This window comes from Pseudopodoces humilis, chromosome 8, assembly GCF_049639895.1.
Source record: "Pseudopodoces humilis isolate 2021_Gansu_Grassland_sample_001 chromosome 8, ASM4963989v1, whole genome shotgun sequence".
Taxonomy (NCBI): domain Eukaryota; kingdom Metazoa; phylum Chordata; class Aves; order Passeriformes; family Paridae; genus Pseudopodoces; species Pseudopodoces humilis.
In genome coordinates, this window is record NC_142207.1 from 13,849,055 (window position 1) to 13,974,184 (window position 125,130).

Below are 125,130 nucleotides of genomic sequence, written 5' to 3' on the forward strand. Positions count from 1 at the left end.
CACATGAAAGGCAGGATTTCTTGTGTAGCCATGACCAGTATTAGGAGCTTTCAGTATTGGAAGATAAAAAATGGTAAAATCCCAGAGAGCTACAAGGGACATCACAGAATCATGTTGGAAATTATCTAAAGGTATTCCAGTCTGCTTTGGAAAAAAAAACTAAACAGACTCATAGGGACAAACTGAGTGTTGAGAATGATGCTTTGTAGCTCTAACTACTTCATCCAATAAAATTACTCTTTTCAACAAATGCCATTAAAACTGCATTTGATGGCAAACCAGGAATAATTTTGGATCAGGATCAGGGAGAGGGCAGACAGCAGGGCATGGTACACTTTGCCTCTAACCCAATATAAATTACAGTCCTTCAAAAAAATCACTTAATGGAAATTTCAGCCTAGATCTTATGCTGCTTAAACCACAGGAAGAGGTAACAGGCTCATATACGGTCCACCAGTCACATTAACAGTGAGAGGAAGCAGAAGAGACAAGTGGTAAGGACAGAAAATCCCCAGGAATGAGACAAGAAGCAGCATGCAGGAGGAGGCATACATGGCACTAGCTTGTTCAAGTCCTTACCCCTAATACCTGACACTGAATCACCTTTTGGTCACTCATCTAAATAATGCTTCCCACAGAGCAGAAGGCTTCAGTGAAACAAGAACTAATCTCTGACATGGAAGACTTTCTTCATCTCAGCAGCACAACAAACGAATTAAAGATAAAAATTGGGGCAGGGCTTTACTTCATGGCAGGTCAAAAGCACAAAGCACAGAGGTTTTCCTTTCTCTAAAACTTATAGGGTGAACAACAGCTGTGGCTGCTGTGGGATGTCCATGAAAGCAATAGATTTCTGGCCACTGTGTTTTACTCATGGTGCATGGACTGGAACCACATTGGATTTGTGTCCACAGCATTTGGGGACTTTTGGATGAATGACCATGAAAAAATATTTTCTCTCCTTATCAGATAACTGTACACTGCAGGGATTTATCCTCCAAACAAGATATTTATCCTCTGAATAAGCTTATCTGTCACATTAAAAATAGTGAAACCTCTTAAAACAAAGAATGCATCTCTGAGTAGTGTGTTTAAGCATCCAACATCATGAAAGGGGATAACTTATGCATCAAATAAGGAGCTGTCACTTTGTTGTCTGATGGTGAACAGTGTGAAATTCATCGCTGATGCTACCTCCCAGCAGGAATGGTAGGGAACATGGATGTGAGTAGAGTGCCCTGGGCAGCTGGAGTCTGTAACTAGCATCCTCTACCAGTTTTCTGTCAGGCAAGGAGACTCCAGCATGTCCCTTGGAAATTTACAAGCAAGAATTTCCACAGATGAGAAACAGGCAGGGGATGCAGGTGTAGAGCTGTCTGCTCACCTGCCTTGTTTATAGGCTCTGAGTCTGTGTTTGCTGCTGCCCACATGCCTTCCTGTCAGGTGAGAAATAGTCTGAACCCATCCCATGCTGGATCTTTCATCAGCACTTAAGAAAGAAACTTATCCAGTGTCTTGCTTCATCAGGAATGTGTTTTCTTCTGAGTTTTAGCAGAAGAGCAAGATCTGGTTTATCAAAGCTGCTGCAATATGGGAAGAGCCCATTATCCTCATAGTACATCTGGCCTCCAGTGATATCAAAACCATTTATAAAACTGAGTCTCACAATTACATGGGGGGGCATTATTCTTCAATTCTGAGAAAGCAAATAGTAACAGTCTATCCTAAACCCTACCCACACAAACCAAATATATCTATTTCTCTACCATCCATCATTAAAAGTCCTCCTGTCTTCAGGCTCTTTCTAGGGCACAGCTTAAGTTCCAGCTCACATGACAAACAGCCTTTGGACAGCATGCCACAACACTGTGTGTCTCATGAGCATTGACAGCGGCCAGACAACCCTTTCCCACTACCTGCTAATTTCTAGCGATGCCAGGTCCAGCTGAGCCAGATAGACATCAGCTGGCATAGCAGTAGCTCTGGAAGCAGTGGGGCCATGGGTTGAAATTTTAAGCAGACTGTCCTTTCCTTCTACCTCTACAGCTGTCCTGTAGCCTAAAGGAAAAAAAAAAAAAAAAAAAAGCACTTAATTTTTTTTCATTAATTCTTCTTTAATTCACTTGGTTCTCTGACCCTGTTCCAGCACCTTTGCACAGACAGTGTGCAGCAAAGGTAAGACCAGGAACAGCAAGAGGAAGGAAAGGTTTGAGTGCCTGACTCAGTGTCATCATGAATGCTTGACTTGGGAAATCAAACCTGCATGTCCCCACCTGTTTCTGAGATTTTAGCAACCCTTTTCACTCTAATTGTTTCACTGATTGCTGTAATTAAATCAAAGTATTACAATTGTTCCCAACATTTATTTACCTAGAAGTTGGCTGCTTGTGCTTTAGTCCCAAGGAAAGGCTGTTATGCCCACCAGTTCCTTCAGTTCTTAATTTTTTTTCTAGATATGGCTCTTGATCTAATAAGAAAATATATTATCCCTGTCTGCCAATTTTATCTCAAATATTTATGGTGATTACATTACTAGGGGCTGTAGAGTTACTTATCTGTCAATATATGCTCACTAATTTATATGTTCATAATATTTTTTTTTCATTTACCTGCAAGGCTGTTTTTTGCTTCTTCTTTTAAGATCTATTTAGCAATAGATCTTCTTTTATGACAATGTTTCCAAGCACCAGAAACAAGAAAGAAGGTTCACACCATAAAAACCTTGGGTTTTGGCTGCCTTCATGATGTAAGGCCAGAAGATGAGGGAGATGTTTCCTTTGCTTTTTCTGCTAGAGTAGCTTTTGTTGGTCTGTGCCCCGCTTTCCCTTCCATCCATGTGGTGTTCACTGACAGCTGCAACCACCCACATCTCTCACTGGGCACTCTCCTATGGAGAAATGTGATTTCCTCGGGATTTCCACTTACAATACTCACCAGAGGCTGGGTTAAACTCAACTAAATCTAGAGAAGCCAGGTTTGGTGCAGAAGCAGAGATCCCTCCTCCTCACATTCCCTCTAAATTGTGTAAGTGTAAACACATAACAGCTGCAGTACTACACTTATACAGCTGGTCCCATACACCAGTTGGTAGCTCCTACCTTCAGAGAGCTGACCCCAAGTCCAGAGACCCACTGCAGATCAGATCCTACACTTCTGTGTAGGACAGACACAGCTGGCAACCACTGTGGTCCTCTCACAAAGAGTTATCTTCATAAAGGACAACTTCAAAGTTAAATTCCAATCTAAATAATTTTAAAAAAAACAAAACAAAATCAGTCTGAAAGCACAGCTGGGGTTGAAGGCAAAGGCAAGATAAGAATTCTGTGAGGATCTGGTAAGCACAAACACAAAGCCCTTGGGATAATAATGGAAGATCTCCTATCTGATCTACCAGGAATCACCTATTTGACATTATGCAAATCTTACAGAGTAAAATCCTGAAATATTAGGTTTATCAAGGTGTAGTCAAAAGGCCTTTTATTTTTTTACCCTTTAGTGCTGTCTGTCACACAAGAAACTCATGCAATCATAGACCTAATACAGGCTTGAGCAGAACCTCTAGCTGGAGTTTTACAGACTAGAAAATGTGTAAGGGAGCGGGATATCACCCTTTAAGGTTGCCTGAGTTGTGCTCATGCAGGGAGACAGCTCTTGGCGGTTTATCTTCCATTCAGCTCCTTCATGCTCCTGGGGAGCGGGTCACCCTTCTCCCACTCGACCTGTTTCGCAGTCTGATGGCCAATTTGGCCATTTGGGGGATGTTTCAGCACCCTTTCAGGTTCTTCCAGCTGAGATAAAGTGAGAGACTTTCATGGGAAAAAAACAGCTCAACAAATACACTGTCCTCTTTATTTTTGTAAACACAAAAGCTCCCCAAACCTTTGATTTGGATTTGCTTTTAGAGGACACTTGCATGTCTGCAAAGCACTGCCAGAACACCAGAGCTGAGCAGAATGGACCCACATGCTGGGCAATTACCCAGCTGCTAATTGCCACAAACAGAGCGGCCTCTGATCTGGGATGTGCTGGAAGGACAGAGCTGCCAACCACTTTGGGCACATGTGGGAGCTTTGTTCCTTTAACTTCAGAAGAGCCATTTTATCTGGGAACCCCAGCAGTGAGCGAGTGGGGGAGCCCTGTCAAATGCAAAATAGAAATGAGCAATGCCTATAAAGGAGAGATATCATAAGAACCTGCCACTTGGGAATAATGAAAGGCTCAGGCAGGTTGGCTGATTGTGCAACCTACCCGGGGCCTGTCAGCTCTGATAACAATGGCAGCCATCAATTCCTGCAAAAATGGCAACAGCGTGAATTGGAAATTGTGAAGAACCATTTAGGGTCGAAATGAGATTTTCTTCAGAATGCATTTGTCGGCGTGTTCCCATTCACTTGAAAAGCTCTGGACAGATCAGAAGGATCATGAAGTAGCCAGGGTTGGGAGTTTTTTATTATTATTATTATTCCTCCTCTTCCTTACAAAGCAGTTTTAAATGCCAAGAGCTTTCACAAAACAACAGTAGTTTCAAAGCTGCCAAAGGGCAATTTGAAAGTGAAAGGTATTCTCTTCAAATTACCTTGGAAAATAATACATGTTATGAAAGGGGTTTACTTTTCAGAGTGTTAAAGAGATACCAAAAATCCAATTTTATTGTCAGATTATGGAGGCAGGCAGTAGGGGACTGTGTAAAATTGCCAGAGCTCCTCTTTAGATTCCACAGATGTCTATTTGCCTTTCATGGACACCTACAATGAGTATCAGACAGGACTGAAAGGGACAAAAGAGTTGTGGTTGTTTGGAAAATCTGTTTTGTTAGAATATTAACAAAAAGAGTCAGAGCTTACTCAATTGTTACCTATTAATAGTGAGGAAAGCACAGCTTGAGACAATGCTGGTCCAGCTCCCTGGAGAGACAGGAGCTACAAGGAATTTTTGTATCGGTTAAGGGAAGGTTGAGCCTGAAAAAGAAAATAAGTCCATGACCCTCTTTGTCAGTATTAGATAACAATATTTAGAATGCAGGTTTTTAATAGGGTTTTCTCCCCACACCCTTTGGTGCATGGAAAGGGTCCTTTTCCTTTTCATTTTTCTAAACAGCATGACATCTATTATTCCCCAAGGGAAAGAGCAAATCAAGTCAGCCTCCAAAATGTACGTTTTCTAACTGTAAGAATGGATAGATGGAAAATAACAGCACAGGCTTTTGAAAAAGGAAAATTGAGTTTGAAATCTGAATAGGATGAACATAATCGCTGTGTTCAGTGCAGAGGAGAAGGCAAACCTCAGGATTGAATTTTGCCCCAAGATGAGCAGGGAAATGTAAACCTGAGGATGGGTTCAGTCCTGCTATACTATAGACTCCTTTTGCTTATAAGTTCCAGTTCTATTTTCCCTCTTTCTTGTTCTTGAATTGGTTTTTATCCTTTAGAGAAAGATGAATCAGTAAAAAAAGCTACTTTTTGAAGAACCTACCAGACTTAGTTTCCAGAGAGTAGATATTCCTTTCTCTGAAATCACAGAAGATTTATTTTCTCTTCTGGTCCAGACTGACCAGTGACAGCTTTGTCCCTGTGGGCAGATGACACTCATCAATCCAAACCCAAACATGACACTAATGGATGATGCCCTCTGACAGTTTCTAGGAGACAAATTCTAACTCAACTAAGAGCAGTCAAATCCAGCTCCCACTGGAGTCAGGTGATCCACATTGTGGTTTAAGTCCCTCAACAAGCACCTAGCAGTCAGACAAAGAGGTAAGACTGATGAGAAGTGGGAAGGCTTTTCCATATTTGTGTTTCTTGAAAAAAAGAAAGCAACAAGTTGCTTCCTCTTCCCAGAAAGACCCTTTTCAGGTGGAACCAAATCTGGTGGACTCTTCTCAGAGGACTGTCCCCCTGGTTCCTCCAGCTGTGATCTTTTGCCTGTGCTAAGTCACAAGCCCCTCTGGGAACTTTTTTAAGCTGGAGTCTGTGACTGCACAGAATTTAAGATACACTAATATTTGCTTTGCGTAACAGGCAAAGAGCCACAGCCTGGGTTAGTGCTTGCTGTGAGCCCAGTGGAAGCAGGGGCTGAAAACATAATTACCTCTTTCTCCTCCATCTGTGACCCTTAAAAGCACATCTGCAATATAGGAGCAGAGCTGGATTTGTGATTTCTTTGAGCTCCAGCACTTGCCTTTGAGGGAAAGAGATTGCAGTGTGAGCCTGGGTGAAGCACACTGTGTTCCTACAACCCAGGATATTGCAAAGAACCATCAGGAATAGAAACAGGCTTCCAACAGCAACTCACTGCATTACTTCTAATTTGTCCTTTCTTTGCTAACTAAGCTTCTACAAATTAAAGAGCATTCACTGGAGGATTTCTTTATGAATCAGAAAGGCCAAAAGAAAAAAAAAAAGGGTGGGTGAAATGGTTTCACATTTCCCATTGTTGCTTGGTTTGCTATTGAGGCTTCAAAGCAGGCTTCCAAGCAGGTGGCAGATGTGTGTTTTCTGAGGCTGAAATGTACATGGGTGTACACACACTCACAAAATATCAGTCTCTATCTGTCAGCTGCGATGGGCTCTTTCCTCCTGTGTTTTTCAGAGAAGGCTGAAAGCCATGCTCTTCAGCCCCTGCTGAAGTGGACTGCTATGCAGCTGAGATAACAGAGTCAGATTAAGGGGGATTGAAAGCTTTTTGGGGGAATTTGCTACCTTAGAAAGATCTGTTAAATTTACAAAACCAAACACACCCAAATCAGGAGTTAAGTCCTTTTGGAAAACAAGCCCTAATTTGTTTGTAAATAACATCTGTGCATATATGTGCACATCCTCCCACCACCAGAAACTCTGATTGTACCTGATCTTTGAAAGCCAAAGTCTGTTGCTTCATAGCTGTTTCAAGAAGTTTCTAAGGAGAACTACAGCTTGCTTTGGGAAAATGGCATTCCTCATTCACATTAGTAGCCAAATTATTGCAGCTTTAGGAGCTGGGGGCATAGAGGAGCCATTTCCTTGGGTGGAATAGTGAAAAGCAAGGCAGTTGTTGACCATTTGTGGCAAGCAGGGACCTTACCCAGAGAGGGCCTGAGGCCTGAGAGCTGGTGTTCTGGCAGGTCCTCAGCCTCCCTGACTACATGCTGCTCCCCACTGGCAGCTGCAACTGGAGCAATTTTTTTCCCTTCCTATTTTATCCTCAGATGCTGGCTTTTCAGTCTTACCATGTGTAGTAGGCAACAGATGCTTTGCTTTACAGTGAATAACATGTTTTGCAGGTAGAGAAGACAGCCTGGGGGAAAGAGCAGCTGCTTTTCCAAGCAGAGTGTTTGGGGAGCATTTGTTTGGAGCTGGTTAAAGCCTTGGGTACCCACCTCACAGGAAAGCCTGAGGACACTCAAACAGAAGAGCTGGATCTTGGTGAGTGGCATTGGGCTGCCAGTGCAGCAGTCATGGCAGGAGCCAGGCTCCCCTGCTCCAGCCTCTCTGGTGGTACTTGCACACAGCAGTTCCCTTCCAAGACAAGCCTGGATCTCCTCTGCCATGCTTTGGTTTTCCCCTTCAGATCATGGAGTAATGCAAATTCTGCTTCATTCCTCTACCAGGGGATTTCTATTCATTTCCATCAATATCATAAACCATCTTCCAGTGATTCATTCCTGCTGGAATCAAAAGCTTTAACTCTTCCTCCTGCCCTTGCTTCCCCATCTGTCATCTGTGGTGGCACGGTGATAAAGAATGCATTAGAGCCTGGGAGATGCTCACAAGCCAGCAGGATGCAGGAGAAGGCTGGCACATCTTATTTTGGCCAGCTGGGAAAGGAAAGCCTTAAAAACAGTTTAAAGCTTAGCATGTGCTTCCAGAAGAGCAAGAGCATGTGCTACACTATTCACCAATCTTTGATATTCCACTTCCATCATCATCACAAAGAAGTAATCGATTAAAAATTAATATCCCAGCTCTGAGATAGCAGTATTATCTCCTAATAAGTTTCTTGCCAGCCACTGCAAGGCAGTAAATCTGACATGGCATGGTCATAAGAGGAAACATATAATATTTCATCCTCTTTTTAAATATCTACTCAAAATTCATCCCCATGCCTGTAGAAGTTTCAAGGTATAGGTATAGGTAACCTTGTTGTTCCCTCTTAAGCAATGTAAGGAGCAGTAGTTAACAACAGTTAATTGTAATATTTGTCTTAATGAAACCTTTTGGAGTGTTTGGCAACATCAACATCATTAGAGACCTCTCTTCCCCCTGGGGTGTTTAGGCATCACTTTGGGTTGCTGGTAGTAGAACCTCCATTCAACCACTCTCCTTTACAATTTCTTGTCCAGAATATTCATAACCCATAACACAGAATTTCATCCCCTTATTTATCCTAAAATCTTATCCTTCCTACAACAAAAAGATGCTGGGAGCTGATACATTCCTGCCCCAAATTCTTGTGCTAGGAGTTAGAGCAGGGGCATTATCTCTTATTAACCCAACACCTGCCCAAATCTAGCCTCTGCAGTGCTCAGACAGAGTCATGTGCCCCATGGACTCAATGATCAGTGTTCTCAGGCCATTTGCTAAATACAAGCAAACTCTGTTCAAAGCAAAGTATTTCTAGGCAGAGAGGGGATTTAACAATCAAAGGAGAAAACAGCAGCAGTCAAAAGAAAAAATATTGACTTGTCCATTGTAAGCTGAAAAGTCTAATAATAACCAATAAAGTTCCTCTGCTTTCTTCTACTCCCCAGCCTAAAAAATATCTGCTTTCCAGATTAACTCATTGCTACTCAGGCTCCCTGCCTTCATTCCTTTAATGTTTAACACAATATATTAAAGCAGAAAACAATGCCCTCAGCTCCATTTCAGGAAGAACTATGAAGTAAAGTATATCATAATCTTCCTCTTTATCTTTTCTCCAAGGGAATCTTTGCTTTCCTTCCCTCATAAACCTTCCTGGTAAACTGGTACTCTTGATTATCTCCTGCTCTCTGTTGGACTGGCTCTGCCATTTGCTTCCATTTAATCTATTTTTTTTTTTGCTTTGACCTTTCTTGCTTTGAGGTTCAGCCCCCAAATTCCCAACAACCAATTGAAAAACACCAGAGCACTTGGGGTTTGGACTGTGTGAAGTCTCTGAAGACAAGTGCTGGAGACCTTCACTCACCTCCAACTTCTGGACAGAGAATGAGATGGGAGAGGAGGAACCACCCACAGAGACAGACCTGTCCCTTGCACAAGTGTGTGCATACATCTGGTGAAATCCTTCACCCAGCAGAGCAGGTTCCTGCAGGTGCTCCTGGCCTCAGCCTGTGTCTGACAGCCCCAGGAGAAAAGGGTTCTGTTTTACTCTGGAAAGCAGCAAAGCTGAAAGCAAAGGTGGCCAAGGGCAGAGCGAGGATCCAGCCTCCCAAGTGGCATGCAGGCTGCAGCACAGCAGCACGCAGAGCCCAGACCCCCTGTCTCTCAGCCCTCTGCCTAAACCACACAGCTATTAAGCTAATAGGCATTAGTGTATGATTTTTCCCACAGGAGCATTTATTTCCTTGTGTGGTTAACTGCTTTGTCTTGTATTTCTCACTGTCATTGCTGTGTTGGCATTCTGCAAACCTCCTTATTTGCTGTTCTTTGCCCTTCTCTCTTGGGTTTCTGTCTGCACTGGGATTGAGGTAGACTGAGGCGTATTTCATCTCACCTGCTAAAGTAATGATGTTTGCCATGAGAGAAACTGAGAAGTGAGAAGGAGGGGGAGGATTTAGAAGGAGAAAAACAGTGAAAGGAACATGAAGGAAAAGTAACTCAGGCAGAGAGAAGAGATTGAAAATGTTGATTTGACATCTGATGCTTTGGAGAAATTCTTGGCCATATCTACTAAGCAGGAGCCTTTGTGCTCCCTTTCTAGCAGCAGCAGGAGAGACACAGCAGCAAAGCCCTGTGAACAGAATATCTCATCCTCCAAAAAAGCAACTGCTGTCCCTGTTCTTATGGATAAAATGCCTTGCCTGGATTTTGTGGGGTTTGCAAATCCTGGGAAACTGTATTTGGCTCCATTTTACATATTGCTACTTGTCTTTATTTTTTGTGTTTTGCCTTTTCCTAGTTCCAGACGAAGAGTCTCAATCACCTCAGTAAAATATTCCTGCTGTCAATGCTTAGGGGAAGTGAACACAGGAACAGAAAGCAAATCTTCTTTTCCCCTTGGGCAACTCAGGACTTGATTCCACATAGCCACAGAGATATAGAAACCATATCTGGAAACAAGTGGAGATGTTGTCCACCACCATGACCTGCTCTGCCCAAGCCCTGCTGACACTCTGCTGTGTCTGCACCACCAGCTCACATATGGCTCAGAGTTACTTCTTCTCTGTACAAGGAGCAAGGGGAAAGTAGATGGTGAGGGAAGCCTCCAGCTGGATGAGTAGAAGAAATAATGATTCAAAATCCAGCTAGCTGCCCTGGGCAAACCAAAGCTCAGTGGAAGCCCTGATACTATCTAGAACAAGTGGAGACTCTTTGCTTCCCAAATAACCAAAGCTTCAAGGATATCTCAGGCCTTAAATCTGCCACTTTACCAGGGTGGGATGTTACCTCTGAGGCTGGGATAACCCTGAGTGAGGTATTACAGAGAGGAAGCATGGAGATATACATATGTACTTACCTATGCTGTGCCACCCAGCAGGACGCCAGTGACAGGACACCTCCCTGCCAGGCCTTCTGAAATTCTCCCCTGCAAAACTGTCAGAATGACACTGTGAATAGCAGTGGGTGGATTTATGATTCATATATAGACAGGTAAATGTATTTCTATATCTCTTTATACATGATGAGGGCTGCCTTATTTCTGTCTGGGAGCCCCTGGACAGATATACATGCTTTTAAGCACATGGGCCACAGGTTTCACATCAAAAGCACAGAGCATCCACACAGCAGATATGTTGTCAGGGAAAAAGTAACAGTACAGCTTAGGTACCTTATGTCAGACTACACTGGAAATCCATGAAACTTAAGGAAAATTCTTAACATCAAATTGAACAATTTTTTTTGTGAATAAAATGCCTAGAAGAAAACGTAATGTTCCGTTTCCTTTATTTATACAACTGTGTCTAATTAGGTAGGTTATATGGGATAAATAGATTTGACAGATAACAAATTGCACAGGAAAATAAATGAAATGTATTTAGTAGGCAGATTTTATGTCCCTATATCGGCTGCTTGAAGTTTGTCAAACCCATGAAATTCTGTCAATCATCTCCAGGAGGCAGGTCAGTGCTGAGAGCACAAATGAAACAGCAACCAGTGCACGAGGCTGTGTCTGTTCCAGCTTCACGTGCCACTGCTCCCTCTCAGCCAGATGATGTCGGGATGAAGAGCTGTCACTCAAAGGCGACACTTTCCTTTGGGACTAGGCAGCACTAACCATCAGTGGCGTGGCATTTTGTAGTGCTCCTTTCTGATACTGCCTACAGAGGTTACACACTTTTCCTTTCTACCATTTATGGCAGAAATGTGTGTTTGGCATACGTGGTCACTTGAAATGCAAAAAACAGAGAAAACAGAAACGACCTTCTCTTCCTACACGGCAGTGATTTAATATTGCCAGATGTGAGCCCAAACTCAGTCTTGCCATAAAGTCACTTGAATTCCAACACACTGTGACTGGAGAAAGAGAGATGTTACCAAACAGGGACTTTTCCAGAGCGCCCTTAATTAAACCCAGCATGGCAGGACACAGATTTCTGCAGTTTGCATCTGTGGACTATTTTGTATGAAACCCCCGATGCTCCTTCTGGGGTTACAACTCCCCGTGTGTCAGCAAGAAAACGGAATGAGCACGGGGAACAAATCACAGGGCAACACTGCCACCCTGAGCTGCTCCTGCGGAGCTGCACCACAGCAAGGCAGCAACAAGTTCAGCTGCATAAGGCAACAGGATCTTTGTCTTGCCTGGCTTAGGCAGGAGCTCCCGTAGCCATGAAGTCTCAAGCTGCCTTTGGCTTCAGCCAGACAAGTTACCAAAGTGGAATAGATGTATCTCATTCCTAAAGCCCAAGCAATATGTTAAGCAGTCATGGCACTCATGGCTGTGCTGTCTAGATGAAAGCCTGCCAGGTGTCAGCTGTGACACCAATCCATCAGTCCAGATTCCCTGTGACAGAGCCATTGCTGAGCCTCCCAACCTTCTTCATTGGGAGAAATTCTTCAGCTCAAAAAACAAAACAAAACAATTCAACATGAAGTGTTCGAAGGACAGAGACTTTGCTTGGCATCATGATATAAAGTCCCATACCTGGACATTTATCTGCAAACTGTGGCAGTGTTTCAATCCTGACTGTAGGATTTCCTCTCTCTCCCCACAGTGTACTCTACCTCTTCTGCCAGGGCCACCCTTCAAGCATCCTTCCTTGCTCACAGCCTGCCTCCTGCAACTTTCTAATGGCTGAGGGGTTGTGCTGCTCCCAGGGGAGCTGGCCACCTCACAGGGACTCTTTTGCTTCCTCACAGGAGCTGAGCCATCTTGAAGGAAGAAATGTGCCCTTGCACAAGCATGTCAGTAACACACAGCAGTCCCCTGCAGTGTTCATGGAGATACCCTGTCTGCAATGCTCTGTGCAACACTCAGCACACTGATTCTTTAACATTAGGCTGAATTTAGGAGCAAAAAGTATGCTATTCTTTATAATGCATGGGTCAGTGCTATAAATCTGGCTTTTATAAGTGCCTGGTGTGATCAGTGCTTTCACAACTTTTCAGCATGGCTATAACCAGTCCTGTGGCTTTCACTCACCACAGGGTGTTGCAAATGGAGTACTTTAGTCTAGCAGCCCAGGCACTTTTACATCACCAAAATTTGCTTTGTCACAGAGTCCATTAAGGGGAAATGGTGCTGCACTGCAAAGCAACTCTTCTATACCCCTGTAAAGTCATATAAATCTACCAGTCTGACTGCTGGGAGTGACTGCAAACAGGCTGAGGGAGTTCTGCAGAGAGCCAGGGCTATTAAGTGCTATTGAATGGACTTTAAAAAAACACAGGGAGTTTCTGGTTCTTTTAAAAAGTCCATGTTAATAACTATAATACACACACCCCAGCTCCTCATCAGAGAGGTTGGCCTTGTCTTCTATTTGCTGCTGAAAGATCTGCCCAGCTGCCATTATGCTCTGCCCCTCTCCATCTGATGGCTGGACCACACTCCTGGGTGTGATCCATCCTCAGACAACAGAAGATCCAACAGAAGAAGAGAAGATCCTCTGAAGAGTGGATTTGTTTGATCCCAATAGTAAGAAAGCAGAAAAGAGATGATAACTCTGGCAGCTGTAGGGGTTTATCCTAATTACAAAACTCTTTTCCCCAGCTGAGATGGGGCCTGTTAGCTTTCTTCCATCCCATCCCATGGACCAGTGACACCTGCAAGACAATTGCCAGCCACAGCATGAGACAGGATGCAAGGAGTGTGCCTCTTGCTGGGGCTCCACAGCCTCCATCTCACTCTTTTTTTCCCCCTAAACTCAGAGCCAGGCTGCAACAGAGCAGGGCTGAGGTCTTTGTGAGCTGTTTCTGCTGAATGCTTTTCTTCAGCAGAAACAGCTGCATGGTAGCAGGATCATAGCAAAAGCCCCAAATGCCAGAGCAGCAATTCCTACAAGAGCTGTAAAGGAATGGTTTGCAAGCAAGGGCTCACCCCTGTCAAAGCCAGCTCCTGAGCCAGCCAGGACCCTGGTTGTAGCAGAAAAGCAAGATCTGAATGTCATAAGGAAGAATCAAGTCTGAAAGAAGTCATAAGGGGAGGGCTTTACTTGTTCTCTTACCCAATACCTCGTGGCCTGCTGCCATGTAGTCTTGAATTTGAAGAAGCAAAATCATACAGTGCTGTCCCTAGTTACCCTGACACTTTGTCCTTTCTGCAATGGCTGTTATAAGAGAGACATGTTCCTTACAGGGACATTTTTCCTTCCAAAAGGAAAATCAGCCCCTAGACTCTTGTGACAGGTTTCCTGCTGAGAAAACATGAATAATATTACTTTTGGAAATAAGAAGTCCATCTCATTACACAGGAAGCCTAATATGTTAGTGATTTCTGAGAGAAACTGAACACAGTGGCCACCAAAACCTGTTCAGGGACTAAACAGGACGTGGGGTGAGAGACCTATAAACCAGCCTCAGCTGCTGTGTTCTTAAGAGCCTGGAACTCCATGACCTCCTGTGATTATGCAGCAGGTCTGGGGCAGGGCAAGGACCAAAGTCAGCCCTCCTGAAACCTGTCCAGCTGAGCTTCCTTTCCTGACCCATCTACCCTTATTTAGAGATGATCTTCAATGTTCCAGAGGCAATTCTTTATCAATGGCAAGGACACTAAATTATACACTTATCTTGTTTACTCTACCTTGGCACTGGGTATTTCTGTAGCTGCCAGCTCTCTGTGACACACGACCAACATTTCTTCTTGAAAATGAGACTTCTCAGAAGTGTCTTGGCACCTCTGACAGCAAAACACCCATGATTTCAGCAGGATGTAGGCATGGAGGCTTCTCAGTCAGTCCCCAAAAGTATTTATATGAACCCTCCAGCACCTAAACACCGTAGAAAATCCAGCCCAAACATCGCACAGTAGCCTCCCACTAGTATGTCTGAATAGTTGCATAATTGACATGAAAACCCAGCAGCCTCTGTGCAATTTCCCAGCTGACAGCTGCTTCCACTACAGCAGTGCCTACGTTTGTGTGAGTATCAAAAGGGGGACAGCTTTTGTACATCATCACATTTGGCCAAAAGATAACTAAGCAGCTATCAAAGCTGAGACATGTAACAACACAGATAACAGAAGATGGTTTCAAAGTACAACACAAATCACCCTTTTCCCCCTCATTTTTTTTTGCTTATTTTTCCTTTTTTCTCCACTCAAGCAACTGCCTAGTGACTACCTCACACCTGAAGACAGGTGAAGCAGAGATGCCTTAGGAGTGCTGCTGCTGTGAGACATTCCATGTGGCACAAAGGCTTGGCCTGGCTACCTGTCCTGCAGAGATGGGCTGCTGAAACATTGCTCTCTTTGCTACTGTTGTGCCAATGTGTCCCTTCACCTTTAGCCATGGAAATTCCAATTTTGTTTTCTGCAGCTCAAGATCATTGTGCTCAGCAAGTGTGATGGTTGGCACCACCCCTTAGCACAAAACCAAACCCTCAGTTTAAAAAACTAAGCTGGGTCAGGTCCTTCCAGGAAGGCTGACATGGTTTGTTGAAGCATCCATTTCCCTAAGATGTGAAAATTGCTTGGATGAATCTTGCTGTGCACAGGGAGGGGAGATGCAGGAATGACTTCAGTGCTGTGCACACATAGTCTGTTACACACACACACAGAGGCTGCAGCTCAGTTGCTACAGACTCCCCAAAGAATGGTGCAGCCACAACAGCAAACACCCCTTTGGAGGTTAGGTCTTCTTCAAGCTACATTTAAATCCCTTCAGCGGCAGCAGCACTTATAAACCTACACATTAATAAAAAGGGGTTATTGGAAGAACCATTTGTCTCCTAGTGCAAGTGTTTCAACAGAACATAAATGAGGCCTTGCAGGAGTTTAAGAGCACCAGAACAGCACCAGAACAGCACCAGAACAGCAGAAGGTTCAAGTGGAAATAAAAAAAAAGTCATTACAGATTAAACTGGCTGTGTAAAACCCCCAAAGCTCAGAATTAAAAGCTTTTAAAAAGCTTTGCATGGATTCACTGACTCATCAAAATTTAAAGGCAGAATTATTCCAAAGGAGATGCTAACAGACCTTTAACTCAATGATGGAGAAAGAAGTGGAGCAGGAAAGGATTTTTAAAAATAAAGAAAAAAAATTTCCTTTAAAGCCCCAATAGACTTGAGCTGGTCAAGCTACTGGCAGCAGCACTGCTGAGTGGCTGTAAGTCCCATCTTCACTGTGGAGCATGAGGCAAATGCACGACTGGAAACTGCATGGGAAGTTACTGCAAAAGGCTTGAGCACGTTGGAACCCTCATTCTGCCTTCTTCTGAGAGGCTTGGTTTGGAAGACAGGTGTCTGCTAGGGAGGGCAGGAGCCTCCCTTGGAATGAAAAATGTAAACTCCCTCCCTCTGAATTATTATAATTTTGAAATTAAGGGGCTCTCAGGTAAAGATATAGGGATGGGAATAACAGTTCTTTACTAGAATGTATAACAAGCCAAGTAAATAACAATAACTATGGTATTAATAACAAAACAGAGCTAGGGACCCCGTGACACCAAGCAGTTCACCTCTCAAGGACTTGCAGCCACAATGCCTGAGGTAGAAATCCCGGGTGGTCTTTAATCCAAAGGTATTCATGCTATATCCTGTGCTGTATCCACAGCTGCATCAAGGAGTCAAAGCAACAGGACTGCTGCTGGCTGTGACTCTTAACGTTGGCTTTCATCAATTTCCCCTGTCCTTTCATGCTCTTTAGCCTAATAAATATAAGGAGTGTTGCATTTCAGGCTTGGATACATATTTCCTGAGGTTCAGAAACAGAGCTCAGAGAGAAACAGTGGTACAGCCAACCCAACTTTAATACCTGAGAAACCTCAATAGGAAATTCTCTTTTGGGCATGTTGATTCCTATTGAAAAGCTTGGTATTTAGCTCTTTCTTTTTCTGGATATGTTAATAAGATCACAGCAGTTGCACTTTCTTTCCCCTTGAGTTTCTTTACACACACTAAGATCTACAGGATTCCCTCCTGCTAGTGGTGATAAAAATGGTGCAGGCCAAGGGGTCTACTTGGGAGTGCTCCATACATAAGCTAAACAAAGCTGGTCAACAGCTGCAACACCTTACATCAAAAAAAGAAAAAGCTTAATTAACAAAAGTGTAAAATTTGTAGAATATTTGTAGTAGAAATATTATGTTCTACTGTTTCAACTTTCTGCTTTACACTTCCACAATAGCATTGTGTGATTAAAATCAGGAAATAGATGTTTATAATAAAAATTGAAAAGTTGGAACAGGAAAATACAGAAAATAGGAGTTCTGTGTTTGGAAGACTGGTATTATGCATTAGCTCACTGAAACTGAGTTTGAACTTTCAATCTCAATTTGCCTTTAAGGCAAATTTGGAAATCTCAGGCTAGCCCAGAAATAGAAAATCAAACTTTTGTTTTAATTCCACACCACATTAATTCCTGCACCACCTTCATCACCCAGAACTTACTGTATCAGAACAATAATGGCAGAGGAAGACCCTATTCTTGTCTTTTGCACAAATTCCCAGCATTAATAGGCAGTTCTTGAGAAAGCTGCAATTTCTACAAAGGGTCTTGGAAAATACACACAGAGCTCTCCAAGTCTGCAGATAGAACACCTCCATGTAGTCCAGGTCCTTTGAATTGTACCTGACCCTGCTGCAGGTCCCACAAGAAGCTCACATAAGATAAAACTACTTATAAAGAGCTTGACTGTCAAAATGAATCACAATCAAGCAACAGGCCACAAGAATGACACCTGGAAGGAGGAAGTCAAAAATATAGTCTAATTTCAGGCAGAGAAGACTTTCTTGGCTGTCTCACACTCTCATCAGGAAGCCATTTGTTTATTCATTATTATTATTATTATTATTATTTATGATAAATGAAGTGTGCTGTAAACCCAAGGCCGGAAGAAGCTGTGCAGCTGGAATAAGATGCTCCTCAGATGGCTGCTCTGGGGAGACTGAAATGTTTTTGCAGAGCTAATTGCCTCATAAATTGGTTTTATTCTCCTGGCTGAGGCTAATGTCTTCTTTTAAAGTTAATAAAAAGAACTCAATTTGCTGATTGTTCTGGACTGGTACTAGCAAAAAGAGCTGCTCAGGGACTCTGGAAGGACCCAGAGAATTCCTCAAAGCCATTGCAGCTTGGATGCTAAGTGGTGACAAGCAAGGTGTTCCCTGTCTGCTATTTAATCTTCTTTCCAGTGATGCTGTCATGTTGCGTGCCTTGGGTATCCCCAAAAACGTCTGAGGGGGAGAGATTATAATTGACATCCTCCTGTAGCAGACTCCAGGGCTTGGGGACTGAGAACAGAGCAGGTGTTTATGCCAAAGGAGCGCGTTATCAGCAGGCACGATGTGAGCTCAGGTCCCTGCAGTGCTGCAACACGCAGCAGCCTCAGGCAGCCCCGTGCAGCGACACAGCCTCCTCACACCCACACATTCCATGGGTCAGGGCCAGCAGCCCACTAACACACCACTTACAAGTGCACCCCTCTGCACATCAAAGTCTGAGCAACTCTGCAAAGGTTTGTCAAATGGGGCCTGTAGAGCTACATCTAAAATGGGTGCAGGCTGACAAACCCCGCTATAGGCAGGCACTGTCCTGCCCCACCGGCCCCAGAACCCAGGTGGAAGAGCAGCAGCATGTACATTTTTGCCCTGGTCAGGTAAGAAATGGGCTATTCCCAGCTGCTGATCCTTACTTAGCCCGACATGCAGAGTGAAGTGTGGGCCCCTGACAACACAAACTCCCTGCCTTTCCAGTCAGCAAGGAAAGGAAATCCCTATCCATTACCGTGCCACATGAGGTGCCTGGATGCTGCAGGCATCATTGCAGACACACCAGCTGCAGCCACCACATCTATGGGGTCTCTTTGATAATCTGAGGTAACTGAGAAGGTCACAGACCTACAGCTTCTTACAAGGACACAAGTTTCTCAGGAGTTAAGCAGGGACTGACCCTGGAGGAAAACTTTAGCAGATGTCCAAGGAGGCTGCTTAAAACTTGGTGCCCCTCAGCCCCTCATGCATTGAAAGGATCAAATCCTCTGCTAGTGCTGAGCATGGGAAATTCAGCTCTGACTCTGAGCTTAATTAAATAGAAATATGAAGTAAGAAAGAAGGGATAATTAGATAGAAATGCAGAGTTACAGGATGTGAATGCTGATTAACCTAATAATAGACAATAATGCTGTTAAAGGGAGTTAAATGGATTGTTTAATGGATGGAATGATCTATAGTATATAATATATAAAGTACTTAACAGTAAACATTTAATTACCTCTTCAGTTGCATTTTTCTTTACTGTGTGGAGAAAAAGTGCTTCATAAAAGAGTTATTGGATGGGAGTAATTTACAGTCCTGCAAAAAATGTCTGTATCATATGGGAAAGAGCAACAGTTTGTCAGAGCTACAGCAGAAAGCCTGAGACACAGTGGTGAGCAATGCTGGGGGCTACCAGAGAGAGCAGAGCAAGGCAAATTAAATATCTATCCTCCTGGTATGGTACATCACTGCCTCTGTGGGGCAAGAGGCACAGCCTTCCCCGATGTGTCTCCCACAGGAAGGACAGCTTAGAAGGAAGGAGATGGACATGACACTTCACGAGATAGCTCCAGGTGAAACTTGCTGAGGATTTAGGAAGGTGGCCACTTGTCACAGAGAAGCAAAGCCAGCTTCTGCCGTGCATTATGGGGAAAGCTCTTAGAGGGCTGGAAGCATCTCTGCTTAATGTAATCATCAAGCGCAATGCCATGGCCCAGCCACTTTTACACTGTGGCTGCTCCCAGCAGAGATGCTCAGTTTGAGCTTTCCTCAGATTTCCTCAGAGGAGCCAGCCAGAAGTCTGGCATGCAGAAGGGGTTTCTCAGACCTTCAGGATGTTTCGTACTGAGGCAGGGATGCCACGAATGCCTCCGTGTGGCCTCCTAAAGCAGCATCGCTCTCAACAGCAAATGCAGCACTTTGTGCAAAATCAATAGTCAGGTCTCTCCTGGAGGCCTCTAATAGAGATGTACAGAGGCAATCCTGGACATTATAGAGGGAAAGTCACTCCAGGAGGCTCTCACAGGTCTCTGAATTGGAGATAGGAGAAATTACAGTCTGTGGCACAGGGGTTTCTGAACATGCTTCACTTCTGCTGTAATAGCCATCATTGTGACCGTCACAGAACATGCCCTAAAGGGGCACACAGTCATGTCCCTTTGGGACACAGAATAAGGCTTGCACTCCTTGCTCGCACAGCAGCAGTCTCACTCCCATCACATTCATTTCACACCTTAAGCTGTGTCATGTTGCTCAAATGATGAAAACATGTGCAATTTAATTTTTATACCTTGCATTCCTGCTAGAGCTTTTCTTTCTCCTGTCTTATTACTAAGCAGCTGGGACAGAGGCAATCACTTGCGCTTGGTGGAGCTCAGCCCTCTCCCTGGCAGGGTCTAGTAGAGAGGATTGCTTCCTCATCACTTGGATTTCAAAAAGCAGCCTTGCCTTCATGTCCTCAATGAGCATGGCTCTGTCATCTCCAGTGCCTGATGCAGCATAGGTGGCACCTGAATTTCTATATATTAATTAATGAGGAAGTGCTGAGACAAGCAGAATATGTGTGGAGTCAGCCTCAGTAAGAGGGAGCACAAACAAGACATGAGATAACACCAGTGCTAGGTAAATGAAAGCTGATACTAGATTGGGGTTGTGCCAGAGTTGCCTACCTGACTTTGATAACAAGTTCCCTTACAGATCTATTCCCCAGCATCCAAAAAAACCAGTCTCACCCAAGACCTCTCAGCAGCACATCAGAACAGCTCACAGAGTCTGCCCATCACTCCTGGCAGGGGACTACGTCTCATCCAGTGAGAAGTGATGCCTGTTCCATTACCTGCACCACAGGGCCAAGGAGAGCAGCCTGGCCATTAACTGCCCATGATGAGCCAATTAATCATGGGCACTTGCTGAATCCCTGTTCCCACACCATTATTAATGGCTCTGTGGATTGGGCATGCAGCAGAGGCTTCTCCACCTGCTGAAGCAGCAATTCTGCTCTGCAAAGGGCACCAGCTTCACCCAGCCAGCAAACAGGAGAAATTGCTGAGTGCTGCCCCAAACTCCCATCTTCTCCTCCTCACCGTTGCAGACTGACTCCTAGCTCCACACTGGGGCTCAAGCTTCCTGTCACAGGGTCTTCCCAGGTGGCATGGGCTCCTACTGAAGGACAGCCCCGGTACCAACTTGTCCCTTCATGTGGGCATGTCATGAAGTGACTGACACCAGTCACTGCCAGTCCATTGCAGCATGGAATGCTCTGGCTTTCACCTTGCCCATTCCCAGGCACCCCAGCCTCACCTGATGCCACATGTTGTCTCCTCCATTTTAGAGGCTTCCTTCTCCAGCTGCATTCCCAGAGGGAAGCCCAGTCTTCCCTCAATGTGATGAGGTCCACTGAGGTTGGACCAGGGCCCCTTGAGCCTGATCCTGCTCCCGATATGCTGCCAGGGTTTATGTGGCCACAGCCTGCAATGACACCAAGTGCTGCTTCTTTGGAGCAACAAAACATCACTGGGAATGAATTATGCAGCTGAGCAGAGACTGACTGAATTATTCGCTGCTCCCACTCATCCGTCTTCTCCCCTCCCATTTCCTTTGAATTTCTAGGTGATGGGAATGAAACTGTAAGGCAGGACAAGCAGAAGGCATGCACAGGGTACCTCTGGGTCTTGTTCCTGCCCTGTGAGCTTCCATCTGCAGCAGAGCTGGCCCAGCTCAGCCTCACAGGAGCCACCACACCAAGGCAGAGCCTGAGTCACCAACTGAGGTGACAGTTCCAGGGGCACAGCCTGCTTCTTGCTCTCCCTCTGCAACAAGATGTGACTCAGGTCCATCCCAATGCCATAGAGGTGGGAGGCTAAAAGGCACTAAACCCTCCAGGCTGTCTGGAAGCAAAGGAATGGTACAAGCACAGCCTGGCCAGCTCCCTGAGCTGGCTCTGGGGCTTGTGGAGCTGCATCCTAAAGCAGAGAACTCTGGCAGTCCATCCATCAAGGTGCTAACTGGCAGCAATTTACATCAGACCCCAGTCTGGCCTTTGGCCAGCACTTGCTATTTACACGCCGAGTCCCACGTGCAGCTGTGCCAAGCCTGTCTGGAATCAGGCATCCAAGAAAGTGGCCCCAAAACCAGTCAGCTATGAATTGTGAACCCCTCTAATCCTGTCCCTCAGTCCCTGTGGCTGACGGGCACAAACACCCCTTTTCTACCTACAAAGGAAATGTCCAATTTAAAGAGCAGAACCCAAAGCCAGCCTGGAAACTGAGCTCAAACAGGTGTGGCAGCAGGCCAGAGGGAGCTGAGAAAAGTTTGGCCAGGTGGCACAGAGTGCCCTTGCGGTGTCACAGTCCCACCAACAGACTTGCCTTAGAGGATGAAGGTCACATCACTTTGGGGTCAGTAGCTAATAGAAAGGAAAGATCTCAAATCCTTCCTTTTACTACATTCATTTGGCATCACAATCAACTGGAACAGAGGTGGCTGCTACAGGAGCTTACTCTGCTGCTGTAAGGACCAACACCACCCTCTCCATTCCATGTGTTTGTAAGAACTCTCAGTGTTAAAGGTGCCTGGATACCAAAAATCTATGAAGCTACTCACCTCCGTGGGGAAAAAAAATGTCCTGAATTGTTTCAGCTTCTTAATATAAAGGGAGGAAAAGAATAGAGAGAGAAACTGACGCAGGATTTAGGATGACACAAATTATATTTCTGAACATCACCAAGAAACAAGATGGGACAAATTCATCTAGTACTTGTGGAACTGGGCATTACAGCTCTAAATACAATGGGAATTGTTCAGCTTTGTTTAAACAAAACAAAAATTAATTTAAAAAACCACTCAACCCCCAAACATGTTTCAGGTCATTGTGATTAAACTCAAGACTGAATTAACAGAAGGAAAAGAGATTGCTAATACACTGACAAAGTCGTTCCCACTTAATTCAGCTAGAGAAGCAATAAGCCCAGGACTGCATCTGGCAAGCTTCAAGTAGGGACCTTCTACATGAAATGCAGACTAGGGTCACAATTAGCAGAATAAGCTGCAAAAGGAGGTGAAGGAATTATAGCCATAGGACACATCAAAGTACAGGCTTATACAGACCAGTCTTCACAGCTGTAGTTTCTCCATTTAGTTTAGTAAGCAAAATTTCCAGAAGAGCCTTCTAATTCTCAGCCCCCATGTGTCAACTAGACCCAATGTTTTTTGAGGGCTGGTGACACAATCCAGCTCTGAGCACCACCCAGGACTCCTTTCCATCAGGAGTTACGCAAAAAGGTGTGAACCAGAGCATGCAAGCAGAGAGGTGTCTGCATCAGTACCAGGTGTGACAGTGCCTGTGTGGCAAGGAGTAGCTTCCCTTTGGCAGCCCAAAGCTGTTGCTTGTTTTCCTGATTTCAGCACTATCAAAGCTGCATTATGTAGGATTTGCTGATGGACATATTTGTGCACCTTCTAGCTTTGCACTTTTTGGCTGGTGGGATGTACCTGATGCTGCCATCATCCTCAAAGAGCATGGGAGAGACTGAGAAGTGAGAGGAGCTGGAGAATGGGGCCAGTGCTGAAAGACACATACAGGTCCTGAAATCAGAGGTGGCTGTGTTAGATGCACACAGGCCTTGTTTGTGGGAGATCCATAGGTCTTCCTAGAAAGGGCTGAGAGACACCTCTGCATCCTTCAGACAAGGACATTCCCTGTTTTGGGGCACTGACTGCACAGCATCCAAAATATCTGTGGCAGAACATTGCATCTGTCTGGCCCAGAGCAGGAAACAGGATGCTCTGAACTCGGTGCCACAGGCAGGCAAGAAGCACCTGTTATCAGACTGAACATACGCTTCTTGGCCATTCATATTTTGTTCTCAGCCCTATGTAGTTTCTCCCTGGAACTAAGAGGTGAGGGAGTCATTGCATCAACCCAAAATGAAAAAGATAATGGACCATCCCTCCATCCTCCCCCATCTCCTTAGCCTTGGGCCTTTTCCCTCCAAGGGGCTACAGCAAAACCTAATTGAGCTGACATCCCATTTCCAGGTAGAAAATGGAGCCCTCACTCCTGTTCCAGGTCCTGTTTCATTTGGTGCTGTTTGCCTTGGCCACAGTCTTAGGATATTGGGACAGGAACGGATTCTGCAACAGTGAACAAAGCTTCAAGGACTGTGGCACAATTTACACGAAGCACTACCAGCTTTGAGCAGCTGGAAATGAATCTGCACAACCCCATTTACTGCATCACCTCAACAGCCAAGCAAAACAAAGGTGATAAAAGCAGACAGCTGAGGAATGCCCATGGAAAATAGCAAAGAGTATGTGGGAGTCTCACCTGGAACACCACACTCTTCTTCGCCCTGGGACCTTTCCTTAATTCTATCAAATAGATATATTACTGACACTGCTAAGATAGAAGAAGGGGAAAAAAGCAATGTGCCTTACTTCTTTTTTATCAGTTGGGTAAATATTAATTCCCACCTCATACTAGGATTAGGCTCAAACTGGAGTAGTATCATAAATCTGTAACCAAAGATCTGAAAAAAAAAAATAAAAATTTGAAGCCAACTGAGTAAGAATGTCTTTCTAAGGCCAGCTACAGAACCAGTCGGTGGCACAGGATGAGAGATGCTTTTATTTTTCACCCAGTAGAACAATCAAGTGAGAGATTATTAAATGGGGAAAACAGCAGCTTTGATGTGTCAGATACCAAGTAATCCCTGAAATGTGTCCAGTGTATCTGTCAGGAGCAGAACTGGGCTTCTTTGGGTTCTCTTCAGTGGATAATGTATTTGGAAAAAAATACAGTTTAGAATTAACTGAAACCAGTCATCAGATTAAGAAAAAAGGCAAAAAGACTATTAACATTAAAACATTTTCTTTCAGCATTTTCAAAACAGGTTTCACATTTTTGCTTCAAAGCAACTTGTTACAGCCCAAGACATAAAATTTGTTAAAAAGTTAAAATGCAACCCTAGGAATTAATGTTTCTTTTTGGTATGAAAGGACTCATTTGTTTGTTTAATTTTTTCCCTTTTTCATTCCACTGAGAAATGGAAAAAAACAAAATTGTCTCAGGTCACCCTTATGTTTTTTTCTCAGATTTTTCAGTTCAGCCTGCAAACTGAAAAACCAGGTGGGCACAGCCTACTTGGGAAGTTTACTGTCCCTCTTTCTATTTGATTCAGATCTAAACCAAAGAAAAGGGGAAGTTCGTTTCACCAGGTAATATCAACCAGAATCAAGGTATTTAGGAGACGTAAAAACACTGAAAATGGGAGAAGCCATGGCTGTTTACAAGGGGCTGAACGACCCAGGAGACAGATCTCCTGGCTCTAAAGAACACTGCCATCTAGAAGTTTCCTGCTATGCCATCCTACTTTCACATAAGGCAATTTATAAACTGTGGGTCTGATCCCGCATTTTCAGAACCTGACTGAGATGTGCTGACACCGTTTATCTGTGAGCAATGCAAGATCCAGGTAACCCACCCAAACCTGCTCTAAAGCAAGGGGACCTGGGGGTTTTGGGGTCAGGGGAAGCAAATGGAGAGAGACATAACACTCTCCCCGCCAGAAACATTGGAGCATCACTCAGGTGACCTGAAAAACAACATCCCTTTTTTGCAGAGTGTTACCACTTCTGCAGGGACAATACAGTACTGGATAGTTGCTCTGCAAGCTCAATAAAATGAAAAGGCCTTACAAGGATCTTTGTTGGGACAGTCATCTGGTTCAAGCACAGCAGAGGACAACAACAGCAAAAAAAATCCCACAATAAATTAGGTATCAGCACAGTTTTCTAAATGGTCTAGAACAGTTACTACAAGACAAAAATCACAGCTCTGGTAACTTAGAATCTTGTCCTTTTCTTAAAAAAACAAAGCTATTATCCACAGGTTTTGCATAAAAATAAACATTTTAAGCTGACAGCATTATGTTAATTGGATCAACCCGCTTTTTAATATATATATATTTCTATGTATATTTAAATGTATATTTTTTATATGAATAATCTTTAAAGGAGTAATGGGAATCAAAAATGCATAAAAATAGATACTTTGAAAAACAAAAAAGAGTAATAATAAAGACAACCCTGATGAAAAAGGAAAAAAAAGTCAAACAGGGCAGTATTCTAAAGAAACAGCTCACCATACTATAATTTGTGGAGTCCAGTCCTTCTGTATTGTGAGCCGTTACTCCTGAATACAATTGGGGTTTCTAACAGTGATGGAAAATAAATTCCTGCACATTTTTTCTTTTAAAAAAGAGAAGGGATTTGGGTATATAGGACAGATTTAATGCCTGTTACATTGCTGTAATAACTAGCATGGATCATCTCCCAAGCTGAAAGCAAGAGGAACTCCAACAATACTTGCATCTATAAGAATATATTTTCTAATCAAAATCAGATCTGTTCCTCCAAACAAAGTTGGTTTTTTTTAAAAAAAACACAATTTTTGCCCTACAATGTTTTTCTGTTACTCTACAAATAATCCAAACAGATTTGAAAAGGTGAGATTTTCAGTACTCTGTCAGCATGTTGTGCAGCTTTGACAAAAGCCAACTCCCTCCAGTTTGGAAGATTATTTCAGAATGATCCTGAGCACGGCGTAACCTCACTGTTAAAAATCCCTTCAGGGCAAAATGATCATGGGGAGGAGGGGAAGCTGTAAAAAATTAAAATAGCCTGACTTGCTTGCCAGCTGCATCAGTATTCAAGTAAAGTTTATAAAGTACCTTTGTGGGACTTTAGAGTCTTGGAGAGTCAGACCGGCTTATATTAACAAGTGTAATATGCACTTAGAAACAGCCTTGTCATCTGCTTGTCTAAGCTAAAAAAAAAACAAAATTCAAAAACAGAAGCAAAGGAAAGGTAAAGGAAGGGACTCAGCATCAGTATTAGACTGCAGAGTGTCTTCTTGACACTGACACTTTGATATTCTTGCCTTCCTTTCTAATGCATTACAATAGCATGAAGTCACACAGCCATTTTAAGCAAGCATTTCAAGAGTCCAGTTTTCATAGAGATTAACTTGATCATCAGCACAGCACTGGAGAAAGCTGATCTAACAATATTTCACTTACAGAACTCTTCAAAGGAAAATAAGAAATACAATTCCACAAAAAACAATGCCAATGAAAAGCACAGAAAGTAATTTGTTTTTTATCAGTGTTTTCTCTTTGATATACTTACAGAAAAAAAAAAATTCTTCCCTTATCTCTGTCTTTAAAAGCAAATTTTCTAACCAGTAGATTTTAGAGCTATTTTCCATCTACATGAATCTAAGCTCTTCTGAAACCACCAATAGGTTTGGGCTTGGTTTTTTGAGGGGTTAGGGGAAGGGGATGTATGTGTTAGAGGATTCCCTGTCCTAAATTTCAGAGACATCCAAATGGCATCTGTTCGTTTTGTCTTGTTTCTCTTCTTGAATTTGTCCATTCCCCTTAGGATTTCACAGGCCAACACTACTGTTAGAATTTAGGTGTCTGCATTTGCAAGAGCTTTGGACTGAGCACAACTTCACACATTTCACCTTCTTCATGCCCTTTCCATGTAGTTTCTCCTATCTTTACATGTATAAAATCACAGTTTATGTAACATTATTTTAAAGGAAGAAAATAAAATACACACACACACACATACATTGTAGTGGTGAACACTATTACACTAAATTTTTTTTCAACAGCATAACAGAAAGTTTGGCCTACTGTAGGTTGAAGATGTAGGGAAGGCTGAATTTTTATGGTTGCCATGCAAGCCACCTTCAAGACAAAACAGATTAACCTGCCCAAGAGCAAATGCAGCTTCTAGTCTCAAGCCGTTCGACAAATACTGCCTTTCCAGGAATCAGACTGACATCTGACCATTCAGTCAATGCAGTACTTGGAGAACCTCACAGAGTTGCTTCTGCATCAGTCCTTTGAATCCAAATGCTGTTTAAACCAAAGGGGAAGAGGGTATCTGAATTGCCTTATTATTATTAATATGTATATATTTCAATAACACTTTGATTTTCAATAAACTCCTGAAATCTTGCCCTTTGATAAGAACACACCCTTTAAGTTGACTTTTTTCAGGCTTCTATTCCTTCAGAATTCTCTCTTCTTTTGCTTTTGTTGTTTTTTTTCAATTATCTACCAGAAAACTTGCTTTCTTCCAGCAGAAATGCAGCTGGTGGGCTTGAACTTTCACTGCACCCGTTCCGTGAAATTCTCAGGGAAAACCCCTCGGCATTGGTCAAGTTCCTTATGCTGGATCCAGTCAGACTCCTTCACACCCATCAGCCATCCTTCGTCCTGGAGGAGAAGACAGAGATCAGATGCTAAGGGACAGATGTGAGCAGGGATTTTTCTTACACAGTGCAGACTAAGAAGGTGTCAAGGCATTACCAAAGCCATGCTCTTATTTGGCTTGGAGACAATCCAGGAGGAGTATGGAGGAGAAGGAAAAAATGGTTTTGTTTTCTTTTAAACAGATAAAAAGCTACATCTCACTGGAGTTCATAACAAAGCTCCCATCTGACCCAGACTGTGCAGACCTAGTAAAAAATAAGCAAGTGTAACAGAAACATGTCATAATTTACACTCACTGAAGCAGGAGAAATTTTGCCAAAAGAGACTCCAGAGCTACAGGATGGGATCACCTGTTGCACCCTTCACAATGCACACACGAGGGGTCTAGCATTCTCCATAGCCATAAAAGAGACAGGCACCTCCAATGTGTAACTCACCTCACTCATCTCAGGTACAAGTCTTTGGAAAGGATGAATCAGCCCCAGGAGGTGCTCATCCCTGCTCCAGTTAGAGCGCCCAGATATCGGCATTTTGGAGGTGGTACCGGCAAATGAGTTTTATTTGCTATGCCAAAATCCCGATCTGTGGGAATTGGGAGCTGAGGAACCCAACCCATCTTCCCAAAACTCAGCAGTCTGTTTGGTTCGATGCAAGGTGACGTGAGCAAAACTCTCAAATTCTGGCTACATGATTTAGGTCTCTCAATAAGGGCTTCCCTAGCCTCCAACCTATACATCTATAAACACAGGTGAATTTTCACTCAGGCAAAAGGAACCCTGCTTGGTAGAACTTGCTCATGAGCAAAACCAGACTTCCCACCCTCTGCCTGCAGGCTGTCTGGCATTGAGATTTCTTCTCCATCCTAGGGATGAGGGAGATATTCAAGGTATTCAAGATACTCAAGCTGGGAGGGCTGCACTGAGCTTGCAGCTCAGGTGTACAACCACTCTAATCTCTGCACGCCTTGGAGCTGCTACCATGGAAGCTCCCCTTTAGCATGCACACACCCCACTCCTTTGCAGTGGGGCAGCCTATGGTTTAGAGTGAGGCACGAGAGCTGCCCAGCTCCCAGAGCCTGCAGGCTCACTTAGACTGCTGCCTTAGATCGGAACATTCCGGAGACATCATGGGAAAGACACAAGATGGGAGCCCATCTGCAGCAGCCAGCTGCAGGGGCTGCAGAAGGATTGACATGCCATAAATCAGGAAGACAAACAATGAGGCAAAAGACACGGGGCCCAAGTGTGTAGAATGCAGCTTCCAGCTCACAGCACGTCAGGCATCAAAGCTCATCCATTTGCACATAGTGCTGTGCCATACAGCATGCATGCATCACTCCCACCACATCCTGCTAGGAAAGATCTCCTCGGCTGTAGGGATTAGACACAAGGACCCAGATGGCACCTTGGCTATTTTAAATCACATCACTTGAAGTGGTAGCTTAGAAGTGCTGCTGCCCTCAACCCTTTCTTCTATCAAGAGAGATGAACCCAGGCCTGGATGTATCCACAAACCGACACCTAAGCTGCAAGGTAGGGACATGAATCAGTCTAGTATCCTAAGCTCCCTCCACTCACGTGCACAGTTCATGCACATGTTAACAGCCAGCACCTCCTGGCTGGGTATGGTTGAGGTTAGGGAAATGAGCTGTAGCACAGGATACACTGTAGAAGGGTTAGAGGGCTTCAGTGCAGCTACAGAGTCATGTTAGCAACACTCAGAGCTCACCCTCTGCAGCTTGGAGAGTCTCGAGTTCATGGCTGTTGCACCCACATCCAGCTAAAGTGCAAACACAGGGCAATGAAAAACTCTGATCCAAAAACGCCATCTGCTCCACAAACACCATCTCCTACCACAGAAACCGAGGGCTGTTTCCCATCCAGAAAGCTTTTTGAGAAGAAAATGCTCACAAATGCTTGTGCAGGGCAGTCCCACCCAGTGGGGAATATCCAGAAGGGATCAGTGCCTGTTCCCCAAAAACGTTTCCTCCCCTAGCTGTGTGGGAACGGTTGGCATTTCATAGCTCCATTTCACAAGCATCAGCATGGTCTGCCTCCATAATTCACAAAGCCAACAGCTGGGCCACAAAGAGGATCCACATTTTCTGAGTTAGTGAACTACATCACCTTCCCTTTACCCCTTGTGGAAACCAGATCTTATCTGAACTTGGCCAAACCCAAAGAGCTGATGACTGCTCAATCTATTTGGAGATTTCTCTTCCTTTTCCAAATAGAAACATAGAGATGTGAGCATTTATTTTATAAACTCACCACCTCTCTCAATCAAAGTAGTAAAACTGCTGCAGACTTTCAGGTGGGTGCCCTCAAACACAGAAAGTGAGGAGGACTTACTCAAGGCTTCTAGAAACAGCTCAAATTAAAGAAAAACATGAACAAGTAAACTCAGGTTGAAGATGGGCGGCAAGACTTGCTCTTTGGATCTGAGACCTGCTCTAGCCTTTGATTCTGCTGCCATCTCCTGACCAAACACAGGCATTTGGGAACCTCCACTGCTGTGCTGAAGTGCAAGACATCATCCACCACCAGCTTCTTTTCTCAGAGTTACCACATTTGTCAAAAAGAGAAGAAAACATCATAAGGTATGAGTCACTTCTTTCAATGCCACAGACTGTGCTGTAGTGGTCACAGGGAATGTGCATCAAGTTTAGAGGAAGTGAGGAGGCAAAGTATGGGCTCTGTTTGGCTCCCTAATCAAGAGAGCCACTGTATTGACTCAAATGTTCTGATAGGGACAATAACTCATGGCTACTCCACATGTTTTATGCAGGATAATGTCTCCACTTTCCAGTAACAAGCATAGCCCTCCCCTCTGTTGCAGGAAGCCAATCTCAAGCTCAAGGACAACCGTCTCTCTTGCCAGCTCCCAGCCACAAACTAATGGCCCAGCATCCAGCCAGCCAACTGTTAGTGAAGAAAGAAGCAGCTCAGGTAACCCCCTTGGCTCCACCAGGCTCAGGCTCACAGCCTGCCTTCCCCACTCACCTGCTCTTCAGGGTTCTCAAATGGAATCACAAGCACCACGTCCCCAGCCTTCAGCTGCAGCTCGTCAGTGTCAGTGGCCGTGTAATCGTGCATGGCCTGGACCTGCAGGGACAAGAGAGGAACACTGAGCACAATAGCCTCTAATGCCACCTGAAACCAGACTAAGCGTTATGAACCTCCTGTCATTCCTCAGGGCTTTGCCATTCTTCCACTTTCAGCAGAACTCACAGAAAAAAGTGGGAATGACTAAAGTAGAGAAGTGTTCCTACAGTAAGATGCTGTAAATTCTCACTTTCAGGGCATGATCTGTGTTTTCTTGCTACCATACTCCCTTATGCACATTAAATTTGTGGCTTATCCTCACCCAAAATCACTCCTTCCTCCACACCTTTGCTGCAAGTGATCTTTGGCATATTCAAAATACCCACTCAACTTCCCAGCCTAGTCCTATACTTTTCTCTGTTAATCCTGGCTTTTTAACTTCCCCAAAAACAGAGTCCTCTGTTCCTGCTGATGTTCCCAGCTCTTCTCAATTTGCCACTTGTACCAAAGTTTAACTTTTCCTGTCAGGAGCACAACATTTTATCCCCTACCCAGAGTCTGTGACCAACGCCATCAAGACAGAAACCTCTGCAGCAGAGAGAACAGGTTTTGCTGCACAGTACAAGACCTTTAGATGCTGATGCTCTTACATAATCCTTTGAAACATCTGGAACTGCATGAAGCTGCATTGAAGGAGAGCTGCAAACTAAGGAAAGTTTATCTCTCCTTCAATTTATGTTCTGCCTTTCAATGTGGCTTAGCCCATGGCCATGCTGAGTGAAGGCAGTTACTGTCTCACAGGGGAGGAAAAAACCCTCACCAGGAACTTGATGCTGCACAACCCCACACTCACCTTGAACAGAAATCCTGGGGGCATGTCAGCTCTCTCAGATGATGCACCTCCTTCCACAGTGCCATTGACGGTTGCAGGGAAAGTTTCCACAACAACAGCAGGCAGAGAGCTCTAGTAGACAGTAGCAGCCAAGGAAGGGAAAAAAGCCATTAAGAAAAGAGAATCCAAAACTGAAGCTCCAAGTCCACCCTGGATGATCCAGACCCCAACTATCCCATGGCTTCAGTGGGTTTTCCCAGCACACCAGTCAGCAATAAAAACACCCCAAGGGACATCAAAGGCAGCAGTGAGAAGGCAGGACTGGTGACTGCTGTCTCTGCCTAAGGCTGCAGAAAGGCAGGGATGAGTTGTAGGTTTCCTGAGACCATAATACCCAGCATTTCCCAGTTGCTGTGGTCACAATGCAATCTCATAGAGCTCCCCTGGAACAGACAATTCAAATGTGACAGCCTGTAGGCACCAATCTGCCATGAGATGGGACCTACCCCTGTCCCCTAAAAGTGCAGCAGTGTCACCAAAAAGATGAAACCTCAATATTCAGGAGACACAGCCAGAGCCCAGAGGACAGGGCAGGTAAAGTAAATGGCAAACAAGGGGGAATCCAGCTGACAACACAGCTTAGGACAGCATGGGCTGTGGGCTGACTTTATAACGTGGGTGAAGGGACAATTCTTTCACTGAATTTTCCAGCAGAACTTCTCCCTAAGCATTACACAGATAAAATGCAACAACAAAGTCTGATCCCTGAATAAGAGCATTGTAACTCCTCCAGCAGCAGCGATGTGTTTCTCCAAGCAGCTACACAGCTCTTTTCCCAGCCCAGCCTCCCACCTGTGCTGTGTAAGAAAGGGATGGAGAAAAGGGATTGCTGTCCCTTGAGGTGTTTACCGATCCTGAGTCAGCTTCAGTTTTAGATGCTTCAGCTCCAGCTGCTGCTTCTGATCCAGCTGCTTCAGCTCCTGCACGGGCTGCTTCTGCAGGCTGCAATACAAAAGTCATCCCGGTGGGAAGTTACTCTCATTCCAGCTACACATGTGCACAGCAAAGTGCAGCCCAGCCTGCCCAAGTGCTCTGTGCCACTGCCTGAGCCATCTGCTGACTAACAGGTGAGACACTGAAGGGTCTGCCTACATTTCCGTCTCCCCCTTTCTCTGCAACTCATGGAAATCACAACAAAGCCAGAATCCCTCAACTCCAGACACATAGTAGGCAGTAATTCAGAGGCAATCAACAAAACACCAAAAATTCTTTGTGCCTCTTTCTCCTCACAATCTAAACTGCAGACCTACTTTACACACACACAGTATTTATTGTTAGATCTCGATTGCCCACTTGTAAGAGAATACAAGTTCTCTTGTACACCAAAGAACAAGGATCTCTCTTTCCATGGTCTATTTCCAAGGATCAACAATAACAGAATATTTAAGTACTCGCCTACACCCAGAAACAGAAGAGCATGGTAATAATGTGTCCAGATATGGAATTTAGTCCAGACCCAGCATCAACATGACATAAGCACTGAATCAAACAGGACTGCGCTAACTTCCGCTCCCTTCAATTTCAGACAGGCCCAAAGGGTTGTGAATTTGGAAGAGTTGTGAATATTCTATTACTAAGAATTTTCTATGAATATTCCAGATGGGGTGTGTAACACATTTGTATTGATGGAAACTTTCTACTGCACAAAAGCTGTCACCACCAAGGAGATTCAATATCACCCACAAATCACTGCCTGGAAAAGACTGTTCTAAAAAGCCTGGGAACAGGGTTTCTGTGCACAACAAAAGACCAACCAAACACCTATGACAGGCTTTCAGCACTTCAAGTTTTTATTCTCCTTTGTCTGGAGTCAGGTTAACTCTTTTTAGCACAATATTAAAGATATTCATTTACCCCTCCCAGAAATTGCAACAATGCAGAAGTATGTTGGATCTGGCAGCACCAAGGCTGCAAATGAGCCCCATGGGAGACTGACCAGGCAGCATCTGGAAAGACTCCCAAGATTTGCCATTTTTAATACATAGATACACCCAGCTTTAGCATGCCTACATACCTCATACATTTGATAAACACGTGTTGTCCTGCTTTAGCTGGGATAGTTGATTTTCTTCCTAATAGCTGGTACAGGGCTGTGTTTTGGATTTAGGATGAAAATAATGTTGCCAACACTGATGATGTAGTTGTTGTTGAGCAGTGCTCACACCAAGTCATGGACTTTTCAGCTTCTCATGCTACCCTGCCAGCAAGGAGGCTGGGGGAAACAAGGAGCTGGGAGGGGACACAGCCAGGGCAGCTGACCCCAGCTGACCACAGGGATATCCCAAATATCATCATGCTCATGTAAAAACTAGGGGAAAAGCTGATCTGGCAGCACTGCTTAGGAATGAGCTGGGCATCAGTCAGCTGGTGTTGAGCAATTGTTTTTCATTTGCCTCACTTGGGTTTTTTGGGGTTTCATTTTTCTCTGTTATTTTCCTTCTCATTACAATTAAGATTATTTTGTTTTAATTAAGCTGGTCTCATCTCAACCCACAAGTTTTCTTACTTTTACTCTTCCAACTTTCTCCTCCATCCCACCAATGGGAAGGAAACAAGCGAGGGGTTGTGTGGTGCTTAGTTTCCAGTTGGCATTAAATCAAGACACATGTACCCCTGAATACAATCATACTCAAAACAAGGCACTGTCCATATTCCTTAATTCTGCAGCTCTCATAGTCCCAACCTTACAAAACCCCAGAGTAAAGCAATCACCATGGTAAACCTTAAATGTCCAGCCATCTGGCTACTAGCACAATGCTCCAAGCAGCATTCTAATAACAGCAGCAATAAATAAATAAAGAAATCCTTGATTTAATAAAATTCCATTACTTTACCTTCAGCTGCTCCAGTGGTGTCATCTAACACATGCTTTCCTTCCCTATCACACCCTTCCTCATGTCCACATGCCTATACTGCCAGAAGATATTATAAAGAGCAGAGCTGTTCCCATCCTACAGAGGATTCCCTCAGCAGCTTTGGCAGAGCTAAGGTAAATATATGCATATGAAATGCTACAAAGAATTCTCCTGTTTAATTGGATTCACTCCCAGGTTTTTGTTTGGATTCAGTGAAACTGAAACCGGGACAGATGCCAGGCCAGCTCTATCTGACCAAGCATGAGTTTTATACAGACAAGTGAAAAGGAGCTCAGTGTGAGGGTTTGGGATTGGTTTTTTTTAAAGCAGCTAATTTGCATAAACAGTATGGAAAATCAGAGAAATTTGATCTAAATTAGTCCTCTGGATTTCAACAAAGGGCATTTTCATGTCAGCTACTATTTTTCTTAGTTTATATACCTGTAGGGCATCCTGAGGCCTATAAAAGCATTTACAGTCATGGAAAGATAGTACAGGGAGAGGAATTGCTCACTGCTGTTACCAGGTTTAAAAGCTTTGCTTATTCCAACAGCAGCATCATGAACACCAAATGCACATTTCCCACTCTGCAGAGCTAAGCCAGCTCTGCTGCACTCAAGTTTCTAAGCAGTTGTTAACCTCATGGCCTATGGGACTAAGGAACCACCAAAAAAGTCTCTTCTCATCAACAGCTGAGAACATGTATAACAAAAACACTTCAGAAGACTTGAAGAGGAAGATTCCCCAGCTTTAGAAAGCTCTGCTCTTTGTGTATGGTATGCCAAGGTGGGAATTGGTACAGTGTGAATACCTTGACTAGTAGCATTTCCTGGTTGAGCAAATTCTCCTTTGGGTAAAATCAGTTTGCAGGATGACAGATGTAGTCAAAAAAACTTTTTACAGCCGAGACTGTAAGCACAGCTCAATCAGATACAGTCATACCTCACCCCTACCCATTCACCTGAAAGGAATGAGATTTTTTCCTAGCTAAACCAGTCTCTTTTTCCCCACAAAGACAGATTGACAATGCACATACAAGGGAATGACAGAAGTTAAACAGTGATGGCTGATAAAACACACAGGGGAAACCTTCCTTCCTGACATCCCCTAGGCCCACGTGAAGGAGAGTAATGGCCACAGTGAGTCCCTAGGCCAGGACTAAGCCATGTCCTCCCAAGTACTAACTCTACCGGGTGATCTGGCCCTTGGGAACGGGAAGGTTGTCAGGACTAAATTCCACAGCATGAGCCAAGGCCATGAGTTTACTCAGTGGATACAGCCAGCTCCAGCAGCAGGCCTAAGTATCCAGATCAAGCATTCTTCTGTCTACACTGCTGGCACTGTCAGTCCAGAGGGACTCAAAAGTAGTTGTGCTTGAAATATCTCTCAAGGGGTTAATCTCAGCAACCTGAGACCTGCCCAGGCCAGATATGTAGAGAGGGCATAAATGAGGGTCAGGTCTTTGCTCAGATGCAGGGCATGTGCAGAGTCTCCCTGTCAGCAAGCTCCAAAGCTGAGGTTGAGGCAGATGCCAGGCAAGCCTTGGGCCTGCAGTTAACTTCCAGTGTAGACACAGGGTGAGCTAATTCACATCAGCCTTTCTGACAACAATGGTCAATGAACAGCAAACACCACAGACAATTCCAGATGTGTATATATCTAATGGTACAGGCAGCAATGGTGAGGGGCAGCTGGGATATTTATGCACTGCACTCAAGACCAACAGGACATAGAGAGTTTAAGAAATACTGTGTTGTGGAGAGCAAGGATGATGCCACAGTGGTATTAAGTATGAGGTGAAGGTCATAGCATTATGCCAAGTGCGAGACGAGTGGGTTAGCAGGGAAAGGCAATGTGCACTGGTAGAATTGTAAGTCTTAGACTTGCAAACATGGTTGGCCCTGGGGCTTCATACAAGGTGCGTAAGAGGGTCCAGCAGCACACAGAGCAACTTTGGTCTAGGGTGTGCAGGAAGGAGAAGCAGTGAAGGAAAGGAGACAGGCATGTGAACAGAGATGGCACTAGCACGTGAACAGTACATGATGAGAGACAAAAGCTGTATGAATTTCTTACCTCCCATAAATCCCAAGGTAAAGACTAAGCATGTCAAAGAGCAACAAAAATAAAACATATTTATACATGATTATTTCAGCGAGTACAAACATTACAGACACTGATCAGACTGAAGCAGACATACACATTCAACAGCACTTATCTCTGCATGTTTTGAAAATATCTATTAGTACATGAATCTATCCATCCCTGGGAATAGAAGATCTTTAAGGTCCCTTCCAACCCCTTGACATTCTATGATTTTGTGGTGTCTTTGGATCAGTAGTAAAAATACCATAACAACTTTGCCATACTGCCCACCCTATAGGAAATAAATCTGACTGTTTTGATAAGTAGGTGGTTTTCACTATGTTTTGTAGTTTGGTTACGAGTAGAAATCATTGATTTTTGACTCTCTTTTAATGACTTCTGAAGCTAATAATAATTAGTTTAGAACAATAAATATGCTGTTGCTGAGCACTTTTGAAAAACCCACTTAGTGTAATACTTGTTGATTGCTGGAAGGGTAATAATTCCATTTTAAGTCAAATTTATACTTGTATCCTATGTCAATATAACCAATTATCTGAGTTCTAACCAGTGATTCAGGAAAAAAAAAAAAGTAATTTTATTTTTTTTAAAAAAAAAGCTTATCCTGATATGCAGCTTGTCCTGGAAGGCTAGTAGACACCATGTCTCCACATAAAGTTCAAAAAAAAAGGATAGTTTTGCCATATTGCTGAGTATCAAATTATAAAATCTAGTATCTTGCAGAGAGAGTATTTTAATTTAGGAGAATCATATGCCTAATGTTTGATCTCTCTGACAAAAGCAGTCTTATTCCTACAAAAATCTATGCCATACAGACCTACTTAATATGATGATACTGGAGATGCACTATAAACAACACAATTATGTTTATTACAAATTTTAGTGGCATCCACAGGCAAAAAATACCAGTTCATAGATATAAAATGGAAAGTCTCAGTGAGGACAACAACCATATTCAGGATGCACTTCAAAGCCTCCAGTCTTTCAGACATAAAATGAGGCACAGTCCACCTGCCTCTGACAGAGGACAGGACCAGGTACAGGCCAAAACAGAATTAGGCATCTTCCTTTTTGATACCACACTGTGACAGGCAGGAAGCTGTTTCACAGCTATGGATGCAGGCTGTGAATACACAGGAAAAAAAGGGTTTCATATCACTTGAATATCCATTTATAGCTTTATTTTTTTTATCCATTCATCTTAAGTAACTGCAGATTATCAAAATGTCTGTTAATTAAAAATCCATTTGAGAGCAATTTATAGCAGGAGCACAGAGCTCAGGCTGAATTCCCGTCCACAGAGTAACAACTTAAATACATATAGCATACAGAGGATGCTGCTCTAGGGAGGGACATACTTTTAGTGGATTATCAGAGCAAAGCTCAAGCACCCCACAAACACCTAGTGCCTGACTGTGGCCAGGCCAGCAGCCACCTGATTCTTCCTGGACTTACACATCCAGCAGAGAAGACCAAGGTCCCCATCCTGGGCACCCACACCCAAGGCCCAGTCACCCACAGCTCAGGTCCATGTTATCATTCAGGTGGGTGCAAGTCACACCACACATGGCAACTTCACTCATGAAGGGAAAGGAACGGCGATATGAACCAACCTGGGAGGCGGGTGTGGGGGTCTTCCCCACAGTGGCATCTGGTTTAATGGGATCAAAATCCAGATCCAACAGGCTGGCTCCCTCCTGGAAGGGCCCAGGAGCATCAAACTTGGCAGCAGCGAGGGAGAAAAGTAGTATGAGCATTAGACAGACGCGCGTGCACGGTGGAGGGAGCACGTGTGACATCCCGGAGCTGAGGCTGCAAGCGCAGAAGAAATGGTGGCAGCGCAAACACTGGATGTGACTCCTGACTGCCTGGTGCCCACAATCACAGGCAGCTCACAGGGGGGCCCTGTAAACCAAATCCGAGCCTTTTCCACAGTGCTCATTCATCTTCCCACCTGGCCAAATGAGCTGATATGGTGTGAGCACCTGACCTGCTATGGTCAAAAGGATCACTGCCACTGATGAGTCAGAAGAGCTACTCTTCTATGTGTTTCTGTTCCCCATAGCTCACCCAGCTGCCTTCATACTGACAGACCAAGACTGACTTCCTCAGACACATATAAAAGAGCTGCCATCCATGCAACCTAACTCAGGAATATAAAATCTGTCAGAAAACCATTCAAACTGCTGGAAGGGAAGTCTGAGAGACCTCAGAGCTAACTCCCAAAGCTTCCTCCTGCCTTCTGAATCAGAAATACAAAATACAACAGCTCACCCTAGCTAAGGGATTTGAATCCCTCCCCAGTTCAAAAATGCTGTTTTCAATTATTTTAATTTCTGGGCATCTCATAAACTTACATATACAAGTCTTCTAAAAAAGCATAAATTTGAGAAGCTTTGCTTCTTTCTTCAAAGTCAGCAGAATAACTTCCTTTGACTGATTAATGTTCTACCTAAACACAGTGATCCCGCATTTTCTGATTACCATTAATAAGAAGCCACTACAAAGGACACAAGTTATTAGAGTTTAAAACTGGACTATGATGGTTTAGATTTAATCTAACCACAAGAAGATACTGCTTTCTACTCAGCTTCAGAGGAAGCTGCTGTCTCTGGGAGGTCAGGAAGATTTGCCCCTGTTTTCCTATGACCTCCCAGCTCACTGGCCCTACTGCTTCAGCCACCTTTTCAATAACAAAATCTGGCAGGTTGGTCTCCACAGCTGTATCAAAATCCCACAATGGAAAAGCTTCTGGAAAGTAGCAAGAGACACCATTTAAGGTAAGTCCTCTGAATACCACCATCATTTTCACCTCTTCTGATTTTCTCTTACCCTAATTCTCTTACAGATTCTTCTCTGCCTTATGAACATGTCTTTTTGAGATCCACAAGGATGAGGACAAGAAACTAATTCACCTCACAGTAATGACCCCTGACCAGTGCGCAAAAATCAACTGGCTTTCTAGTAATTCTAGTGTGCTCTTCCAGCACATCCAGGCCACCCACCAAAGAGGTTACAACCCCAATCTTTAGCTTTATTTGGTAGTGAGACATCAAAGGCTGCAGCCATGGAATAGCCTTACCTGTCCTTCAAGACTTGAATGCAAGGGCTAACACCTCTTGCCTTTACCCAAATCTCCCACAAGACAGCTCACTGGAACTAAGACATGTGACAGGAACAGCCCTGGGCAACTGAGTGCCAGGGGCTGTTGGGACCTTCAAAGAAGATTGTTCTGGAAACCCGAGTCCTCCCCCAGAACTCCCATCTGGTCAAAAGTCACAGCAGATCCCATCCTGGCTCAGAGCACTGATCAGGTGCAGAAGAATATGTCTAAGGGCTGGCATTCACATGGAAATACATGATACAGACCATGGGGCAGACAGAACTGTCCATTACAATATAAGGAGAAGGAAGCACAGAAAATGATAAAGAGCTGCTCAGCCGCCTGCAGTCCCCGCCTTCCAACGCTGATGTCAAATCATCTCTCCACTCTGCGTGTTTTATCTATTGCAATGCCAAATCTAATATGGACTTCCTTCCCTCCCCACTCCCTCTCTGCCCCTCAGCAGCTGAGTGGAAAGTGGCAAACCAGAGGCAATGGAGCAGTGTGATGCAAGGAGAAATTAGGGAATGAGTCACAGATGATAGAGATATGATTTGTGCTTCAACAAGCATTTGGGGAAAATATATATACACATGTATATATACACATGTATAGATATATTTAAATAAAGTAGATGTAGGTGTCTTATGATACAGCCAGAAATCTGGTCAGGCTCCTATATTTATATAAGGACTGCCATTCTCCTAGATCCAACAGAGAACTTCCCACCTGGATAGCCTCTCTGGCAAAAATCAAAGGGAAAATGAAGAAAAAAATTTGTAATATGAAAATGCTTTTCCTTTTCCAGGGCTTCAGAAGGTGCCACTTGACAATACTGGCAGACTGTGTCAGCTGTCTTAACTGCAGGCACAGTCCTGCCCATCTGACTGCATCAGCTACTTTTTGAAGAGAGAACTTTGGTGATCCCTTTTGGCCTTTCCTGTGCAGACGTAGGCTTTAAACCACAAAGCCTATGGATGAAGGCACAGAGAGAGCAAAACTCTCTTCTCCCAGAACTGACAGAGATGCCAAGGTCAGCAGTTAGGGATGTACATGAGCAGGAAAAAACATGTTTCATCCACACTCAGGATCAGTGGGTTTGGAGAGAGCATACCACACCACAGGATATGAAGAGAGTCATAATCCACGTGCACTGCTGCTGAACAAATGCAGTGATTACTTTCTGGTATCTTGACCAGGCACATTTCTTCTGTTTCTTCTACAAATTAAAGGTTTCAAAGGGCAACATGTTATTGCCTTTTAGGTATACTCTCCCCTTTAAGTCAGCTCCTAAGTAATCCTTTGCCCTCTGAGATCCGATGCTGAGCTTGCTCTCCTCCTTCACCTGACCAGGTTTCATGGCTTAACACCTCCAAAGAGAAGAAAGGTCCGAAGGAAGAGTTCAGAGGCAGAGAAAAGTTAGGCAGGGCATAGCAGCTAACCTGCGAAGGGGTTGTCACACTTATCTCGGGGACAAAATTGTCATCAAACAGACTGATGATGTTCTCCTGCTTGATCTCCTTGGAGGGGGTGACTTTTGGAGGCGGAGGCACCGGAGGCCCTTTCCTCAACTGCATGCAAGTGAGCACATGGCCACAGCACAGACGGCGACACCCAAAAAAACCAAACACAGGAACCAGGTTAGTCACAAAAACCAAAGGTGAGGGGAAATCACAACCACTGGCACAGAGCAGGGTCCAATCAACTCCATCTGAAGAGAGAGGGGAAGGGGTGAAGGGCTGAACTGAAACAAAACAAAATAAATAACCACACGCCTCCAGAGAAGGTTTGGCATCATTAGTTACACTTCAGCCACGGGCAAGTTTCCCTCTGCAGAGGAGAAGCGTAACACAATTAATATGCATTGACAGGACATGCATACATAATTAAAGCATGTGCAACCTTCCAAAGAACCACTGGGAAGGGAGCAGATCAATTACTGAGAACATGATCCAACAGAACAGGCCAGCACTGCCTCCCTTTTCCGTACTTACCATACCTGAGGGGGTGAGAGAACAGACTCCATTTGTCCTACAATGGGCAGGTGGCCATGAGGACAGACTGATCTGCCCAGTACTGGCTCCCTGGTGCACTGGTTTTCAGTGTGCTGTAAGAAAGGCCTACAGGAGCTCTTGATGGCATCTCGGCTTTAGGCAAGAACAACTCAAACTCCTGAGAAGCCATGACTGCTGTGAGTCCAACTCTGCTCTCCGTTTCACCAGTGAGCACTGACAGTAATGAAGTCATGTTTCCCAAACGGAGATCTCAGTGAATACATAAAGCCACCTCACTCTGTAACTCTAACCCATTCTAATACTCCTCTTCATGCTAAAGATTCAGCCTGACACTGCATCCACAACCCCATGGAAGTTGGGGTAAACCCTGCCTAGACCAACCCATCCACATACTTTTCAGATTTTGCTGCAAACAAGGCTTAATGATCATTTCTAGATCATATCAGACTTTGAGAAGCTGCTGCTGTGCTGGAAAAAATCAGCCATACAAGTCCCCAGCACCACAGCAATGCTCAGCAATGACAATGCCTTCCATTTACAATGAAGTTTTCCAGCTACTTGATCTTCTCACTGCATTCAAGGCAGCAAGACTCGGAGACCTGACAATCTGCACCCAGTGTATCAGTGTCAAGCCCAGATCTGAAACACAGAAATCCATTACTCCTAGGCCTGTCTTCACACTCCTCCAGCACATAACTGAGTCTACAAAGCCTTTATTCTGATTTCTAAGGACATGCCCAATTTTCTACTGGATTAACCTACTTTAGAGAGAGTGATTGTGTATGAAAACACACTTTTTTCCCCCCTGAATAGCTAGCTAGGAGAAATAATTAAAGCAAGTGTGTTCACTTCCAACTTTTCATTGTTTGTAGAAGGTGGTATGTCCATATCCCCTGAGAACAATCCCTTCCTGAAAACCCCCTGCCTACCAGTTGCAAGATGGGACCAGAAATTTCAGGGAAATGCTGTTCTTAGAACAGAACCACCCTCTGCAGAAATGGAAGGCTCCAATTACTAACTCTCAAGTCAAAAATATCACAATTCTTCTACTATTTATTCCTCTAATATAGACAGTCAGTGTCCTTCATTCCAACGCAATAGTGTCTTGGAAACTCCCACTTCCACACTATCCAGCATTACTTCCAACAGCAGTCTAAAACCACATTTCAAAGACAAGATAATTGCATATTGTTGTTGGGTTATACCCATAAATTCATCATGCACTAACAGCTTTCTTGCCTAGAATAAAACAAATCCTCTAAAATTCTTCTGCTGACTTGGATCTCACAGAGCTTTATCTGCCCAAATTCAGCACAGTTGCACTGATTTCTAAAGTCTCATTACAGAGTTTCAGTGGTGTAACTGAGAGCAGAAGTCTGACCTTTTAAGTTTCACAGACCCCCTGAAGTCTTGTGTCATCATCAAATTATTCTGTGGAGAGCTGAGAGCATTCACTTCTTCCAAAAGACAGAAATAAACTGTTTTTAACAATTAAATTACAGTAAAAAAGCTTGGGATTTTTTTGGGTTGTATAGGGAACAGTTCAAAATTTTAGTTAGCCCTTATTTGATCACTCCTGGTCTTGCCTTTCTCTCCACAGCCTTGGCTTACGCTCTGCATTGGTATTTCAGATGCAAAGAGTCCAGAGAATTGTTCTTGCTTGTTGCTTTATGCTCCATCCTCCCAAAGAGGGTGAGGCCCCTCAGCCTCCCTTGGAGGACCCCTGAATAAATCACTTACCCAAAGGTCAAGAGTAGCGACACCTGTGAAGGTTTCAGTGTGAAAGTCAGGCACTGCTGAGAGAGCAGACACTTGTGTTCCCAGCTGCCTGGCAAGCTGACATACACTTGGTTTCTAGATTTTATCCATACAGACACCAGGCTGGCTCCGAGTGTGAAACTCCTGCCTTTGTCTTCCCTGCCTCTGGAGCCAGCTCCACCTCTGAGCAGCTACTGCGAATGTGGAGCGGAGCTCTTGCTGTTCACCGCAGTGACGCCCGGGGGATGAATTAAGCAGTGAAGCTGCCAGGCGGTGGCAGCATTTGCTGCAAATGTCATTTCAGTCTTGCCTGTGGCCCATCCAAGCCAGGGCTGTGCTGGAATCTCCTGCTTGCTCCTCCAGGGGTGCCTCTGGCCCATTCCTGCGGGCAGGCAGGCAGCAAGCGAGGGAGAAAGCACTTGCAGGCTGGCAAAAACAAGGGTTTTGTGTGCTATTTAAAGGAAAGGGAAGAGTCCAAATTCAGCAAGACGAGTCCACAGGCAGGGTGAGTGAAGTCTGTTGTGAACAGCTTAATAAATCTCTATGATTTCTTGTTCCAAATTTTAGTCAAGTTTTGGAAATCTCTGAGGGGGAAAAAAAACAAAAAAAAACCAAAAAAAAAAAAGAAACCTGCAAAAGAAGGATAATTCTGGATATCCTATCTTCTCTCTCCATACACACAGCCTACTCCAAAGGTCCTAACCAGGTTGGTGGTAAAGCCATGGTTAGGCTCTGCACTGCTGTGCTGTTCAGAGACCCTGGAGAAGTCCTGAAAAGACACTGCCAGGCATCCACACGTCTCACAGGGCTGTAAAAGAAATTTTTTTCTTTTACACATCCCCTTCCTGTCCCTCAAAAATCCTAAAAATCAAAAATGCAGTGGAGATAAAAATATCGTGAGATGCTGTCCAGAAACAGGAGAAAAGCTACCCCACAGGCTTGGATTTGGAATCACACGGCCGTGCGTGGGAACAGCAAGGAAGTTCTGGGTTGCACCCATCTCTTTCCAGAAGCAGTGGGTTTTCTTACCAGTTTGGCCAGAACCCCTCTTAGCTTCAATCCTTCCTGGAAGATTAAGTTTCCCACTTACTGAGATACAAGGATTGGAACCCAATGTAAATTTGGCCTAGTTACTACTTTTCCTTACTAAGCTTTTCCTCCATTCAGCAACAGAGGGACAAGAAAATGAAATAAATGTTTTATCTTCCCAAAGCAAGACATACATGATATGCTGTGCCAAGTAGCTATATCTACTTTTTTGCACATACTGCTGGATATTTCCTAAGTAAGGAAAGGCCTAATGAAGGCCATCAGGAAGGTATCAGACTCCATACAATGGCCTATCTTCTTCCTGAAACCCACCTAATTTCTTCATAGCATAAAAAATATAATCCTTCTGGGTTTTTTTTTTAGCATAATATTCTATATCTTGATAGTAAAGTGAAACATCATCCAAAGTACAGATATTCTCCTTATAATCTTAAGCGTTTTTATTTTAACCTTTCTCAACTACTAAAGTTCTTGAGAAGAAACTGTACCACTGAATTCCACAGGTTAATTAAAATGTAAAGAACAAACTTCCTTGCCTAGCTACAACTCCATCCTCCCTGGATCTTCTTGGCCATCCTCCCAGACAGCAAAATGTATTACTGGCCTTCCCCTGTGAAGCCATTCAAAGACACTCAATTCTTATAATACAAAGACGGCAAATAAGCAACTTGGATTCTTAGGAACTTTCTCAGGAACCAGTGGAAGAGAACAACCATCAGGTCATATTCCATGTGCTCAGTAGCAGGATAAGGGCTAAAAAAAAAACCTGATTTTGACTCACAGAGCTTGTGCCATTGGCAGAGACATGGTCAACATCATGGGGACACTACCTGAGACGGTGACTTTGGGATGCTTGCCCCAGGTGCTTCCAAAGTGGATGCTTCCAGCTCATGGTTGACAGTCTTGGCCTCAGGGCTGGTGATGGGAGATCCATCTGGTGGAGGTGAAGGGCTTTTATTTGCTTTCGCTGGGGTGCTGTCACTGAAGGAAGTGGAGAGAGAAAGAGGGAGAGAGGGGGGGAGAGAGGGGGAAAGAAAAAGAGAGAGAAGTCTGAGCCAGGCCTAGGAGGAGTTGCGCTAACCAGCACAGATCAGTGGCCTCCATTTTCTCTTTGCTTCACTGCTCAGATACGCAATGAAGACATTTGGAGCTTCTGAGAAGCATCTTCGCTGAGTCACTCGCAGTCCAACACACTGCAGCAGCATTATTTTGCAGCAGGCTACTCACTCAATGCCTACAGAATGGATATACTTGCCTCAAACACAGAAAAACAAAAACAAAACAACCAGGCATCCTTAATTTTGCTTACATTAAAATATATAAGTGCCTGACATTAAGTTATAGTCTTTAATACTGGGGAAGCAGATGAGGAAAGGAGTTCAGTGCTGCTCATTTAGTTTTAAATTCCACAGATTAGAATTTTTCTATGTGGTGGTCTATGGACATTTGCATGGGTTATGACTAATAGATTCACAACACCTGAACTAAATCTGTAATCACAGAATATCTTATTCCTTGATGTGGTATGAACTGACTAAGCTAGTAGAGAGGCAAAGTAGCCAGAGGTTTCACAGATCATTCCAGACAGCAAAGGAACAGCGAGGTACTGGCTACTAATAGACATTTCTCTATTATGAAAGGTCTCCCTAGTTGGTCTTTATTCCAAGACTGTTTCTGAGACACAGTCAAGAGGGATTCTTCAGGGAATTAAGATGCAAGTAGCATATGCCAGTGGCATTTGTTGGTTCACAGCTTGGACAGATTTGGGCAGATTTTTCAAAGGAATGGCAAGAGGCACATGCCTTTCCCTACAGGCGTGCCCTGGCTGGGAGTCAAGTCTCTGCTTCAAAACACAGAATCATGAGGGATTTACTAAAAAGTTGGTTACCAGAGAATTTCAACAGGGAAAATTCACTGCTGGGGGATATTTTAGCAGAAGTGGTTACAGTTTGGCAAAACCATACACAGATGAAAATATATCACAGCACATTGCAGAAGGGCTGTGCAACCTCATCTACAGGGAGTGATTTTTGACTCTACTTATAAAGTCACAGTTCCTGTGAAATTCAAGGCCTTGAGAGAAGCTGAAAGAAACATATCCTGTCCTACAACTTGAGACACTAAATCCTGGCATAGAGCCAGCACTAAAGCAAGGCAGATCTGATTCTGCAGGGAGACCAAGTAATTTATTACTTTGCTCTGTCCCAAGACAGCCCAGAGCCTCAGACATGTACATACACACTGGGATGCCCAAGTTGTGGTGGTCACTGGCCAACATGCATGATGGCCTCATTTCTAAACATTTGTTTGTGAGTGGGGGATGGCAAGAGGAAGAAGGGATAGCAAAGCATTTCAACAAACCTCCTCTTACAAGCAAGCATCTCACCCTGCTCAGCATTCCAGCTTTCAAGCTCCCCATCCCATTCCCTCTTCATTCACTTCACCTTCACCCATTCCCCCAACTTTCTCCCCCCATATCCATACCCCACACACACATTTCCCCACAAAGCACTTTTTTCTCAGGTCCACATGCAGGTTGGATATTTTTGATGACACTGATGCCAACAGCACACCAACATGATGCAACAAACCCAGTGACATTCTGTGCCAGCAGCTCTCAACCAGGGGCACACACACCAAGGGACAAAGAGGGACATGAAGAAGGAAAAGCGAAGGAGAGACTAAAGAACACGTATGCCAGCCCCTGCAGCTCTTCAGCCTGACTGAACAGTGTCCTTCCTCAGAAATTCCCAGAAATAACTTCAATACATGGGTTCTGTAAAGAATTCTGCAAAATTTACAAAGTTGTGCTACAGATTCAAAGTAGTCATGGTTTGAGGATGAAGGTAAAGTCCTGATCTAAACAGGAGTTACCAGAAAACATTAAAAAACATACCCTAATACTAGAGCTGGGGGGAAAAAGGACATGTTACCTCCCTTGGAGTTGAAAGCACTTTGGAGAAGATGGGGGACACAGTGATCTACATCCAGAGTGCCAGGACTTCCCAAATTCCCAGACTACCCTGGGGATACTGGGACTACTGGCTATCAGCTGAGCTACCAAGACAAGGGTAGACTTTTCTTTCTAGGGACTTGAAAAGGCCAGATCTCCCAGTGAGAAAGGAGTTGAGGCTTATTTTCTAAAGGCCACGGAACAGTTTTGTAGTGACTTATTTCCAGTGCCTGGCAGAGACTTAATTTGGAGATATATTGGTAAAAGACTCCCATGTGAGTCAGTCCCTGTAGGATGAGAGGAAGAATTGGGCTGTGAGGGCCCCACACTAAAGCCTCCATTAAGTCACTACTATTTACAGCTTGTTTGATGTGTTGGCCAGTCCCCCTAGGAAAATACCAGTGCTAATTTTGGCTGAGCCTTTTTCAGCCCCCTGAGTGGCACCTTCATTCCTGCACTTGTTGCTTTGCAACTTTGCTGAATTTAGCCAGTGCAACCAGTGTCAAGTCAGATGGTCACCAGGATCCTCTGTCCTTCACATGTCCCCAGGGAGCACACACTGCCCACACAGAGTAAAGTCTTGTCTCCAGCTAACTGCTTGCCCCATGAAACACCGGAAAAAACAAGAGTGTAGGGACTCTACCTACTGACCAAACACGAGCATCACAGTAAAAGCAAGCCAAAACAACAAGGTCATAGCTCCTTTTCCTTCCCAAAAGCAAATGGGAAGTGATGCCTATTCCAGGAATATCAGGCAAGGAAGGGAAAGGGGTGTCAACTTTCTTATGCTAACAGAGAGCTGGAAAGAGAGTTGTGTCTAATGCAGCTGAAGGGAAAGTCAAAATCCCCCACCCTCTTTTAGTGCTGCTGAGCTCCCAGATACTCCATGATGCTCATTTGTTCTGGAAGGGCAGTGTAACGTCTGCAGACGAGTTTCCCTTGCACTTGTAACAATCCTACATTGGAGGATAAAACCTACTTTCCAATATGGTAAAAACAGATCAGTCATGTCCTGCCAAGTTCTCAAGTTAAAAAAGTAGAAAAGGTTGCCATTTCAGTTGAGGCTTAAACTAAGCCTTTCAGCCAAAGGTAATTAATTTTTTTACCACCAGAGCATGCTGGAGAACCCTTTAGAAATAAAAAAAAAAACCTGAAAGGAGCGGGTAGGAGAAAGTAGGAAAAAAGAACCTACATACCCAAACATATGGTGGCACAAATGTACACTCTTGCTGCAGATCAGACTGAACAAGTTCCAGATCATCCTTCTCTGCACCAGGGATTGCACATTTCTGTGACCCCAGCATCTGCTCTGACAGCAGAAACTCCCAGTAGAGCCCAGGTCAGGCATCTTAACTGCTGGGGCTGTTGAACTTTACCAAGGCAGAGCAGGAGCCCATAATGAGTAGAGCTCACCAAGGGGAGATTTAATAGCTCTTCTTCTGCTGTATAATCCATCCACTCTCAGTGATTTGAAATATTAAACCTCCTGCCTGGAACATATACAACACCAGTCCAACCAACACCAGAGAAGTACTCCAGTGAATTCTCCTTTTCCTACAGTAGAAAACCTCAGAATAGTAGCAACACAATATATTGCTTTACAACTTGCATTTGAAGATATAAATATCTAAATTTGCCCATCAGCTTCTTTGTGAAATTACCACTCTTCACTCTCCAACCTCCCACTATACAAGGTATGCATAGCAGACACAAAGAGAAGGGCTGCATGACTTGCCCTAGTCAGCAGGAAACCAGATCAGGAAAAACAAGGGTCTCAATCCAACACCACTTTCTTTTATTGCTGGCAGGACACCATCTTGATTATAATTTATTCTTTTTCTTCCTGTAAGGATCCCATGGAGGGAGTACCAACACAAAAAGTTAGAAAAACAAAAATTAGAGGAATTTTCCATGCCACTATGCAGTAGTTCCCACTTTGCTCCAGAGCATGTTCTTGTCAGAGTCCCTGACCTATGGTAACTTCAGGTATTGTAGCAATCCAGTTAATCAATGCCATCACTGCTTTGAAGGCAAGATGCAGACATTAGTCTTTATACAAGACAAGAGGCTTCCTTTTACCTTCAGCCCTCCACAAAACTTTAAATGGAGGGAGCAAGATAGTGAGGATCCTCAAGAACACAGCAAATAAGGAGCAAAGCCAGAAGTATCCTTCTCCCACCTCATCATTCTCCCAATTGCAACAGGTAGGTAGGATAGGACTTCTGAGTATGAAAGACCTGCCTACCGGTCCTCCCTGGCCAGGCAGGGGATGAGAATGCAGCATTTCAGACCTGTTCAAAAGGATAAACCCACTAGATAAAACTAGAAGCTGTTAAACACCAAAATTAGTTATATTTCCCATGGAAAACCCAGCACTGCATTTTCCATCACACAAAAACAACTGGACAGACAATGCCTGAGTTTTCACACTGCCCTCTTAGATAGGAAAAGAAGCAAGGATTCAAACCAGGCACACAAGCAGTTAATGGGATTACCCAGACACAGAGAGATCTCAGCAGGACCCAGCAGGCCACGAACACATGGTATCATGCAAAGGACCCCTCTCCCACCACAAGGTTAACACGTGCCAGGCTGTTAGAGTCCAGCAACAGCCTCTCCAGTCTTAGGAGCTAAATCAAACATGTATCGAAATGCTGCTCTCCATACCGGTACCTGCTCATCTTTTTCCTCAGCCTGGCGAACAGTTTAGTTTTCTTTCTGTTGAGGATGGCACGCAAATCATTTCAGTTACAGGACAGCACAGTCAAACCAGGGAGGAAAAGTTAAACTTCCAAGTACCCATTCAGTTGGTGTCACAAAACTCACTGTAATTAAGATGCCAGGATCTCCCCTCTCACGAACACCCATGAATACACACATACACACTTCCTTCATTACTAGAAAGCTATGGCAAGGTTTGGAGAAAGTAGAAGAAGGTTCTTTATGCCTGTTAAAGATATATATATATAAGCAAACTAGAACTTTCCCTGCACTTTGGAACATGGGGCCAGGGTGCAAATGGAGAAGAAGGAAAAGGAAACTGTATGAACCGCTACAGTACTGTAAATGTCCTTTCACAGCTCCTCACTCTCCCCTGTGAATATTGCTGCAAAAGAAACAAGCTCCCCAATCTTATTTTCTTATGCAGTCTGTGCAGTCTTATACATGGAACCTAATCACCAGCTTTCCTACCACGTCTTTTCCCAGCTTGCCCAATCATACTAGGATAATCCCACAGATCTCCCCAGTCTTCGAGACATCTGAGCCCTGAACATTCAAACTCTTTGAGAAGCAAATCCCAAACATATGCCTGAGGTTCCCAGAAATACACCAGCTGTTCTCTGCTACTGTGCTACACTGCCAGCACCAGATACATCAGCCACAGTAGTATTTCTGTAGGGCCTCACATGAATGCCTTAACAATGTGCACAGATAATTGTCTCTCTTCTCACACCTCCTCATTCACTTCCTGCCATTGTATCAATTTCCAATCCCCTTCCCAGTAGAAAATGGTTAGGGAAGCATCTGCTCCTACTGCAGACCACAATAAGCCATCAGATGAGTGAGGGCTATTTCCTCCTGCACACTCTCACCCCAGCCCTGCACCACAATGAGAGGCCAGATGTGCAGCAGACACAGAAGTGCCTCACAGCATTTCCTGGTCACTGCAAAACTACCCTGGCAAGTCTTTGCTATCTCCTCCTCCAGCACCCTGCTCCACTGTGCTCAGGAGGAAGAGAGTCGCTCTGGGAGAGGTCTGACATCTCAGCTGAGATGCAGCGAGTAGGTGATGAAGCAGCAGCACTCAGACTGCTGCCCACACAGGGACCTCTGTGCATGCACTCAGCTTGGGTTTTAGGGCCACGTGGTCTCCTAGCCAGGCAAAGGGCACAGAACTGCAGCTGAGACACACTCATTACAGCTCCAGAGGAAGCTAGCAGTTTGGGGAGGAGGGACAGAAATTGTACAGAGATGGGGCAGGAATTGTAAAAACAGGTAATTTGTCCATTGAAAGCTCTTTAAGGCCAGAAACTTTCTGCCACAACAGCAATGAACATCTCTGGGACAGGTTGCCACTACTGCCTACAATCAGTTCTTCAAGGAATAGGAAAAGGAGGAAGAAGGAGCTGGGCAAAGCAGTAGCTACAGCCTTCATCTATCCTGTTACTTCATCTTCCTCCAAGGACCCTGGAGGATGCTGCTGACAGAGACGACACAGCCCATGGCAGCAAGAGAATGGGCACCACAGGCTCCTCACAAGGCTCCAGTCTGGGTGGGTTGTGATGCTAACTTGGAAAGAAGACATTATTTTCACAAGTAGCATTCCAACTAGCATCACTAAAATCTGCTGTGAGCAATCCAGAATTCAGGGGCCAAATTCAAGTCAAACTTTCTCTTTCTTTGGAGTTGGCAAACACCCCCTTGCTTCCAGTGTGTTTCTCCCAGAATTGCTGGGAGAAGACATGCAAGTTATCTGTGCGTGACTGCAACAGGTTAAACCAGGAGGAGACATAAGCAGCACAGAGGTTTCAGCTGATCTACCCCTTCTAAACCAACTCACACAGACCACAGCTAGCCCTTACTTCATGCTGACTTCATCACCTCCCTCCATCAACACACCAGCTCAGGACCTGGGCTGTGCTCCTGCTCACCCAGCATGTGGAATTAGCAGCAGCTGGAAGACAGACCCCAACACTATTTCATCGCTTGTGCACTTGGATGGGGGCCAGTCAGCCTAATCCAGAGCTCAACCTCTCCCTTCCTTCTCAGTGCTAGGGAATGTGCAAACTTGCACTTAAACACACAGGACAGGACCCTGTGTCCACAGCTGAGGAAGGAAAACTGAAGGCCTAGAGGACACTCACTCCTCGCACACACATGGATTGAAAGTGCTCTGAGTTCAGGAGGCCTCGTATTACTGATGCTGCAACTACTTCCACAACACACAGGAAGGAGAAATACAATTCTGCTGGGTACACAGGTTGGGCATATGACTTTAGCAAAATGGAGATTCCAAGTTTGGAGGGCCAAAGCAGAGGCTGGGGAAATGGGCTCTTGGTGCTCAAGCTGAGAAGCTGCAGGTACATAGTGGGAGCTTTTGAGGGAAAGAACAGGACAGGTGTTGGGCAACTGGACCCAGAAGGAAGGGCAGCTCAGTAGCTGGAATTAGACTTTAAAAGCAGAGCTGAGGGTCAGTTGCCTAAATATCAGCACCTAGTGAAAGTTTAGGCCTCCAGATGCTATCCTAGAAAGGTAATAGGTATTGCATTGCATCACCCAGTGCCAAGTGCAATCTTGGGCATGGCTCTAGGAAGTCTCAGGAGGGCAACAGCAGCTGGGCAAATCACTTGAACCTGACAACTTGGAGTTTCAATACCCCTGGGTAGGTAGAGATATCCCTGTCCCACCTCCCCTGCTGAAGGAAAGACACTACCCACAGTTACTGACCTGGGCTGTGCTTTAACAGGGAAGGCATTGCCTGAGTACTGCTTGTCTAGACCCAGCAGGACATCATGAAGATTTTGGTTCAACTGCAAAATACAAAAACAGAAGACAGAAAAAGAATGAGAAAAGAGCTCAGATGCCAGAAGAGAGCCTGGGCTGGCCTGCACAGACTGACCAAACGCAGGCTTGTGGCAGGACATGCACAGTTCCTCAGCTATCCCAAGAGAGGACAACCTTAAATCTGTTTCCACTTCTCTGTGGTGTATGCAGTGCTACAGCACCTGAGCTATCAAAGAGCTGCTGGCATCTCTGGGAATGCTCTGTCTTCCTTAGGGATCATCCTCTTTACTTCCCTATCACCTGGGCCCACCACTGTGCTGCCAGGTACCACTGCAGAGGGAGGTTGATTGTTTACTTAAGATCTGTGTGCTACAGCTGCAACTTCACTCTGGATTTGTAGCCAAAAGATGTTTCTCAGGCCTGCTTACCAAAGCTTGGGATATGGCCATTTCAGCTGTGGAGCCAAAGGCAGCTGGCCTTCAGGTGAACAACTCTTAACTTCACCAGCTGCCTGGGCCATCTAGGCTTGGGCAGAACCTGTATGTCTTTGCAGAAATGCAATATTAGGGGTTAAACTCTGTCTGGAACCAAAGGCTGCCACAGTCACTCCAGACACTCCTATTCTGAAACAGCCAATCCATAAACAAGACAAGATGCCAGATTTATCACTGGTAGGAGGAAGGATCCCATGAAATCAAGGTTGGAGGAACTGTGCAGGCAACACCAGCAATTATTTGGATGCTGTAGCACTGATAAGAAACAGATGGTTCTTATGGAACAAAGCAAAAGCCCTGCCCTCATACAAAGTTCATCAAGAAAGAAAAAATCCTGACAAGAAAAATCATAGAAGAAAATTCCTGTCTAACAAGCTTCTTTCCTATGTTTTGTTGAATGTAAGTTAACAGCAACAAACTAGTGTAAAAATTATAACAATCCTCCCTATTCTTAACAGTTCATCCCTCCGTGGAGAAGAGCAGGCTGTTAACTGGAAAAGACCCCATAAAATGTCAGCAGGGCTCAAAATTGATGTGTTACTCCAAGGCAGAGGGCCTCTGACTGCTGGGAATTGAAGGACTATAATGTTTCCTGTTGCTTAGTGGCTGTTTTGTTGTCAGGATGACATTAAGGAGCAGAGGGAATATAAGGGCTTTCCAGCTGGACTCTCAGTCCTGCCTCAAAATTAGTGCAACATTTACATTTTCAAGCAGCATACAGACCTAAGGAACTCAGGATTTCTCTGGCTCTTAACTGAAAGAAACAAGAACATATTTATAAATGACAGTGGTGATGGGGGACTTCCCCACACACTGGTCCTGAGGTCTCCTCTGGGAGCTGCCACACAGCCCCAGGATTTGTCTTGCCAACACTTCCTTCTGTTGTGGATCCCAAATCAAGGCACACTGGTAGCCCATATAAGGCCCATGCTAAGTACTTAAATGCCTTCTTTTGGGTCACAGGGCAGGAAACAAGCCAAAGCAGAGAGGTACAGGGCGGGGAGAGCCTTTTTGAAGGACTGGAGTGAGGCATGTCTCAGTCTTCAGCTGACTTGCTGAAGTCAAGCTCCCTGCTGGTTTTAACCCCACACCTGGGTACAATGAGGGTAACACAGCAACTGGCAACAGAGGGGGAGGAAAACAGATACCATGTTTAGCCTGACCAGGTTGTAGGTTACAGATCCATAATATACATGAACTAAGAAAGGCAGCAAGAGATAGATCTGAGAATGGCTTCCCTTTCCTCTGTGGACCTACAAACAAGTGCTGTCAAGTGACATGAACTCCCCACTGCTTCCCATGGCCCTGTGGTCTCTTCCCCGTGCTCCATCCCTTTACATTTCCTATGTCAGACTGCTTTTGTCCCAAGTGGAGAGAAAGAAATTATGCTCCAACATAGGGCCATTTTCTCCAGTTGTTTTTTTAGCTTGAGGTTTTGGGGGTTTTTTGTTTGTTTGGGATTGTTTGTTTGTTTTTTCTTTGTTTTTATTTGTTTGAGTTTTGTTTGTTTGCTGGATCTGGGGTTTTGTTTTTCTTTTATTAACAGTGAAGAGATGGTAAGTAGGATAAGCTGTTAGTTGCCTTACCTTGCTCATTTCTTTATGGAAGTTCTCTTCTAGGCCAGCTATACTCTGGAATGTGTTGACATAGAAACCAACACGACTGCCAAATGAAAAACAAGACAGAAGAATTTAATGGACATAATGGTCTCTCAAAACCTTTCAATCCTGCCCCTTCTGCTACCTCCCACCCACCATTCCCATGCAAACTCAATTATATTCTGTCAGGTATGGTACATCTGAGAAGAGATGGTGGCAAGGAAATGCAATAATGGAGCAAAGGCTGGACACAGGACAAACATGTCCTAGGGGAAGAGGAGACCAAATAGGACAGGATCTGAATTTATGCAGGCTAAAGGGAGAGGGAAGTATAGGGAGGGGAGGAAAAAAAGAAAGAAAAAATACAAAAGAAGGTAAAAATAAAAATCACCAGCAGTAGGAAGATGGGAAGAAAAAATGATAGAGGCTGTGATGCAGACAGTGCTGGAACAGCTGGGGGAATTAGCAGGGGGATAGGTATTAATTCATCCAGAAGTCCCTTAACACCAGGGAAGCAAAAGCATGAACTGTTTGCTTCAGGAACAGAAAGAGTAAGAAAGCAAAGGATAGCACAGAGAGCAGCAAGGAAGCAGAAGGATCAGCTGGATAGCAAGAGCCTGTGAAAAACCTGTGGCACCTTAAAATCCCAACAGCTGCCTGTCACCAGCCTGCCAGCTGCCAACAGAGAGTGCTCTACGAGCAGCAGGGAGGGGCTGTCCAAGGCCAGCAGCGTCATAGCTCTGCACAGGGAACCACCCAGATGCCTGTCCCTCCCAGCTCCTTCCCCAGCCAGGCCTGCAGGCTGCTGTGAGAAAGGAGTCCTGACTCAGTCTGGGTGGAAAGGAGAGTGAAGGCAGACATCAGCACTTTGCTTTCCCTCCCCGCTGCTGCCCACTTTCTCAATCTTCACAGACCAGCACTGTCAACCTGAACATGACCACTGCATTTAAAAATAAGAAACTGGGACACTGCTAGGAAGATTTTTCCAGTTTTCCACTGTGTTGCCTCCATAAATCAGCTTCTGCTGCCCTACAGTTAATCCCCCAAGCTAAATCACCTCCCTTTTCATCACCACAATCACTGGTATGGCAAACCCATGGTCTCTCAAGTCTTTCAAGAAAGTTGAGCAGAGTTGGTAGGGAAAAGGGATTAAGCAGACAAAGCAGAGAAATACAGTTTCTCTTTATGGTAAAATCATGTTTTTCAGGAAAATCATGAAGTAAAGCACAAGAGTGAACCTGTGTCTGGGGACATATGGAGACAATTCAGCCAAAAAAAGATCAGACACCCAGTGCAGGTTAAGAAGAACTTTGATCCAAGAGCTTGAATATTCATCTCCTTCCAACCAGCCCTTGTGAAAACTTCCAGCACTCACCTATTCCATAGTGAAGGCAGCTCCTCCTGCAGATCAACATTCATCTCTTCAAACACCTTCTGAGCCTTTACTAACTCTTCTTCAGCCTTAGTAACAGAGAAGGGAGATTGTCAGCTTCAGCACAGACAAGTACCCTGAAGGGCTAGAACAGCTGTGATCCTGTTGGCATCTTTGGGAGACCAGGCAAGATTCTGCCATGAGGTAACCAGTATCCCAAATGAGTCTCCCAGGGACCAGGGTTGCACTGTAAGTGACCCTTCAGGTTGAATGTGTTCCTCGCAGGCTCTCTCAATGGATTTCCCCATTTATACACTCAGCAAATAATTCACAACCACTGCTGTGTTTCGAGTACTTTAAATTTCCCTGACTTCAAAAACTGAATGGAGTTGGTCAGGCAGTTCAGCCTCCAGCCTGGATACAGATGAAGATAATAGGGGCCTCTGTCCCTTGTCAGATCTCAGAAAGAGTTGAAATCCATCCCAAATGGCATTAGAGACGAATCCTTCCTCATGGGGCTCTGCTGAGGTAAGGTCATGCCAAACCCCATCTCTTATGAGGAAGAGAGGAGGTCTGCATCCTTGGCTGATACAGCTCTCCCACAAAGCTGACTGGAGAAGCAAGGAAGGGTATGCAAAGCATGAGTTGTGCCAGCGGGAGGCCAGGCTGCAGGGCTTCAGCAGCACGTCTTGATTTCAGTGGTCTCACACAAGTGCAATCCCTGGCTAGCTGTCGGCCCCAACACTAAAACAGATCTCCTTCTCCCAGATGAGAGTTTAAATTTGACCTGTTCATTGGACCTAGACACTGACAGATCCCAACATCGATGGATGAATAGTCAGGTTTCAGTGACATAAAGGACACTCCTGATTTCTGCTGCTGGCAGTAGACACCAGCAACAAGCACGTGCTCTTTCCTACATCTGTCCTAGGTGACCTCTTTCTCTTTTCAGTGCCCTGACTTAAAGTTTTCTAATTAAAATGTTTCTATCCTGTAGTCTATAGCAGCACAGCATTCTGTCATGTAGTGGGATGTAGAATGACAAGATCTTTGCATGAGCAACTTGGAAGGTCAGCACAAGTGCCTATATACATAACAACAGCAGGAATTTCACACCACCACAGGCCTCTGCAAAGAGCCCACAAGCTATGGAAGCTGGATCTCCCTACCAGCCTGCAGTCAGATTCCTACACCTTCTATGAAATCAAATTTTATCTTCTTTGTGTCAGCTTAATTACAGAAATCCCGCTTACTGCTCCTTAGTGACAGTTACATACAATGACAGGAATGATGGGAGAAAGGACTTAAAAATATTTTGCAGTTCAGAATCCTGTTCCTCACAGGAATCACTCTCTATTATACAGGGAATGATCCTTTCACTTTCCATTTCTCTCCTGACTCAAGAGCAAACCACAGGAGCTCCTACTTTCCAGCTAGCTTCACCTGCCAAAGAGTTGCTCATTGCTGCCAGAGGCAAGGCTAAGGCTCTGTCCTCAAGACCAGGGGAAAACGTTTCCCTTGTAAAAAGACACATCCGGGAGGTACTCAAAAATTAAGACCTGGTGAGGAACAGGCAAGGGGAGAAGGGGTCATGATGCTTCCACCCAGAAACCCCTGTTTCGCTGCTACACTCACTGAAAAACTCAACATTTCAAGAGGGTTTGCACGAAACAAACAAAACGTCTTTTAAACAGAGACACAGTTTATGCTGAATGACAGACAATGATCACAAAGACTCGTTCTTTAAAACACCTTTATGAATGAATGTTTCTAATGCAACCATTAGGGAGTAAAGGGAGTAAAAAAAAAAAACCCAACCCAACAAGTCCACCCTTTGGCTTTATCTTATTCTAACTTCCAAACTACACTGGAACCACAATCAACCCAGGAGATGTGAAAGCTGGGAAATGAGGCATCATTGAATGCTGTTAGTTTTTCAGACGTGGTGAATATCATTAACATTCTTTCCCTCTCTCGTTTACCTGTTTATAAGGTCAAAGAACCCAGAAAGCAAGTTCTATGCAATGAATGTTGTGACATCCCGAGGCAAAGGCAAAATCAACAGGCAACGTTCACTCCAGAGTAGTTGTAGGAATCAGGGATCCATCCAGGGCCTGTGGCTCAGCTAGTGCTCTCATCCCCAGGCAGAGCATTGAACTAATTCTTCAGTCCTTAGTCAGCCCAGGGATCTTCACACCACTGGGATTTCATTCTGCTGGAATGAAGCTGCAATCCTGGCACTTGATAGGCCTGACTGCTTCCAGCCAGAGCTAAAGCCGGACATCAGCCTGGTCACAAACCCTTCTAGAGAAAAAGCCAGCTCAGGGAGTGAGGTGGGGAAAGGCAGAGACAGGTTCTAGGAAAGAGCCCACTGCCACATCTGCACTTTCTGTTTCAGCTGCCATCCTCGCCACCCTGAGGGGAAACCGAGGCAGGACTTAATGCCCACACCCATGAAATATGATCTCAGAAAAATCTTTCTCTCCTCTCCCTGCCTGAAAGGGGGAAGGTTTGAGCAAGAGATGGACAACAAATGCTTTCCTGACCTTTCACCTAGCCAAAGCTCGGAGTGCCAAGCACAACCAGTTCAGTTGTGGCAGGGGGCAATTTTTCCACACTGTTTCTGCCCTACCAGACATCTCAGCCCTCCTGAGTGTCTGGTTATGTCCAGCCTGTTGTTTTCAGGCAGTCTGTTGACTATTTCACTTCAAAGACTATGTTGTGAACTGTGGTGATTAGGCACTGCTCAGTAAATAGTTGAGATATCCCAGAGGCAGGGATAAGGAAGAGAACAGGAAGACTCCCTCCAGGCCTGAGCCCCACCAGTCCTAACCAGACCTGCCTCTCAGGACTCAACTTGTTAACTTTCTCCTACAAACAAAGATATTGTTCTGTTATCACTGCAGCACCAAGTATGTTGCCTTTCAGTCTGCATTAAACATGTCAGCAGAGCTTAGTCAAAAGCAAGAATTTGCTGTTCTAAGCCATTTTCCTCTTTGTTTCAAAAAGCACAGTCACTGACATTTCTAACTAGGAGTGTGCAATAGCAAGTCCCACAGCAGACTTCCCAAAAAATCCCCACTGTGTTGTTTTTGTTATTATCTGCTAAAGGCCTAAAGAGCCAGAAGTTTGCACACTGGAGGGAGGGACCTTGCTTTACAGTAGAAGCATCAGATCTCACTGACCCCGTTTTTGCATTGAGCTATTATCAGGCAAGAAGAGACAGCAACACAGCTGCTGGTATAAGGAGACTATTTTAGGCTTCTCAATAAATCCAGTGTCATCAGCCCTCCCAGTTTCATCAAGAGGTTAATGACATTTAGGGCTGTCATTAACACTTTCAGTCTTGAAATCATACAAATACAAAAACTGAAGCCTATTTCTGCCTATCTACTAATGTTTGTGAAGGCAAGCTGGAAAACCTACAGGTTCAGAATACAACTAATGTTCTTTATTATGGTTTTTTTGTTGGTTTCCAACCAAAAGTAAAATTAAAATAAAGAAAAAAAACAAAGAAGAAAACCCCAAATACTTACACAAATAGAAACAAAAAATTAGGGTTAGCAATAGCATTACTTAGCTGAGGAATAAAAGGACCTGTTTTGAAAATAAATATCTGTAGTCACTGAAAATATTAATGCCATGTATTAGGAGATTAACACCCCCACATCACAGTGGGTGGAAAGATTACACAGTCCCTTGCACATGCTGTAGGGCAAAGTCACCCAGTACAGTGAAATTATGGACTCTTGGTAGCCTAAGATCCACAGGCAATGGATTAAGAGGGCACTCACAGGTACTGCTTCTCTGGACAGTCTGTGTGTGCTGCATTTATAGCAGTCACTACAGCCAAGTCTGAGAAGAGGAAAAATGCCCAAGAGCTGATAGACTATATGTATATATATATATTTGTGATTTTTTTGCTAGTCCTCCAGAAATACCACCAATCAAACAGACCAATCAGGAACCACAAGTGTGCAGGTAGTCCCCAGCTGGGCCAGCAGAGGCACAGGGAAAGCCCCCGGCAGCCTGCCATGTGTCCTTCTCCCTTCAGTCAAGAATGAATACATATTTCCTCCCTTTGCTCTGCATCTTAAGCGGGGCTGCTAACAGCTGGTCTTTCCCCAAGCTTTACTGATGTGGTAATGGAGTCTTTTCCCTGATCCAAAGTAAAAAAGTAACTGTGAAAAACCCAGGAGCTTCGTAAGGTGAAAGGCATTTCTAAACTGCAATTCATCCATGGACAAGGAATGTGAAGACATAGGAGCATTCGAATGAGAACATATGAGCTCACCAGGAACTTGTGAGCAGGTAGCTGATGCTCTCCCAGTCTGGGTAAGGATTTATTATCCCTTGCTCATTGAAAGCATTTTCTTCTCACCAACTGTCTCCTGACAGCTCCCTCTTATCCCTTAATGTGTTCCAATGGAAACAATGATCAAGATTTTATCAGAAAGTCACACTTCTATGCAAGTAGGATTGAAATTTTTATTTCCAGCAGTTCCTCTGAGCTGATCATGTTCCTCAAGATGCTATAACCTAAGTTCTGCCAGATGACAGCACCTTGACCTCAGCTTGGAACTTTTCAAAGATGTCACACAGGGTGCAAATTGCCTGATCTGGGCCCATCTCTTCTCCTGTGCAGACCAAAATTATATTTAAAAATGTATCTTTTAAACCACAACAGCCAGGACAGCGCTCATTTGGGAAATGTGAACTTTACCACAGGAGAATGTTGCAAGCTAACTCAGCAGCCACAGAAATCTCAATGTTATTTTTTTGTGGTTTTATTCAATGACATGAATCCATAGGCAAATTTTTCAGCATTTCCTCTTTTTCTTTTTTTTTTTCAAAACAGCAACAATAAAAATTGACTGCTTCTCTTAGAGCAAAATGGAAGCACTAATTGGAGAAACTGTGTACTACATCACCCTCTGCCTTGGAGTTATTCCACAGCCTTTCTTCATCTACATTTCATTTCAGGGGGAGAAAACAACAGTCCAGTATTGACACACCTGACTAGAAATCAATCGGGCAGGCACAGATTCATTCACTGGGCAGCAACTTCCAGGTGCCCACCGTGGCTAAGAAGTGTCAAGGACACACTTATCAGAGAGGACTAGAGTGAACGTTGCCTAGAGATTACTTGCATGGTACAATCTAGAGCCCAGAATAGCGCATGCAGGGTTAGAGCCAGGTAGATCAGCAGTCACCTGATTTCGGAGCAGATTAGTTTGTGCAACGAGGTGAGCTTGTAGCTTCCCTTGACACCACTGAGGCGCAGCTTTCTCAAGCAGCGAAACAGGCTGGGGGAGGGAGCATGTTTGAGTGGGAAAAAAAAAGAAAAAAAAAATAAACAGAGAACAAGAGAGACACAAACATATATCTTTTAGGATAAAAAAATTAAAATCACAACAGAGAGTATTTAGAGGCTGGGCCAAACCAGTATCACCAAGGCGAGAGAAAAAAACAAACATCCTGGGACTGATCAGTTATGAATCCTTTGAAGCATGCCAAGTTTAGCAGTAATTAATGTTCCCATGTGGGCTGGATACTGCAGACCAGCCAGGCAGCTGTAAGAGCAACAGATACAGTTGTTAGTGACCTAGCACACAGACAACCCTACTCCAAGGCATGGCTGTGAAGTTGGAGCTCCTTAAAGAGAGGTCAGGATTAATTAACCATCATAATTATTTGCATGCAACAGCTGAAAGTCCACAGTGATTTATTTTAATAGCAGAATGTAAGTTTAGCAATAAGTGGCAGGGGTCCTGGGTGGGAAAAGAACATCCATATATTACACAAGAATAAAGAGACCATGCAGTGCCAAAAAGTATTTGCACTGCTGTTTCTGTTACTATACCATGAAACCTTAATCAAGGCAGTTCCCACTTGTATCCTGTATCAGAAACATGATTTCTCTTTCATAGGGGTCTGTCATCACATTCCAAAGTAACTTACACTGGAACAATCCTAATTCAAAGGTCACAAGAGCAAAACTCCAGGCGTAGAAACAGAGAGGTGAACTTCCTACAGCAGCTGAGTGCACGCTGAGCCCCAGCTGCTGCCCACAGCCCTGCAGAGCTGCGTGCCTGGAAATGCCAGATCACAGGCTGGACAGTGGAAACTGCCCACTTGGGAAGGCCACACATACATAACTCCCTGGGACTTGTTGCTCCCGTCTTTGCAGGAGCAGGACAGTGCAATGTGTCACGTATTATCCTGTGCATGAGCTTAGGGCCTAAATTACAGAGGCTGGAAGGATCTCATCCAGTGCACGTTTTGGCTAACGAGAAGAGTTTGATCAGGTGTTGAGAGACCCCTTCACAAGCTACATCATGAATAGAGCACCAACTCATAACTCAATATTTCACTCTTCAAACTGTATTGTTTTATATACCTGTTGTATCATCTTAGATGAGCATTTGGGGCAACAGTGAGTGCAGCAGTGATAAAGGGAGCAAACCTCTGCTACAGAGCACCAGGAACCAGCCTGAGTAAATCAATTCCTAGGAAAACTTGTCTCCACTGCAGCAAAGATCCCACTGGCATGCACCAATAAAATAACATGCCCCAGGGAAATTCTGCTCTTACCCCAAACACAATGAATTACTGCTTTGAACTGAAGGCACAACCAGCTGGGCCTCATGCCTTGCATACAGAATCAAGACTTGCTTTGCCACACAAGTGATGCAATGACACTTGGGCCATCAATCTCTCTTCCCTTTTGTCTGTCAAGGTTAATCACAGTGCATGCAGTGCAGTGTAGATCACTGATGACTTGCAGCTTAACAATAAAAGTACTGTGGCCACTAAACGCACATGTTTCACTCGGGGTAGAGATGTATCTTAATTTCTTCTATGCAGGAAAAACACCAGGATCTCTTACACAGCTCCTATTCCCCCATACCAAAATAACCCTAAGCAAAGGATGACAACTCTTGTCAGCCTGGTTAAAAGATACAGATCCAGGGTCTTTCTTTCCTGTACTGCTTCTACCCTGAAGAGTCAATTTACCATGGCCCACATTGAAGAGAATTAAAGATGTCTCCCCAGACCTGGACTATTCTGTTGTGTCAAGAAGTGTCCTGTGAAGGGAAGCACACGGGTTCAAATACATTTAGAGTACAAGAGAAATCCCTAACTCATTTTAGGGGCAGTATTCAATTCATGCACCTACTCTAGAACAAAATTAGCACAATTATCTTTCTTCTGCTACATTAAAAAATGTAAACTTTATTTTTAATTAAAGTAAATCTCATTAAAAATAAAATCCTTCACTTGAATATTGGGCAAACCCTGGATCAAGCTATCACAGGCAGGAAAGAAACCTGACAAGAGAAAACTTATTTTTCTGCTTTTAACCATGTTTATTATCCAGTAATTGCGACCAACAGACAACAGAATACATTCATCAAGTGTGCATAGGGTGCATTTCCATCAATGTACTTGTCACTCACACTCCTAAGGGTCTCTCTCCTAGGATATCAGAGGACTTCACAAACACAACCAACCTCAAGCAACACTCAAACATTCTTACCACTGCTTTAGAATGGGGAGATAGAGCCCCAAGAAGCGGACCAACTGTAACATTTTTCTGGAGTGCTGCAAGATTTTTCTTCCCCAAGGGGCACAGAGACTTTTCTTCTGTGCATGTGGTAAAACCCATGCCCAAGCATTTGGCCAAGACATGCAGACTGATGATGGTGAGTCTGAACCAACCCAACAGAGGCCATCCTGCCTTCCAGGAAAACTAAACAAATGGAAGGAAATACCTAGCAAAACCACACCAGTTCACAGTACCTCAATGATCTTAAAGGTCCTTTCCAATATGAGTGAATTCTTTGAAAACACAATGAAGAGGTACAGGTGAACTTAAAAGCTGCTCAGTCGGCAAATGTAGACCTCCCAAAAAGAAAGGAAGGCTACAAATCCTCCTGATTGCTTTACCTTTGCGATTTTGGTTTCATCCTTCTTCTTTGCAGTTTGCAGGGCTTCAAAGTGGTGTCTGGCACTGTCGTAATCCACAAGCTTCCTTCCTCGCTTTGCGATACGAGACTAGAAAGACAGAGAAAAGAGTCACACCAATCTTCCCCAGCAGCCAAAACTGCAAAACCTCCCAGGAAAAATCCCCTCCTCTTCACCCAAGTTCAGAACACCCCACACTCTGCCCACACAAGGACTCTCCCCGGATCCTCACACAGGCTGCCCAGAGAGGAGGCCCTGGGAGCCATCTGTGGCAAGCACTATTTCAGAGGTGCCTCAGGAGGAGAGAGGACCCACCAAGGGAAGGCAAAGGGATCCAGCCAACAGGCCCCACCTCTGGCTGACATGCATGTTTTCAGAACTTCAGCTCCACTGCTTCCTAAGCCCCACAGTGTACCTCCATCCTACAGGTTCCTTCATTATTTTTCAGGGCTTCCTGAGGGCTGCAGCCAGTCTCTAACTAACCAGCTCACTAGTTCATGTGGAAGCCTGAGAGATAAGGTACAACAAAAAAAGGCATTTCTGCTGCCAGCACAGCAGAAGCACTTGTCCACATGCTCAGGATATGCTATGAACAGCCTTTTGGACCCTGTAACAGAAGCTGCAGGCAGTAGTGACTGCAGCCACAGGCAGAGGTCTGCTGTCACCAGCATATAAGCACAGGAAGTGCAAAGGAAAACCCACAGCACCAGGTCACCAGCACGCAACACTGAAGCCAAAACAAATACAAGGAGGGAGCTGACTGTGTACCAGACTTAGATTCAGAAATGGAGTCCTGACAAATCCATGGCTGAGAATCCAGGACAGACAGTCAGGCCTGTGGCCTGATCCTGTGTTATCCTTCTTGAACCGAGAAGCCTCAGGCTCTCTCTCCCAGGAGAGTTGCACTTTATTGAGGCTCTAGCCCACTGGGCTTCCCTGTTTTAGGAACTAGCCATCCCCTCAGCCCCCTGACTCCAACACAGTCTGCAAGCACTCCAGACTATCTGGGTTGGAGCACACATCTTCCCAGCCTGACCATAACACTTTCCCCCTAGATCAGAGAGCCTGGACCGGCGTCAGTAATCAGTAGTCCAGAGACAGGCTGGATAAGAGAGTGAAAAGGCATGGCAAGAAGCCAGGAGGATTTCTAATTAACCACAAAACCCAGGGACACAGAAAGTGCAGAATGAGGAATCAGCACTGGGATTTACTGGCAAAAGCAGAATCCTCTTCTCTCCTGTGCTTGGCAGGGAGCTGTGGTTTCCTCTCCCCAGGCTCCTGCAGATACACTGCAAAACTGCACTCAGGGCTGATCTCTCTGCCAGACCAGCTGGGAGCAGCTCGCACATCTCCCACACATGCTCCTCTGCACTTCCAGCAAACGCTGCTGCAGCCCTGGCTGAGTCACAGCAGGCCTGCAGGATCTCAGCCATATGCACACCCAAACTCTCTTCTAAATGCTCTGCTCACTCCAAGAGAAGAGTCACAAAGAAGCTGAGCCACTCCACAGTCGAGGTCACTAAAAGACACCTCCCAGTCATTGCACTGCCAGCCAGGAGACAAGGTATTGGAGGGGGCTTCCAGCTGCACAGTGATCTGAGATGCAAGGTGATGCATCCTACAAACACACCAGAGGAAACATGGTCCCATCTGGCATTTAAGAGATACCATTTTGCCCCTAGGTCAGCCTAGCAGAGACAACTGGAGTTTTCCCCACCTCTGACACGGCCAACAGCCACTTCAGATTTCCCAGCTACCCCACCACGGAGTTGGAGTCAATGTCACCCGTCTTTCAAACAAAATAACTCCTCCATGTTTATGCAGCTCCCAGACTTCTAACACCCACCCCCACGTGGGTGTGAGCCCTCCTGGCATGACCACTGATCACTCCAATGCCTGTGATGGCACTAACAGGATTTAGCCCAGTCCTGGAAGGCTGCAGGGCTCCCTCGTATGACCCTGGGACAGCAGCAGGCACCCACCACCACCCCAAAGTAACAGCTGAACTCCCACAGACTTTACTACTTTGCAACAAATCCATCTTCTTTTGAGCCTCCTTCAAAAAACAAAGCAACCCAAACCAAAGCCAAGCCATCACAAAAAACTTCTGCTCTCCACACCCTTCTTTACTGACACTTGGTTTTACAGCTAGTAGAGCACCGGTTTTCTGTGCAAGACATAAAATCCCCAATTCCACAGCTATTCAGAACTTGGGCTGTAGTTTATCATATTCTCTGGCCTCACTGCAGAGGCCTGTACTCTTATTGCATATTGTGCAAAACCAACCAAAAACTCACTCAGAAATATTAAAGATTATGCAAGAAGAGTCTTACTCCAAGAAGTACAGACGCTGACCTGCAAAGAAAGTTTAAAGTACTTTTTGCATTCCCATTTGTCAAGTTAGAGAAGATGGGGAAGCCTTGTTCAGGGCTGAACACCCAACACTGGATAAATTATTTTCTTTAACACACAAAAATTCCTTACTAAAGGCATGCTCTGTTTTCACATTCCTGCTGTGGATCCCTTTTCAAGTCCAAAAAATCCAAGGGAACTTTTACAGCCCCTCAAGTAAAGATGGATTCAGAACATGATAGAATGCAAAAAAATATAATGCATGCATGATCTAACTCATCACACATTTTAGTTACTGGGCCATTAATAAAAACAAGCCTTTTCACAACTAAATTAAAACCCTCTTCTCTCAGAAATCAACTTATTTTACCAGAGTAATGCCAGAATTCCAGTAAAAGCAGAAAATTTCATTTTGTGGAAAACAAAAAGCAGAAAATTATTATCATAACAAAAAAAAACAACTCAAATATTCTGTAAATAACATAAGACTGGAGAGTTTTTTTTTTGCCTGACAATCTCAAGAACTCTAATTCCTTATGTGAGGCCTAGCTATACTTCTGTTCAGGCACAGCAATGCTCAACAACTGCATTTCTAGGAGTTTCTACCACTTGACAAAAATGTATTTGAATTCAAACACTTCTTATTGCTCTGGGGTAGAGAATGTTGCATCCAGCTGAATTACCCATAAGAACATACTGAGCTTTTTAGGTTCATACCACTGAAAGTCCATTTTAAAGGAACAGTCAACTCTAGCAAAACACATCCATATCTTACTTTAAGAACCTACATAAAGCCACTCGTTTTAGGAAGGGAAGCAGAGGTGAGTAGTGCGCTCTAAAACATTAGTTGAATTGCACATGAAATTGCTTTTATGCAATAACATAAAATTCACCTTTTGTAGGGCATCATCTGACAACTGAGAAAGAACATTAGTAATAAACTCTCTAGTGACCCATTCAGAAATCAGCTGCCTCTAGCAATACTTTAATATTTATTCATCTTTGCATACCTATTTGTTCCCATACTTTTCAGACCCATGGGTGAAATTCAGGCTGCTGAGGGCAACTGTGGTGATGTCAACAGAGTGAAACCATCAGTGTCAGAAAATGGTGTAGCAAGAATCTTAGTTTGCAGACATAATTACAACTTCAGTACAAAGGTCATAGCTTTTCCTTCTAATATAAACAAACATCATTGTTTAATTCAGAGAGAAAACGGCCAGCATTTACAGGCATGTGTGATGGTTTTCACTGCATACCTTTTAATTCCTACACAAAGGCTTTGTGATAGTAATGCCAACAGGAACCCATTATTCTTTCTCAGCAGGATAAAACTTAATGCATTTGAAGGTGCTCAGTACTTAATACCTTGAGTTTTGGTGGAATTTGGGTGCTCCCACTCTTGTGTTCCTTTTAAAATCCCACTGTAAAACCTCAGCAGGATTCTAGCAAAATTTAAAAATTCTGAAGATACTCAACATGGAAAAAAGTGACACTCTGAGATGACCCAATGTACAGCCAGAGAGGTTGGTAAAATGGGATTTGGTCCAAAGCAGTGCCAAAATCTGAGTCTACAGCAAGCCCAAAGTAAGCCATCCTGCTGAAGAAGCAGCACAGCTTGCACTTCTGACTGAGGTACATGGCATCACACCCCAGGGAGATCAGTCCCACAGCCTTCAGTGGGTGGAAAGCCACAGCCCTTCCCCACTTCAGACTTCCAGGGGCAGAAGAGGCTGGAAAAATGAAGCAAAAACAGGGAGTCCCAGGAGATAAGGACGCTGCTGTTAGTGATCATTTTACCAGCCTGTGACCTGCCCCCATCTGATACAGCACTATCCTCCTGAAGCAACAAATACTGACAAACGTTTTAAGAGACATGTGGTGGGGAAAGGGTTGCTTTCACTGGCAAGTAGCCAAGCTGATACTTCCCATATGTTGATATCATTACTAGTGCTTCCATATGGTGAAGACATTTCCTGCATAACCTCTAAATGAACAGAGAGGAGATAACTGTGGGGGAAGGGAAGGTCACGGGACATCATTCAAACCCAAGTCCCTGGACACAATCTCTCCCAAAAAGACACCTATCCAGCATTCTCCCTTCCCTGAAAAAGGCTGGTTACACACACAGCAGGACTTCAAAGCCTCACAGGAATCTGCCCTCCACACCAGCCTCCACTCATTTAGTACATTTGCCACTAACTGCCTCCTCAATGTTTTCTGCTTACAAGGAATTTAAAAGACAAAAGGGCCAAAAAGAGAGATTGAGATCTGAGCTATTGCTGACACTGCCCTCCCTGCACTCTGATGCAATAGGGAATTTCATGGATCCTCCTGTTTCACACTTATATTTTCTCTTCATCATCTTTCCCCTGCATTCTTCACTCTTGTTTTAAGCCCAAAAATAGAACAAAACATTTTCAATTAACCCAGAGCTGCAGAGATCTGGCTGCTTTCAAAGAAGACCTTGGAGAAGGGCAGCACACATTCTCCTAAAGAAGATGGGGATGTAAGAAATTGATCTTTAGAGCTTTTTATCTGCTGTGACTCTCTAGATCGAATAGTTTAAAGAGAATCTTACTTTAATATCTGGAAATTGGCCCAGGTACGTATCCATAGTCAGAAGTGCTTGATCCACCAGCTTCTGATGGAAATCCGTCCATAGGAGGTCATTGTTCTGAAAAACAAAAGTAATGAGTTAACTATTAAGAACACAGGGCTCCACATTTCTGTTTTTCTCTGTCAGTGCTACAACCAACAATCTTGGGCCCTCAGAGCACTTAAGAAACAGTAATTTCTTTGGAACTAATGATAACAGAGATATTGGCAGAAATGAGAAAGCCTGATGCAGCTAATTCAGGTGACCTCTCCAAGGACAAAATGCCTTTGAAGCCCTATCTTTCCCCTGCAATGGTAAACTCAAGTCAGTACAATGGAAGATGATTGTCAGGCTGGTTTTGCCTCCTTCTCCCAGCAGCTACAAAAAAGGGACACCTGACACCACAAGGCAGCATTTTCTGTTTTTCATTACAATACAATAATATTAAAATATTACAATATTAATAATACAGCTTTCTGAAGAACCATGAACAACAGAAAGCTACACTAGCAGTCTTCAGCCCTCACACCACCTGCCTCCACATCCCAATGGAGCCCACAGCCAAGGCTTGCACCCTGAGCTGTGCCCACTTTATCCTTAACTTTAGTTCAGCGACAGTAATTTCCTATCAACACCTTGGACTAGATGAAAATTACCCCTCTCTCCCATTTTTCCACTTAAACAAAGGGTTTTGGCTAAAACATTCAGGAAAAATTCCCACTTTATGCTTTTTATTTGGCAGGAGTAACTCTTCTCTCGCACCTATCTTTTCACAAGCAAAACAAAAAAGGAATTAAAGAGGGAGGTGGAAAGCTGGAAACATTCTTGCAGACCCAAAGGAGTAACTAGTTCTCAAGATATGTCCCCTTTGACCTCTCTGGCTCAAATTTTCTGAAGGGTAAATCTCTCAAGAGGCACCACAACGGCTCAGGAAGAAACAAGGCCAACAGAGACTGTGAAGCCAAACCAGCCGAAATACAACTCAATTATTTACTGCAACAGTACTACCTAATGCAAAGTCTCCACGTTAATGAAAAAATCAACCTGGAAACATTCAGGTTTTGTTTGAATTATCTGCTTTGAAGTCATTATTTCCTGGGCAAGATACAGATGTTATTTCAGGTGAGATTTTCTGCAGGGGAAAGAAGGGGAAGGAAAAAATCCTCCTCCTGCTCTCTTGTCTAGTCCTTCACCACTACTCCAATGCCACAGACAGCTGCAGATAAGCCCAGTCCTGTAGCCTCATGGCAAATGAATCCAGAAGCTGAACTGCCACAGCTGCTGCTCAGCAGAACAGCTGAGCAAGAGAGCAGAGGGTGCTGCCTCCAGCTGGACCCACCACAGGCACATGCCAAGGGGGATCCACACTGCCAAATGACAGGCTGTGCCCTAAGCTCCCCAGAAAACACCTGGGCAAGTGGGGCAGGCATCACCTCGCCAAGGGATGAGAACAGCAGTCTGGGGTGACACATGGCTCAGCCAAACAAGGGAACAACTGAAACAAGGCAGCTGGTGCTACTGCCATGAGGGGTTGTGCAGCTACACAACTGGCTGCTCTGACTGCTTTTGCTGTGGTCTTATCTGCCCCTTTCTCTTACACAGCATATAAGCACCACATCCAGTTGGCCCTACCCTTTTGGAATCCTCTGTCCCCATTTAGCCACTCTGGGGGGAACAAACAGCTTCTTGGCATAAGTGTATGTCTCTATGTAATGTACAAACACCTGGCAACAATCTCCTACAAACATACAGGCCACATCCTTTCAGCCTTCCTTTCTTCACTGTGCTGAGTTTGTCTCCAATTCTTCTGCAAAGTCATATGCCTGAAAAAATGTGGTGCAGACATAGCTTCCAAAGTCCCTTTCTTCTGACAGAGCAGAGCAGAGCAGGACATCCCCACACCCTAGACAAAGCCTTACCTCTGCTATTTTATTTGTGTCATCTCTCCCAGGCCAATCTGGCTCATAAACTTCCTGCAAACACTCTGTCAACTTCTTGGAGGCCTCATGCATAGCTAGGAAAGAAGAGGGAACTGTTCAGACAAAGAAGAAAATAACGTGTACCTCACATTTAAACCTTTTGCTGAGGAATAGAGACACAGGAGCATTACAACAGTTGCTGAGTCTGACACTTGATGACACAGAGATGGAAGGTAACCAGAGGGAGAAAGGAACCATGAGTGCAGTTGCATCAACCCTTTGTGTTCATCCTCCCCTAGAAGGACACATGAATGTCCATCTGCTAAGACAGCGCCACGTGTTTGGCATCAAAGTACAACCCCATTCCATCCCAGCTGGCCCCAAAGGATTCTGAAAGATCCTCCCCCAGACAAGGCTGACCTGTCCTGCAGCTCGTGCCTGGGGAAACACCAGGAAGGGGAAGGCTGCAGAAACCTCACTGCATAGGTAAGCATTAGAGGGAAGAGACCTCTGCTCGTGCAGACCTTACCTTTGACAGAAGCCAGGTAAGTTCGGAGGTCCTTCTGCAGCCTCGTGCCTTCGGACTGTGAACGTAAGGAGACCATCAGTTATTCTCTCAGCTAAAAAGAGTGTAAGAAGCCCCCAAGCATTTCCAATTAAAGAAAACTGGTCTTGAAGATGGGCTAGACACCAGTCCTACGATCACATGAAACTTCAAGCTATCACATTTTTTGCATTTTTTTGCTCTGTGTTCTAGGAATTTCTAGGACTTTTCCAGCAAATGTACTCATAATTCCTCTCCTCTTGTACTCTATTTGGGCCAGTTCCCAATGTTTCCCCAGACTAGGAGACTGTTTGTAAAACCGGCCAGCTCTTTCCAACCCCTTGTTTCCTTTGCTGATGGCAGTAGGAAAAGAGCAAATGCAAACTCATCCAGAACTTTCGAGGCATAAAAAACAACTTGGGCCATGCTGTTGGAAGCAGATGGATTTCTCACAAAGCTATGTTATCACTGCAACTTCAACAGCTGGGCAGATTTAGCCTCTGCTTAAAGAGCACAGCTGCACTGGGAGCACAAAGGATCTCAGCATGAGCTCAGTTGAGACAAGAGGTGCCTGAGTGGTGGGGAGAACTGATGGGAAACATCTTTTGAAGTCAGTAGCTCTGAGGCACCTGTTGAAGATGTCCTGTGAGCTCCCTGTCTTTGGAGTTGGCTTCAGCTGTCAAAATTCATTATGCTGGGGTGCCCCCTCAGTGAGGCACAAACTGGGAAGGAGGAAGAATGACAGCAGGCTGTGAGGTGCAGTGGTGTCTTTTCTGCATTCGTGTTTTGAAAAAGATATGCAAAGTCCCACCAATGGATACATTATCATCCTGCAGCTGTATCATTTTTAATAACTAAATTTGAACTCACAACTTGGAGGTTATCAAAAACTATCAGCAGGGAATGTCCTCTGCAGAACTTGCCCACTACACACTTGGGCACTGCAATGTTTGGAGCAGTAACATTCAAAACTACCACGTTTAAAATCAGAAACCACCTCTAAAATTGTGTCCATGCTTGCCCTAACCCTGCCACACCAGCACATGACACAAGCCAAACTCAGAACTCCTCAAGTCTCAATACCCAGTTCCAAAGCCATGGAGACAAAAGTATCATCTGAGCAGAAAGCCAGCGCCACAATTAAATGTCTAATCAATATTTTTAGATAGATCACCTGAAAAACCTACAAGTCAGGGCTGAAAACTGGAGCAAGCAATTGCAGCAATGCAGAACCAGCCTTCTGTGTTCTCCAGGCATCCTCACCAGAATGTGGTGCTGCATCCTGCAGATGGAGTGGTCTCAGTCACCTCTTACTGATGTTTAAACTCACAGTTACAGCTGATCTCTGTCATTACGGAGTCACCTAAGTCTCTTATAAGTAGAGCCTGACAGAGAGAGTGAACAGACTTTATAGCCTGTAAGATCTATAAGCAGAAAGATTTTCAATGAGAGACCCGTGTTCAGAGTTTTGCCCTGAATCCTGTTTTCCCAGCTCCCCTGGCGACCTGTGGTTCCTGTCCAGTTTCCTCTCTGGCATTTCTGTTGATTTTTTCCTGTCCACCAGTAAAGCAGCTCCCTTGCCACAAAGGTTTATTTTTTAAATTATTTTAAGCATTATTGCCTTCCCATAAAATTTTGGGGTAACTTTAAGACCATTGCTTTCTCTCTGTGCATGCAGCACCTGCTTTCTTCAAGCAGCCTATAGTAAGCTCTCAAGTACTGCCACAATTCTGCATTAATCAGTGAATCATTAAGGCTGGAAAAGTCCTCCAAGATCACCAAGTCCAAACTTTTACTGAACATCACCATGTCCACTAAACCAGTTCCATGTCTCTGTGTTTCCCAAACACTTCCAGGGATGGCTTCTCTGGGGAGCCTGTTCCAATGCTCTCTCCAAAATGCCTCTCACAATGCAGTTAGACACTGTCAAATACAATCCAAAACAGAAACTTTCAACACTCTTGAGTGCACATTTAAAAGATGCTTCTTAAACCAAATGGTAAAAAAAGTAGGGAAAAGAGTCAAACTGGAACCAGAAAAACAAATCAACTTCCCAGTTATCAAAGAGCTGAAAGATGTGCAGAGGGAAGTTACAGAGGTATGGCTCAATATGGAGATGTTTAAACACACAAGTGTCATCTTGTTTGAGCAGATATTGCCATACTTGCAATCGCAGTGTAATTCAGACCCATGAGCCTATAACACAACCAGGTATAACAGGAAGGACAGTGTACAGATGGATATTTAAAAGTGCTATGCTCGAGAGGCTGGAAAACCTCTCTCCCTTCCCAAAGACCTAATGAACCACCCATTACTTACAGCTCTGTGAAAGAAAAACACTGAAGTGTTTTGATATCTTTCTGTGCTTTCTTATCTTGAAACCAAGCCCTAGCTAAGTATGTGATTTTACTGTAGAGCTGCTTCTTGGTAGCAGACAGGTTTCCTAGAACCCTTTTCTCCCAATCTTAAAAAGGAATTATTTCATCCTAATTTTAGACAGCAAGCCCTTTACATAAGCTCTCTGATTCTGCAGTTCTAGGGGGAAGGATTTTATTATCAGCAGGGATGTTCGACATGTGAGGGGGCAGGAGGTAATGTCCTGTTCCAGATTAGATTAATGTAGGGCTAGAAGAGCAGACTGTGTAATTACAGGGAGGGGAAGCAGTGAAACTACAGCTCCAGGTAAGCCCCCACTCAGCAAAACTTTAGAATTGTTAAGACCCAGAGCCTGAACAACTGGTGAGAAGTTCCACCCTGGGGTACCACAAGGAGGCTGTTAAACTTGTTTTGCCACCTAGGGCTGAAATGGAAACTGCTGGGTGTGAAGGGTTCTTGTCTGGGAAGAAACCCTCTCTCTGAGCTACTGACTGTAATGGGAACCTGCTCTGCAAGAGGGAAGATGCAGTCCCCATTGCCTGCCTTGCAGCAGGGGCTGTGCCCAACACAGCGTGGTGCAGGCAGAGATGGACGCAGCTTGTGCCAGCAGCAGCTTCCCTCTCCTGTGCTTGGTGTGAAAGGCTGTAAACCAGCCCAGAACTTACACACAAGTGGCAGCTGGTATCAAAACCCAGCTGCTTTGCCAGGCAGAAGCACACAGGGTGCCAGGTGTAAGAGCTGCCACCAGCCTCACACTGTCCCTGCAGTGAGCACTTCAGCAAAGGACAAGAGAAGCCAAAGCCTGGCACACCTCAGGCAGGTGCTGAGTTGCACCTTTATAGCAGGACTCCTGCTCCCAGGTTGGCAAGGACAATATCTGGGACAGATCCTTGTGCCAATGACTGAACACAAGTGACACTGGGAAAGGGAAGGGGGAGAGAGCCTTCAAAGAGATGTTTGGGTAGGTTAATAGCCAAAGAATCTCCATGAGGGAGTAATGAGGGGCAGTTCTGCTGCTTGTCAAGCCTTCAGGAGATAAGCATGCCCTGAACCTGCATGGCTGTGTCCAGCTCTTTTGTCACAAAGCAAATCCATATGAGCTAACAAGTTCATACCATTCAGGGACCTCAGAGTGGTGCTCTTATATGAACCTGATGACAGAGAGTTATCTAAGAAGTGCAATGCCCTCCTTTATGTCCACTCTACCACTATTTGAGAGAACCATAAATACCTTGGTTGAAAATGTCTAAGTGATTTTTAGACCAGGACTACATTCCTCAACAGCCTATACAGAGAAACATTTGTCAAAGTGGTCCAACACAGTCATTAGAGTCAGAGGAACCTCTAATCAGCCAGTGAACAAGGTCACTGTCTGCTCACACCCTAGCCAGTTCCACAAGAGAGCAGCGATGTTCTGTCACCAGCCTGCAGCAAAAGGTCAGCTTTCCTTCAGGCTTCCACTCCCCACTGGAGCAGACTTTGTAATGAAAGGTCATAGAAATCTCAAAGATAACTATACTACATACACCTCATACATAAAAAAATATAAAGAAGTGTATATATATGTATATATGGCTGATTTTTTATTCCCCTAGTCCTCAGCTCTGGATATCTTAAGAATCCAGCTAACTCACACTCATGGTTTGCCCTGTAAAATAGGCATTGTCTGCATTTGTTTTAGTAGTAAGGAAACTGAGGGCCTAAGTAAAACCAGCACACCCCAAGTAGCAAATGCAGAGCATTCTCCAGCTTCTTTGATTAATTATTTGGGGAATTTAGTTCATGGTCTGCTCCATAAAACAGGAAAAAAATTCAGATGTAAGGGATACAAGATGCAGCCTTTAACAGGCTCCTCACAGCACCACTGGAACTCACAGCTCTGGAAATTGAAAAAGCCAACCCAGACAGTCACACCTAGAAATCTGGATTTGAGGCTTTTTGTATTTCTCTTTTAAAAAGGTTATTTCTTAATTGCTTAAAAATTATACCAAAAAAATCACATCTGGTAATGTCATGTTGTCAGAAAGCAATTAAAATGTATTCTGGCATGTACAAGAGAGTATCATTGCTGGACATTCTACAGACATGCTGCAGGAGCTTCAGGAGCAATAGCTGCTATTGCTGCCAAGAGAACAAGAATTAGTGTCCAGGAATCTGCAATCAGCTCTGGTTACACATAAGTCAAAGCCAGACTGAAGGATTTTCATTACATTCAGCTGTGGCAAATCCCTACTCAGCTGGTTTTGCGACACATAACCACATCTGCTGAGTCTCAACAGACATGATGCAGCTGCCACTAACAGCTCTAGAAAAAGGTCCTAAATGTGTCAGGCCACAAAAGGGTAACAGATTTCTTCAGCACCACCTGAGCTATGCTGTGGCACATATTTCCTGCCACAAAACAGAAGCAATGCTTCCCCTAACAACAAGCACCAGCAAAACCCACAAGGTAACTGGTGTTTTCCCCTCTTGGAGGCTGAAGGCTCTAGATAAAAAATAAAACACACCCAGCTGAAGATCAAAACCTTCTGCTGTGGAAGTAGGAGGGTGGGGAAAAATTGCTACACTGTTAAAATATTTCTGTGCACTAAAATATTGGGGATGAGGCAGACACGCAGAAGAATAATGACTCAGGCCTGACACAGTGATTGTGCAAGTATGGGGAGGAAGTCAGATTTAGCTCTTAGCCATGGAAGGATGTTCCCTTCTCACCATTTGCTTTCTTTGTCTCTTCTGTCCTTTACTGTGCTTAGGAAACTGAAACTGCCTTGTTTCATTTTATTTTTTCATTTCTGTTTCCCACCCTATCCATCTTTCAGGGACACAATGTTGCTCTTATATCCCCACTTCCAGCGGAGGAGCAAAAATTACTTTACAAAGCAGCTGCTAACTGAAGAAAGTGTTCTGGTTGAACTATTTGTTTTTCAAAAATTGGGTCTGGAACAAGTATTATTTTTACCAATCCCTTCACTCTCATGCCCAGTGACAGGACTGGAGGAAACAGGATGAAGCTGAGGCAGGGGAAGTTTAAGCTGGGTATCAGGAAAAGGTTTTTCACCCAGAGAGTGGCTGGGTGCTGGAACAGGCTCCCCAGGGAAGTGGCCACAGCACCAGCCAGAGAGTTCAGGAAGCATTTGGATTATCCAAATGCTAATGCTCTCAGGCACATGGTGTGACTCATGGGGTGTCCTGCACAGGACCAGGAGTTGGACTTGATGATCACGATGGGCCCCTTCCAACTCAGCATGCTCTATGATTCTCTCACTGATTCCATGAAAGGGACCCTGGAGTCACAGTGTCGTTTCTTGTAAGAGAAAAGTTATGAGTTATGGGTCACTTCAATAGGCCTATGACATTGTTTAACTTAATGGCCTTTAATTACACATTGCAGCACATGACTGGAAGCTAATACTGAAACCCAGGGTGCAATTACATGTTGCAAATTATCTTACCAGCTGTTTGTTGAAGTTCTGCACACACTGTTCAAACTGCTCATCTTTTGTTTCATCTGCTTTACCAAGCTTCTGAAGGACCTGTGGAGAGAGAAGAAGGAGACTTCAAACACAGATACAGCAAAGCAGAGACAAAGAAATAGTTGCATGTTTTTGGTCCTTAGGCTGAGAAAAGAAAAGTTTAAAAGTCACCCTTATTCTTGTGCTCAAAATTTTCAGGATCTTTTTCCACACATCATAGCTTGAAAACAAGTTTACAGATGAGTCAAGAAGAACTTGGACCTCTTACATTCTGCTGTGCTGAAAAGCATGACTGAGGCTTGTCTTTCGCTGATCTAATGCTTTTTGCAGACAAGGCAATAGCAATCCAGTTCTCTCCTGAACCACCAAGACACAAACCACATCCCTAATATGCCTTGTGTTGTGTAGTTACACTTATCCTGATTTAACACTAGTCTCTAGTCCAGACAGGGTGGGGTTCTGCTCCCAGAACAGCTGGATGGTTCTCAAACACAGAAAGCTGTGCAGAGATCTCAGGGAGGGAGGGTGGCTGGAGCAGTGAAAGTCCCACCTTCCTTCCACCTTTTCTCACTATGCACATGCTTGGCAAGAGCTGGCTGCTGAGAGCCACTGGGGACCTTACACCACTAATCTGTGTGACACTCCAAGTGTCACTTCTGAGAGTGTCAGCAGCCACCTTCCTGCACAACACAGCTCTCCACAGCCTGTAAAAAAATCCTTATCAGACTACTTCTCTTATCACCCTTCTCTCTTAGTTTCCTCTCCATGCAGCTAAGTGGATTGCTCCCAGGCTTAGAACAAAACAGCATTTCATGTTCTGGGCTGGCAGGTACATTCATCACAAGAAGTCTGGGAAAATCTGTGGAGGAGGGCAGCAGCTATTTATTTCCATGCCCCAAGCAACTCCAGCTGTAAGGAGACTGGGATATACCCTGCAACTGGTTAGGGCCGATTATATCATCTCTCTGAATCAAAACTAAAACCTAATCATGCCAAAAATAAATAAATAAATAAATAAATAAATAAATAAATAAAAAAGTGAGGCAGCCCTGTCTGGAAAGGGCACGACTGCTCAAGAGGCAGAAAGCATTGGAAAGCTGGAGTCTCCCTTGCTCTGCTGAGCACAGCAGAACAGCCCCTTACCCACAGACCCCGCTATCACATTCAGCCCCTTTTGGGAAGAAGGGGATTAAGGCAAAAAAAAGCAGGTCCCTGTTACTGACATCAGGTCTTCAGGCAGACCATTAGTAACTGCCCCCAGAATATGAGGAACTGCCAGAGAGCCATGACAGTCACCCAAACCAGTTTCCTCCAGCTGCCTTTGCTACCCATGGATCTTCTCAGAGAACAACAGAGAATTTTTCCCCTGCAAGGCAGGGATCAATCTCTCATAACTAGTCCCCAAAATGTAATTGAAAAGGATCATGCAACAGGATGTAGAATAGAGTATTTTCAATCTGAAGTGACCTACAACAGCAATTTAGTCCAACTGGCCATGCTCCTACTGGCCCACTCTCATGGTTTTTTTATACTATTGAGGTGGAGGACACCTGTTATGCCTATTTGACTAATCTCAGTTCCTCTCTCCCCCATACACGAATGGATATTCCCATCTCACCCCTGATCATAGTAACTGACTGTAGTGGAAGATGTGATAAATCAGTGCAGTCATTCAGCATCCAGCCCCTAAATCCCCTTATTTCAGCTGGGATTAAATGTCTAGGAGAGAATCACTGTTTTTCATTCTCCCTCTGTTCAACAGCTTTTCTTCACCTCCATAAATTGCTGAGATATTCCAGTGTCAGCAAAAGGAAGGAAAAGGACATACAGACAAAAAGTGCCATCTCTGTCACCAAGAACCACCAGAATTTTAAGTACAACTTTCTACAGCTCAAATGCCAGCAACAAATGCTGCAGCTACAAATGCCTGATGTTCTTGGTAAATCTGTCTACACAGCAGGACATAGACAGCATGAATATTCCCTTCTTCCTCACAACCCCTTGGCACATAAGAGCTTGCTGGAGAGAGAAGGGGCAATGTTGTTTGTGCTGGTGGAGTCCTGTACACCAGGCCCTGGTGTCTCCTGTGCCCATCCACTCTAGCAAAGGGCACATCCCAACACTGCTGCTGAGGTTACACATTCCTCTGCCATGCCAGCAGGAGAGAAGGATTCAGTATGGCCTCATCTTTCTCATCAAGTGTTATGGGCAACTCCTCCAGATATTGTTCAGCTGCACTCCCCTAGGCTGTCACATCTATGGAGCAGGGATTTCCCACCTGCTGGATGACTTTCTAGGTGTTCCAAGAGCAGGCACACTAACAGCACCCATCACTGATAACAATAAAGCATGCAAGCTGTGAATTCAAAAACAAAATCATGTTATCAATGTGCAGATGAATACAATTACTGGGGATACAAAGGAGATTTTTACAGGGCAATGCATCTGTCTGGCTAGTCAAAAGATGTGATGCTTTCATGCCTGGAGGGGAGGGGAGCATTTAACTGGGAGGAATCTGGAGTATGTCACCAGGGTCAAAGGTTTAGAACAGCCTCAGTGCTTCCTGGTGTAAAACACTGAGCAGCACTCACAGACTATTCATTAGGGAGACACTTGCCTGTTTCCATCATATCCAAGGAGTTAATTTCCAATTCTACTGCCCCTTGGGGAACATGCACACTTAGTCTGGGAACATTTGGCCAGCTGGGAAAATCTTGTTCCACTGCGCTGAGATGCTCTGCACAATTCCTGCAGAACACTGGGCACTGCAAAGGGCTCCAACTCCCAGCCTGTCTCTAAGGAAAAAGTTCCTGCTGTAACAGGAGCCTGCTCAGGTGAGGAGAAGCTCTTAATAAGGAAGAAGAAGAAAAGCTGCGTGACTCCACAGTGGTGACAAGGGGTGGGTGAAACAGATGAACTGGAGATGCCTGCAGAGAAATAAAGCAAGGAAAACAAAACCAGGTACAAGAGAAAGGTTGTGAGAAGTCAATCCCTGGCTACACAAAAAAAAAACAAACCCGTTCTTGCTTCCTACACTATTGGAAGATCCTAGCTCTACAGAGATGGGGCAACTGAGAGGTGCTTTAAAAGAATTTACTGCATTTGCAGTCTCATGGAAGGGTGAGATTTTTAAAATGCTACATTCAATGCTATCCATTAGAAGCTAACCTATTTCTTGGTTACAATACCTTATAAATGTTTTTCAGGGTCAAAAAGGGGTTTGTCTGGGCTTGAATTGATTAAATATATGGTGTTTGAGCTTGCTGATTTGGCTAAAGCAACTTAAACATTTGTTTTTGGTTGATTTACAGGCATCTTTGCACTGCAAAAGCAAGCAAGGAAAACTAACAAGCACTAATACATCGTTTGATATAACTTCATGCTTTTGTTTAGCTACTTTTGGCAAAAGGCTTTTCTGTGTATTTCAATTTCATGTATTTCAGTTTTTACTCCCCATGTGGTAGATGAAAGCTTGTGCCCCATGTCTGCTGGTCCTACAGGCAAGCCCTAGCCACACAATGATCCCTTTTTTTACCTGCTGTGATGCAGCAGAGAGACAACAGCCCTGAGCTGCAGCAGGACAGTGGTTATCTCCTCACAATGCTCTCCCTCATAACCAGATCTGCCCCACACACCAGCCCAGAGGTCAAACCCAAAGTCCTCTGAGCAGCACAGAGGGCTGGCGCCACAACGCTGGCCCTCAAGCCTCCTCCCAGCTCCCCCATCAAAGAGCTGTGCTGGCAAGTTGTACTACCAAATCCCCTGGACTCCCTGCAGCAGGCAGGGATGGAGCAGCTGGCCCTGGGTGTGCTGCTGACTGCAGACATGTCTGTGCTCACTGCTAATAACCCGTGAGCTCACAGGACAGCTCCCCTCCCCAGGCTGGTACGTGCCGTCATAGGTCAGGCTATTCCGGGTGAGCCACGGCTGCTCCCTCCCTTCCCCTGCGACAGTTTTTAATCCTCCAGCTCACTGCAAAGCCAGATAAAGTTCGGATGGAAACTTCAGGCTCTTTGATAGCTATTAATGGAGCAGATTTACCAGGGTAGGAGACAGGGCTCCACCACAGCTCCCAAATCTCGGGGTGGATCAGAGATGGTGTGATGTGTCAGCTGCTGTCGGGTGGCAAACCACACCAGAAGCAGGCATGGATCTGGCATTTAAAAGATTAGGCAGCAACCATGGCTCCCTGGTCTGCCCTTGACCTCAGGAGTCCTGGCCCTGCATAAGGACAGGGACCATTTCAAGATGGTACAAGATAGGGTGAAGGAGGGAATACTTTGTATGAATCCTACAAAATTCCTTGTAAAATGGATTTCAGAGGAGGCTCTACTGTTGCTGTGGGTTAGAGTCTTGATTTACTATGACAGCAACAAATTTATTTACTATCATATATTGATTTACAGTCTTGATTTACTATGACAGGATGGGGCTGTCATCCCAGCAAGTGTTTTTTGCCTCAGGCACCAGATAGCTTTTCCATCATTTCTCAGAAAGCAGGTCTCTTCTAATAACTATAGCTAGACCTGCAAATGCTCTGTACACAGTTAGACCAACAGGCATGGACCAGCTACTGTAGCATCTGCAAAGCAAGCCAGTAGAGCCTCAGTTTTTCCTGCACTTGAATAAAAGCAACAAACAAAACAAGGAGACTCAAGAGTTTGCCTGAAGTTTTTGAAGCACTCTAAGAACCTAGAAGGCAAGACGCTATTAACAAAACAGTGAATAATGACATTCCTCTCATATCACGGATGTGTTTGTAATCTGCTGTTGTGGGCAGAACCATCTGCAGTAAACTTGGAATTGCTACACTTCAAGAAGTGAGGCAACACAGAAGTGAAAGGGAAATATGAAAATCCTCATACCAGAACATGTGGCATTTACTAGCAGTGGTCAGAGAAGTAAAGGCATGAAACAGCCTTTAAAAACAGCAGCTGTTCCTAGCAAATTTGAACATTTGCTTTGGGCTATTCAAGTTGCAGGTTCTCCTCAAAGACCATGAGATTCACACAACAACTGATCATTACCTAAATACCACAAGTCTTACAACTCAAAAGGAAGCATCTTATCTGGCTGCAGTTTACCCTTTTTTTCCTAGGTTTGTACAGGTGGAAACATTCCTGAAGGAAAAGCCCCCACACTGATTAGCATAGGGTCTCCAGAGCTCTGCTTCAGACATTGGGTGGGAAGGGAATGGAGATGTGGACATCAGACCTGTGACCACCAAATTCTGATACAGAGCAGCAATCCCCAGTAAGGACAAACACGCGCTGGAAGCGCAGCAGCTGGCAGCACCAAGAAGCAGTATCAGACCAACTAAAATGCAGTTCTGCTTTGCTCAAAAAAGCAACTGCAAACACATTTATGCTTTCTAATAAAGAAATATATGCCAGCTGCTCAATGCAGCCACAATTCTCAGTCAGCACCTTCCCTCACTCCCTTTTGAAATATCAATGCCACAACACAACAAAAGCCCTGAAACCCCAAATATTCTCAACAAACCCCATGTAGGCTCATTATGTGAACCAATAACCTACTAGAACTCTACTTTCCCTGGCATATGGGTCACCCAGGCCAAAGACCAGCTTAGGGAATGCAAGTGATGAGCAGGAAGGCAATAAAATAAATGCATTTATTTTGTGGATCTCAAATAAAGCTAAATCTGAAACATCTGAATTGAGAGTGGTTCATCAACCCCTGATGAAGGGGAAGGCATTAAGCCTGCAGCCAGGGAACTTCAGCCCTACAAGTCCACATCTTACTCCCCACAGTATCACAGAGGGGCTGCACTTACTGACATGAGCCCACCTCATCTCCATCTCCTGACCTCTCCACCTCTTATCAACAGCACCTCTGACTGTTGCTGTGTCTGTCAACTCCAGTGCATAATCCCCAAGTACCTAATGGGCACTGAGCCAGTAACTACCATGACTAATTCTGAATTGCAAGAAATTGGCATGTGTCAATGGGTCAACAAGCAACAGAACAAATAGGTCTTTGATCTCAGGCTGCTGCCTGTTATTCCATGGAAGACATTCTACTCGGAAGAGGAGGAGAAGGAAATAGTGTCTAAGTCAGATTGAAAGCACAAAGCCACATAAGTTAATAAGGTACAGACAAAGGAAGTTTCATAAGCTTTTTTAAGCTTCATTTCTTCTGTGCCCAGATGCAATGTGACTTGTTCAATGAAGTAGATTTGTGCTCATGGAATACTTTGGTTACTGCATTCAGATTTGGGGAGAAAAGCATAAGCAGCAGTGCTCCCCCTCCAGCCCTCCCCAGGAGAAGGGCACGTCCTCCTGCCCTCCATGCCTGACTCCAGGCTGGTTTTGGGGACAGCCTGGCTTTCCTCATGCAAGCCTGACACAATTAAGTCTTTCTTTCAAACAACTGGACAAAGGAAGATGGGGGGGAGAGGAAGAAACTCCAAACATGAACGCTTCATTTTAAATTGAGGAAATTATTCCCATAGCTGAGCAATCACCAAGACCCTTGGATCACCGGAAGATGGGAAAGGGCAATGTCAAACTTGGCACAGACAGAGCAGTTCTTGTTTGCTTCTTACTTGCTAACAAGGTTCAATAGATCCCACAGAGACAGGACATTGCCTCTGCTACAGAACTAAGTCTTGGGAAGTGAGAGTCCAATACTGCATTTCATTAGAGACTTCCTGAATGACCTGGAAAAGCCATGTCTAATGCCACATCCATCCCACTGTAAGGAGGAGTATTTGGTCAGCATGTCACAGAGTCACCAAATTTATCCCTGGCATTTCCAGCTGGCAAATGGGAAAGGGAGGAATGGAGAGATGACATGACCAGTTTTCAGTGCTCAGATCAAGGCACAATGAGTTTGATTTGCACAGGTGTCCCTATAGTTAAACTGTGTGAGAATTTGCATGCTTAGAGCCATATTCTAAAACACAAACAACTAGAAAGACAATTTTCTGTACACATCCCCCAAAAATATGGTAACAGTGAGGAATTTAAATAATTAGGATAGATTGCATGAAAGTCCTTTGCTAACGAAAGACTTTAAAATAAGCATCTCAAGTGTGATTTAAGCCAGATTGATCCCACTCTACAAAGGAGTCAGACCTTGTAAGGCCCTTCCAAAGCTATTTTTTTCCAAATCCAAAAACGACAGCTTCAATGAAGGTAAATCACTTTGCCTCCAAACAAATATACTACTTCAAAAGATCTCATTCTTTCCTCCATACAACACGAAGTGTAACATAAACCCAAGTGTGATTAGATATTATAGCCAAAGAAACACCATGTATGTGTCAAAGCACCATCACCTTTCCCTAAATAGCATTATATTAAAAACTGTATTTCTGTAGGAGCCAGTCATGCTGCATTGCCCTGAAGGCTCATCTCAAGTATTTGCCTCTGACAGCTGTTAAACAGCAGCCTCACCATGACCTGCACCTTCAGGACACATCCCTCAAGTTTAATATGACTCACTGCGATCATATTGCGATGCCTTTCATGCCTCATTCTTCTCTCTCACTCTGTAGCCAATATAGAAAAAAATAAAGTTCCAGTTTTCTCACTCAGAATTATTTCCTGGAAAACCTGCTTCCCCATAATGGGCTCAAGAGAGAGTTCATGGCAACATGTTCCACCAGGCTGAAATCAGCATCTTAAAATACACAGGACATCGAGTGTCCTAATACTATAGATGACCACAATGAAGAATCAGGTCTAATCCCAGTTTTGGGGCATTCCTCCCATAACTACCTCCATGGGTTTAGTGGATCTCAGGCTGTTCCTGCACCTGGAGCTCAAGACTCCTCTCCTCCATGCTATTGTTGGAGAACTCCTGTCCTGCCTGACTGGTCAAAATTGCTACACCCAAAGTTAGAACCCTGTGTTCAAGATAAAAAGCCCTCTTGGACACAGGGCCAGAAGCCCAGTTAATCTTCTGTACTAGGAAAAAGGCCAGGTTGATTTTCATTTCCCTGGTTACCTCTTCTTCTCCTTCTACTACTCTCAGAATCTGCAATATCACCTTCCGACCCCACTCTGTCTCAGCAAGACCAACATCCCTGAGGACCCACATTAAAAGCATCTTTGTTTTTGGAGTAGAACCTATGATAGTTTCTCCCCAGGCCATTCCCACCCTACTGACAACACTCAGTTCTTCTTGAAAAAGGCACCAAACACTTTCTCTTCAACTTCCATGCTGTGATGAAACCACTTATCTAAAATGGGCTTTGACATTTCCCTGCCTTAATGACACTCCCACTCTGGGAAGCCTTCACTATCTGCTAACACTGTCTAACTGTAGCATATCATCATCAAGTAATGCTTAAAAAAAATGTTCATAATCCTTTACTTTATTGCAAGGCCCACTGCCACTTCCCACAGAACTGGGCTACAATATCTAAGGGGGTTGGTTCTTGGATTCCCAGAACACAGCAGTGGGACTTGTTCAGGTCACAATTCTAAACCAAAAGGCACAGCAAGTACTGTGCAGCTAATCTGTGCTGATTCTAGTCTCCTACAGACTCATTAAGGAAAAAGATAAAGATGACATTCGAGCATACACAAAGCCCAGGGGCTCAGTCAATTTTTTGTGGCATCAGCTTTGGCAAAAAGCCTATAAATAACAAGTTCTTTGAAGAAATGGGCAAGCTCTATATGCCCTCCCTTGCTTTTACTTCAGATAATCACTTTCAGTGGGAAAAATATTACTCCTGAATGGCTCCATTTGAGTTCTAGAGAAAAAAACAACAAAACAAACCAAAAAAGTGCAAACTTAAAACCAAAACCTCAAACTCAAGAGCTCCCCAATATCACTGGGATCTATTTAAAAGCTAAACCCCAAGCTCACTGTTCCATCTAAAATGTTACCTGAAGTAATTTTTTTAAAAAATAAAATAAAAAAGTCACAAACAGAATTGCTCCCTTTACAGTAGTATGTCCAGTATTTTTTATTAGCTGTCCTAGGAAAAGCTTAAAATATGCTTGCAAGGATTTTTAAAACTGGCAGTGTAGGAGCCTCCTTTTATTCAAGAACCTAAAGTAACACTGTCTCAATGGTCTATAGTGAAAAGACATTTCTGAACAAATCAGCTGTTTCTTTAAGTCATATGACCAGTCCCCAGATTTTCTTCCATCTAAGAAAAGATTGCCAAGCACAAGCTCTCTCCTTCCAACAACAACTCCTGCAAACACATCTGCACCAAGAAGATTTGCTCTGTAAGATACCAGCAAGATGGACCCTGAACTTGGAGATCTGTAGAAGGAAGATACCATGAAGAGACTATGTCAAGACTGGCTGGCCTGGCAGCAAACGTTCTCATCTGCAGTGGTCAGATCCAGAATGCTTCACTGTTTTCTCCCAAAAGCACGAATCAAGGCAAAGGACATTCACCACACCTGGATCAGGAACAATATAAATGACATTTCTTGATTGCGCCATTTGGGGACAAGAGGCCCCTTCCATATTTCACTGCCGACATCAGCTACAGATTTCCCAGCAGTGTGAAAGGAGATGTTGTCCCCATGCTACCAGTCACATATGTTCCCACAGCAGGCAGTGACATGAGGAGTTCAGCTGCCCCCTCTTCCCAAAGGATAACAACTATGTCCTCAACACAGAGCTGTGCAGACTTCTCAAGTGTCTTTTTCTTTCATATTAGAAGATGCCAAGAGCTGCTGAGAGAGCCCAGCTCAGCTGACATTAGCACAGGGCAGCAAGGGTGCTGTGCTGAGGTTCTGTCACACCTGCACCAGACAGCAGGGACTGCTGAGTGTCTACATCCTGTGAGTTTGGCAGATGAAGCCAGAGTGGGAGAGGCACCTCAGGGTGTTTTTGCTTTTTTCGTTTTCCTGTTTTTTAAAGTGAGATGGCTCCTTCCCATGCTAAAGCAGCAACAATTGTTTGCTAAATCCTTAAATATGGTACATGGCAAAGCATGTGGTGCTCCAAGTTATCAACTTAGTCACTTCTCTTCTTCAGAGTTTCCAGTTGTCAGATAGACAGATCTGGTTCAAGCTCAGCAGCTTTTATTTTGAGACTGAGCAGTCTCAGAGCTCAGTTACCAGCCTTGGACAAGATGGCTCTGCTCAGCTTCATGCTGGAAGGGTGTCAACAGATGCTGAATATATTACAAACAAGTGGACATGAGCTGTCACTCCCTAAGGAGAAGAAAATGGCACACTGAGGAAATTTGGTCACTATAAATCAGTTGGAGGGGGGTCTGTTAAAAGATCTTCAGATTGTACAGTGTACAGCAGGAATAAAAACATTCATCAAAATTAAAGAGGTCCATGAAACAACACAGGAATGACAACTTAAAACGGTTGCAAAGTATTGCAAGGAGAGCATTACGCAGCTAGAAATGGCTCAAAACATCTCTTTATTTGATGAGGTGTGGTGGAAAGAAAAAGTATTTCCTCTTTTTTTCTCCAAGAAAGGCAGTAGCAATCGTAGATATCTTGATAGATAGACAGACAGACAGATAGATAGAAATCGTAGATACCTGTATCAATATCTGTATCAATCACAACTCAGTACCTTTCATTCACAGGAGTGCTGATGGACCAACTCTTCTCTCTCACCCTGGCACTCCATGCCCCAGAAAATCCCAAATCCAGGCAACCAGGATTGATGACTACAGCATCAGTGCAGCTGCAAAAGCTTGATCTGCTGCGTATCATCGTTCATCATATGTGACCTCAAGGCAAAAGGCCTTTCTTGTTCCTTTCCCCTTCCCTTCCTGATTTGTTTACAGTGGGATCCCAGCCCTAGGGTTTGACTCTTCAGAAGTGCTGCAGTACTAATGCACCATCACACTAACAAGAATGAAACTCGACCATGTGTCCAGCTTAGTACAGGGCAGAAGGGTTGCAAAGCACACATAACTGAAAATCCTCAAGTCTCCTACAGACAAAAGACACAGCTCACTCCACAAATATCAAGTGACAATGGATAACACTCCTAGCACTGCTTACATAAATGTAGTTTTGCAAACTTGAAGAGCAACGACTGAAAGAAGTGGAAACAGAGGGGAAAAGGAATTATAAGAAACCCTTTCCAGCAAATTTTTCTCACCTGTCATAAGCATCCAATTGTTTCTGACCAGGAACACAGAAGCAAGGTAAGGTGGACAGAAAGACATGTTGACTGCTAAGATGACAGAGCAGTTCTGATGCAGCCCAGTCCCTCTACCCTGGCTGTCCATTTGCACCTTCATTTTAGACAAAAAAGGAGCCAAACCCAGGAGCTTTTCTGTCTTATAAAGAATGAATAGAACCACTTCTTTAAATGCTGGTGTTCTCAGTTCATGTGCTTTATGCATATGGCTTCTCTGGACACCACTCAAAACCACACCTTTCTGCCCAAGTAACTGTTAGCACTGTCTGAAGTGACAGGCCAACTTTCCAAAAACATGACGCCAGTAAATTGTTCATGATGTTCACAAAGGGTTGAGGAGTTCCACCAGCTTTTATAATACATTTTTCACCATAATGTCAGGGGAACGGTGGTGCAAATCCTTCGTGCATACAGTGGAGGATATGAAGTGTCAGGGCCTAGTTGAAGAGACAGATATTTCTATTTGGGTTAAACATCTGCTTCCAGACCAGGCCTTGGAGAAGACAGCATCAGAAGAAAGTCATGTTCCTGAAAGAATGAAAGCTTACCAAAGGTCTGTAATGGAAGACAAAACCATTCCTCTTTGGGCCATCCATCTGAAACAGCCTTCTAAGCAATAGTGGCCAAAAGGTGCTCTCACTCACGCACCATTTAATGGTGTCAAGCTATGCATAAGCTCAGGACGTTTCTGGCTCAGCCATCACTGGACATGGATCTGCTCCTCTCTCACTGTGCTTCAGCAACATTTGCTTCAAGATTCAAATAGAACAAGCTTCCTCATCCTTCAAGGCCAGCTCTGCTCTTTTGGTCTCGCCTGCTGTGGGAGGCAGGACAATTTCTGTCTTGCAACAAGGTTCATTAACAGGAGACTTCTGAAAGAGTAACAAGGATGCAAGGCAAGAAATATAATCTCAGTAGCCAGATAAGACCACATGCTGTTTCCAGATGGCTTAGGGACATACACCCACAAAACATGTCATTAGCTGTGCACAGGTGGGGCTAAGGCTACCAGCCAATTCTAGGTTCAGCTTTCCCAGAAAACCCAAAACCACCCACTCATACTGACAGCCCCACAGTTATGAATATTTACCACACATTTAATGAGAGCAAACCCAATGTGACAGAATAGGTAATAACCTTTCAACACTCCAGTATCTTAAATGAGAATCTATGGCAACTAGTCCATGAAAATCCATTAAGGTTTAACACCTCCCTCTTTCACATTCAGCCATGGTTTGAAATTCCTGTTACGTTTTAATTTGCAGGCCTCCTCTGTTTTTCTATCTTATTAAGCACATGCATGCAGACAAACACAAAATCACCATCTAAACTTAGACCATAAGAAGTTAACTCTGCTGTAAATGTCACTGGGTTTAAGCCATGGTTGGGAGGAGAACAAGTTTGTGTTACTGTCAATCAAAGGCCAGGCAGAGACATATTGCTGTATCAAACACCATTGTCAGCTGTCTCTCCCAAAGCAAACGCAGGCTCTATTCTCAGAATCTGTGAGCCCTTGTTGTGGCCATTAATAACATGGGAACTGTCAACAACCTGCAGCTCTCCCAAAGCCCAGCTCCACGTGCCACCACTTGATGTTACAGCCTCACTTGGAAAAGCCTGAAATTTCAAGTGGATTCATAGAAAATAAGAACATTTAATTTAAGAACCAGTGCAGCTGCCACCCCTGGTTTGTAGAGCACACATGAGTGGACTGAGCCAAGCACAGGCTCAGTTCACCTGCATCATCACTCAGGGGGGCGTCACAAAGAACCAGAATTCACTTTGCACCATCCCAGTCACATCCTATTTTACAGAGTAACTCGGAGGCAGCCTGGCACCTGCAATCTCTCATCTCTCAAAATGGGCTCAATGAAAACGTAAGATTCTCTGGAAAGCTAGTGGGTACTCGGTAACCTGGGAGCAAACCCCCTTGCTTTTACTTGATTGCAGCTTTGTGGCAGTGCTTGTGGACAAAACTGGGACCACTTATTTTGCATCTAGGATATGAAAGGGCATAAAGAAGGGGATGTCTTGTTATACAGTACAGACTTAAAATTTCCAATACAGACCTTTTAAAGCAGAGCAGAGACAGTACCTAGAGAAAAAGCAGAGTAACCAGAAGATATGATCTGTGTTTTTTTGCATGGAGCAAAGCTGGGTAGTACCTAAGGAGGGGAGTTACATCTCTCACCTTGGTCCCTAGGCATGTATATCACTGGAACTACAGCCATCAGGGCCTGAGCACTCCCTGCCCACCAAATTACTTATCTTTCTGTTTATCCACCAAAAAGCACCTGTACACCTACAAACACCATCACCATTCCTTCAATCCTCTGTCATAATTAAAATTATACTAATATCAGTCAGAATCATAACAGTTGCTAAGACACCCACATGCCCAGTGCTACCCCCCCGCTACTCTGTCCTGGCCTCCCTCTTGCTTGTGTTCTTCTGTTCACCATCTTCACATGCTTTTTGTATACATCTGGTACCTCTGGTGCCACAGTTCTAAACGGCACCATCTCCTGCAAGAAGAGTCAAGCACACAGTTCTCATCCTTCCTGCACAGCTGGCTTTGCCCTCAGCAGACTTTCAAAAGGTGTTTAAGGGCCTTTTGGAAATTCGGGGGTCAGAGTCTGGGTTTCCCTGTTCACTCCCACAAAAGTTGTAAAAATAAAAGTCCTTTGCAAACCTCTTGAGCTACATTGAGTTACAATGAACCATAAAGTTACCATGACCAAACAATAAGGAAAAGGGGAAAGATGTAAAGTTACAAGGAGGACAAGTTACCTTGCAAGAAATTATTAACTCCAATTGCATTTTCGTTGTCAACCCAGGTTCTCAGCTTTTAAAATACAACTCCCTTTCCCATCCTATCACAGTATTTGATAAGCAAAAGCCACACAGTATTTGCATGGATTGATGCTTCTCATTTAAAAAAGATGGGATTAACTTCACTTCAAAACTCCATAACAGTTGTAACATGACATATTAACTGGTATTTTCAGGGTGGTTCTGATTTTTTCCTTTGACTTTGTCAATTGTGTTGTTGACAGGAAGACTGAAATGGAGACAAAATAAAGATATTCCAGTCTGGATCTGAGCTCGCTCCTGCATGAGGGAATACTGCTGTGTAGTCTTGCAGCATAAAGGTCAGCCACAATCACAGGAACAGTTAATAGAAAGAGGCATATCTAGGTTGTTAAAGCAAAACTATTTAGCATAGACTTCATTTATTATGAGGATTCACATACTTTTTAATAGTATGAACATTATATCTTCATGCTGGAGCAACCACTAGGAGCTTGCAGTCTGTAGGCACACAGGTGAAAGCATCCCAGGAATCAGAAAGGAACCTGCATTCCAGAAGGAAATCTCATAGAACTTGTAGCTTCAGCTATGATATCCACTGCCCCCTCAGTCAATAAGTTCAGCACCACCTCTGGATTCACCACAGAGATTTCTCTCCCACCAAAAATTTCAAAAACTTTATGGGTTCCCTGTGGGAATTTTCATCTTTACAAAAAAAAAAAAAAACAAAACAAAAACCAACCAACCAAACAGAAACAACAAAAATAAAACCTACTCTTTCAATTATTTGTGTTTATTAAAGTCATACTCTATAAAGAGTTCCCACAGAAAACACTTGTCACTGAAGACCTGATTTTGTCAAAGTTTTCAGCCACAACATTTGTCATGATAATGAAAATGTCTTCATACCAACCCAGATACAGAAGATTAAAGACCACCTGGCTTGTTCTGTGAGTCATTTGGTGCTAATCTTGTTATACAGACTAACAATAAAATCATAATGTCTGTCTGGAGCCTGAAGGCCTCGCTGACCTTCTGTGGTTAAAGCACATTTATTCCATTGCTAGCAGCACTCACAAAAAGAAGGTTGGAACTGCATCTAGTTGCTTTTATCTCCTCTTGCCTCCTTTACAAATAAAAGAGTTTATTTGTAAAGGGTTACCAGGAGCCAGCAGGTCCAGATATAACCCAAGCTGTCTCTGGATCACAGCAAGCCTCTTTAACCACATCACTCCTGTTTAGTTCTCATGCATGTTCTCTGCTGCCCACCTTTGGTTATGCCACCACCAACTGCACAGCTTTGTAAAGTCCCCTCTAACATCCAACATGGGCTGCAAGAACACCATCAGGACATCTTCACGTCTAAAGTCACTAAATCTTCTATGCTATTCTGTATTTTTCTTTTTCTGGATTCCCTTTGCAGTACCAAAAGCCAGTCCCTTGAAACCCCACCTTACACACTTTAAATCACACACACAGAACAGAGAAGTCCCTGCTGGTATCTAAGAGCATTCACATCTGTTTACATTACATTTAATATCCAAAATGTTGAATTGACATGCAATAGACACCCCTGAACTACGCTGGATGACCAGGAAGGATTCAAGTGCACAATCTACTTAAGAAGTTGGACCAAAGAACTTAATGCATCTCTAGTCCTGGACTCACTCTGCAGCAGTACTGACATGTATGTCCCAGCCTTGCAGCAACTCTGCCCTCAGAGCAAAGTGGCCAGACTCCTTTTCTGTTCAGTGCTGGCTGTGCAATGCTGCTGAAAGACTCAATGGCACTGTAAAAAAGACACAAAGAGCTGACTGCACACACTGGAACAAGAGCAATCTCAGCATAGTCTACTTTCTAACTCACACTTTGATGCATTACAACCCTGTCCAGTGTTCTGAGTTTTACTGTCAGTACAGGTCACCACCACAGTGACAAAAGCACCAAAGCTTTGACCTTCAGGTAGACTCACCACTGTAGGGCCACTTAAATGCCAGCACTCCATTCCACTCAATTCTGTTGCACAAAATTTACTGTGAAAGCCAAATAAAAAGAAGGACCCAAACAAGTTTTGTACTTCTGTCCCATAGGATACATTTAAATGCTTTGTTACAACAAACAGGGCAAGTTATCTATCGTAAAACCTGACTAATCTAAACACTAACTGTCTCCAGTCAGTCAGGTACAACTTTGTGTAATGATCAGTCTCTCAAACAGCTTTTTGAAAAGCTTGTCTCTGGAATAGAGCCATGTTTGCATCTTTACTATAAAGTCAACATCTAAAGCATTTTTATTCCAGATAATTACACACAAGTGATTTTGCCCTTCTTAATCCTACACATGAAATACAACGCATGCCTTTTCCATTTGCCCAGTTCCTTGCAATGGATTTTTTCCATAGGTAGCTTAAGATTAACTTTTGTTTTGACATAGACCCCCTTATCCAGGTGGTTCCCAAGCCTGCTTCTGTTCTTGCTGCTGCTGAAGTCAGGGAAGAGCAAGAACCAGCAAAAGAAGGGAACTAAGATTTCAGTGACTAGAATGATTTAAGGTTTTGTTCACCTACTCATAAAACGAAATTCCCAGAGAACAAACCCTGCAGAGGAAAGTCTAGATCTATGCTCAAGGGGAACAGGAAGGGCAAGGGTTCAATACATGAAATAAGGCAGAAACCACGACAAATTATCTGGCACTATAAGAAGCATCAGAAAGCAGCCACAGATGACACATGGGAGTTGCTATAGAATTTACTTCTCTGATTATCTGTGAAAGCAATTGTCAGTCAGGAGGTGAGATGAACAGCGACAGCCAGGCAAACAACCTCCACCATATATTACCAAAAATCATCCTTCTCAGGAGAGACAAGGGGATCAACGAGGGAGGCACTCAGTGCAAAGGCATCTCACCACTCTGGGAGCCAGATCTGAACAGGCAATTTTGCTTTACTCATGTTAGTGGATCAAAGTGTTCAGCTCTCAACAACATACTGTGCTTCTAGTGGTTCAACACAGCATGGGTGGGGGCTGCCAGGGTTTACTTAAAAGGTATCCCAAGAATACAAAGGACACATGAAAATACACTGCCATTCATCCAACTTCTTCAGAATGGGAAAAAAATCCCACTGAGTTTTCAGACCATTGTCACCAACAAATCGGTTACATCAGCACAGGATTCCAGATACAGGAGACGATGTCAGGAAAAAAATAATGTCTGAGCTCACTGTAACAGTCATGCTAGATTGCAGGATGGTGGATCAACTTTTTTTCTTGTAAACAGCACAGGGAGTTAGACAGCAAGGCCAGAAGATACTGGACTGAGGCTACAGATCTGTCAATAAATACAAAAGAATGTCGCGTGATTTTCAGCATGTGGTCTGCAGACTTCAAGGCCAATAAAGAACAACTATGGAAAGTGAGCTGTATATCCAGCATTTACAGAGAAGGCCAAATCCCTGGAAAAGAAAATTAAGGCCCCATGACTCAAGAAAAGGTTTGAAGCTCTGCTCTAGTTCATCTAGTACATGGATGAGACTTTTTTTATGAAGTACATTCTTCTCCATGGTTCTAAGAGAACCTCCTTCAATACCATTGACACATACAATTCAGCTGTGGGAACAGAAAAAACTTCCTTCACCTTAGACACAACTCAGAATCTTCCAGGTCTAACCCCTCCAACAGGAGCCAGTACCTGGTGTGTCTGACAAAAGAACAAGCACTTCATTAAAACTAACACAACACAACACCCAGTACAGCTCCTACCTCAGCCACATTCAGCAGCATTCAGCTACAGCTACACCAGTGTCATGGCTGTGGCCACTGCACCTCAGCCCTCGGTGCTGCAGGCGTCAGTGTGAGCTGGCTCACACGGGTGTCCTTCCAGTACAGTCACACCAGCCTCCTGGGCAGCTCCTACACACTAATTTTGGCTCAGCATGGTTTTAATAAAAATGAGTCATGACAGCAACCAGCGTTTCATGGCTGCAGCTATCCGTGCTGGTAGCTCAGGAAAACAAAAATGGCATGTGCACACATCTCTGTGCCTTTGTTCCCATGAGGCAAGTGCCATCACCTAAAATACTTCTGCTACCACCTGCAAGAACAAGGGCAGGCATTGAGGCTGCTGTCAGCAGCTGCTCCATTCCCCACCACACTGGACAATGCTGCAGATACCTCACAGGCATGGGACACTGTTTCAAAGATTAAACATGAGCTTCTGAGCTCTCACTGGCAAGGGAGGTGCTCTGTTGACTCTCTTCCTCATCAGTCATGGGCACAGAACAAAACCTCCCTGCTGGATCCCATCCTGTCACAGGTTTCACTTCCCACTCCTTAAACAGCTCTGTGTGACCACAGCCAAGCAAGGACAGGAACTGGAGTGCTCCCATGGAGGGGAACAGAAACATGAGAAGGGAGGAGAACTTCTAACAGGTGGGTGTTCCCCAGCTCGCTCCTGGAGTCCCAGCCTGCTCCTCCAACACCTCTCCCCACCAACCACCACACTTCAGTTTCAATGATGTGCAGCCTGCAGAGTTTCAATAGTGAAAACAGTACTGAACAAAGAGAGGACTTAGGAAAAACAAAACCCCAAAACCGCACACAACTGAGATTAGCTGCATAAAGTATCTTTAAGAGTGAAGGTAGAAGGGAACAGGGAACAACATCTATTTGTCGCTGTCGATTCACTGTTTTGTTACCTGCAACAAAGGGTCACGCTCACCCAATATTCAGCTTCCTCCTGTGCAAACCTCGACCTCACTCATGCCTTTTCCCCTCTCACAGAATATAACAACAGGAAACACTCTCAGGTCAGTGTGGCAACTCCAAGCTAAGACACAGAGGTATGCCAGAAGGCTCTGAAATCACACTGAAACCGCTGCGTGATGCCCCAGCAAGAGGCAAGTGCTGAGAAGCACGTCCATGCCCCGGCTGCAGCTCCCAACAAAAGGAGCCTTTGTCCCCTGGTGGCTTTCGCACAACTCTGCCAGAATCAACAGGGATCGATTCCAGCAGCGCTGGGAAACAGGATGGGGTAGGAAAGAATAGGCTGGGCTGTTCCTACCTTCTGTGCATCTCTGACTTGCACTGGGGGAGCTGCATATCAAAGGGACCTGGCTTTTAAGAAAAATACCACCCTAAAAACATTCAAGCACTGGATATGAGACATGGGATCCATTTTCTGTAGACAGCTTAAATATACAGAACATTCATAAATACTGCCACCTAATCACTTCTGAGAGACCTGATGGTAGCAGTTTCCAGGGTCAAAGTTCTGCTTTAATCCATCTCCTGCAAGAAACAATAGGACCCTCCTTTGAAGTACATTCTCCAGCACAGATGTATACAGCACCCCTCCATCCTCATCTCCACAATGGAACTATCCTGCTCAGGGGATGGAAAGAAAATTGCCTTAGACTGGAGAAATTCCCAAAGCACAGAGTTTGCAGAGGCCATGAATACTTAAAAGCTTTCCCAATACTGAAAAAGCCTCAATTCCCACTCCCTCTCCTGCCTCTGTATCACTGTGCCTCCTTGTGCTAGCCCAAGAATACAAGGGCTTAATGCTGAAACAGGATTGAGAAATAAACTTCAATTAAAAATAGCAATACAGGTTGGGTTGAAAGTAACCAGTGGTTTCTGATGTCCCAGCCTGGCTCACAAGGGGTGGAATTGATTTTCCAAGTAGCACTGCTGCACTTAGACCCTCTCGTAAACTGTTGGGCCGTTGTTTTCACTGTCACACCACTGAGGGTGGATTTTGGGCTAAAGGACTAGAAAGGCTGGGCTATTTCAGCAGAATGTCTCCTGCTTCTATCTGGAAAACAACAAGCTTCAGACTTGCTAAACTTGTATAAACTTGTATTTCAACACTAAAAATTTCCCACCCATTCCTAAAGAGGGAGAATCATTGCCAAGCCTTTTTATTTTTCAAGATAAGATGCTGAATTCTGGTCTCAGCATTTCAAATTTTTTTTAACTCTTAATTACAGGAAAATAGAGATATTGAGACAAACACATTCAAATTCAGTGGTTTAGGAACCAGTTAATTGACTGAAAACTTTGGCTTTGCTCACTAGGAGTAATTTCCAAACCTCAATATTTACACATTCTATAAGATTTGAAGTTCTCACTGAGATTCAAGTGTTTAAAAAAAAAAAGTGTGAATCTACTGTTCTAAGCCACACAGAGTATGACCCAATATTATGGAGATAAAACTGTAATGGCAAAGCTCCAAACCAACTTTACCACATATCTTTACAGTTCATGTCATTTCTGGGGTAGGTTTTGTTAGCCACTCAGGACAAGCCTTCCAAGAAACAGAGCACTGGGTTTCTGAGACTTCATTATTATCAGATTTTTAAAGAGGTATCATCTAAATTAGTGCAGAATTATTCTTATATCTAAAAAGCTTTTAGAATTATGCAGCTTTTTCAGACAGTTTCTCAGGCTGATGAGAACATTCTGCAATTGTGGTAGCTGCTGTCAGGATGTACTTTGGAAAGAAGTTAAGAGCTTAAAATGACTCTATATTGCCCAAATCACTAATTAAACTTTTGAATGAAAGAATAGCCAATGCACCCAGTAATGTCATTTCCCCAGTAAGAACCAGAGCCCTTTTATTAAATGCAGGCTAGGTTCAAAGAGGCAGCTTCATCTGGATTCTGGTCTGATTGCACAGCTGCCATAGGCAAAGGCTAAAGATGATAAGAGAAAGAAAAAAATAGTACAAGGAAGCCCTAGAATAATAACTAAATAGATATTACTGTGGAACACCACAGATCCTGAGAAAGAAGTCTTAACTTAGAAGAGGCAGAGTTGCCTGTGTTTTGACTAGTCAATGATTAGAAGACACAAAGCTCTGAGGAGTTGTTTGATGTGACAGCTTCAGGTTCTCCAAGAGCAGGAAAACACAGTTGGAGCAGGGGCACCCTTTGTGACATGGAAAAGGAGCTGGGAGCACAGACAGGACCAGGCTCCCAGGGCTCCCCTTGCATCTCTGTGGGGAAAGCCCTCCTCAGGAGCTGAGGAGGGTATCTGAGCCTTAAGCCCTTGGCTGTCTGCCAGGGGCAGAGATGGCTGGGGATTACCATGGGGGATCCAAAGGAAGGTGGGACTGGAAGTAGGAACTTGAATGATGCACAGCTGATGTTATCTAGGCCTTAGGTGCTTAGCTAAGCAGATGAAAGGAAGAAATAAATGCAGAATCAGAGCTGATCATCAGTTTTTTGTGAAGGGGAGGATCCAGCTGCAGCTATTTTTTCCACATGCACCTGCAGCCAAGCGTAAAATGCTTGGACATCTTCCTCTGAAACACACACAGAACCTTCTTCTGTATCAAAAGAAACAAGCACATCACACAACAGCACTGGTACTGCCCCAGTGCAAGCACAAAACACTTTCTTTCTCATCTCTGACTTCAGAGCAGGGACACAAATAAACCAAAGATGCTCACTGAAAGCAGGCACTCTGTCTCTGCCAATCTTCACCAGCACAGACAACACAAACCCAGTACATTTCTGCTACAGAGAGCAGGGCAGTCTTACCCACATGATAGCAGCACTGCCAACAGGAGAACAGGCTACGTGAGAAGGTTCGGCACACATGTGTGTTCAAAGACTTTTTTCCACCACAACATAGAACCACTTCCTCTTCATTATTTGAAGATGTCAGAATGAGACCTCTAGAGAACAAGTAACTTGGCCATAGCTGTAAAAGGAGCATCCCTGCTTATCCTGGCCACAGTTTCAGTGTAACACACTAAAAAATCTGTCTGGGTTGGTACGTGCACATGGGGTTAGAGTAGTGGGGCTACCATGATTACTGGAGAAAATATCCTGTGAATAAAAATATCATCAGAAGGTTACAATAGTCAGAAAACTAAGGGAGGCAGCAGCAGAAGGAAGAAATTAAAGAAGAGTTTGTTGTCTCAACACACACCCTCCTTTCCACATTTTAATCTCCCACCATCCAGAGACTCCTTACAAGTGAGTGCTTTAAGCATGGCACAGGAGTCTGCACATCTTTCAGACCCCAGGTTTCCCATTTTTGCATCTTCCCCAATAGCTTCATCACAGAAAAAAATCTTAGGGATGGGAGGAAGAATGGGAGGGGTCAGGTTAGGGAGGGAACAGGAAGGACTTAGGACTTATGCACAGCCCAGCACTGATAACCAGCCCTACAGTAACAGACCACAGCAAATGAATGATGCTCTCTGCTTGAACAGCCTTCCCTCCAACTCCAACCCTACTGTTTTTTTAAAAAGAAAGGGACATCACTCAAGTCTTTTGATTTTCCATGTGGGAGGGAGCTGATGTTTATGTTACAAAGACATGTCTTAGTGCCACAGATCCACCAACAGCGCAAGGAAGAACAGAGGAGGAAGCTCTAAAGGCAGCAGGCTCCAAACATGACAAATTCACCTCTAAAAACAAGTACTTGTTTCATCTGATGAGGAAAAAAAATGCTTTTCTTTCTGTTCTTCATTCCATGAAACAAGGAATTAGTCATCCCTTAAAAAGGACACCTGGTTCCTCAGCATCAGGAGACTGAAAATGCAGGAATAGTTCATGTTTTTCTGGCCCCTTCAACCCTTGCCCCTACTCATTCTGGCTAAAAATATCCATTGAGGCTTCTGATACTGTTCCATACCTACAGAATGACTGGCTTCGGGCCCACGCCATCCCTGGGCTCGAAGAATGTGCTGCAGGGTTCCTCCCTCAGCAGAGAGGTCAGCTGTCCCTTTCCTTCCCACAGCCCACCACTGAAGGCTGGCAGGCAGACACTGCAGGCTCTCAAGGAGGCCTTTATTCCCAAGGCCTGCCACTCCACTGTCCCATCCTGGTTTTCATTCACAGCTCCTCCATTCATGATGGTGAAACCTTAACTCACCCAGGCAACCAAACTGTGCTGCTGCTCCTTGCTGACTGTGGAGCTCAGCATCAGTGTCCACAGGGCTGTGAGGACAGGCACGGGGGACACTGCACAGGCAGCCTCTGCCAAGGGCAGCAGTGGTGTTGAGAACCTGTTCAAGAGCAGAACTCAGCCCTCACCAACACCTGCTGCAGAAAAACAAGGCAGACTGTCACACTCTAGGGATTTCTTAGGCAATCCCTTTCTTTCCTGTCCTTCTAAAGTAGCACTTTTTTAGATAAAAGCTGGCACTAGTGACACTTCCCCTAAAGAAAAAAGCCTCATTTCCTCCCCTGGAAGCCTCATTCCAGCCCTCATTCTCTCCTGTTCTTCATTACCCCTGGTGCAGTTGGACCCTCTTTTTCTATTCCTCTCCCTAAAACACATTTGTTCATTTTACACAATCAGATCTTCTCCTGTGACAAGGAGAACATTTCCATTCCCTTCCTCAAGCAGCCTGTGCAACTCCCAACACAGTGTGCTGCTCTCAGACACTGAACATCAAAAGGTTTCTGATGGCCAGGTGACTCCTTCACCCCCTTCTGGCACAGGGCCTCCCTCCTCTGTCCACCCCAGAGATGGGCAGCTCCCCAGCAGCCCTGCCCACTCACGGGTGGCAGAGATCTGGCTCTGTGTAGCATCCAAGTGCCCCCCATTTGAGACACTGCCATCCCAGTGTCCCCCCAAGTAGGACTCTGCTCCTTACACCATGGGAGAGGGCTGGAAATAGGAAACAGAGGTTTTAGAGCAATTCCAGTTCAGCTTCCAAGTTTTGTCAGGACAGAAGGATCTTTTATTTTCCTCCTGTTTTATTCCAGGAGACTCTACTGGGTGCCTCAAACATCACTACAACTCACTAGTGACAGTTTTAATGACCCAGCTTCCCACACAAGCATCTTACTGTTCCCTCAAGTTCTTCAGGGCAGATCAGCTCCCTAGAGCTGTTTCTCTGGTTGACTTTTTCCCAAGCAGACTGCACTGTTTTGCTAACAAGTCTGCCAGCTCAAATTCACCTCCTGAGCACCTCTCCTTTCCTTCCTTCCTCAAGTATCTATTAACTCCCATTAATCCACCCTCCTGGATAATCAAAGTAATGCTCTTTAAACACATAACACAGGGCAAATCCACTCTCTTGTCTGCAAGCTGTGTTAGAGGGCATGGTGACCCTGCAGGTAACATGACTGGGAATATTATGCTCCAGAGCCTCCAAATAATCCATTTATGGAGAGGAGTCCCCAGAACAGGACATGACTACTGCAGAAAAGGCACTTTTGCTGAGTCTCCTGGCATACTCAAATACACCTGGCTAGACAGCAACTTACTGCAGTCCTAAATCAAAGTGCTCCCTCCCTTCCTCCAACCACCCTGGATGACATCTCACCTAATTTAAGAGTGACACTGGATGAATAATTTCTGTCTGTGTGAAAGACTATCATCTTGAGAAGAGCTAGAAGCACTATTTTCCCCTCCTTACCTGGTAAGTTGTTATTAGCATCCATACTATACAGAAGTTGCCAAAAAGTCAGTGCATTGGAACACCAAGGACACTGGGACTCTTCCCCATCATAACGATCTGCTTTGCTGACTCCCTGGCAGCACTGACCTTGGAGCAGGAGCTGAAAAGGAGGCTCTGGCACCCATTGCAGGAGAAACCAAACTGGTGCAACATGAACCAGCAGAAACAGAAAGCTGTTATTAGCACCTATCAAACACCTTGAAATTAAGGTGATAAGAAACTGTAACATCATTTAATTCTCTGGTTTGTCCCAGGAAAAGAGCCAGTTAGATTTCATTAATCAGTGCCACTGTATCCTCATCCCTCATTCCCCTTCTGGGCAGCAGGTCTCAGTCAGCTCACCACATGCATGAATAGTCTGGAAGGGGGGCAGGTTTTTCACCCATTCCTGCCAGTCTGAGGAGCTCAGACTCAGTGAATTCAACAACCAAAGATAAAAACAATGGTTTTCATCCCACAGTAAAAATTTATTTTTACTGACACTTAACATTAAAAACAAACCAAAACTAATTAGGTTAGGACACTAGCATTAAGGATGTGGCTTCTTACATAAAAATCACTCAAGTGACTTTCAGAAATGACTGAGATATAGCACTAACCTCTGAAACTGCTCTAACAACAACAAAAAGGCCAGTACAAGTGAAAGACAGGCCCAACAGCACTGCAATAAAAAGCCAGCCTTGGAAATAGGTGAATAGTTTGACCTAAACTGAAATCTATATAGAAGCAAAGATTTCTCTTAAAAGTCTGTATTCACTGTTGTAAGAGAAAATTAATACACCTTCTATATGTCCAATAGCAGCCTTTATAAGGACCACTTTTCTCCAGAAGACAGCCATACTGACAGTTTATGAAAACACAAGAACAGACCTCCAGGATGCAAGAGTTCTTTTCCTCAAAGCAATCTACAGCATGTTTACAGAAAGCTACAAATAAATCTCCGGCTCTCCGGATGTTTTGCAAACACTCTTTGCACGTGGCCAATCAGTTAAGATTAAAGGTTCTTTTATAACCACAGACTCAAACCAAACATCTCCTCTTCCACAGAGGGCACTTAGAAACAAGACAAGCCTCAAGAGGGTAAACTGGCTGGGGCCTCTGGTGTGCATCTAGCACTGACACAAATCCTGACATTACAGGATTTTTTTATATGAAGATTTTAGACCCTTCACTATGTTCAACATTTTAGGATGTTCCTCCCTCCCTCTTCACCCACTGTTTTTGCAGTTTAGCTCCTATCGTCAGTCAGGTCTAAATTAAGTGATGCTACAGCAGGAGTGGAGCTGTGACAGACAGCATGGAAAAGCAGTTCCCTTCCTTCCTGGCAGGATGCTTGGTCCCTGCAGTAACACTGTGCTACGCTCACACACGCAATGCAGTTCAGTGTCTGCCTACCCCAAGGCCATCCAAGCACCTTCAAAAGCAGGCTCCTTCTAAAGGCTCCTCCTACATTAGTTGATTCATTTTGTTATGTTACTCCTCTCTCTCATATCTTTAGGTCATTTTGCATTATGTCTGCCCTGGAGGTATAGCCCAAGCACTGTGTTTGTACTCCAGCACAAATTCAAGGGTTGGTTCTCAGTTAAAACCAACATTATATAACAAACTGAAACAATAATTATTTCTTGCTTTTTTCTTTCTTAAATATATCTATGTTCCCACCCATCCCAAATTATTCAACTGATACGTCATCTTCCCTCCAGGTCTAACTCACTGTGTTATTTAGTGGACTTTTTTTCTCCCTTCTATAAATGCATGAGCTTGCCTTGCTAAAGAAAAGCTTATTAGGAAAAAAAAAAAAAAAAAAGGTTTCATTTATCTTTTCCTTTTCTTTACAGATTTTAGCAGTTAAAAAGAAAGCATAGATATTTCCCTCTTCTACCCTTTACTCTTCACCCTTCCTCCCCCCCAAATTTATCTTTAAGGACATGAAAATGTCCTGATTTTTCACCACCCAAGCTTTTCAGAATAGAAACAAATCCTGGCAAATGTGATTTAAACTTTATTTCCAACTTTTTCCTCACCTATTTTATAGCCTTCGGTCAGGGGTTTCAGAGTGTCAAAATATAAGCTAAAGAGAACATAAAATTAAGAAGCTGGGTGCTAGCTACACATCTAGTTGAGCTGAGCTGGGACAGAGGCCAATGCCCCAGCTCAGGAACCATCCACTGCCCTGTGGATTGCTAGTCTTTTCCCTGCTCCCACACTTTTTGTTGCCCTCTAGTCCCCCAGAACAGAGGAAAAGGTGCAGCTAGAGATGACACATCTCAGTGGTAGAGGTGGTTTAAGAGTGATGTGAAGCAGCTGCCTCAGCAGGAATAGCTGGGTCAGTTTAAACTTCAGTCTGCAAAGAGAAGACTTTATCTAAGGCAGGGGGATGGAGACACAAAGAAAGTGCTCCAGCAGCAGCTGCATAGAGCAGAAGACAGGGCAGCAAAATAACCATTCAGAAGTGGTCACTTCTCCCACCAGAACATACCAATGTCACAAGCAGGCACCTGCATCAAGAAGTGTGGGAGATTAAGAATCTTAAGAGCTTAAGCCAGTTTTCAGACTTTGAATGTTTTAATCTTGACACCTTAAGCAGATGGCCCAATTCCTGAGGTGCTGAAAACACAGCTTCACCAGGAGACACAGGTTCTGTTAGGGTCAGCCTCAGTCTGTCAAGTCTGGGTGCACAAACTGCACATAGGTACCCCTCCACCAACACTCTGCCACATAACTGCCCCAGAGACAGACCACGACCTCTCAGCTCTCAGGTGTGCTGGTGACACCTGGCCATCTTAACCATATGCAGTTGCATGCCTAATTCATAACTTTGGGGGCAATTTTTTTCTACTTTTCTACTTTTTTTCAACTCTTATTCAAAGCAGGTAGCTAAAATGCTAAAATTAGCATTTAAAATTAGGTAGCTAAAATGCAGCTAAAAATGCTGCATTCCTGAGTTCATGCTATTCAACAAAGCAGAAATTGGAGAGAAAATGTATTTATCAATACCCTGAAAATAAAGAAGGAGGAAATTTCAGTCTTGAGAAAGAAGGTAAATTTCCACCCTCCCTTCTGTCTTGCCCCAGCATTAAGCAGACACCAATCAGAGACCAAAAGAAGTGGCACAACTGTGGAGCTAGACAGTAACTACATCATAGCTCTGTAGTTAATAAAGCCAAATGGCATCATTTAATTCAGTTGGCATCAATGTGACATTCCAGGCAACAGGACTTCAACAACATCAACGTCTATTACTTGGGTAGGCATTTAACATAGCTTAATTAAACCCTATCTATAGCCAACAGTAACACTAGCAAGAGGAATAGATAGTATAAATAGTGTTGTTTGTACAAATTCCCCTTCTCAATTCCTCTTCCTCCCCCTCTGCAACACTCATTTTAAATGCTGATACTTTTGCAAGAGGTATTTTTATTTTTACACAGGCCCTGATGCAAAATGAAGCAACCAAATCTGGAAAAAACATAAAAGGCATTTGAGGCCATGACTGAGCTGGAGAAAGAGATAAAGGAGCAGGTGCATGCTAGGAGGGAGAGGGGCCAAAGGGCTCTTATAAGGCAAAACAACGCTAGAGGGGGACTCCAGAAGGGATAGGCTGGACACAGAGCCTTTAAGAGGCCAGTAAAGCTCCTTCAGGGGTTCACAACCACCTTGCTGAACAATGAGAGCTTCTCAAATGCACAAAAGATTTGGAACACGTGGCATGCACAATGGGGCAAAGGAAAGACACAGGCGTTTGGATGAGCTATTGGAATTCCCTATGCTGGAAGGCGATAGCTGCAAGGGATCAGCCATGGGGGATTTAGAACAGTGCCCTCCAGGGCCAGGTTGAATTACAGAATATGGTTTGTCCCATTGAAGTGTGAACATATGGATCAACAGATGATCAGCTCTTGGTTCTTCCCTAGCAGCTTTTGAACAGCTCTTCTCCTTTTCACCCAAGAGGACTGCTTTTCCTTCAGCAGAGCTGAAGGACAAGGAACAGCAAATTAGAGAACCAGGCTTGATAAGGCAAGTCCTCAGCTGTCAATGAGTGTTAAGTCCATCTGCTTTTTTGCCAGAGCACTTGTTAAGAATCTGGGCCACACTGGTTTTGGGGAGGAAAACCACCACAAAGTGCTCCCCAAAGAGCCTCCGCAAACATTAAGGCCTCAGCTGGGGACTTGGGACTGCCAGCTCAGAAGACATTCCAGCTAAAACACTCCAGCTCTAAGTCACCTTCATCCAGTATGACAAAGCAGCTCTTTTAACCAACTATATCCACAGCTTCATGGTAAGGGCATCCAGCCCTGATAACACACACTTCCTCCCTGAATTATTTATGGCCACCAAGGGTCACGGAATAAGGACAGCAAAAGCCTCCAGCTTGGCAAAAAGTTCTAGTCTGGCAACTGACTCTGATATCCATTCACAGAGAAGTCCCAGACCATGAGCAATTGGGTGCAGCACACCATTCCAGAGCTCTGTGATTGATGGATCACGTCACCCCTCTGACCTTCTGACTCCCACCACAGTCAGGTCTCCAAACCCCACCCTCACAGCCCTGCACATAAACTGTTCTTCCTCTCCAAAGAAAGACCATCTCTTTTCCTCTTTCTTCAGCTATTTTGACAAAAATATTACTGTTCAAAAACAGTCCTGCACCTTTGCATACAAAACAATCCATATTAAACTATTGCAAAAATATCTGAAAACCCTTTTAAGTCTTTTGAAATACACTTTTACTGAAACAAACCAGAATTATCTTTATTAACTGAGACTGTCCAATATTTATATTGGAATTGTTTCAGAATAGGGAATGGCCTTTTTTGGCAATACATAATGCAATCACACTGCAGATACTAATAAATAATCATACTGTCTGCATGCATGATGTAGGAAACATTATCAGAGTGAGCACTTGTAATAGCTCAAGTTTATTAACACACAGTTAAGCTTGGCCTTTCACAATGTTTGTCCAGTCTAAACAGACAAAAAAAAAGAAAAATCCCTAGTATCCTTCTCCTGAGGTCGGTTTAATATGCTGAAGAATAGCCATTTAAATCCTCTGCTGAGGAAACTGTACCTTTAGGAGTGTTTCAGTACAGAACCCAAGTGTATTTCTCTGTCTGAATGATTTTACACTCTCCTTGAGCACTGTTCCTCTTACAGAAACTGCCATCTCTCTCAACAGAATTTTTTCAAAACCATATTTTCAAGCAACCTTTGAAATATGCTGTCCCTCAGTACAATAACTCAAACCCCTTTTGTGCCTTGCGTGTCAGACTCAACTCTTGGACCAAGGGTTCACGTTGCACTCACGGTGGGGAAAGAGAGTAGCTCTCCAAGACAACACTTTACTGCCTGAAAATTCCAAATTAATCAGCTGAACATTCAAATTCCAGGAAAGGAATGTCCTGTATTTGTAGAAAACATACTCTTTTTTTCCCCTCAAGGTTTTGCCCATTTTTTCTCCACAATGACTGAAGAAGCAAGAATGGAAATAAGGTTGGTCCTTCCACACTCAAGACTCACAGAGCTGGCGGGATCAAGACTTAAGAAGTTGTAACAACTTACAGGAATAGTTAACTTCACCTACAGTGGTACTGGAGAGCTACAAGACCAGCATATCTGTTAAATAAAAAGATGCAGAGATCTACATTTTCTTCAAATGTCAGTCTTTACTTCTCCTAGGTATAAGTTTACATCTGTTGCTAGCACCGTTCCAAGTAAATCCAATAGGAAGAATTGCTATTTCACTCTGCAAATACCATCCAACTCAGAACTGAGTTGGTTAAGTCACATGTTATTGTTTCTGGCCTGATAAAATGTGCAATCAAGCCAAGTAGTACAAAGGAAAAAAAAAAACAACAAAAAACAAACAAAAGAGTAAACACTTCAGCTGTGTTTTTAAACACTGTCGTTTCCGTACCACTGAAGTTCCCTTTCCATCCCTGCTGGCAAACAAGCATCAGCTCTGTCTAATACAGTTCCAAAGCAGAGCATTAGCAATTGCCCAGTGAAAAATGTTTGTACTTCAGCTGTATCAACCTCTAATCTCCCTCCTGAAGAGTTAACTTTGAAAACAACTGAGAAACTAATGTGGCTTTTAAACCAAGCTTAACAAAAAGTTCTAAACCAATTTAAAATAAACAAACCAAACAGGATCAATGCAGAATCACCAAAAAATAATGAATTTCAGAACAGGTTACCAGCTTTCTGAAACTGCCTGTCAAATCCTTGCAGTGAGAACAGCACTTCTGCATATCAAGAGATTAAATACAGCTCGTGGTTTTCACAGAGGGATTAGTTGCAGTTAAGCGCTGCTTTCCTCCTTACTGGTGAAGTTTGCACTCTCCATCCTGCCTGGCAGCCTATATTAAGAACACACTGCCATCCAGACTTCTCCTTTCTTGTAAAGGATGGGACAACCAGAAAGGCGACACTGTCTGGCTTTAATGACTCCCCCAACAGCACTTCTGTGGAAACGCCGACTTTCAGCAACTTCAACCTCCCAGCCACAGGTCTGAGTAAAGTTCACTCCAACCCAGCCTAAACAATAGAAAATTCAATGTTGCACATGTGTACTAGCAGAGATCTGAGCAAACACAGTACCTATTCCTCATTTCATAAAGCTGCTTCATACTGATTCTGTGAGACGTCTGTCTAGGTCTGTGAATGCCCCAAGCTCTGGCTTCCAAGTTTTCCACAAAATGCAACTGCCTGCTCTGGCAAACCCTTCCTATTCAGGATCTCAAGCTCCCAACATAAAAAAAGGAAAACACCAGGAAAAAAAAAAAAAAAAAAAAAAAAGCAAGAGAGAGAAAAAGGGAGAAAAAAAATAAATTAAACTGTACAACTTCAGCAGGCTGAAGGATTTCTTCTGTTCCTCCAGATCACAAATCTACAAATCTAAAGAGAACTACAAATCTAAAGAGAGGTACTTTCTGAGTAGCAGTTAAGAAACAAAACTATGCAAGCAAGATGGCATGATGAAAATATAACCCAAAACTCATCAGTCCTATTTTCTGCTAATAAATACATTTCAAGTTTTTCTCCAGGAATGCAGGACAGGACCTACCCTGCAGTACTTGCCAGCTTTGTGAAGATCAAGCAGCTTCAGAGGCTAGGAAATTGCCCAGGGAAACCTGAACTGTCTGAGGTCCACCAGTCACTTTGATGCACCTGCTGAAAAGACACCTGACAAGATTTACTCATCCTTGTGCCACTGCCAATAGTTCAGGCAAATCTGCAGAGGTTCCTCTCTCCTGTTCTGACAGTATTAAGCACTCAATTAATACCATATTTAAAAATTATTTTGACTAGTGAGACAATGAAAATTAATTTCTTCCCTCTCCCAACCCCTTCCTGTGAGAGATGTCCCCTTTTAGCTCAGCAGTAGAAATGCCAGAATGGTACGGGTTTACTGGAACTCATGCATTCACTATATCCTACTATTCCCTCAAGAGAAGGCTAAAGTAGAGCCTGAAGTCAGAATGGACCTTGTTGCACTATTCTACCTGCCAGGAGTGCTCCAAGGAGGATTTATTCTTATTTTAATATTTGTTCCCATCTCATTGCTCTGGGGTAGAGAATGCACAGTCTCCTGGTCAACATTAACACAATCACATCCCCCATTAGCAGCTGCTGGTGTGCACACCCAGAATGGGCCAGCCCACACAGGGGGCTGAGCTGTGGCCAGCTCAGGGTGACAGACCTGCCTGCTCTTCTTGGCAAATTGAGACTGGCTTTGTGATCATGTCAGGTTGCCAGCACAGAACTTCTGGGAAGACAGGCTGATCCCTCTGTGTACAGGTAGACAGCCAGGACTGCAAGATGATCCTTCCAAAGCTGCAGAACTCGCACAACAGGCAGCTCAGGTGTCTGGCCACCACCACTACAGAGGGAAAAACAGGCACCCTAATACCTGTAAACCTAAGGGACCCTCTTGTCATTCCAAATGTTTCTAGAACCAGAGCTTTATTATACATTTGATCCCAAGCAAAAGGGTCTTGTGTCTCTGTCTAAAGAGTCATGAACAAAGGGAAACTTGCATTATTCCCAAAGACCCCAGTCCAGGCTAGATGCTGAACATCTCAGGCTGCACCCAGCTCTCCCCAGTGCCTTGGCCAGAGCCTTGTCATTTGCTAATCACGTGCAAAGAGCAACCAGGATGCTGGACAGAAAACAAACATCTGTGCCTGGAAATACAAACCTTGCCTAACAGCATGCAGGATGGAGGGAGAGGCCAGACAAGCTTTGATGCCACCCCCTGAGAGATGAGGTCTGTAACTCTGTATGGCCTAGAGCGTCTTTAAAAGTCCACAGTGAAAAGAGATCTTTAGATCCTGCTTTATAAACCTGATCTCACAAGAACTGCACTGAAGAGGACTGTTTGCAAGACTAGAACTTACAGGAAAGATAAAGTGACAAGGAATAGGGCTGGGCCTTTTCCAATAAGAAAATTCATCCATACATGAGATTCTACCTCATATAAGAAATCTGTTGCCAATAGCCAGACAGAAGGGCACCTTCAGCACTGTAAGTGCCCTGCCAATCAAACCATTCCATGGGCAAGGAGACATGTGGAGCCTGGTTTCCTATTTCACCTCCTCCCTGTACCATGCAGATTATCTGATACCAGTAATACAGTCTGAGCTCATACTGGAATCATCTGAACATTAGGGGCATTAATTCAGATCTTCCTCTCGTATCCAGTGCCTGTTTTCCAGCAACCTTTAAGCATGAAGCACCTTTGAGACTCTACCCGTCCCCTGAGCCCTGCGTTCTTGAGAAAGAAAGCTAACAAAGTAAAAAGCCCCATCTTTGTCATCTGGAGAGTCCCCCAGAAAAAAAATCAAAACATCAATTTTCCTGCCAGATCAGTAGGTGAACAATACTTGTAGCTCTTCAGGCTATTTGTTCTTCACTGACACAACAAGGCAAACTTCCACCAAACCACCCTGCCCTATGCAAAGGCAAGAAAAAACCATAGAACCTTTAAAGAGATAAAAGGAACCCTCCCAAAGGAAAACCAATAAGGAACTTCAGTCAAGACATACTTCTTAATAAGAGAGCTTTCTGCATCTACCATTTTTATAGAAAGGCTCCCTCCCCATCTGCAGAGTTTCTACAGAGCAGGGAGCCTCTGATAGGTGAATCCTGATAATAGCTGTATTTAAATTTGCTTTAAGGTTCTTGGGTACTGCTCCTTAGTGTGGACTCTCTCCTGCTTCAACAGGGCTGAAATTTCATTCCAGGTGTTTCCTCCTGTGATACTCCACCTATTGGAGCTTGACTTAGAAGGAGGAAAAATATCTTATCAGGGCAAACTCAAAATGCAAACCATGCATTCTGCAAACCCTGTTCCACCCAAACCACAATCTGTGAGACCAAGACTACAGCCCAGCCCCCTTGAACGGTGCAGCCAGAAGAGAGCAGAACTTTGCTCTGACAGATGGTTTAAGCAGGAGAACTTCAAACAGATGTGGGCAAACATCTGTGGAATTAACAAAGCCAAGAACAGAGAGCATAAGTGATATTTCACGGCAAGTCAGAGTCCATGACTATAAACGCAGTCTATGACCTAAATGTGACCCCCTAACACAAGGGAGTTTGGATGTCCAAACTAAACTTTACCAGGTCCTGCATGGAAAACAAAGCCTTCTCCTCTGACTGGGAAGGGACATGGAGAGGGAAAAAAGGAGATGTCTTGGTTTGTTGGTACATCAGCAGAAACCCATGACAAAATACAACAGTCTGTTCATGTCACAGAACACAGACTCCTCATTTTGCCCAGCTTTGTAACACAAAGAGAGTGAGAGACCACCACTACCATATAAGAACTTCCCACATTCAATCTAAGTAAAAATAAGTTCATTCCTTTCTACTCCATGCAAAAAAAAAGCTCCCTAGGGGGAAAAAAAAAATTTTAAAAAAATCTTTCTTTCTTTCCTTCTGATGTCAACTTTACAGTTCACCTCCTCAGACAAAGCTATAAATCTGTATGCAGCTTAAATCAACAGTTGGTGCCCATACAGCCAATAACTTCTTTCCACGCTGAACCTCAGCCTAACATGCAGAAGGAAAGCGAAGAGCCTGATCCTGTGACAAGGACCCTCACTGCCAGCCAAGCTACTAAACCCCAACTCATTTGCTCCCTGAGCTCAGCTCCCTACTGAAACCTCACATAGGAGTCACCCTCACACCAGGACTGCATCAAGTCACCAAGAAGCTGTTTGAATTTGTCCAAAGCAGAAGCGTGCATATGCAGATAGACACATCCAGAAACAGGACATTATTAGAGGAAAATGGGAATTGTGGAAATTGGGGAGATTTTTTAAATTTTCACAAGTGTAAAGATAAAAATTGGTCACAAAGCAGAAAAACAAACTTTAACCAAGATGATGGATTACAGACATAAAGAATAAAAAAACTTCATAGCCTCAGTGGAAGAGTTTAAAAGTGCTGCAAATTAGGCTCTCCTCTAAGACACCATGCCATTGGGGGCATTACATTTTTACTCATATTTACGAAGTTTAGAATTATGAAAAGTCCAGAGCTCAACATCTCAGTCTGAAAATCCTTCAGCTAAATTTAGGATGACTAGATCACGATTTCCAGCCTAAATTTCTTAATTAGTTGAAAAAGGTTATATGAGTTAGAAACGGTTGCATGACTTCCTTCTGCAAGGTATGTTCCTACCTGGACAGCAGCATCAACTTGTTTGATACATTTCACTGGACAATTGGCAAATTATTTCCAAGTATTGTACTTGAGGCTACCTCTGAGTAGAGATGGACGTTAAATGTGTGTCCATCCCATTTTAAAAAGCATAGTTGACCATTCCATCATATATTTCCTATGGAATTGCTCAAGTGTCTTCCAAAAATAGCCAACAGTTTTGCTGAAAGGCTCAAAACAAATAACACTTCTGAAGGAGTATCTTACATAGTTTACATAATAGGCATCTCAGAAGGGGAGAAAGGATGTGTACAGCGTTTCAGTGTGAATTCTGCACTGAACAAAAAGACATCATTCTTTGCTTAACACAAGGCTGAAATTCACCATGAAGAAAACTGCTGAGGTCAAAGCCTCAGGGCTTAAGTTGAGAGGGAGATATTCTCAAGGGAATAGCTTTTATCCTTGATTCAAATCAAAATACGATACGGAAAAGGAACAGTCAGCTGGTTTAAGCTTCAAAAAGGAAAAGCTCTACTCTAGCCAAAATATATTCACAAAAATCGAACACATTTTTAAGTTGTTACCAGATCCACATCTGCATACTTCTGTTTACTTTTTTTTTTTAAATTATTTAACACCTGGTCCTTATCTCCTGACACAGAGTTTACCTTTCCTGCTAAACAGAGTATCTCAATTTATAACTAAATACTGCAAGTGTAGAGTGTCATAACCACTGGTGCTTCCACATCACTTCATATTCAGCTGTATCTCTCCTCACGACCTGAAAGTTAACACGGACGTATATTCCTCAGTGAAAGTCTGTCCCTTATGGGTGAAATACTGAATGCTTCACCAAAGAGGAATTGTTACAGACAATCCTGTAGCAGTATGAAGAGGCAAATGAGGTGATGAAGTAAGCAATGCCATTTTTTTTCTTTTTTTCGAGAGCCCAGAGATTAAAGTTATACTGTTTGAATCAGGATAACAACAGGTGAAGGGTCTAGAATTTGTGTTAGCAAGTGCTTTGGGGTTGTTTTCCTTTTCTCCTTAGAGGAAAACAAGCTGTGCTTTTCTCTTCTCAAAGAGACAAACAACTGTTTTTAGATCTTGCAAATACACAGCTAAGTCTCAATTATTATTGTCATTCCCACATCCCCAAACACCACCAGGGCGTGAGCAAGGAAGTGAGCTAGATCAACAGTTGACAGAAATGTGTGGAAAATCCTCCCTAAAAGAACCTGTGTACGTTCGATAAGAGGCAGGGCAGGGCTTGGCAGGACACACTTGGTTCCAAGCTGCTAAATACAATAACTTCATCAGCAGGCCCAGCCTCTACCACCTACCCTAATATTAACTACAAATCTGGTTGCCATCTGGTGGCTAACACAGAATGAAGATAGCATCTGTGATGAATTCAAGGTGGACCAGATTCCCTGTCCTGTCCCCTCTGGAACAACAGTAGAGTAAAGAAAACCACAGATGTGGCCATGCTCACTCTTGTGTACAGAGTGAAGCCAGGACCCTGCTGCTGCAGCTCCATACTGGATCCGGTAGTCATTGGGGTTTTTTCCAAGCAGTCGGACAAGCTGAAGGAAGGGATGCTCCTAGTCTCAGTGAGTGAGCTAAAAGTACTGGATGCAGCATATACAACATGAAATCCAAGTGGTTTGGGCTGCCATTCTGACCCAGCAGCATTTTTGAGCAGTGTCAGAGATTGGTACAAGGCTCAGGCCAGCACTGCATTTAATCCCAACCCTCCTAGATTAAATCTAGCTGCTAAAGATAACTCCCAGGAAACACGAGCAGCAGTGGGCAGATCTGCTCGCCCGCCCTCCCACCAAGATGCACCAGTCCTTATTCAGTCAATGTCATCTCACAGCAAACCACTGAAAACCAAGACGAGCGTGCCTGCAATAAAAGCAGCTGATCAATGTCCCTGCGTAAAACGCCCGATAATCCCTACACGGAGCAGGCATCTGGCATCAGATGCAGCATGCCAGAGAGATGAACAGGAAAAGTATCCATTGCATATTCCTGGCACCTTCTGCTGGCACAGGGGTGGGCGGAGAGCAGCGAAAGGGCTCCCGGCATTCAAAAATCCCCCCCCTCTCTCAGCGGATCGGCACAATCTTTAAAGGCCGTATGGCTTTGGCTGCAGCAGCATTCCAAAGCGAGGAGCTCAAGGTCAGCGCAGCAAGCAGCGACTATCACGCGATGCTGCTGGAAGATAAGGGGCGAGCGTCCATCTCCCTCCCCTCACCATCCTTGAGGTTACGCGTTTAGCGCTTTGGCAAAACACAGAGCCGCTCTGGAAGATGCTGCATAAAGCACAACCGAAATGCCACAACGGGAAGGTCTCCTCCTGTTGAAACAATAAGCATCTGCCGATCCGACACGAGCGTGCAGCGCTCCGTCCTCCCTCCCGCTCCCGGCCGAAGCCGATGCCATGTTTCCGCAGGCGGCCGGTGAGCGCTCCCCGCTCCAACACTCGGCGTTCCCGGGGTGCGAAGGGGCCCTCATTCCGCAGGCAGGGGAGGCAGGTGCCACCCCCCGCAAGCGCCCACTGCGAGACGCATCCCTGCTCCGGGGAGCGCTGTCATCCCCGGTACCCGCGGCCCCCTCCCGGCCCCGCATCCCGGGGATGCCCCCGTTCTCCCCTACCTTCTCCTGCGCCCGGGTCAGCTTCTTCTGGACGTTGCTGGCGATTTTCCCGGCCGTGACCCCCTTGCTGCCCAGCTCGGCCATCTTGCCTCCTCTTTTTAACGGGCTGCGAGCGACGGACCGGCAGGAAGGGGGGGAAAACCCGGCGGGCAGGCGATGGCCCCGGCCGTCACCGCCGCCGCCCGCCCGCCGGCCGCCTTTTAAAGGGATAGCGCTGCCTTACACGGACAAGGATGGGGGCAGGTTTTGGACGGGTTTCCCCCACCCTGCCTGCCTGCCTCCTCCGGGTCCCTGCCGCCGCCTGTCCCAGAGGAAGCCAACAGGGTGGGAAAGTCTGGGAAGCATCGCAAGGGATTAATTTTAGGTGGTGGAATGAGTTTGCGGTCGTCTTTCATCTCGCAGCAAAACGACGCTTTTGAGAAATCTGTACCACTAATCGTTATCTCCGATTGTCCAAATTCATAGGACAGAGGTACTTCTCAAATTACTCCTGGATCTTTGCAAGTACAAAGGGGAAATTTAACTCCTTGAGGGGAGGTACCTAGAAGTGAATCAAACCCCTGATTTTAAAAGGTGACATGAAATTTCAGAAGATTCCATCCTCTAATCATAGAATTATTAAGGTTGGAAAAGACATCTCAGGTGATTGAGTCCAACCATTACCCCAGCATCACTGTGTTCACCATTAAACCATTTTCCCTAGATGCCACATTCCCTACATCCTTTGAACACTTCCAGGAATTTCACAATTTCCCTGGGCAGCATATTCCAATGTCTGACCACACTTTCAGTGAACAATTTTTTCCCAATATCCAATCTAAACCTCCCACAGCACATCCTGAAGCCATTTCTTCTAGTTCTGTCACTTGTTACCTAGGAAAAGAGAATGACCTCCACCTTGATACAATCTCCTTTCAGGTGACTACAGAGTGATGAGGTCTTCCCTGACACTCCTTTTCTCCAGGCTGAATCCTCCCAGTTCCCTCAGCTGTTCCTCGTGGGATTTGTCCTCCATACCTTTCACCAGCCTTCTCACCATTCTGTGGACACACTCCAGCACCTCAACATCTTTTCTGAATTGAGTGGCCACAAAACTGAACACAGGATTTGGGGTGTGGCCTCACTAGTGGCAGGTACAGGGAGATGATCACTGCCCTGGTCCTGGTGGCCACACTGGCCATCCATTTCTGATGCCATTGGCCCTCCTGGCCACCTGGCTTTGGTTTTGCGTTGCTAGATCTACCGGGCAAATACCTTTTGTGAAACTTTATTCCTTTACACGTCAGGACAAAGTTCTGCTTCCTGGAATACAGGAAGCCACCTCAGCACTGTTATTCACATCCTAATACTTGCCCCCAAGCTTCCGTCAGTACCATACACCAGGGCTTGGGTGAGTGGTAGGGAACTTCCTTCCTTCTTATCCTGCTTCTGCATGCTCATCCCAGTTCTTTGTGGGAGCTTGGGACTATGTGCTCTCAGTACTCAGTACAGTGCCAACCAGTCCAGTGCTCTGCAGAAAACTGAGATATATAACAAACTTGCATTTACCTTTGTTTAAGATGGAAACACCTATTTTACTTAAACAATGGGACCAAAACCTCCCTGTGTCCCCAGACCATTTCACAGAGTCATTACTTTTCCAGATGAAGACTTATCTCCAGTTTCACACACACAGGGAATAGCATAGCATGCACTACTCCAATGTAAAGCAACAGATAAATGTTGAAGGTGATAACCTAAGAGAGCTAGGCCAGGTCTTCCAACATATATGTCTGTCATTTATTGTTTCCCATTTCTGCTTCAGTACTCTTTCTGTTCATTCCAAACAGAAAATAAAAATAAAAACAAAATAAAAATCATTGTCTTGCCAGAGCCCTTAGAAACTGTGGGCAGAGAACCTGTCAACACCTCTTCGTAAGGCTTCATGAGACAGTGCCTCTGCATTTCTTGCCTGTTTTGACAATGGCTTTTTTTTAATGACAAAACCTTCCTTCAGAATCCAGTTAAAATATACTTTGATTATGTTAGTAGATATGCTATTCCCATTTAATAAAATATTAGGGCATGTGTTTCAGTTGTGGATGAGAAAAGTGCAGTGATACAAGACATACTCAATGTGTGAGTACCCATGATGCCAATCTGTATTGGAAACTGCAAATTTATTCAATTACTTCCTGGCTTTACATTTAGCGTGCATCTTTCTGTATGATTAGTATTTAGTATTAATTTAGTATTCATTTTCTTAGTTTTTGTCCCAAATTCATCTGATTTTTCCATAAGTTCAGCCTTACTAGTTATTTTCATATTACCTTTCTTCTTGGGTATCATCTGTAATTTTTCTCTCATTCTCACCTCCCCCATCTTAGCTGAGCTTTTCAGGTTGAAAGATGCACATGTGGTTAAACATTTGTAACATCACGTTTAAAAGAGCAGATGTATCAGGGTCCGAACACATTCCTTTCCACCTTACCTCATATATTTACTTCTCCTGCTTAAGTCTTTTCTTCAGTAAAACTGATTTTGAAGGGATTTTTGTCTGATTAAGTCCCTTCAAGTGAAAAGCAAATGATTGCAGCTGAAAAGAGAGTCCACAGCAAACATCAGCCAATCGTGAAACAAAAGCCGCCAGACACACACGTTCACCACAATGAAAAGTGATGACAAATGGTGTACACTTTAAAAGCTGGGATTAACAACAAGTATCCACCTCTCAGCATGAGTCACTCCACAATTATTTCTGTGCTTGATTGGATCAGCACCAAAGCTGCAAAGCATTTGCTGGGCTCCAGGTGTATTGCAAAAGGTACTCCCCTGGCATGACCCTTGTGTTATGAGTGGCCATGCAACCAAATAACCATATAAACCATTTCAGCCAGGTAATATATGCAGCAGTTTGTTCCTTTGTGAACAAGAGTGGCTTCAGTCTCACATCTATCCACTATTGTTCTATCTCAAGTTTACTGTGTTTCACAAGGTTATAAATGTAAATTATTTCAATTAGACTGCAGTGCAATCATGTAGTAACATACAGGCTAGCAACATAATGCTTATATTTGTTTATGCTTTGTGGCATGGTGAGACAGAGATGTCAAACCTTTTGGAAGCCACTAGTGACAGATTCTGCACAAATGGAGTTAAAATAAATCAAACTCAATGCTTATGAGTGTCTCCTGCAATGAGATTAATTTAAGTTCAATATGTGCATAGCTGTCTAATCTATTCTAACACTAGACCCCAGAACACATCATTTCACCTGACTGTAACCAGCTAAATATGTTTAATTTAAGCTGAGTCACCTTGGTTCCTTTTATAGTCAAAAGAGAGGAATCCGTGTCTCCAAAGCTGATAAAAGGTAAACCAGAAACATCTCCCTTCCCCCTTAGCTACAGAGGGAGATTAGCTGAATAGCTTAAATTGCTAAAGTTAAGAAAGCCAGATGGGTTATGAAACCCACCTGTAGTCCATCTCCCTGGTGACAGGATGACTCATTTCCACAGTTCAGAGGGAAAAAGCAAATCTGTCAAACACTCTAGCACAAACAGGCATATTTAACACGTACATACCCACCACTGCTTTTTTATGGCTTTCTTAATTGATTAATACTCTAGTCAATAATAACTATGTTAGGCTTCAGCCCCATAAGTGCATTTCACTTCTCAGTTGTCTCATTAAAGGGAGATGAACTGTTCACCTGTTTACAATTAAACATACGCTTAAATGCTCACTGGCTTGGAGTCTATTATTTTGTAGCTTAGGTACAATTTTTTCCCTTCATTGCACAAATTGTTGTTCCAGCTCTTTTTTTCATTATTATTAGTATTCCTGTTTTACCAGTTTTGTCCATCTGGGAGCAGGATGCTTTCTTCATGATTAGTAATTTAAACTGTATAAAAATTTATTTTTCAAAGAGTGATTTCCAGCGTATTCATTAACTTTTTATTTTTGTCTGACTTGAACTTTTTAACTGTAGTTTGTGTGTTTAAAACTACAAGCTGTGATAATAAAATCTTCCCTGCTACTGATGGCAAAATCTTTCATGTATAATCCAATTAATTTAAATAAAATAATTCTAAAATTACAGCAGTAGTGGTTTCTACTATTCATGGAACTAGAAGTATATGCTCTCTGTTCCAGTGTCAAAGAGGATTAAAAGCCGGTTGAATTTATTTTTGTTTCTTTTCAGTAAGTTGTTCTTATTTTAAGTGTATAATTACAGTTTTTAGAAAATATTTAATAGAATTCACTAAATTAAATATTAATGGCAAATATAAATATATCATTATTGAATTATTTAAATTCTTATATTTGTACTAAATAATATTTTCAGTAAGCTGTTTGAAGAATTCTAAAGCCCTTCACCCCAAGTACTCACATAATGCAAGATGGGTCTTCAAAGCTGGAGTTCAGATATTAAACAACCTGGTTGTTTGGATGTGTAGTTTTTTTCTGACTAACTCTGGCTCTAACACTACAGGTCAGCTGGCCTCATTCCCTGCAGCACCATTCTCTTACTTTAGTGATGTCAGTTGAAGGACTAACATGAGACAGTAAATCCAACATCTTGAAAACAACAAATTGCACTAAATATAATATATACAAAGTCTAATCAAGTTCTAACTCCAACCTTGCCTGCCTTTTTCTTTCCATTGCAGATCATGCATTCTTCTGGGACAGAATTCCAGAAGAGCTTGCAAAGGTGACTTCTGTCTTTTCTTTTAACCTGATAACATTGTCAGGGTAATTTGGCTATCAATTTCACTATTATCTAGTTTGCCTTAGAATTCCTTTCTGACTGACTATATTCTCTTGCAAACTCTCCCTTTGTTCTCCCAAAGAAAGGAGCAGGGAAGAATCAGGAAGTTTCCGCCATAAAAATAACAGATAAGAACTTGCTGATTACATGTTGTGTCCTTTAAAACAAGAGCAACATGAAAGAACTTTGATTTAAAAATAGTGTCCGAAGGTGTTCTCTCCCACATCTCTCAAACACTCAATTCCTGATGAATCTCTCCGTTACCGTTTATGAGAAACAGAACACGATACCCAAGTTACCCTTCTCATGCTCTAAACACACCAAAATGACCACCAAAAAAATTAGTATTATAGCACTGGGAAGGCTCCCATGCTGAGAGTTTTGTCTGTCTAGTCCAGAATCAGCTGTTTGGAAAGAGAGAGAGGCAGGAAATAAAATGGCAATTAAATTTTGTCTCATCTCTCACTGAAGACTGTCCCATGATTTCAAGCTTGCTTCAATTCTAGGGAATTATGTGGTGTTCATGATGTGTCTTACTGGGACCTCCAAACTTTGGCAGATTTTTCACAACTTCAAAATTCAGATCATGTTTCTTTTCCATCCACATACCTGTTAGAGTGCTCGATACACCTACATGTACATATTTTTTTCTCTGCCTGTGTGTATTCAGCCATCACAAAGTGATCTTTGGCCCTGAGCTTGTGACAGATTAGCTACCCTTTGCTATTAAATGAAGTGAGTAAAGAACAGCGATGGTCTGTAAGCTTTGCACAAATATATTTCCAAGAAGCTTATCAAAATTTCTGTGTACCCTATTCTGCAGGAAAAGAAGGGATTTGGCAAATACGAAATAATTTTGGTTTTACTTTTTCATTATCATCTGTCAGCAAGGAACAGGCAAGTGAATCATGTGCTTCCTTTGGAAAATATTCTGAGAATTCTGGAAGCCTTTAACTATTTATTAAAATATCAAAAAAATCAGAACTAATTATATACTCAAATAGACAGCCCAGTTTATCCCCATCTATAGCTGTGGTAGAACACATGATCTGACTGGTGGAATCACACAAAGGCTATTGAATCTCCAAGATACCATATCAATAGTACAAACTCTCACTGAAATGCAGGAAGTATTTGATATTTTCTATCAAACGTACATCCACAAGGTTCCACACTTGTGATAACCATGCCAGGTGGATTATGTAATGGTAACAGTTGTCCCAGTTGCAATGTCTTCCTCCTTGCTTCCCTTTACCAAGAGCCTCATTTTATTTCCTTGGCAACGAAATAGAGTGACTTACTCACTGCACATTACTTACAAGAGCCATCTCTCCTTCAATTACTGCAAGCTTACTATCATTTCAAATCTTTGCAAATTTCAAAGCTTTCAAAATTACCCAACTCTTTACTTTTGAGGTTTCAGATTTGGTTTTCAGAAAATAAGGATGGTAACTTTTCAGTCTGGGCAAATCCTGGTTTTCTGCACATATCTAATAAAAAACATTGGGTGGAATTTATTCATACAATCCATTCTATTTAATAATTACTGACATGTATAATAATGTTTTCCTAGACTTGGATCAGGACTGAATTGAAGAAAATACAACACAGAAAACTGCAAAAAAACTTAGTTTTTTCTGTAGCAACTCAGCCATTTCCAGAGCTCTATCATCTCTATAAAAGGGCTTTCACAAAGATTCAGCAAAAAACAGTAAAGGCCTCAAATAATTAGAATTAGTTAGAATTGATATATTTATCTTCCCAAATTATGTGACATCTTAATGTATCATTCAATGCTGTGATATCTTCAAGTCTCCCTGCCAAATATAGCAGAGAACATTCACAGTCCTAAAGCAAGCATCCTCTACAGTTTAATGAGTCAAAGCCATGTGTACACAGATATCAGGGTCATCAGCATGGTAGAAGAATAAACATAAATTTCAAGGTAAATTTCTGCTTTGTTTCCAAGCTAGATTTTGAAACAAGGCAACACTACCAGATAAATGAACCAAACATAGTAAATTTTGAAAATTTTTCTTAACAAGTCACTGCACAAGTGATGGAAATACATGTTATTTCTACTACTGTACTCTGGAAGCCAAAGCACAAGTCTGGGAATTTTGCAGCATCTGAGCTGCAACAGGAATTTACTAGGAATTTTTCAATATGGGATGTTCCCTCAAAACCCCACCTTTTGGAATCACATGAATAGGTGTCCAGACAGGGAAAAAAAAAAGTCAAAATCTAAATCACAGCAACTGAAAACCAAAGAAGGCTAGGGGGAATTAAGCCATCACTTCAACATTTTCATGTATTTTAAGGAATTCATGGCCTTGAGTCACAAGCTAAGGAATGAAAACATGACACTTCTCTCTTGGACATGGAGGTAAAGATAAATTTATTATATATATTGCAGAAATGTGCTGCTTGTGAAACAAACTTCTAGAAACTGGTAGCAAACAGAAGCCCAAAAGGCAGCTATTAAAAGAGAACAGTATTTTTGGTCTACATAACAGCAGTGAGCTTCATCACAGCAAAACAAAGCAAACTGCCTGGATAAGAATAATATCCTCTGGCTGTATGTGTGCTGTCAGATCTTCTGAGATCCTAGATTTAAAACAACCAACCAAACAAGCAAAAAATAGCCCTTCCTAGCATTCCAACATGATCCAGATTTACCAAGACTTACACAGTAAACATTTAGAAAGGCAGGGAACCCTACATTCCCTAGACAGAGAAACAAATAGGTACAATCCACTTGCAAATCCTACCAATGCCACACCAACTCATAGCCTCATAAGGGTGTGGTAATCCCAGAAACCACATAGCTCTTTCCTTTCTATTTAGAAAGGATTTTTTTTTTTTTTCATTTCCATTCTATTTAGAAAGATTTTCTTTATGGGGGAGAACAAGAAGGTTTGACCTTGCCATTAATGGAATGTTTCCTGGAGATATTTAATTAATTATCCTATCCTATCCTATCCTATCCTATCCTATCCTATCCTATCCTATCCTATCCTATCCTATCCTATCCTATCCATTAACACAGTAAACAAGTCTTCATCTTGTTATATAAATATCAGAATATATAAATGGAAATACACAAAATTTGTGCTTTATACCATATAGGATGGAACAGTGCCCTAGACATATTTTGATAAAGCTAATTAGATCAGTTATGCTCTTTTTATAAAAAAAATATTTTACAGGTTCCTGTTTGTTTATATGTAATATTAGAGGCAGTTCTTTAGATACTAGTCCCACATTATCTTGCAATTAGAGGTTGTTATTCAGCCCACAGGAATGTCCAGCTGATCACAAAGGCTTCTATTGACTCACTGCTGTCTTTTATGTATTTCTGTTGGCCCCTTGGTTACAACCAGTAGTCACTAAAAACACCAATCACCATCACAAAAACCAACCAAAGAAAGTGTCTTCTAGCTAGCAGTTCTTAACCTTTCATGAGTTGCCCTGCCCTTAAAAAATACTTCAAAAAACATTGAAGCATGACAGGCCTTCCTTGTTTTAGTCCTTCTTTATGGATCCTGGAGAAATAAATAATGGATTCTCATTGCTTCCTGGTGCTGACACTAAACATCCCTCTTTCCACTCAAATTGTTCAACATTAGACTTCCAAACCTTGGATGTCAAGTACATGATGATAAATAATAAAGAGAATGCTTCCATTTGTTTCCTAAAGACATCTCAAAATAACAAACTCTTTTCTCCCCTCTTTTTTTCTTATCACTGTGCAGTTACATGATAGTCATAGAAGTGAAGCAAAGGCCTAGGAAGATTTTCTCCTCTGAGAAGCCAATTCAGTGGAAAAGACTGAGGACCCTGATCTAACCCAGCACCTGGGAAATGTAAGGTTATCCCCCATCCACTATATGTTTTTCTGTAATTTAATTCTTTCTAATTTTACATTAATTGCACAATTGATATTTCATCACTTCTCATGGCTGAAACTCATTAGTAGCCCACTATTTTCTGTTCCAGTTGAAAAATAACAATGTACTATTTGTAATTATTTTCTATCCAAATAATAGCATAAATTTCATTTTGTCTTGCCTATAGTATTGTGTGGTGAAATGCCAACATCAAAATAATGGAATTACTTAATACCAAATTATACATCAACACAATTGCTGTAATTACAAGTAGTACTCTTGCATTCCAATGTGACCCAGAATCGTGACAGATCAAACCATTAATCTCTACCTATGCATTTGCCAATGAAGCTTTGTCAATCAAGATGACCCAGTCCCAGAAGATGCAGAAAGAGGAATGAAACAATGAAACTGATCAGTGTGGGCCTAAAATTTACAGCCTTGAAAACATACAAACATTAGAGACATCTGCCTTGATAGAGCAGCATGGCTGTATTAGATCTTTCCAGCCTCAATTTAATCTAACATTGCCAGTGGATGGACAGGTGTAGCCATTCCCTACAGAGGTGATGATTGAGCACTGCATCACAGGATGAGTTAGAAAGCTTTGCCAGCTGAGATTTATATCTCAGAAATCTGCAAAGTTGGGATGTTTGTAACCATTTTTTAAAATACAATGTAGGGTAGCGGTGAGACAAATGGCTGCCCATGCTTTCTGGAGCTGGTATCTATTTATATTGCAAAACTAAGCTGACTAGCAACTAGCAGTGAATGATTATTTCTTGGAAGAATTTGGTGCCTTTATTCTTTGTGAAAAGA

General features: G+C 43.8%; 1 protein-coding gene across 15 annotated transcripts; it reads right to left on the bottom strand.

The window, feature by feature from the left end:
* Positions 1-22,429: 22,429 nt before the first annotated feature.
* BIN1 (bridging integrator 1) lies at positions 22,430-115,845 on the bottom strand. 15 transcript variants are annotated; one of them, XM_088058465.1, is made up of 20 exons: positions 115,669-115,845; positions 77,980-78,060; positions 72,137-72,191; positions 71,608-71,702; positions 69,671-69,766; positions 64,720-64,827; positions 61,983-62,075; positions 56,773-56,858; positions 55,386-55,461; positions 53,249-53,331; positions 50,474-50,518; positions 45,678-45,828; positions 41,467-41,595; positions 38,535-38,642; positions 36,892-36,915; positions 32,813-32,905; positions 31,925-32,035; positions 31,030-31,131; positions 29,756-29,806; positions 22,430-28,030 (listed from the first exon to the last, which is right to left on the bottom strand). In XM_088058465.1, exons 1-20 carry the CDS (start codon positions 115,750-115,752, stop codon positions 27,923-27,925), a joined length of 1,779 nt encoding a protein of 592 aa, XP_087914591.1. In that variant the 5' UTR covers positions 115,753-115,845; the 3' UTR covers positions 22,430-27,922. The 15 variants fall into 15 exon arrangements, with proteins under 15 accessions (XP_087914591.1, XP_087914593.1, XP_087914592.1 ...); XM_088058467.1 differs by lacking the exon at positions 50,474-50,518; XM_088058466.1 differs by lacking the exon at positions 29,756-29,806 and having other exon boundaries at positions 50,468-50,518.
* Positions 115,846-125,130: the final 9,285 nt, after the last annotated feature.

What these genes read in the sequence shown, in the direction of transcription:
- BIN1 (XM_088058465.1), bottom strand. Translation starts at nt 115,752, where the DNA reads ATGGCCGAGCTGGGCAGCAAGGGGGTCACGGCCGGGAAAATCGCCAGC. An exon ending in CCCCCACACCCGCCTCCCAG is followed by an intron (nt 36,916 to 38,534) that starts GTTGGTTCATAT and finishes TGACATGCTTAG; the next exon opens with TCTTTACCTTGGGATTTATG. An exon ending in CTGAAGCTGACTCAGGATCG is followed by an intron (nt 32,036 to 32,812) that starts GTAAACACCTCA and finishes ACTGTCTACTAG; the next exon opens with AGCTCTCTGCCTGCTGTTGT.